Consider the following 144179-nt stretch of genomic DNA (forward strand, 5'->3'; position numbering starts at 1 on the left):
ATTTTGAAAAGGACAATTTCTATTATTTTGGCTATGAAGTGACTGTTTTGTCAGTCTGCTAATTTTATTTTTTTTTTCCCTCCTGTTGCTATAAACTGCAGAACGAAACAGCAGCAACCAAATTGGAAGGTGAAAGACACAAAGTAATCACTAACCCCTTGATTTAGAAAGAACGTCTTTTGATGGATAGATTATTTGTTATTTTTTCCAATGGGCTTTTCCCCAGTTTCTTCAGACTGGTCCTGCAAAGCCAGACTAAATGACTAAAGAGACTAGTGATGTGAACTGCGTGGACAATTCCTAGTGTGTTTGCTGACTGAGGAGCTCCAAGTGCCTCACACACAAATGTAAATAGTGTGAAATATTTCCAGTTTGTGTTCAAAACAAGGATATTGCCTATGTTCAACAAATGACTAATTTCCAAAGAAGTTTCTGTTAATGCAATACTGAGTTTAAGAAGTTTTTCAGAGAATTAGCCAGATGAGCTCAGGCACTGTGTCATGCTAATACTATGAACTGTCAGCCAGATGGGAGCTGGCTCATCTTCTGGGTGACTTGGAGAGGAGGTTAAAAATCACAGAGCTATATATGTCCATAGCCACGTGAGCTAGCTACAGAAAAATAGAAAAGAGACCACAAGCCTAGATTTCTAGTGCCCTGCCTAAATTAAAATAAAAAGGGTTTTCTATTGGTATGTAAGAGGTTTATATAACTTTGTGTGTGTGAATGGTAGTTAGTGAGTGCTTTGAGGGGTATATCACTGCAAATTGTCACGACAAAAATTATTGACTCAAAAGATAGAAGCCAAAATAGAAATCAAATTACATGTGTCAACCAGCTCGCTATAAGCTTCACTGGATGCATCTTCTGAATTGGCTCATCTTCAGGCTGTCATGATCGCACGGCTGAGAACATGCTTGAAATTACTGCTATTCTGGCTTCTAAATCTAAAGACAGCCGATTGAATCAGCTTAAGTATTAACCAATTTTATCCCCATTTTATCTAATTGGAATCTAATGGAAGATCCCAGCCGTTTCATGTCTTGTTATGGAGACATGTATTTCTGGCACAGCTGGATGACAGAGCTGTTGCTCAAAACAGCCCTTAGGGTACTTCTGTCAGCTTCTCCCAAATAATTCAGGTAGGGTTCTTTTGCCTTGTTTTCATGCCTGAGTTGGCATTTGGTAATTATTCTGTGTACATGTATCCTGGTGCTTTGCCAAACTGTTCCTGTCTTCTAATCCCTGAAGTGGCTGGTGAAATGTGTTGTCACTGAAGCGGGGAGGGTGTATCTACCAGGCAGGCTGCCTTCTTCCCTCACTTGATACACTGCAGTGTCAAGAGCTGTGCCTGAGTTTGGTTTGTAAGGAGGTTTTCAGCCACTGGTACTACCACTACATACCTTTTTCTGATCCATATTTTCCCGAGCAGACTCATGCTTATGACTTTGTCGACAGGTATTTGCCAACAAAGTCCTCTGAAAAGGCCTGAGGGAAGAGGCTCATGAGTAGGTTGTTCTTTGGGGATATTCTCTTCTCAAGCAGTTATAAAGCTATAAAGTAGCTCATTGTTCTATACAGCATATAAAGGCTCACTGTGGAAAACAGAGTACCTCAGTTTCAACAGCTCCCATGATCAGCCCTTTCTTACAATTTTTCAGTGCACTGTAACTCCTGGCAGTTTCTCTTGTGTTTCTGCATTTTGTGTGTGGGATCAGCCTCTTTAATGCCATAAAAAGAAGATACAAGAGAGGATAAATGAAGCCTCACTGCCTCCTTCCTATTTGCAGAAGCAATACAATTGTCAAGGTAAAGTAAAACCTCTCCTAAGGAGGAAGAGTCCTGCACTGCTCCTTTGTCCTCTGCTGTCTTCACTTGGAATTCTGTGCTCTGAACAGGATAATAGCAGGCTCCCATGAGAGCTGGCAGCAGATGAGGCAGTGGGCAGGTGGTGGGAGTTGTTACAAGAGAGTCACTTGCCTACACAAAAGCTGCTGAAAATTCCCTGTCAAAAATTGTTTGTCATGGAAAAGGATTTGTTTGGTGTATTTTTTGTTTAAGATAAAGCACTTTTTTTTGTTGACAAGTTACAGAGCTTCTTAGACTTCCTGTGTTCAGGGCTGATGGAAAGTAATTTTTCTCCAAAAGTCTTCCCAAGCTATTCTTACGAGCAGGTCTAGTTTTCATATTGATAATTTGAGCTTACTGTATGGATTAAGTGTATACATTATCTAGAAAGAAAATATTGAAAAGTTTGTGTCCGTTGGAAGTTAGAAACTTTAGAGTACATTGCTGACTCTGGGAAGAGAAAGTAGGACATAGCTGGAGGTGGGCTAACCTACACAAATATGTTTAATACTTCCAGTACCTCTCAGCAGATCTGGGTCTGACTTGTCCAGCCTAACAATTGTTTTTGAACTTTGCCCAAACTGTATCTGCCAATCAAAACAAAACAAAACACACTAAAAAAAAAAGGAAAATCTAAGAAATTAGATTTTGTTCTTTTACTCCAAACGGATAAGATAGAGTGCTAGAAAAGAGCTGTAACCTTCTGTCACAGTTTAACACAGGACCAGCAATTAAACAAATGACAATAATGCTCTATATCTCCTCCCCATCCTACCCAGGTAGGGAAAAGACAGAGAGAATAAGGAGAGAGGCTTCTGGATTGAAAACTAAACTCGACAGTTTTAATAAAATGCTACTAATAAAAGAAAATATATACAAATATATACAAATATGTGCAGGAGAGTACAAAACCTGAGTTAAGAAGATCAGGAACACATGGGCCTCAGGATCAAAAGAGATGGATAGACAGAATCCTCACTGGATGCCAGCCATGGACGGAAGAAGAAACTTGACTTCTGTGATCCCTGAATTTATACTGAGAATGACATATATGGGAATGGAATAATCTGTTTGGCCAATTTTGCCATCTGTCTAGTCCACTCCTCCCTACAGGAAGGTTGCAGATATGACTCTTCTGCTCCTTTAGTGTCTGAAGCAGCAGATCCAACAAGCAGAGCAAGGTGGCCTTGGTCTCTCAGCAGTAACTATAAACATTTGAATGTTATCAGTCCACCAGCCGGAAAACTTGCTGTTAATTTCAGCAAGTGTGCTGCTTAAAAAAGAGTTCACTGAAGGGAAAAAAAACAGTAAAAAGAAAATTGGTTTAATCCTGGCTCAGACCAGGACACCTTCCCATTTCCTTCTGGGACAGGAGTCATGCTGCTTAATACATACTGTTCTTTCTTGGGAGTATGTGGTATCACATATGCTTACCAGTTTCCATGATAACAGGACCACAAATGCAGTAGCTGTCAAAGTCAAAAGTTCAATTGTAAATTCACAGACTATCCCAGCAGAAACAAATTAAGATGCAGAAACACAGTAAGATAGCCATTCTGGCAAGCAGCCTGTTAAAATAACGGGTTTTCTCTTGGCAGGCTTGGTAAGACTGCAAATGCTACTAGGTAACTGCAGTGTTGAGAATCTTAAATTTTAAGAAAAACAATGTAGATTTCAGGCACTTAGAAAACTGGGTGTAACAGCAAAGTTGTGAGATGGTAAAAAATGTAGAAATGTAATTTCAAGACTGTTGGAGGAAATGAACATCAGTGTTTAGGAGCTGATAAAAGTCATTGGCAAGTGAAGATAAAGTAATACATTTAATGGAGGCAAAACTCAGTAGGACTAGCATTAATTATGACTTTGAGAATAGAGAAGTCTTTCTGATCCAGAAGCTACCTAGCAACCGATTAGAAGCACATGAAATACCGGCCATCACACAAGCAAGGTAAGTTGTGCGGTGGTGAGCACTCAAAGAGGGTACAGCTGAGGTCAATGCTCAGTTGTCTTCAGATCCTGACTAATGGTGCTGCTGGGGATCATCTCTTCATACCGGAGCTCCACTAACATTTCAAGCTGGCATAAACTAATCTTGTGTCTTAAAGAGGTGTTCCCACCCTATATCTATCTGTTCCTATCACTGCATGCCTGTTGTCTCTTGTGACTGCTCAAATATTTGTGACAGTGAACAGTGAATGACTTCTCGTTAAAAGCAACCCTCAAAAATCAAAAAGCTATAATTAATCCAGAGAACATCCCTGGAAAGGTTCATTGGAAAAATCCTCCAGGAATGTCTGAGCATATACAAGTGCTGACACAGAAAGTGAAAGTTGTTAATGTATGGTAAGATCTGAGATGAAATTGAAAATGTATCTTCAAAGCCCTCTCATTTTACAGAGGGCAAGAAGTTCACATAGAAGCATAACAAAAGGAATATCAAATTGAACCGAAGAATGAGATAGGTTTTGAGATGGTGTTAGATCAATACAATAAATCAGCATGGCATCTTTGCTGTGCCAATAGCGAAGAAGCCTTAACAATTGCAACTGTTTTCTAGAGAAGCAAATCTGAAGTTTGATAGTTGAAGATACATAAAACTCTGTGAAAGAAGAGCTGCAAGCTGAAGGTAGCATCCATGTCTCAAAAATGCCTTTGAAAAAAAAAAGTTGCAAAATAATCCTGTATAACATACATTGGGAAAAAGCAGAGCTGGGAGAACGGAGAAAATATGTGAAATAACATTATCACAAAAGCTGATAAAGCTTCTGAAGGCAACAATGTAAATCACTTAATTAAGGAAAGCAGAGTTCTGACTGACAAGTTTAAATCAACTGGAAGACCTGTTGCAAATAAATAGAGGAAAATTTTAGAAACAGAAAAAAAAAACAGGCCTATAGACAAATCATACTTAAGAGACAGAACATTGGCAAAGCGGCACAGAAAACCAATGATTTTGACAAAGAGATTAAACAGTCAGAGCCAAAAAACGTGAATCATTTCACATCACTAGTAAAGTTGTGAAAAAGCTACAAAAAATGTAAAACCAAGGTGGTTTCAGGTAAAGACAAAAACTTTTAAAAAATACAAGTCACAAAAAACTGGAAAATAATGTTATCAGTAAAATTACCAAACTGTTAAAAAATCCAAGATCAGGAGAAGCTTTTACATCAATGTGAAAATAGCATTTCATTCAAAATGCCAAAGATTACCTAAGCATATGCAACAACTTTGTGGGTTTCAGGTCCTTTAGTCCTCTGAAGACAGAGACAGTACTGACTTAAACAGAATTAAAGAACTAAGACAAAAGTAAAGACAGAGCAAGGCATATTGCTTTCCATAAAACTATGTGTCCACCAGATTTTTACCTTAAGAATAGTAATCAAAGAGATAACTGAACAGTGATAGCCACTCACGAACTTCATATATTTTAGGAAAGTTTTTGACAGCGTTCAGCATCAATGTCATTTGGCAACATTGCGAAATGTTACATTATCCAGTGAAAATAACAGACATCAAAACTTTTACAGCAAAGACTAGCTTTATATTTTAAGTAAACATAGCTTCAGTGAACAGTTTAACATAGAACTTGGTGTCAAATGAAAGTGTCTTCTCTTGTTTTACCTTTATGGAATTGCTTGCTTTATTATGAGAAAGTATTTAATGTTTGTTTTATATAGCACCAGATAGCTTAACAACAATAAGCTTTATTACATTTTGCTGATGATACTGTGAACACCCAACCATGTTTATAAAAGACTTTGTCCGACATTAAGAAAAAGATAGCCTTAATACTTAGCAATGACAAAAATCTAGGGAGAACTCAACAACTTTCAGTTCAAATTTTCTGAGAGATATCATCAACAGTGATAAAGATTATGCCAGTAGAGATTTAATTAGGCAAGACAACAACAGCTTTCCCCAGCTTAAACACTTACAGTTTAACACTGCTTGGACGTACAGGCATATCAAAAGCAGACTCCATTCGGAGGTCTCTCTCTGCCCAATAAAACCTGTTCATCCCCAGGTATCACTGATGATACATACATTGCATACTGAATTATGAACTTGCATATCATAGTCATTACAATAAAAAAAAAAAAAATTAATACATTCCACCCCAAGATTCACTCATTGACTTCATAATCAGTCAGAGGTAAATGAAACTGAGAAATGGCTAGAGAACCAGACCTGGGAGGCAAGACACTTCAGCATCTGATTATCTTAGGAATGTCCCTTAATTGGGTGAGCAAATAATTGTTTATTTCATAATTCATTATATACATGTTGACATAGCTAGGTCTACAATATACTTTAAAAACAAAACATGGCATTTACATGAACATATGAACACAACAGTTGAGACTACATGAAGGAGTGGTTAGGCCTCTGGTAGGTGCTGAGCACACTTGGACTCCTCCATGCAAACAGTGTGGGTAGTTGGAGAGTTGGACTGAGAATAGCCTTAGACCTCATTCTTAACTGTCAGACTAGGGTACTCATGGTACTCCTTAGTGCTTGTGATTTTAACAGAAGAGAAATCAAACCTTGAATGTGAAATGAAAGTCAACTCATATTTTTTCTAGGTCAACATTACTATATGATGAGTGTAGACTTCAATTTTGCAGTGGTAGAAAACAAGCAAAAGACTTGATTTCATGTTGCAAGAAAGGTTTGCCCCATAGTTTGTCCAAAGAAGACAAACTCAAGAGTGACTTCTTCTAATTCTGCTGGCTATCCAAGATGAACTCAATCAGCTCACAAACAGGGAATCAGTTCTGTGGAATTCATGGGATTAAATGCTACCAGTCAGTGGGCTTGAAATGTGAAAGTTGTGGGTTTTTTTTTAACTTCCTATCCAGCATTAACACAGAATCAAAGAGTGGCTGAGGTTGGCAAGGACCTCTGGAGATCATCTTGTCCAACTCCACTGCTCAAGCAGGGCCACACTGAGAATTGATTACTCAGGAACATGCTCATGTATTTTTTTAATACCTCCAAGGATGGAGACCCTACAGCCTCTCTGGGCAACTTGTGCCAGTGCTTAGTCACCCTCACAGTAAAAAATGTCTTCTGGTATTCAGAGAGGGAACCTCCTGTGTTTCAGTTTGTGCCCGTTGCCTCTGATCTGGGTACTTGGCACCAGTGAAAAGACCCTGGCTCTATTCTCTTTGCACTCTCCTTTCAAGTATTTATATCCTTTATAAGATTCCCCTCCAGCCATCTATTCTCTAACTGGGCTAAACAGTCCCAGTGGTCTCAGGCTTCCCTCACACATGAGATGTTCCAGTCCCTTCATCCTCCTTGTGGCTCTTCACTGGACTCTCTCCAGTATGCCCATGCCCCTCTTGTACTGAGGAGCCCAGAACTGGACACTGCACTCCAGGTGCACTCTCATCAGCACTGAAGGAAGGGAAAGGATCACCTCTCTGTTGTCAGTACTTTGTCTAAAGCAACCCAGGATGCCATTTGCCTTCTTTGCTGCAAGGGTACACTGCTGGCTCATGTTCAACTTGGTGTCCACCAGGGCATGCAGGAGGTCCTTTTCTACCAAGCTGCTTTCCAACTAGGTGGCCCCTAACATATACTGGGGCCTGGGGTTGTTCCTCTCTAGGTGCAGGACTTCTTGTTGAACTTCCTGTTGGCCCATTTCTCCAGCTTGTCAAGGTCCCTCCGGATTGCCCTCTAGTGTATTAGCCATTCCTCCCAGTTTTGGTGTCATCTGCAATCTTGTCAACTGTTCCCTCGCCCTGTCATCCAGATCATTACTGGAAATGTTAAACATAGAGATGTAGACTTACTACTTCACTAAGTGTATGCTTTTACCCATCAAATTTATTACAGCAGACTATCATTAAATCAAAACTAAGTAAATACTTGCAAATACTATTTTTATAATATATTACTTTTGATCAGAACTATAAGCGAGAGCTCATGGCTACTTAAAACTGCACTTCTCAAGATCTAAACAGTTCTTTCTCTTTAAAAAGCTCAGATATATTTCATGCCATTTCATGCTCTCTATTCAATTGGCAATAGAACAGACGTTATATACTCATATTTTTATGGTGTGACTCACAATTATTTAAAAAAAAAAATCATTTTTCAGGTAATGTAACATAATGTATTCTAGAAATTCTGCAATTAGAGAAAACTGCTACCAATAAAATGTCATTTGAATAACTCTGTATTAGTGTTCATTGATCCTTAGGCTGTGCAATTCTGGCAGTCTCATCTGGGGATTCTAGCTCACAAGGTAATAATGAGTTTCAAAAATGCATCATTGTAATTAGTTCTTTGTGATAAAGGAGAAAAAGCTGACAAGGAAGGGGGAAAAGAATGCATTGTTTTTCTTTTGTTCATGGCTAACAACTGCTCCTGATAATAATACTGCTGAATCAGGGTCAACTGCAAACTTCATTAAATAATCTGAGATTTACTGAAGCTGTTCATTGTCTTTCTTCTAGTTCATGGGGATGATTTCTCCCTTCTAGCCCTTGACACTACCTGCCTCACATTGGTATTTCAGCTTTGGTGAAGATATACCCCAGTTCCTCAAATGCCCACGTGATTTATCTGCAGCACTGCTTTGACTTAATTTGAGTGTGTACCTCTAGAGAAATAAAATTCTTCCTTAATTTGGCAGGCTCAGTGGAACTCATTTTAAATGGCAAAGAAACTCAAAATTAAAACAATGAGATTTATTCAAGCAAGACAGAGTTACATTTTCACTTGAAACTGGAAATAAAAGCATAAAAGCCAGACACACAGAATGTCAGCATGGATAGCTTTGGGCTTTGCTCTGGGGTTGTCCAAGGCACCAGAGCTTGACTCAACAGAGATCAGCCTGCAGGGTGCTGCCCAAGGCTACCTTTCCATCTCCATTTATAACCCAAGTTTCCTGATTGCTCTTGAATGTCAGTTATGTTTCAAAGTCCACCACAAAAATTCCCTATTTTCAGAGGGCTTCACTGCCTTGGGCATTTAAGACACTGCTGCCAGAATGCCCTTAAGCTTCCCTGAGAATGATTGCCCTTTGAAGGCTAAAGGGATAATTCAGGAAGCCCATTCTTCTTCTCTTGTTTATATATATATATATATAAAAATATATATATATATGTGTGTGTGTGTGTATATTTTTAATAAGACATTTTTAAGTAGTAGACTAATATATTTCACAATTCACGTGGTAAATGTGGGGTAATTTTCTTCAGTAGTAGTTTCAGCTGCCTTCTGGTTTACTGACATTTTGGGGAGACCACATTTGCACAGTAAAAGGAGATGCCAGTTTTAAGGTCCATCCTGTCTCTAGGTATCTGCATCTACATATTTATCAATCCATAAATGGGAAGTGCTCTGAAGAGAGGTTTTGGCTTTAGTAAAAAAGGAAAAAGATCCATTTGCAAATGAAGTCCCTATTCTTTATAGATCTAAGCATCTCTTGAGCAAACAATACTCAGCAAGACATATTTTAAAATACAACATTCTAATTTGGACAGTTTACTGTCCAATTTTTACTAATCTTTGGGGTTTTTTTTACTATTTCTATATGTTTTTTCACACTTGAACAAAGTTTGCTGCTTCAAAGGTCATTGCTTAGTAATTTTTTTTCCATCTACCCCTAAACCAAAGTTTGTAGGATACAAGAGGGGGAAGAATCCACTTTTAGTTTAGACTTCGGTGTTCTAGCAAAAGTAATGTAAAACTCCAAACGTCCAGATGTCCAGCCCAAAACTATGGTCAAATGATGGGTTTATTCTCCACAAAGATACTTGGTTTTGGCATAAAAGGAAATGCTTAGCTATATTTTAAGGAAGTATTTTTTCCCTTCTGGTGATGGTGTTGTTAGAAAGGGTTCAGTAGGATTCCCTTACTTAGAATCTGAAGGGATCTGTTGTTTTATTGTAGTGTTAGTCCTAGTTAGGCTGTAACACAAGACTCCTACCTGCTTATGGATGTCAGATACTGCAGACCTCACAGAACTGTAATTTCTGGAGTCCTGGCCAACTTTCAGCTGAGATCATTCTGTATTTTACTCCTAGTAATTCAGCCTATGTTTTCAGTTGCAGAATCCTTACTCCTCCCTTTCTGAACTATAATGTTACAGTAAGTTTTTACATAGCTGGGTTTTTGCACCCTGACAGCAGCTGAATTTTACCAGTAAACCCGATAGTAGGGATGCAGCTTTAATCTTCTTTTAAGAGATATTCAAGTCTTCATTAATACTGAAAAAGGTTTTTGAAAGGTCTTGTTGAAAGACATGTAAAAGTGAAGTATTTTTATTACGTGTTGTTGTCTGACTACCTTTTAATTGCTCTGTGTATATCTTTACAACATGAAATTTCATCATTTATAGAATGCTTGGAAAGCTTTTGAACTGTGTTTGTGACAAGACTAAGGAATGGGTAATGAGAAATCTAAGGAAAAACAGGCTTTGTGCAAGAGTGATCCATAGCTTCTCTCTTTTCCGTCCAAGTAAAATCATAACATCAGCACATCTACTGCTCACAGGATAAAGTAATTTCTTTTGAAATCACCCTTTTCTACAGTGCTTCCATGTGAGCTGTCTTTCTGTTGTAATAAATTAACAGGGTTACCCCTAAAGAGAAGCTGCATATGGCAGTGAGATCTGAGCCTTGGCTTCAAGGCAGCAGAAAATGGATTTTGATACAGAGCAGCCTCTCTGAGCGTGGTGCTAGCTGAGGTAAATGGAGATGACTGAAGTGGCTTGATTAGAACCAGTCTGAAAGATTCATGTTTTTCAGGAAAAAAACAAAGATAAAGAGACACTTTGGGATACTGGAAGAATTTCTTCCTTGCTAGTACATCTATTGTCTTTTGGACAATTCAGTTTTGGCCCTTTCTAAAACTACTGGATGAAGTCAGGAGTTTCTTAAGAAACAATGTAATAGAAGGAAAATAAATGTAAACTAGGTCTGGACTGCAGTTTGAAGTATGTCCTGTCCGTGGTAACCAGGGGAAAAATAGTTATAAGATATAAAGAATTTAATATTTAGCTAGGAAATGCAACAAGTACAATAATGTTGATAATTTCTGTGTTACAGTCCACCTCCTTTTGGGCCTTGTCTTCATGGGAAACTACTGTGGAATACACAAAGGTCTGAATGTTGGATGCAAGATTTATTCCATGCAAGATTTTTACTTTACACAGTTATATGTTCCTCCTATGTTTTGGTTTGTTGTTGTTGTGGTTTTTAAATTATTTTTCAAGTTAGACTAAGTTTACTAAGTGACCCTGCAAAAAAGCACCCTTGTGTTATGAAAATGCCAGCTGGTAACTGGAGTGAAATGATTACTCCATAACCAGCCTTGTTGCATAGACATGGTCCAAAAAAACCCAACCAAAACCTTAGGCCAAAATGTTTTAAGTTAGATTCATAAATCTTCAGTTTAAATTTAGCATCAAGAGGTTTCTGGAGCCTAGAGACCTTTTAATATCTAGCCCTAGATGAATAGTTTGCTCCTTAAAAGCCTAAGCACTGTAAGCATTTCTTACTGACTTAAATATGTGCCGTAGCTCTTTTGAAAATCAAATCATAGTGGGCATGCCAAAATATGACTTCAGGATTCAAACTGTACTTTCCTGTTTATGAAAATGTTGACAAATACCTGTAATATAGAATATCTCTCTTCTGGGAGGCTACTGGTACTCTCACAGTCCATCCAGGGAATGCACTGGGCAGTTTATTCCGATCTCTCTAGAGCCGAGCATGTACACCCAGCTACTGCCTTGGGTTGGTGATACTGCAGCTCAGAGGGAGCAATGCTGTGTGCAGTGGAGCAATGCAGTGTCTCTGCAGCCCACCACACAACCCTTGTGTGAGCCTCAATTCCCAGCTGCTTTAAGTGACTGTCCTTCCAAGACACAAGCAGGAAGGAGTTAAAGCTAATGTCTTTCTGTCATTCAGGTCAATCCTTCTATAGTCACACCAGGCTTCATAAATTCAAAATTCCCTTTGTGTTGGGCAAGAGGAAAAGACAGGGTGATACATCTTTAAGTACTGAAGATGAGATCATCTTCTTTTTATAGAAACTGAAATAATCCAAAAGCTGCACAGCAGCAGGCTACGTGCATTTCTCAAGCTGCATGGCAAGAGCACTATCTGGGAATTTCTTTCTTAATTTAGAGGGGAGGACATACTCAGCCATATCTTACCTTGAAATACAAATCCTAGATATTGTTTTTATTTCTTGGAGACAACTGAGGGTTTGACTGATTTTATGTTATTGCTTTCCCAGTAATTTAATTCCATCCTTACAGTCATGAAAATGAAAACTAGGTCTTTCTTTTTCCACTGGATGTGACTGAGAAATCATTAGAACACTTTGAATCTCATTTCAGAAAGGGAAAAAAAACCCGTTGAAGTCATGAAGCTATTACTGGTCATCAGACAGAGCAATAAAACCCACATGGAAATGTACCCTTCCCTAATACTGGTAATTATCATATAGGCACATAAGAAAAAGGGTGAACATTGTTCGTAAAAAAAGACTTTACACCCACCCCACCCCCCATTCAAGCACACATATAAACTCATGTATAAACACAAACACAGACGTTAGTGTCAGAGGCCAGAACTGGGATTCCTGCAGTAGCTATGATAGTATTGCAGGGCATGTTTGCAGTCATGGCTTGCCCCCTGTAAAAACTCCAAGAATGCATTCTAAAATTAGAGTACTACAGGTGTATCCATAAATCAAAGTAATGCCCACATTTAACCACACACATTGAAAGCTGAGCGACTTCACTTTTTTCCGGCTGTTCTGTACCTAGCATTGTTTAGCTTAGTATAAGTCCAGCTACAATCAGCTTTTCTTGTGGTTCCTAATTTTAGCAAAGGTTTAGTAGTTTCATGCAAGAATTGAGTATATTCTGAGGCTTGTCTTTGCCTGGTTTTGTACACTGCGACTTTGCTTAGCAGAGGTGAAACAGTCCTTAAAGCTTAGCAAAAGCTCACAGAGAGGCAAAGTTACTTGACCAGTGACATATATTGCATCAATGGCAGCCAGAGGCCAGGTCTAGCTCCCCAGACTGGCCTTCTGGTGCCTTTGTTTATCAGACCCTGGTGTTTCCCCATGCCAGTCCAGAGGGCAGGGTTCAAACAGGATTTTAGTACTTGGCATAAGTAGGACTGGGAGGGTGGGATGTGTTGAAGGTCTGTGAAGGATTTTACTTGTAATTAAGGGGCAAGGAGATGAAGCACTGTTCTGGTGTTCAATGGCTGGGGTTGGGATCCCACCTCTCTTAGTCACAGATTCCCCGAGGCACAAAACAAAGTAAGATGGCTATGCAGGGTGACAACTATAAGGAGGCATTTCTCTTGGTCATTAATGAGTGTAGTCTGTGACAATAACAAAAACACAGTACAAGGATATATACTTGTGCTGCTGGATCCTCATAAAGAGCAGAAGAAGTCTGGTGGCTGTGCCCTAGCCACATCCATTTCAGGGATCTGAAACTGCTTCATAGCTTAGAAGCCCTGTTCTGCTATGACCTATGTATGAGCAACCAGTGGGACAAGCTGCATTGGGAGACCCAGCTCTGAGCCAACAGGGAGGGGAGGGTTTCCCACACTGCGTACATCAGCCTGTGGGAAGGCAGAATTCTGCAAACCACTTTGTTAATTGGAAAGCACTTCAAAAGCCAAAAAGTCTCCAGAAGCCTTGGGAGACATGTTCAGTAGGTCTTACTGCTTGTGAGCTTCATTTCTGAAGTACTGTTATTATTTTATAGCTGTCCTTTCAGTTTTGACTTTCATAAGCCTCTTAGAAAATCAGCTGTGAAATTTCACTCCACCTTCATTAACAACCTAAACCCAAGTACGCTGCATGCTATAAAAAGCAGATAGTCTATCCAAGATAGTAAATGTCATAAATCCTTAGATGAATGTCATGAATCCTTAGCAGTTGTAGACTGGCACAGATACAGATATAGATACATATATATATATATATATATATATATATATATGTGTGTGTGTGTGTGTGTGTGTGTGTGTGTGTGTGTGTATACATACACACAATATCCCAGCTGAAGAGCCAGCTTTCAAAATCTTATCCCATGGAGAGTCATAGAACAGCCATTATCAATTTAAAGAAGGTTTTGATTCTTCTTCGTATCATTGTTTGGTCTTTTTTTTTTAGTCAAAGGAAGAGCCTTGTATCTTCAGTAATCATTGCCTGACCTTTGTCTTACTATGAATTCTACCTCGTTCTACTGTGGAATAATCAGTAATCTTACACACATTATTACGGTTTTTATCATAACTGTATCTGATTATTTCAAAAGCAATAACTGCATTTTCATACTTTTTTTTTTTTATATGTGAGAGTGATAAATACTCATTTAACATTGGAAGGCTGAATCATAGCAAGAATCAAGTAAAAAAATTATACTCATCTGGAGTACTCCATATGAGGAAGAAAGAACTATATATTTTTCACCTCTACTGCGTTTTGTGTCATTTGTTCCAGGCACAGAAACCACAGACTTCCATTTCAACCAAGTTGATATTCAGGAGGCTATATTTACTAGGTGCATTCTTAGTTTCTGCAACGTCTGTAAATTTCTGTCAATTCTGTAAATCTGAAGCAGAGATATTGTACATAAGCTAGTTCTTTACACAATCCTAAATCAACACAAGAGCAGCTTCAGGTGTGGGGTCAAATGTTAGAAATAGATGCATAAAGTTACAAAGACTGCTTTCAGGTTGTACAAATTGTGGCAACACAGGCATTGCAGAACTTCTGAGCACTTGAGCTATGCCACTTCATTTTTTTCTCATGCCCTTTTTTATGCCATCCACAATGTTTTTAAAATGTTGACCAGAATTATTTAAGATTATGACCAAAATCCATTAGTGTGACTATGTAGTTTTTATACTCACAAGTCATCATCAGGTTTAGAAAATCTCAAGATGCTGCAAAGTGCTCTGCCACTTCATCTAGTGAGAGGATCACCACTGTAGTCAGCGGCCACCCCTCTCACAGACCTGCAGTTGCCAGAATAATACTGCTCTTTCGCAGTAGGTCCAACAGTGTTTGATAACAGCCTGTGGATCGAAAGGGCTGAAAGGAATGGGACTCACATGGACGACAATATTCCCTTGTGATCACAGACAGCCCTTCCGCTGATGTACATTCAGCAATCCTGGTATTTCTCAATTTTTGACCTGCAATTGGCCAAAACCAGCATAAAGATACTCCTTATAATTTGCTAACAGGCAAAGATAATGCCAATCACTACGTTGCTGTGATTTCTGTACCTTCCAGTCCATTTTGGTACTCAGGTGGAACGAGGGGCAATGGATGCAAGCTAGAGCACAGGAAGTTCCACCTCAACATGAGTGTTCTACTTTGGTTTGGTGGGTTTTTGGTAGCAGGGGAAGGGTGCCAGGAGTTATTCCAGTAAGAAGCTGAGAAGCTCCTCCTGCTCCAAACCCAGCCAAGAAGCCATTAGAGGGACAATAGATGCGCCTGTGCCATTAACATACAAAAGAAACCATATAAGACCTGAGCAGAGGAGCACTTAAGGGAGAAGAGCTGAGCAGGAGAAGCAGAGCAGTGCTGGTGGCTGGTGAGGAAGAAGATGCCCAAGCAGAAGTTTCCCTGCAATCCATGGCGAGATGGCAGCTGTCCCCCTGCACTCATGGAGGAACACGGTGGAACATTCCCTGAAGGTGCCAGCAGGGGTGAACTTGGCCAGGGGACTTGGATTTTGTGGCCAGTGGATTTGCTGCCAGTGGACTCTGATTGCGCAGCTTTGTCCTTCTCATCCCAGACTGTGTGTGTGCATGGGAGGGAGTTGTGTGAGGGACCATGTGGATGTTCCTTTGTTGTTTTGGGCCCAACCATGACAATGAGAAAGAACTTATTTACTGTAAGGGTTGCAGAGCACTGGAACAGGCTTCCCAGAGAGGTTGTGGACACTTTCAAGACCCATCTGGATGCATTTCTGAGTGACCTGCCCTAGCTTCTGTGGTGGTCCTGCTCTGGCAGGGGTGTTGGACTTGATGATCTCCAGAGGTTCCTTCCAAGCCCCTAACATTCTGTCATCAGCCTAAGGTCTATCACTATTCAAACTGCAACCCACTTTCGAAGGCTTAGGAAAATTGATGCAGCCTTTAAATAAAAGCATTATCTCACCTTTAGGGTTATTACCCAAATTGAACACCTAAAGTTTTTGAGAGTCATTTACTACTAGGAAAATGCATATGTAGCCAGGAAACCAAGTAGAAGTAGGAGAGAAAACTTGAGATGGATAATAACAAAGACCACAAGGAATGAGTAATACATGTATGCATGTAGAAGTGTGACTGTATGTTTAAAAGAATTTTGTATCTTTTCATTGACTTCCTAAAAATCAGCCATTCTACAACTTGCATTATAACCTTAAAGGAGCCCTTTCAAAAACATTGCATTAAATAATTTACCTTTTTTTCTGATGTCCAGCTAAGGTATTGACAGTTCTAAAACTAAATACAATGTCAATAAAAAGAAGGTACAGGAATACATCTGGCATCCTGCCACTGAACAATTTTAAAACCTCTAAAATTAAATGCTCTGTCTTTTTTTGTTAAGCTTCATTGTGTTGCACAGAGAGAAATAAAAAAACCCCACAAGAACAAAGCCCAGCATGACTAATTTTCTGCCTTAATTATGTCAGACTAGTAATAGCTCAACTGCTGCAGTGCTATGTGCTGTAATTCCTTTAAAGACATGCTTAGAGTTCAGTATGCATGTCATTAGGCAATTATATACTGCTCTGGGCTGCTTATCATACCGGTGATACCAGAGCAGGAAGAAGTGCTTCCTGCACTGCCCACAGGCTAAGCTTGTAATATCCTGCTAAGATGTGAGACAAATGCTGAACCATCACTGGAAGGCAGCCACATGTTGAAGGTGGATACAGAGGACAGTGGGAGAGTTAGTGTTCTGACTTCAATGCCAGGAGAGCACAGATGTTCTCAACCCATGAGCTTTGCCCTCCTTATCCCAGAGAGAGGGTGCGTGTGGGGGAATTGATTGAGGTGCCACGTGGCTGTTACTGTTGTTGTCCTGTTGTCTCAAACCACGACACAAGGGGAGAGTAAACTCTTAACTTAACACAGCCTAGGTTCAAAATTTTGGATGTTTGTCTTGCCTATTGAACCATCTTGAGCCATCAAGTTTGCTTTTTTCCTTAAGTACTTTGGACAACCTTTTTTGATCCTACTTAAAATCAGAAAATATAACCAAGGAAATACAGGCAAAACTTCAGATCTTCACAAAGCACTCGTTTTAATATAAACAAGTATTTAATGATATGTTTCTTTTTTCTTGATACAAACATAGCATTTGAAATTAGAAGCACAGGAGGATTTTCACTCACTTTCAGGAGCCATGTTTTGGTATTCCATATATTTGCTGGCCTTCTTCATGGGGAAACCATGAAACCAATATCCTTAAACACCACTAAATTCACAGGTGTTTGAATGGTAATTTTGCATGGTTGTGTATTAGATGCTCTATTCAGATTATCACCATCGCTAACAAGGGGCTTTGGTTGAATCTTTGAAGGACACAAAAGGAGCTGTTTCACTTTCCTTTGGTCAGGGCCAGGTGAATTCTGGTCCTTGCTGCTTTTTCTTGTATGAGGGAAAAATAAATCACTGCTCTTCAGTGGGTTTTTTTCTGCCACTATCTTCTAATTACTGCCATCCTATTGACAAGTTCAAGTCACTAAGCTGTTCTGATTTCATATGCACACAGTCAACAGGCTTTCCTGCTCTTAGCCTCTTTCTATCACACAAAATTTTAGGATTTGCAACAGGTCTAATCACTCATTTAAAACACTGAAGCATTTAATTGAAAACACTGCAGTATTTGTTAAAAGGTCCATGTCTAGCATTATTCTACTTCGGCCCAGTTGATTATAGCAATGTACGTTTGACAAGGTAAGGGCTGAGGACCATTTCTGCTATCTACAGAACTTCATGTTCTCAGGAGCCACATGAAATTCTCTGTAATTTAGTCTCACCTTTAAAGTAGCCTTGTGACTGGGTTGATTTCTTTAATATAGTAGATACTGTGGGTTAAAGACGCTGTATCTTCATAAGCCAGTTAGGACAAAATATTTCCATCACTACACTGTTTCTGAACATAACTGTGCTAGAATTATCAGTACTTTGTTTGCTTTCAAATATTATGTGCTTGGTAGTGGGCAACATGGGACATCTGGATAGTCATGCAACATTGATTGCTCCTGAATACCTAAGGCATTTCAATAAAATTAACATCACAAGTGCTGTGCTCATTTCTTCTGTTTCTAAAGTGTTCCTCATTACAAGAGTGGATACTAATGAATGATAAATAACTCCAAGGTCTTCTACCTCAGAGCAGCACTTCTCTGTCTCTTTGTTTTGGAACTGTTTTGGAAGCAAGTGGAAATATCATGCGTGTGATCAACTGTTGACTCAAGAAATGGAATGAGATATCTGGATGCAGTTGTCTAATATCGATAACATGACTTGTCATTTTTACCAGATCATAAAGTCTTCATCTAAGTCAAAGCAATTTTTGATACATTTTTGATAGTGCAGTTCCAAATCACATTCTTACTGGCGGTGGAAAGAGCCAAGTTCTACCCTGGTGCTGTGCCAGGAAGATAGATTATTTTCTGACAATAGATGTGTCCTTCCAGAGCAAGACATTGATTTATTAGTAGGAAAAATATGGGAAAGTTTGTATTCAAGTTCCTCCATATATATGATTTCACTGCTGAATAGGGAGCTTCCTCCTTTCTGGTATTACTATTATGGCACTACCTAAAGAATCCATCAAACTAAATGATCCACTACGTTAGGCCCCATATAGGAGTCTCCTGAAGCTCAGGGGGTGGGGGAGGGAGCAGGGCAGGGGGAGAAGCACTGGGGAATAAATTACTGTTTACGAATTACTGTCTATGCAAGTTTGGCACAGAAAAGTCTGGACATGGAACAGAAGCACCCTGGTCTAAACTGACTCACTCAGGGCTGACCAGTGTGGCAGTGGCACAGCTAGGAGCAGAATCCAGATTTCCCACATTCCTAGCCTGTGAAGGTATTGGTAACCTTTGTCACGTATGGATTGCAATGCCTCATTACCTTGCTGTAATGAAAAGTAGCAATCAAAACACCCAGCAGGACAGCACATGCTGCAGGGTAGCCAGTAATACCTTTGAGAACTAGAAAATTCTCTATTGCTGCAACAAGTGCCAGCATCAGATATGGTTATGCGGAAGGTGGAGTTTCTGCACATTTAGTGAACAACCTGTGAATGTCTGGTTTTCAGCCTATGCTAATTACCAGAGGCAACCTAATAGCAACTGCAAATTCTATTGTAGACACTTCTGAATGCATTTGAAACATCTCTGCAGTGTCCATGCTACTGTTTTTTATTATGCTGTGCTCCTTTAATCTGTACCTGTTCATTTTATCTTGTTTTATAACTGGCTCATAGATTCTCTGAAGACTTTGTATTTCTGTTTTGTTTGTACAATACCTAGCACAAAAAGGATTTGGGAATAATAATTGCCATCATTATAGTAAAAATAACAACATTTTTCCATTATAGCCAGGAAATTGCCTGGTGTCACTCATAAAACCATCTTTTTATTGTTCGTTTTCCTTTCCTTCATCATCTGATTTTCCTTACACAGTCAACCATTTTAGTTGCTTATAAGAGAGCTCAGGTTCTCTCACATGATTTTTCCAGGTATCATCTCAATCTGTGAGAGGAGGGCCATCTGTGAGATGAAGACACGTTTTCAGAGTGCTTCTTAACTCCTGGTACACATTCATGATATGTCAAAAGTCATGTAATGCAGTTATCACCATGGCAGAAAAATGCTGAATGGTTCTCCTGTATAAAATTGTTTTGTTGATTCTCCTTCCTCCAGAGAAAGAAAGGGAGGAAAGAAATAAGGAAGTTTCTGTGAAGTGTCAGCTGTCCCAACAGTCCAGCTATATATATTTTAAAATGAAAATCTCATAACTAAAGAGGAACATGTTTAATTTGAAAACAAAACCTTCTATGGAACTGGTAACAAATACTTGAATCAACCCACACTGTCCTGGCACCACAGGGGGTTGAGCTTGCACACAGCTGCCAAGGAAAGAAGAAGATCCCAAGCATTGAGGCTCTGGGCCTGTGCTGCAAGCTCACTCTCCTCTTGCTTTATCCTCAGTCAGCAGAGGAGCATTTGGAGGTGACACCTCACTGCTGCCTGACAGAGACCTTCCAAACCCTCACTGGTGATGTGTGCCACGTCTACAAGGAAGGAGAAGGCCTGTGACTTGGTGGAGCAGTGTTAGAGCAAAGTATCCCTGCTGCAGCCTGGCAGAGGGGTTGTCAGAGCAGTTAGTGTGAGGCTGAGAGCAGTGGCAGGAGGAGGCAGGAGCTCCCAACCTGCCCTGGGTCAGGGCCCCTCCTTTCCTCAGAGCACAGGGCTCTGGCTGGGCAGGGGACACCTGCTGGGACACCCGTGCCTGCAATGCCCCTTCCTCTCCAAGGCCACCAGCCCTCCCCATCAGCCAGCATGCAGGAAAAGAGTGGGCCCCTGGGGGCAATCGCTTAGGGGTGCTTGCCCTGACCCCACAGAGGTGCTCATCCCAGTGGCATTTGCTCTCTCCCCTCCACTATGCATGCTGTGTTGCTGGGCTGACCCACATATCTGCAGGGACAAACAGCAGATCCAAGGGCTCTGTGTCCATGAGCTTAGTATAGCAAGTTACTTTGGGGCTCCCTTCAGATTTTCCACAGGCAGTCTCTGCCACTCTGTCCTCATCAATTCCTTGTCTTTTCTCTGCTGCAGAATTCTGCCAGTGAACTTTTTCAGAAGATGATTGAGGGAGTACATCTAGCAGGGTGTCACTAGAATGACATTCTACATACAACTGACCAAGCAACACAGAAGGTGAGGACCTGATAAGAACAGGGAGATTTGTGTCAGGAGAGGTTTGCAGGAGCTTAGCTCAGACTCCAAGAAGGAAATCCCAGCCCTTCCAACCTGCTCCCAGCAGCTACAGGCTCCAGCACAAGAGCCTTACCCGCCATATGGATCTGCAGGGTATGACCAAGCAGTGGCCACTGCCCAGAGGTGTGGGGCTGTGGAGGCCCTGAAGCTGCCGCTGATGGGGACTGCTGTGCTCTTTCCAGCACTGTTTTTTCTGGGAGATGGGCTATGACTGCATCTTCCATCTCCCCTGTGCCATGGAGGGTGAATGCATCACCCAGTTCCTTCCTCAGAACAGGTGCATAAGAAGCAACTAGTCTGTCGAATCTCTTCAGGACAGGGACTACCTCTTCCTTCATGCATGCATAATAATTAGACCCAGGATAATTTACAGCCTCTAAAAGCTGCATAGGAGACTGGGGCATTCAAGGTTGTATGGATGGCGTTTTCCCTTCATCTTAATTTGAAAATATTACCCTTGTTCTTTTCATGCTGCCCAACAAATGAATATGATCTAAGTGGATTTGTCCCTTTTTTACCTATTGCAAACTCTTGCAGCTGTGTTTACACGTCTGAACATACGGGTCTTACAACGGAGTCCTGACCCAAGCTTATCTGCAAAGGTGCAAGTAAGCCACTATAATAAAGCATGACATCACACCAGCTCATCAAGAGAAACTCTGGCAGTCCTTAATTATGCTGTTGAATGAAGCATTTTGTCAGAGCTAATATACAGCCTGACATCCATGAACAGACAATGAAGCCCTGGCTAATTACCTACCAAGTCTTTCCATCTACTTGATTGAGTTTAGCAAGTAGATAAAGCACATGAAACTACCATTCTGCAGGGACTTATGCTTGCACTTAGAGACATTAGCTCTTCCTGACAGGAAATTGCTTTTCTCCCTTAATGTTTCCACAAAGAGCTAGTAATATACAGGAAATACTTCTGCACATTTGGCATGTGACATTCATAAAACTTCAGCTGTCCCCGTAAGCACCTAGGACTAGACGTAAGAGTTGGCATGCACAGCCAAGCCCTGCTCAAGCAGCCATAGCAGCACCCCTTGGCACTCCTGACATGCAATACTTATTATATGATTTTCCAGGACAGAAGCTGACAACTAAACTTGGGGTGGATTGGAAGAGACAGAGACATTTACAGTATGCTGTTGCTTTTGGCCTTAGGAATCACATTCATGTTTCAAGAGTGAGAAGTTTCTGCCTGAATTCATGACACCAAGTAATCACTCGATGCTCTACAAGAGATTAGAATTATGAAATTCAAATTGATGTTCTTCAGCTTATTTATGTTATATATGCTAAGGGAAGCCTTTTTTCATTGGAAAGAGGCATCTTGCCCCCTGAAACTCCTCAACTGCCTGTTTTTCTATTACACTGCATCAGGAAAAGAAATCCCATAGCCTTCTGCTCAAGATAAGCACATAAGCTTCCTAAATCTAACTGATGTCTCTACCTTCTGAGCTCATCTGGGGAGCACTTTTTAAAAACCTAAAGTATTTGGCTAAGGAAGAACAAACACCACTACATGAAAGAGTGCTGTATTGGGGGAAACCCAGAAACCGTGGCTGGCTTTAGGCTCTGCTGGTGACATAAAGCATCTCTTCCTGTTCTGACTGCCACAGTGTGACCACAGCCTCCTCAGCACTAGTAGCAGGCAGGGGTGGACACAAGGTGTTAAATATTCACAAGAGTCATAGCTGTGGAAAAGCAGGGCATCACATCTCCAATAACAATTAACTTGTAGTTATTTGCTTTTGCTGTTAACCCTGGCAAAATAACCTTAACAATTAACCCAACAATTCCTAGAAGAGGATAACTTGATCAAGTCCAGCATTCCCTAGGAAAGTGTGGGAATGTACAGCTGGCCGGAGAACAACCTGCCACTAGAGCACTAGACACCTCAAGTCTTCAAATGTTTCAACTCCTTACTCCTGGTGTGACCCAAATGCCTTACAGCAGAGAGAAAGCCTGTCTACAAACAGTAAAGAAACTTTTACTTCTAAGACACACAATCCTTGCAAAAGACCATTTGGGCAATTCTTTATGCATTGTGAAAGGAGGCTACAAGCCCAGTCAAGATTTATACAGATATATAAATTGCCTTTAACAGAAGACAACGTCTAAAAAATTTAAGAAAACACACGTAAGTTCTTCAGAAGTAAAACTGTAATGTCCAGCCAGAGGTCACTCTACTGTATTTCAAACAATGTCTGGCTTACATAAAGTGCCAACATGCCTATAGAAAAATGGAAAACTAACCTAATTTCATCACAGGTCAGATCAGTGGACCCTTGGATAATAGATTATATATCCCACCCTAATGCTTTCATCAACATGCTTTTAAAGAAGTCTGTTGAAATCATTAACATCCTCCTTCAGCTTTACTGAACTTAGTACAGCGCTTTTTGCATGAAGTGTAATGGCCTGTGATGTATAGACAATTAAATAATACGGACTGTTAGGCCATTTTGTTCTTAAACTTCTCTATGTTGCTAAATCTATGACTATAGAACAGTGAGGTGAACAGATAAGTGCAGCAAGCTCTCTGATTTTTCAGCAGGTTCCAGTTATTTATATCTCCAGTTTTAGCCTTTATCCTTCCCATCAAAGCATCCTTGTGGTGAACATGTTTACCAATCAAATGGCCATCCTCATGAGCACCATAAGCAGATGAAATAAATCAATACTACTCAAAATTTGCCACTTTAGCCTGGTTGTTGTTTAGTAGTTGATGATTAAAATTAAGCACCTGGGGAAATATGCAGAATGGGGGTGCTTAGGAAAAAGGGTCCAGAGACAGTCATGATCAAGAAAAGGGACTGAGAAAAAAAGTTTCTGGGAAAGAAAGAAATTATGCACTGATAGAAGATGTGAGCTTTGAGGAGCTGGAAGCATGTCGCTTTCAAAACAGGGAGCAATATTACCAAAGAGTAAAAGGAAATGCCAGGGTAAAAGGAGACCATAAGGAAGATGGATTTCAGTGATGCCTTGAGAGAAGCACAGGGAGTAAGAGGAAGAAATGAAACCAAAGATGTTATCTTGGTATTTAAAGACACTTTCCTGTAGGTTCCTCTGGAACATCAGTAGACAAAGAAAGGTGACAAGGATAAAAGCCAGCCATTAATTTCAGTACTCTAACCGTCATGATTTCCGATGGCATTTTTAAGCATTATGGACATTTATTGAATGTGAAGATCTTGAAAACCAGGTATTATAATAGATCCTGAAAGTATTTGATCCACCCAACTCCCCTGAGAAGTTTGGCTGCATATGCAGCATACACTTAAGGATAAGCTGTTTCAGAAAAGCTGAGTTTAGTGTTGCCCCCAGCTGTAAATACAAGGCTGACAGGAAATGCTAGGAGCTACCTAAGATGTGTTCATATCAATAGGCTGGGAAAAGTAAACAGATCAGAACCAAGTAATGGAAATACAGTTCAATCAATACTAACTGTTTGCTTCTGCTAAGTTCAGAGTTACTTTTAAAAAAATATACTTCCTTTCTCCCAGCACCCTGTTTCTGTTGAGAATTTCAAAATGCTGGCTACTGTTAATGAAGTATTCAGATATTAACACCACACACTTACATGGATGGGGAACCCAGAGCTCCAAAACATGTGGGGAGCATGTAACATGTCAGTGACAAAAAGCAAGGGTCCTTATACTTTTTGCCTCTCAGTCCACTGTTCTAGCCCTTTCATAAAGCTTATGTCCTTCACTGTTACTAATTATATCTGTGTAAATAACTAAGGTCTGTTCTGTGATACACCTGCTACTATTTAGATTCCTTTTACTATATGCAGCTGGTCTTCATAAAGGCTGATTTAACTAGGTTTCTTTTATAGCCATTGCTAGAATTTCTGGGGTTTTTTTTCCATCAAAATGAATTATTTTTCTGCCTCAGAATAAGCCAATCAAACTGATCTGCAATTTGCGACACTGAGGCTGGCATAAAACTTCTTGGACTTTCACACCTTACAAATTTAGTGGCAACCATGGAGGCAAAATTAGTCTGAAGTAATCCAGACTAATATGGTTGATCAAGTGACACAACAATTCCCATGTCCATATAAAAAAACCCCAAGAGTTATATCAGCTAGAGGATTGGCTAAGCAAGAATTTAAAAACTAATAGTATCATTAGAGACATCTTTGTATTGGTCCAGGAAGTGAGGTGGTGGCCTTCTAGCAAAGCAAGTTCTTGCTTCTGGACTTTACCTAACCTCAAAAGTCACTGTCCTCCCTCTGCTGCAGCTTTCCTTCTCACTCTGTTAAGTTTAATGTTTAGTAAAGACCAGCTTTCTGTAGGTATGTACTTTGCTTGGATTAGTAAGGTCTTGGGCTTCTTCGAAACATCCAGGCCTTACCAGGATTTAAGTCTTTTTTAGCTATTTTCTTATGTTTTCTCTTCTGAGGAAGAACTTGCTTAATATTATTAATATATAAGTTCATTTGATACAGTTAATTCAAATACAAAGCATAACTTTCCAGGCATTGCTGTAGATAAAACTTAACCATTTAATAAATTAAAAGTGTAAGGTTTACCTGTCAAGATACGTAGTCTGAAACTTAGGAGGTAATTGTAAATAAACCAGAGGAATAAAAGTTAGGATGATTTGAAGTGATCATAAATTGTTATTGTGAACTCCCTAGATGGGTACCAGGTTAAGAAACATGTACTGGTATAATTTCTGTGGTTTTCTGGAAGAACAGCAGATCCCATGATCTGTAAAACATTTATTGAAAGGAGTATGACTAAGTGTTCTCAGAAGTGATAATCACTCTGAGCACTAAGAAATACTTTACAAGCCACTAAATAATTGAGACCTTTTTCACAGCTTAAGGTGATAGCTACCCTAGGAAAATGCATTTTCTCAGATCACCACAGGTGAATCATTAGCACTGGTAGGAAAGGAAGATCTCATGGAGACAACCGAGTGGGTTTAATATCTTAGCATCTAACCTTGAGCTGGTGTGGAGAAAAATAAATACTGTCATAATGAAGAAGATGCTAAAAATCACCAACATACTGTAACAGTTGGAGACCCATCTTCAAAATAAAATTTATGTTTTCAGAGGTTTCCTTCCTCTCACTTCTGGCCAAAATTATCATGTTTTGACTCTTGAGAGAAAAAGGAAGCATTTTACATACTTTCATTTAAACATTAATAGTACCTTGAGCCTTCAGCTTCTTTGTTTTGCTTTTGATTTTATTGCCCTAATTAATGTATTATATAATATTATATATACTTACGAGTACCGGAATATTTGGCAAAGGCAAAGAAATATTCTCATTTGATGTCAGTGAAAGAAGAGGGTCTGAGCAGAGTTCAGCCAAGTGGCATTCATACAATTGCTGCTTGTTCTTATATTTTATTTTGCCCCTACATTTCTACAAGTCTACAGGAAAATTCAGGAGTTTAAAATCTCATTTCCAATTTCCAATATAATTAATTAGAAATTACTGCTGAACATTCCGTTTATTTTTTGAAAGTTATTGCACATTTTTTCCCAAGAGAATGAAGGAGTTAATCACTACTTTCTTTATCAACTGTGGATTATTCGATCACTTCTCTGAACAAATAATTTCTTTTGTTACTGTCTGTTAGGATTTAACTTTCTCTTCCTGAAGGCAGGCTGAAACCTGTTCTTTGCGGTTACAAAGAGATCTTGCATAAGGCTTCAGCATCACCCCAAGTAGACAGCAAACATACAAGATCCCAGCAGCAGCCAGATCGGCGCAGCTCAATGTTACTCAAGGTCAGCTCTCAACTTGACTCATCTTGCTGAGCCACTGCAGACTCACTGCCCAGTTCTCTTTAACCAGACTTCTCATCTCAGAGGATACAGGTAATACTTGAGGACTCATTTACGCATTCACAGTTGAGAAATCCTGTGTCCCTAAGACCTGAACAACATTGCCTTATCTGTTACTGCTTATGCACTCAAAGCTTGTGAATATATCTATATAGGCTAAAGAGCACAGACTCAGAGACAAAACAGCAGAAGGAGAACACTTGAAGGACCTTTACAATATATTAGCATCAAGTAACACTCCAGTGAAAAGTTTCTCAGCCAGTTCAGTTTTTTCAGCAAAATCATTTAGCCTGAACACAAAGACATACCAGGACTGGCCAGGGATTGCCTTCCTGCAAGGGGCTTGCCTTTACCCAAGGACTGCCCAATTTCATTTGATTGTAAGTTATGTAATAAAAGAAAATTGTATTAAGTCATACTTGTACTTCAAATTTGCTGAGCTGATGGAGGGCTTGAGGTGGGTTCCTAAATGGTGAGGAGTTTCTGGATACAATACATGTACAGTTCAAGGAAAACAATGAAGCATTGAGTCTGTGCAAGTGGCATGTAAAACCCAGTAGCCTGTTATCACAAAGGCTACAGTTAATCTCTCAATCCTATTAAGATAACTGCACTCTCAGGAAAAGTATAGGAGCAACCTTAGATAAAAGACTCAGAAGCCTCAGTGGTTTTGGCTGCAGAAGATGGTTATCAGGCTGAAAGCTACAATGCAGGAATGAGCATCTCTGGCTTCCATTCATCATATCCCATGGCAATTAACTGATGAAACTAGTGGCAGGGATCACAAGAATAGTACAAATAAAAGGGGAAGGATGAAAGAAAGCTAAAGAGGTAGAGCACTTCTAACTTTAGAAATAGGTGACCTTCAGTACTCTGCTGTACATTTAGAGGAGAAACTACAAAGGATAATTTTAGCTGAAAAAAAATATCTTGTACCATTCTATAGACATAATTTTCAGAAGCTTTAATTGTAGGTTTAATCTTGGGAACAAAATTAGACCTTCGCTGAATACTGGAAAGTTCCAGAAGTAACTTTGAACTATCTTTCAGGCTGATTGGTTTAAGACAATTTATAATGGGAGGCCCAAAAGTGCTGTCTTCTAAGTCAAAATGCCTTGCTGCAGTTAGGGAGATAATTAAGTAAAAATTGCAGAGTTAATTTTTACACATAAACCCACCAGATGGCCCACTGACCCACAAGCATGCTTTCAGCAGAAAGCAGCAGACTGATGGAGATACCTCAGTTTATTACTAAAGTACAATTAAGATTTTTAAGTAAATTGTTTAATCTCTTCAGCAAAAGCCTGCATTTCGTGCCCTGTATCTTTAAAAATGTGACATTCATTTGCCACATGTAGCTGTTATAAATCCAAATTTGTTATTATCAGTAAAGGCAGACATTTAAGAAAATGAGGGTACTTTGCATGCTTGTAATGGGTTAAACAGGCTTTCAGAGCTTCAGAATTACAGTCTATTCCTGCAAAAGTTTAAGCACATACAGAGCTTGAAGCACATGAGTAATGCTGGTCTTTTTACAGGCTATAAGTAGCTACACAAGTTTTGACAGGGTTGGCACTGTAAAGCACATATAGTATAGGCCTCATCCGTCAGAAATACATTCAAATGCATTAAATAAACATGTATCTGTTAACTAATTTTAATTGCTAAATATTCACACACCATGTGGTCTTACTAGCATGCCCTGCAGACTATCACTGTTAGCTGCTACTAAAATAAATATAGTAAGGAAAATATAACCTTGTATTAATAAATTGCTTGACTTCTTTGTAAGTGTAGCAAAGCTTGACTATTATTGACTAATTCAAGATACATGCTTCACCACATTAAATCAGCTGGTTACTTACTGTGAACTTAAGTTTTTGTATTGCTTTAGGTTTCTGCTGTATAGAACACACACCCTAAGTTAAAGAGATACATCCAGCCTACATCTGACCCACAGACTATCCATCTCATTGACCAATATATATATTTTACATCAGGATACCAAGTGCTTTAAGATATAAGAAAGCACAGGCATCTATTGTCAAGGCACAGCACAGGCTGGAAGCTCCTTGGGGGCCAGGAAACCAAGGGGAGACTCCCAGGCTGTCAGGACGTGTGGGGGTTGGTTGTGGGTGGGTGTGGAGGCCACAGGTGAGACTGGTCAGGGCCATTAAGGCCTATTAGTGCCCCCAGGGCCCTAAAACTCATTACCCCTCGGTAAGGTAGAGAATTTGCTATTTTGTGTATCATTGAGTTCAGTGAGCATGCATGGTAGGACAAGGCTCCTGATACCCATTGTAGTGATAACATGGTGCTAAGCATTAGTGAAGATGACCTTTAGGAGTAATATGGAAAGATGGAAAGCAACCCCCCCTCTCCATCAAGAGTTTGGCTACACAGAGGGGTTTGTTGTTTTAAAATGTACCATGGGATCTTTAAAAAAACAAAACCCAAAACAATTATCATCTCAGATTTCTGACTGATCCTAAGGGTACCTAATCAATAGCTTCTTTAAGAAAAGAGACTTTCTCCCTCTATTTTCTGATCAGGAGCTCTGATCTTGGCTGGGGAGGCCTAAAAGAAGAAAAACAACAGAGGATTTTGTCCATTGGGCCTGTTTTGATACAAGCCAGGGAATGCTGAGGGCAGAGCTAAGAACTGGATGTGGACAGGAACCATTTAATTATGCAGAAAGCCTGGATGGGGCGACAGCAGGTTTGCTTTGTTACTTTTTATAAGCAGGGTTGCTGGAACTGTAGAATGAGTGTTAAGGGCTCAGCATGGGGGCTGAACTGCTAGAGGCTCTGGAGAAATGGTTGCAGGGTTGTCTACTGGCTGGTGACACAAGTGTCAAGTATTTCCATGTACCCCTAACATGATAGCAGTGTTGGGATCAAGCAGTACTCTCCTGGGGAAAAATGCCTGATCCTTAGCTAGTACAGCATGGCAGGAGGTAAATGAGATGATGAGCTTCTCTAGCAGCAGAAATATTCCCTCCTCCTGTCTAAAGAGTCATATCTTGGCAATGTCAGGAACACCTTGGAGGCTAGCAGTACAGGACAGTCTTCTGCGGCTCTTCACATGTGTAAGCCCATGGGATGAATAACTATAAAGCATGCTTTTTACAGAGCCAGTGGGTGACTGCAAACCTTCATTCTCCCCGAGAAACAGAACTATCAGATTTAACAATGGAAGAGGTGCTTAAGTCCTGTGCATATCCACGCTTTCCACTGCTTTGTAAAAAAACCTAGGTATTTTACTAGCAAAATGCTCCAATGACTTCAAATTGCTCTCATGTTCCAATTTAGCATAGGGACCTTCCATAGAAAATACTCTTGTTTATACCCCTGTAATGGAAAATCAGTACATGGTTGTAAATAGCACTCAGCAGGTGTCTGATTGTTAGCTTCTTGCTGTCAGAAGTTGACATGAAATTGGAAACACGTTTTAAAAATATGTTGTTTTGGAGGATGATCATGCAGCATTTGAAACCTTTCCTTTCTTGTTATGCTGTAGCAAAAAGCTGAGCTCTCAGATGATGTCCAACTGAAGATTTAAGTCTTCTGTACCCTTCTTTCCTTCCTACCTACTGCTGTCTTCAAGGTCTGATAAGTTTCGAATAGGATTTCAGAGAGAGGAAAAGGTTGCATAAGCCTTTTAATATTTTTAGGAACTGAGAAGAGCATAAAGTAATACTATGAACAAAAAACCACTGAGCAAATGGTTTGTGGAACTAGGCAGGCAGTTGCATTGCTCTTCCTTGGTGATTTAGCAAATCCTGAATTTTGAGATGAGCAAAGTTTGGTGGCTGTTGATATCTACTCGGGGCAACCATTAGCAGCAGGGCTTGGGGTCCGATCTCAGCAACATGAGCTGACTTATTCCCCAAGATCAACCATTGCCAATTTACACTATGTCTGGCTTGCAAGTTGTGCTAATGCTAAGGGGGAGGTGACCCAGCTCTTGGTAGACACTTAAGAAGTTGCCTTACGTTGAGTTTTGTTCCCGCAGTGCTATACATATGGTTACAGCTGGTGGGGAGCAGATGAGGAAAAGGAAGCATCAGCTCAGGAGATCTGATACCAGTAGGGCAGGCAGGAGAGCTCTGCCTGCAGCTGCAAGAGTCTGGGGAGAAATCTGTGGGGGACAGAGAGAGGGAAAGACAGGGAAGAAAGTGGCCAGAAAGCCTGACTGGAAAAAAAAAAGACCTTCAAATGGGAGAGATGCACAACTGTGTGGTCTGCTCTGGGTGGTGGTCAAGCACATGGCTCTGCTCTCCTCACAAAGTCTGCCTGCAGGTGGATTTTCTTATCTTTCAGCTCGGACTTGCGGGGTTATGAACCACCTGAAATACTATTTTTCCTTTTCTGCTTGGGCGTGCTTGGCTCATTCTATGGGAAGCGGTATTTCACACCAGCATTGCACATGGAAAGCAGTATTTTGAGGTGAGAGCATAGGGTTTATACTGAGTGAGAGGGCTCTTGCTGATGTCCTCGGAAGACCAAGCCACTTATTGTACTGTGTTTATTTGTTACTCAGTTTGTAGCTTCCATAGGAAGCTTTCCCTTCCTAACCCCTACAGCTGAAGGCGTGTTTGTGCACCAAGGAGTCAGGTCTCCAGCAGGTTTGTGTCACAAAGGACATGCATAAATATTTGAAGTTTTTCTGGGGAAGGGAGAGCTCCAGAAGGGAGAGCCACCCTCCAGGAAGACCTGGACAGGCTGGAAGAGTGGGCTGACAATAATCTTTTGAAGTTCAGCAAGGACAAGTGTAAGGTCTTGCACCTGGAAAAACATAAATGGGGAGTGCAGCTAAGACGGATCCACCTGTTTGGAGAGAAGTTCTGTGGAAAGGGACCTGGGGGTCCTGGTGGACAACAAGCTCAACGTGAGTGAACAGTGTGCAGCAGCAGCAAGGACAGCCAGCAGGATGCTGGGTTCTATCAACAAGGGCATCACCAGCAGAGAGAAGAAGTCATCATCCAGCTCTACTCAGAGCTCATCAGGCCACTCCTGGAGTACTGTGTTAAATTCTGGCCCCCACTATGCAAAAAAAAAGGTGTGCACAGGCTGGAGAAGGTCTAGAGAAGGGCCACAAAGATGACCAAAGGACTGGGCAGCCTGCTGTATGAGGGAAGGCTGAGAGAGCTGGGCTTGCTCGGCCTGGAGGAAAGGAGGCTGAGGGGAAACCTTGTTGCCATGTTCCAGTGCCGAAATGGTGGCTACCCAGGAGATGGACACTCCCTTTTTACAAGGTGCCACATGGAAAAGACAAGGGGGTTCGGGTGCAAGTTACTCCTGGGGAGATCCCAACTGGGCAGCAGACGAAAAGTTTTCCCTCTGAGAACAGCCGGACACTGGAATCATCTCCCCAGGGAAGCGGCGGATTCCCCAACCCTGGACACTTTTACCACGCAGCCGGACAGCGTGCGGGGCCGCCTCGCCTCGACGGCGTCGCCGGCGAGAGAGGCTGGACCAGATGCTCCTTCGGGGCCCTTCCAACCCGGCGCTCGGGGACCCTGCGAGGCCCAAGCCCCGCCCGGGGAGCCGGGCCGGACGAGGAGGCCCCACCCGCGGGGGCGGAGGCCGCCGGGCCTTGGTCCCGCCCCCGAGCCGCCCAGACGGGGCGAGCCCGGGCCCGGCGGCCCCGCCCGCGGCGGCAGGAGGGCGGCGGAAGGCGGCGGGCAGCGCCGGGCAGCGCTCGCTCCCTGCTGCTGCTGCTGCTGCTGCTGCTGCTGCTGCTGCTGCCGCTGCCGCTGCCGCTGCCGGGTGCCGCCGGGGCTGCGGGCGGCGCCCGCCCGCCCAACTTTGCGAGGGGAGCCGCGGAGCAGTCGCGCCCCTCGCCATCAGCCGGAGGCGGCGGGGCCGGGAAGGTGTCTTGGCGCTCCCAGCGGGCGGCCCCCCGGCTCCGCCCCGCCGGGAGAGCCGTGCGGGCGGCGGGGGCGGCGGCGGCAGCAGCAGCGCCGGGTGCCTCGGCCGCCTCCGCGGGGCGGCCTGACATGAGATCATCGGCGGCGGCGGCAGCAGCAGCAGCAGCAGCAGCAGCAGCAGCATGGCCTCTGCCAGGAGCGGCGGCCGCGCCGGGCCGCGGGAGGAGGAGGCCAACGGCGAGCTGGACCGCTCCCTGCAGCAGATGCTGCGGGCGATAGCGGAGGAGCGGAGCCGCGCCGGCCTCCGCCAGGAGATCAGCAGCCTCGGTGAGTGGCGGCCCGGGCCTCCCCGGGCGGGCTGGGCGGGAGGCGGGGAGCGGGGGTCGGGGGGGGCGGCCTTCGGCGGCCGCGGAGATTCCCGCCCCGGCCGGGCTGCGGGCCGGGCCGGGCTCCCGGTTGGCCCCGAGCGGCGCTGGCCCGGAGACCTGTTGTGTGCCGGGCCGCGCTGCCCTCACGGGGACGGGCCCTGCAGCCCGCCCGGCGCCCGCGGGGAGCAGCTCTCTTCCCCGTCGTCTGAAGTGCCCTCGGAGGCAGCCGGCCGGGAGGCAGCCCGCCCAGAAGCTGGCCTTCGCTTTGGTTTTGTAAGGTGCAGGCGGTGGGGCCGTGTGTGCTGGCGTGCAGGCGAACCCGTGTTGTCGTCACTCTTGCCAGCGCCTGCAGTCGTAAGGCTCCCGGTCTCGGGAGGCTTTTTTTTTTGCCTCCGAGTTGGACGCCTCCCTTCGCCGAGTCAATGACTGCACGCCGCTTGCCGGGGTCTGGTACGCGCCTCGTGTTGTGGCTCTTGGGGGGTCAGCCCGTTTTTATTTATTTTTTTTTTGTTTCTTTTTTTTTGTTTTTTTTTTTTAAGTCGTGGAGGTTTCTTTCAGCTTTCTGGCTATCCTGTTTCCTTATATTTCGATCGATGCGAATTTTACACGACCCGTCTTTATTTAGCTTTTGGCAAAGCCTGCGTATTGCAAAACACGAGTTTGGAGTTGAAATGCAGTTGACTTGAGGTGACAGTGATGCAACAGCTCCCGCAGCCAAAATTCTTTGCATAAGGAAACTCTTTTGGCTAGGCTGATGAATAGAAAGCATTCATTTTTATGTGCAGCAATAAGAGATTGTAGGCAGAAGTTTTTGATGTGAGGAATGGTTTCTGCCTTATTAAAAACTTTCATATGTCATGGACTGGATGTGTGCTGTAAGGGATGAATGCCCAGAGCTCCTTGCAGAGTCAGGGCTTTCATTTGTGAGCACTTGATGTGCAGTATTTCTCTTGTTTCTTCTCCATGGTCTTTATTAATGGCTCGTCCTTCCTCGGCTCATCCTTCCTCGGCTCATCCTTCCTCAGCTCATTTATAAGGTCCCAAAAGTCTCAATTTCTGGGTCTTTAAAAACTCAGAATGAGTTTTTACTCGAGTTTAACTGGCTTCATGATGTGGGTTGGCATGGGAGATCTCTCACAATTCTCTGTCTGACCTTTGTACATCTGTTTGTCTGCCAGTGCTTATTGTGGTCTCCACAGGGTGGAATGGGCTCTCCCTTCTTTCATTTTGTCTTGCATATACTAAAAGCTTGTGCAAGCAGAGAAATGATCAGTCTTTCTTGTGTCTTTACGTGTTTTCCTAATGGAATTGGATCTCTGGGCTTTGCTGTAGTGTAAAAAAGTTAAAAGGTGAAATAAAGTCTTGTAGCAAAGAAATCGGTAAATGCCAGAAAAAAAACCCACAAAGCAAACCCAAGAAAACACCACAAAATCTAAATGCCTGTGAAATTGCTTTAAATATAAAGCTGTTGTCAGCTCATGTTTGGCCCTGCCGTGTTTGAAGGAAAATAAAGATGCACAGAAATAGAAATGTCACCATTGCTTTCTGTTACTACTGTTGGAAAAGGGAAAAACCGCGGTGGCTGGTAAGAACGTAGAAGTACTTCTTCTCCACTTGTGTTGGAGCACATATCCACAATAGCTCATCACGAGAAGTCCTGCTATGTAACTCTGGGATTAGCACACAAGTAATGGATCAGTGTTGCACCTCTCTTTCACTGGATGAAGACTTGAGCGGAAAATCTCAGGAGAACAGTTTACCTCATTTTACTAAGGGACTGATCCTGGCTGTAGATATTTGCTTATGTATGTCTGTACCTCTGTGGAAATAAGTTATATATGCCCACAGCAGTGCTTCAGATGTTCAGTTTTTATATCCAGGGAACAGAGCTGAACTTGTAGCTGGAAACACTACAGTTTGCCAAGCTGTTACGCTTTTCCCAGGAGTGCAGTGACTTGCAGGTAGAGAAGTGCCACAGATCTCCCTGCCCAGGGCAGCTGCGGGTGTGATGGGCCTTCAGCTGTGGTGGCTGTGGGATAGGGTGGAAATTTTAGTGCAGGGACAGTCTGATCTGTGGTGGCTATTTCTGAGCCTAGTTGCTGAACATGGTTTACCTCTTGCACTCGAGTCCCATGCTAATCCCCAAGCGCTACAGAGTCACAAAATGGGACCTTTCTCAGGATTGGAGGTTACAGACCCAGTTTGTCATAGGGGCGTTTAAGTTGTCACAGCATCTGACCAGTTTTCTTAAAAATCTATACATATTCTTACTTAAAGTTTGGGAGGAACATATTGGGAGGCCTAGGAGACTGAATATCTCTGTGCTATAAATTTCCACTTCTGTATTTTGAAGGATTTTCCATGATCTTCATTGCATAGTGTGCTGCATGGTACCTGCTATGTAACATTGTCACTCCCAATGAATCAGTGTTCTTTTTCCCTACTCTGTGGTTTATTGCTGGGGAAGTCAGTAGCTTCAATACTTCTCCTAGGAAAAACACTGAGCTTTTGGAGTGGTGCTCTATAGAAATTGTAGATGAATAGAAGGGTATCAGGTGTAATTTTATGGCTTAAATTTATGCATGTCTGGACTGCACTAGCAAATGCTGTTGCAGGGCAAGCAATTTAGAATGGCTGTAATCCAGCTATACTGGGCACCGGCAGCACAGCAGTTGTAAAGGCTTTTGCTTGAGTTCACTGTTTGTGAAAGAAGCCAGCCCTTTATAGGTTCAGGTGACTAACAGACAGGTTTTGTCTAGTCTTTGTTCCTGGGTGCTGTTATTCAAAGCAATCCTACTGCTGCAGCCTTTGGCATGTCACCTGTTGTGCTGCAGGAGGAGCATGTCCACAGCTGTTTTTTTATTAGTGGTGTTTCTTTTAGTAGTGGCCAAGTCCTCTTCAGCTGTGTCAGCAGGTTAAACCTGTTGTGTTTTTCTGAGTTCTCTTGAAATCTGCTGGCAAAGACTTTGACCATATTAAATTCTGAGTTTTCCCTGAGTGCTGTTAACCCCTTAACAACAAAATGGGACTCACTGGGTCCATAATTTGAGTGGCCTCTCTCCTTTTGTGTAATTCCTTTAAGTGAGCCCCTGCTCCCCAGCCTAAGGAGGAAATAGCTGGTTTTGCTGACGCTGGGTTTTGGTAAGAGGAATTGCTTTATTTCAGGAGTATCACAAAAGCATTTGAAGAAATAGTGTCCAAAAATGTGAATCCCCTTGCATGGGATTTTTAGCATTGCCCTGTTACTGTAATGTAGAAAATATAGCAAGCCTGACATCACACTTCAAAATAATGACTTATCTGTGACTCCTTACCAAGCTGGTTAGGGGGAATGATGATGCCACTCTGAGAAGTCTCAGCTGAATGTCATCCAGTTGTGCAGAGCATTACATTAGTGTTGTGCACAAGGCTTGTTCTGAAGTGTTGTTGGTTAAAACATTTATTTGGCAAACTATTTTTCCTTCTGGGGTAATGATGTGTCTTCTCAGCCAGGCTGTGTGTAAGACTGTAAAGTTACCTTATTAGTCAAAGCCCTGAACTGGAAGAGTTTTATTTTTGGTTGTGCCTGAAATGTGTAAGTGTGTTAGATGCTTATTTTCCCTGTGTCCTTCTGTTCTCCAGAAACAGATTGCCCTGCCTTTAGTGTAGTGCCATGTGCTTGGGTGGGGGGGTGTGACTTGGTGCATCCTGGCACTTAGAATGAGTAAGAAAAAATAAGTAGGTAGATCTGAACATTGTCTTGAGCTGTGGCTGATCAGTAATGGAGATGTGTAGCCAGGCAAAAGGTGAAGAAGTCTTAAGGGTCCTGAGAAGCAGGTGGCTGCCCCATAAGCTGCATGAAATCAGCAGTAGACAGGCAGCTGAAAACTGCTGCCACCTACTATGGAAGATCTGTAATGGAGGTGGTCACAGGTGGAGAGGCCAGACCCTGCAGAAGGCCCAATAGTCTTATCAGTTCTGGTGGGTTGACCCTGGCTAAATGCCAGGTTCCCACTAAGCTGCTCTATCACTCCCCTCTTCAGCTGGACAGAGGAGAGAAAACACAAGGAAAGGCTGCTGAGTTGAGAAGGAGAGCCAGTTACTATTATGGGCAAAACAGACTTGACTTGGTAAGTTAATTTATTAACGATTAAATCAGAGTAGGATAATGAGAAATAAGAAAAAAAAATTTAATAGCATCCATATACCCCCTTCCTTCTTTGCAGACTCAACTTCAGTCCCAATTTCTCTACCTTCTTCCCCCAAGCATCACAGGGGAACAGGGAAAGGCAGTTCATCACATGTTGTCTTTGCTATTCCTTCCTCCCCACACTCTTGCCCTGCTCCAGTGTGGGGTCCCTGCCACTGGAGACAATCCTCCATGAACTTCTCTACTGTGACTCCTTCCTAGGGATTGCAGTTCTTCACAACCTGCTCCAGTATGAGTCTCTTTCACAGGGTGCAGTCCTTCAGGAAAAGACTGCTCTAGTGTAGGGAGTCACAAGTTCTGCCAGCAAACCTGCTTCAGCAGTGTTTCTCTCTCCACAGGAACACGGGTCCTGCTAGGAGCCTGCTTGAGCGAGTGCTTCCCATGGGCTCACCACAGGGCATCCACCTGTTCTGGTGTGTGGGGTGCACACATGGGGTCCATTGTCCATGGGGTGCAAATGGAAATCTGCTCCACCATGGACCTCCATGGACTGCATGGGCTTCACCAGGGGCTGCAGGGGAATCTGCTCCAGCACCTGGAGCTCCTTCTCCCCCTCCTTCACTAACCTTAGTGTCTGCATGGCTGTTTATCTCACACATTCTCACACCTCTCTTGCTGCAATTGCACGGGGTTTTTTTTGTCTCTTCTTAAAGATGTTACTGTAGAGGTGCTACCACTGTCACTGATGGGCTCAGCCTGGGTCCATCTTGGAGTCAGCTGGCATTGGCTCTGTTGGATGTGAGGGGAGCTTCTAGCAGCTTCTCACATAAGTCACCTCTGCTACCAAAACCTTGCCACACAATACCCAGAACATGAGTAATGAAGTTTGGTTGCCCAGTGGTAGAAAACATGTTCTTGTACTTGACTGACTTGCTGAAGTTGGTGTACTTGGCATGAGAACAGCAGAAGGAACATTCATTCTCAAAGTCTGAGGATTGTATTGACTTGTTTGTGCAGCAGTGCACCTCAGGGCTTGTCAGAGGAGTAAAGACAGTGGGATGATTCATGTGCCAAGTTATCTTGATGAGTAAATCCTGGAAATAAATAGCATTCCAGCCTTCCTGAAAGAAGGAAAGGTGAGGTAGCATACAGTAAGTGCTTGTGCATGTGAGTGTTGTGAAAACATGATGAAAACATAAAGACCCAGGTGTGAAAATGTGGGTAGAAGGATGGAGAATGATGGAAGAAATTTTTAGAAAGCCAAAGAGGTTAAAATGAAGAATTAAAAAGAAGATTGAGTATTTTGGATTTGAAAGTATTAAATTCAGGCTGTAACTCTATCCCAGTGTAATAACTTTTAATTAAATTATAATATTCAAGAAGGTTATATTTGCTTTGAAACTTTGAAGAAAGTGTAACCACTGAGTAGGTGGAAGTATCTTCTGAGAATTTGCTGCAGTACCAAACTGGTTTGACAGGAGTAACTTTCATGCAGAAACAAAACATATTCTTCATTGATGGTTCCTCCTGGAGTTAGTTCACTGACTTGTCCAGTCAAAGGTGACAAACTACAAAATCTGAGGAGCTTTTGATCTATGAATAACAAGGTACAAAAATCACAGCTGTCTCCTTGAGGGATATATACAACTGAATTCACTAGCTACGAATAATGCCCCCTGTAATGAGTTAGTTTAAGATACAAATCTGTAGATACATTTACTTTCTTTTCGTTCAACACATTTAGAAGGAATTTAATTTAAAATACTGGTTTTACTACTTATACCTTCACGTTTGTACAGATTCTTTTATCATATTTATAAAATGTTTTACAGCTAATGAACATGAAATGTTCAATAAAAAATGAATTGTCAAATATTGAAGAAAGAAAATATATTAATGTAAGTAATTTATAAATAGTACAATAAAAATGTTTATAGAGTAAATTAGTAAAATAAAAAATAAAAAACTCCGCATTATTCCAGCCGGGAAGAATCTGTTTCTATCCAGGAAGAGTTCTAGAAAGTAGAAATGCAAAGCAAGATCAGAACAGGTTATTTAAATCAGAGTTAAAGTAGGTACTTCGACGTCAAAGTGATTTAACCAGCTCACACTGCATATCAAACCTCATATTTATGTTGGAGAAAGATGAGCAAATAGCAAAGAAATTCATGTGTGAAAATGGAGATAATGCAATTTATTTAATTATTTTTAGAGGTAGGTAGGGAAGATGATTTTAAAGCTGCCTTTTTTTTTTTTTCCTGGCATAGAAATTTGGGAGAAATTCCTGAAATTAAGCGTGCATGTGTACATTTGATGTGTAGTTGAATGCTTGGATAGGGTAATGTAGGAGAAACCACAGCTGGAGCCAATTCTGAGACCCTAGGGGTTTGGTAGTGGGATGCAAGTACTCATTCAAGGAGTACTGTTTGTATTCCAAGGACATCAGACTCAGGCGAGTCCGATGGAGGGTAGTTTTGGATGCTTGTATGAGGGCTGGAGTGGGTAAGTTTAAAAGCAGGGTGCAGTGCCAAATTTTAAGGTAGTGTCTTTCTGTAATGCACCAGTGAGAACAAGTAGTTGAAGGTTGCTGCTGGGAAACTGCCTGTCTGGCAGGGCTGTGCTAGGTGGCATGCTTTTTGTTGGTGAGATTTCTTTCTGTTGGTATAGCAGAGCAGAAGAGAAGCTGTGATTTTGCTCTCAGGAGTTTCTGTGCTGTGGTGGTGGGGTCTGATAGAGGGACAAATGAGGGGAATCTCACACTGAATGGGAGACCTTGTGATGTTGGGATAAGGTTGTGTAGGGTTACAGAGACAAATGATGGTCTTAATATTAAATCTGAAGATAAAATACCTGGTGTCAGAGCATTGAAATCTTGTGCCCTAGGATACTATCCTGCTACTTCTGCAGTCAAGCATGGGATATTTAGGAATATCTGTGTAGCATCAAATAATAGAGAAGTCTGGGGTAAACTAGGGCTGCAGCCCTCCAGGGTAAATACGTTTGTTGTTTTTTTTTTAATGAGGGTTCATTTAGAATTCCATTTTCATTATTTAATAGAACCCTGCTCATGCTGTTGTCACTAATGCCCTGTCACACTTTCCGTTACATACCAGTGTTGCAGGGGATTTGTAGTTTGGCTATGAAGGTTAGCTTCTGTCAGGAGCTTGACAGACATCATACCAGATCAATAATATAATGTAGTCTTTTTTTCTGCTGCAGCTTTCACATGTTTTTTTGGGCAGTTTGGTTATCAGTTTATTCTTTCTTTTAAATGGATATGAAGCTTTATGGGATTTTCATGTCTTGCTCCACAGTATGCATGTTGAAATTAGGAGAGTCACACTGGAGATGCTGAAGTAAGGGGTTGAGATTTTATTTAAACAAAACAAGACAACCCACCCCAACAGAAAACCCCAAAATACCCTTGAAAGCATTGTTGCCTCAACTAAGTAAGTAGCTCAGTTCTTAAAATGAGGCATGCTACTGTTAATTTTTGGATGCTAGTAGAGGTTGCTGGATGCTCAGGTTTTTGAAAACTAGTCTCTCAGGGCAGAATTACGAATCTGTAAGCCTGACAGTGGGAATAATCAGGGTGTTTTAAAACAACCATCTCTTATGTATGTAATTCTGCAATTTTAGTTGATAGCTTAACTGTTTGGTTATTTTTTTCTAGCAATCTACTCTAAATCTAGTGCTAGTTGCAAATCCATTTTGAAATCTGGGTTCTATTTTGAATTTTAAGGTGGATGGCAAGCCTGTCTTATGGATTAAAATACAGTTTACCTTTACAGTTCAGGATGGATCTTCTAAGGATTTAACAGTGTATCTGGTTGGATTCTTCCCAGAGAAATGGAAAACTGAATTTCCTGAAGGATGAAGCATGTTAGTCTCCCCTTATCATCTGTTTTCAGGCTGCTGGCCTATAGAAAAAGCTCAGAGGATGCAAACTTTTCAACAGTTGAAATACAGCGTCTTACATTCTGGCTACATTTGGGGAAGAACAAACCCCTGCAATTAGATAATAGTGATTGTTGCACCTACTTATCCTGGTGAACAGGCTAAGAAGGATCAGGGTAGCAGCTCACAGATATTGCAAATATTATCCTGAAGTGAATGATAGGAGGAGGTCTGTACAAAATCAATTCACGGTTTCAGGAGCGCAATGAATAGTGAAGCTACTTTTCCTCCAGTTGGTATTCAAAAGAATGTGAAACGAGCTGCTTTTGATCTGTATGCAGCCCCTTGGGCTAAACAGGGTGAGTGTCAGAGAATCAAGGTTGTGCTTTTTGTGTGTGTGTGATCCCGAAGAGTATAGTAATTGCTTTTCTTGGTGCAGAAAAATAAAATACAGCCAGGATACTGAAACACCAGGTAGAGCATTATACTGCTTCTGTAGAAGCATTGTGGTAACCTGGGTACAATTCAGGAGCAGTTCTGTTGACTGAAGTTAATCAGAGCAACAGTCCTAAGTATTTTTTTTTCCCTCTGGATTCTTACTGTTTCAGGCATGAATACTACATGTAAGGATTTATAGGGTTTTCTGCAATCCCATTTTAGAAGCAAGGCTTTAAAACTGAAGTTCTTGTCGTTTTGGTTTGGCTGGTCTTTAATACTGTAGTACTGACTGTGTGCTAGTACTATGCAGAAGTTGAACCTTGACAACAATAATATAACCTTTCTTCTCTGGGAGGTTCCTTAAACATGTTTCATTAGGAGTCTCAAAGTTACTTCCCTTTGAGGTGAATGTATTGTTTTGCAGGCAGATAGAATGCTGTGATATGAAAAATTACTCTTTTTGGGACAATGTCCTTCCTGCCACTACAGAGAGGGAACTGGTGCTGGTATTTAGGCTGTATCTGGTGTTTAAAAATACTCTTTATATAGTTTTTTTTCTTACAGCTGGATTTTTCAGAAAGCATAGCACATGAGAGGCAATTAATAGCCTTTCATGTCAGGACCAATTTTGAAGCATTCTGGGGTGTTCTCGGGCACAACAGAGTTCCCGATGTTCAGAAGTGCATTTGAAGCCACTTAATCTTTTATTCTGTGTCTGCTTTCCCTCATGGGAAATCATATCATTTGACTGTGTTTCTCCCCTTTAACCAGGATGTGCTAAGTGAGTCGGACTGAGGCTGCCACTGGTTTTGATATTAGTGTTGGGGTGATGAAAATCTTTATGGCTCAATAGTGCTCTAGCTTTTAGTAAGCTAGTAACGATAGTGGTTTTAAACTGGAAGAGGGAAGAGTTAGGTTAGGTGTTACGATTAAAGTCTTTACTGTTAGCATTGTGAGGCATTGGAACAGGTTGCCCAGGGCGGTTGTACCTGCCTCCTCCCTGGAAGTGTTCAAGGGCAGGTTGGATGGGGCTCTGAGCAACTTGGTCTGGTGGGAGGTGTCCCTGCCCATGCAGGGGGATTGGAACTAGATGATCTTCTAGGTCCCTTGCAACACAAACCATTCTATGATTTTATGATAAGTTGCCACACAGAGGAGAGAGGCCTTATATTCAGTAATGGCCAGAGGCCACCTCCATGCCTGGATTCTTAGTTTCACAAAATTTACACTGGATGTTGCTACCACTTTATCAGTCCATTGCGTCTGCAGTTTGTAGGGTCTTCTGGTTGAAGATTGGCAACACATAGCCCTTGAATGCTGGGGTGATGTTTCCCTTGGTCAAATGGATGTAGAAGATGTCTTACTTCTGGTTCTCTTTATCTGAAAGTAATATAGGAAGTTTTAGATCCAGTCTCCATGTGTCTCATTACCAAGCCTGCATAAAAAGGAGTGAGTTGAGAGTTCTTGGTCTCGTAGGGCTCCATGTAGCCAGCAGGAACTTGAGAGAAAGATTAAAATGCCAGTGAAGCTTGAGGTGTCTTTGCACTATGAAGTTTTATTTAATTGCCTAGACATACTAAAACTTCATAGAGGTGAGAGAAGTGTTTTGAAATTGATTTATAGAATTCTGCTAAGAGTTGTGAAAGATGCCACCAGAAAGTTATTCCTGTTCTTTTTCAGAAAACAATACAGGAGCTTTTGAGTGTCTAGCAGTGTTATATTTTCAATAAAAAGTTTGTTTACTTGCCTGCCTTAAAGGACCTTGAGAGGTGGATTTTAAATTTCCATAAAACTCGGTACTCTTTAATAAGACACAGGGTGTTTAGTGTGATCTAAGCCTTAAGGAGATGAGTTTATTTCCTCATAAACATTACTTCTGCTACATTATTGTCTGAGCTCATCTCAGAAACAAAAGCTGCAAGCTCATTGTGCAGTATAAAGCTTTGTGTAAACCTAGTGGCTTTTTAAATAATCATGACCCAGCTTTTATATACTTCATAGGAATGCTTAAATACTTCTTCCCTTTCACTTAATGAGAAATTTCATTCTGTCTAAATAATGAAGATCTGAATAGCTGACCCATGTTTTTCATAACAAGGGTGACTAAAGTCTAGTCGAAGCATCATGTGAGTTGTTAGTAGGCCATGGAATAAAGAAGAACTAATTTCGTCCTCTTTGATCTTTGATATTACAAGCATAGATTATATTATACTCTCTTCTTTGTTCTGACTCATCAAATTCATACTGGATTGTGTTTCATAAGCAACTTTTTTTCCCCTTCAGTTAAAAAAGAAGTAAAGGTATACATGACGTGCTTTGGAGAGGCAGGTGATTTTAAAATGTTCTAGGATCATTTTTCACTTTCTTCTGCTAGGCTGACTCATTTGTTGATATATATTTAATTCAATGCATTGATCCCATGACAAGATAAAAGTATTTCTCAATGGAATAATGATACCTTTAGTACTTGTTCCATGTTTGAGTCTTTTCCCCAAGCCAATGGGGAAAGAGTGATTGTGAGCCTAACATGAAAAAGTAAAAAAGCAGGCAAAGTGTAAGATCCAAAGTAAGGTATTTGCTTCTTTTAAAATTTTGCTGGTTTTATTTCTAAAGTAACGTTTTCATGTATCTCCAATATATTGAGATTTGAAAGTTTGGACTTGCTTGGAATCGTGGGTCGAAGGTCACTCTAACGTTTTGCTCTGGGAGTTTACGATTTGCCTTTTGCAGGTCGTACTGATGATGTAGGTGTTGCATTCTGAGGAGGCTGGTGTCCTGTTTTTGGAAGCTGTGCTGTCACCTGCACAAGAGGCAGTCTGCCTTACGTCCTTATTGTAGCATGGCCAGGAGCACCACCTTCAGCTGGTGATATTTTACCATTGTGAAACATTTTTCAGGTGTTCGGAGACTCATCCATCTGATGCTTGCATGAGATTTTAACTCCTCAGTCAACCTGAGGTTTGGTGGTTCATCGTTCTTTCTATTGTCGCTACAGGAGGAGAGGGAGGAATGAGTCACTCTCTAAATTGGAATACAGTAGAAGTCTGTATCCCACTGAGGAGAAATGTACCAACCACTGATGCTCACCTTCAGAGATTGGGATTTAGTGTCTACTCTTCTGTGGATTTCTTCTGTCATTTGGGGAAGTTGCTGGCAGTCCTGGCACCTGTGTTCCCCATCTGGTATTGGGCAAGAATAGGCATTACCTGAGAGTGAAAACTCTCCTATGGTTGACAACTCTACTAGTATCTTAAAGACAAAGGGTGAGTGGGAACAAAGAGGTCCCTCCATAAGCAACATTCCAGAGGAACGGAATAGCATATCCACAGTGGAGTGCACAAGCAAAAGCATGGGTCTGTCCAGCATGGACTGTCCTCTTCAGCCCGGAACTCATTGGTTTGGTAGAAAGATGGAGCAGATGAGAATAGAAAGGAAAATGGGAGATGACAGTGCGTATTTTGCTGTGTTAGTGGTTTAATGACTTTCTTCCCCATCTGAACAAAAGCATGCCTGTAAATAATACAGATTTTGCATTATTAACAAAAACCATGAACACAGAGTTGTCTGTGGATTTTGGAGGTCAAAACTTGAATTCTGAGGTCCTTTCCAACCTGAATTATTCTGTGTATCTATGTACTTGCCAGAGATAAAGAAATCTCCAGGTTTAAATTTTTTATCCTGTAGTGTTCTGAATGGAGCAAAAGGGGAAATGAAGCATAGGCATGTCCTTCCTCTTTCTACTTTGCTGGCAAGAAAGTTTGAAAGGAATGACAAATGTTTCTTCTTCAGCAAAATGCTGTGAAAAAAAGTAGCAATTAAAAATGTAATCACAGAATGGTTTGGGTTGGGAGGGACCTTGCCTTCTACTTGTTTGTCATTGTCTCTTGAACCTGAAGTGGGGTGAATTTTCTAAAATTCAAAGAAAGCGAAAGGGCAGGGGGAAACTGGAGTTTCTGTGGCTGGAGCCTTTATGTGTCTCTTCGAATGCAAGATCTGTGCTTCAGTGCTTTGATGATTGAATGGAAGAATATTAAGATTTATTTTCTTTACTTCAAAACTCTAGTGGCAACATGAAAAGGTAGTAAACTGTGTCATCAAAATCACAGGGAAGGGTGTTTGTAAGCCTAACAGTGGGGAAAAGCAGAAAAAAACATTGCCCTCTTGTGCGTTTTCTGAGAAATTTTCTAAATAAGACCTTTCTTTCTCAACTCACGTGTTCCTACTTGAGACCTTGTAACTGTCATGAGATAAAGGTAGTGATTTCTTGATGGATGAATGCTGTGACTGTTTCTGGATTTATAAATTATATTTCATAATAATTTTTCAGTCTGGAGAGAGTGGCTTGGCTGGGGATGATGATGTGGGTAGGAGAGAGGCCCTGGGAGGGTGAGAGGGCATAAGAAGCAAAACTGAAGTGTCAAACCATAGTCCTGTTAGAGATCAGAGGCAAAAGAGTCAGAGGAAGTCTCCTAAATATTTAGTATTGTATTCTCTGGGCTACCCCACTGTGGTACACCCATGCACAGGCCTTCCAGATCCATAGGGGTTCATAGCTGTACAAGTCTCTCCTTTGGAGGAGAAATTGGAAATTGTTGCTGGTTACAAATGGAAAGGGATGGCATGTTTTCAGGAGCTAATATGTTAATGGTAGACATAACCTCCATTTATTAAATTGAGTAGTAGCTTTCCACTAGTTCCTCTCTGTCCTGAGGAGTAGGGTGCTGCTGGCTTTAGGGCAGTTGTTTTGGGTCCTTTCTGACTGCAGTTGTTACATCATGAATGTTAGGAAAATTCCTCCTTTCTTTCCTTTTAACCAGTAATGACTCTTTCCCTGGAGAACAATTTTTCCTTGCTTTTGGTTGTTCTGCTGTGGATTAAATTAAAGTCCTGTGCTTTAATTGGGACTGTCAGGGAACCATACCTTTCCTTGCACGTACAAGATGCCTGCAGCACAGAAGGCTGGTGTGCTGTCAAGGGGATTGATGGTCTCCAGATCTGCAGCTCTGCAAGCTACATGCAGTGCCTGCAGGCTGGCCTTGGACTGGTTTCTTGTCCCTTTGATAGTGTTACAGGGAAGTGATAAGCTGTTAGAGGAAACATTTTTCTTCCTTGTATTAAAGTGGTTTGTTTAAAGAGAGGGGTCTGCTTTTGCATTAAGAGAAGGTTTCACTGGGATGTGTGTGAGTGGGTAGGCATGCTTTGGTTTTATTTTTAGCTAAACAGCTATATTTGTTATCTTAGTATTTCAGTTATTATTAACACAGGCTTCTGAAAGTTAGGCTGCCTAGTTAACCGAAATATCTGGGCACTGGCAAAGACGCTAAATTTGTTGGATGTAACACTAAGTGCTACTTAGCTTTAGAAAGCAGTCCAAAATGGGATTTTTAAAGGGCTTGGTGTCTTAAGAGGTATCTCCTGCAGAGTAGTTTTCTTATGTCAAGTTGGACACTCAGTTGAGATATGCCGTGTCAAACAGGTTTTTTTTAAATCTTGTCTGCAAGATGGGTGAAAGTGTTGGTTGTCAGCTTCTAAAAGTGGGTGGGTTTGTGGTCTAGAAGGTGAGAATTACAGCTTCCAGTGTGAAGCTACTGAGTGCTCATTTGGAGAGCTCCTGCCAATGTTTCTACTTGGAACAAAGAAACTGAATTTGCAAAATACCAGTATATGGTAGGAGGCACGTGTAGGAAATAGCTGTGCTGCAAACTGCTGTTGTAATAATTGTACCTTCCTTCTGTCTTGATGTCATGATGCTAACTAGCAGCCTGCAGCAAAGATAAGATGCTAGGGGAGGTGTATACATAAAACATCAGCAACAACCATACTCTAGGTAGTTTCATATGGCTGGAGTTCTTCCAGAATGCAATTGGCTGGTTAAACCTCATCTTCCACAATAGTCTCAGATAGTGCTTTGACTGTGGTATTTATTAAGTGTGAAAATTGAGACATTGGACGTCATAAATTTACATAACTAGCAGTCTTGGATCAGAGTCATTGCTTTGGCAGAGAACAAAAATAGCATGTATGTATAGTGTTGTCCTGTTACAGGACAGGTTTCTGTCCTGTTACAGCCAAGTTTCTGCACTCGAGCAATGCCAGCATGCTTCATAAGTTAGCAGGTGGTCTTCCCAGATGGAATTTAGGTCTTGCAAAATTTGGGACTGTTGTTGGTAGATCCCAGAAGAACCATTAGGGAATATGTAACCACTTGTCCCATTTCCACTGGGTTTAAAGTGATTGTATCCAATGGAATCAAAGTTACCTCTATTACATGAGGGTGGTTACACCTGCACTAAATTGCTATGGTTATGTCAGTTAGGAACAACATCTGGGATTGCTCTGTCTTGGAAAATATTTCTCGGGTTTTTTTATTGCTCGGTTTGCATTCCACTTTTTCAAAGTGGGTATCTGTAGATGGTGCATAGTAATTAATGCTTTTAAATCTTGTGGTCTTTGATTCAATGTTAAGTGTTAACTAAAATTATGCATGCTGCAGCACATGTACTAATAGAAAAGACTGACAGGAAGAGGCATGAACTTCAGTAATACATTTTACCATTTTTTTTCTGGAGGAGGTTGTGTCTGTGTTCTCAGCCATGATGGTACATGGTGATCTTCTGTAGCAGGAGAAGAACAAGTGCAAATGGAAAGGGAGAGCTGAAACAAATGTGGATGAGGGAATGTAAGGTTTCCCCCACCTTCCTCTTCTGAGTAGTAGAAAGGCCATCCCAAGGAAGATAAATGAGAAAACCATGGTGCCCAGGGCCCAAGCACAGAGACTTCTTGATGCTTTTGTGTGAGGAAACAGTTGTTTCCCTTCAGTGTTCTCATTACCTATGTGAAATTAAGTAACAAATAAGTAAGATTTTTTTTTTTCCAAGATGGGAGGAATCAAATACGGTCCAAATTTGAGGAAGCTCTAGAACCCCGAGTGGACTTTGTGGCCAGTGTACAGACTCAGACATCTTCAGTTATATCTTTCTGTGTCACTTTTAGTGGTATTTCAAGGTACTGCTCAAAAATTTGTATGTCCATTGCATTTTGGCAGCCAGCATCAAATGTACTACAGCACTGTAATACATGGTATTATGTGGCTGTCATGTAAAAATAAGCATTCACATTAACATTTGTGTTGCTAAGTACAGGAGCTATTCATATGCTTAGAATATCAGAATGAGTTGCAGGATCAGCTGAATTGTTCTCTTCACATGACTTCCACATAAATGTTTTGAAGATTTCGACTAAAATAATATGTGGACTTGTGTTAGACGTCTACAAAGGTCATTCTGTGTTCCTCTCCATGGGAGAAAATGAAAACAAATGTGATAAAGGTGATCAAAGTGGCAGGTGATATGCAAAGTTTAGAAAGCAGAAATCAAAGAGTTCCAGAAACTTAAGTTTTATGGGGTGACCCAGAAGTACTTCAGAAAGCAGGTGAGGACATAGATGTGTTACTGGTATCTAGAATTGTGAGGTGAGTACTGGGCAGAAAATCATAGTTTGGTAAGAAAACAGGAAAGAAAAAAGAGCATTCATACCAAATGTAGTATTTGAATGATGGTGTCCTTTCTCTCACAAGGTAACAGGGAGCTGTTCTGCTGATTTTTATCTGCATTCTGTGTAAGGCAATGCTCAATTTGACCTAGAAAAAGCAATTCAGTCCATGAAAGAACTCTTTGTGTTGTGTATTGCTCTACTTTCATCATATGTTACAGATGTGCCTAAAGCCACACTCAGGGTAACTTCTGTGAATCACTTCTCTCTTGGCTGTAATTCAGCAAAACAGATAATAGTGGAAAAGAATGGTTTGAATTCTGATACAGCAGTACAAGATCTTAAGAGTAAGGAGGCAACTAAAAAACATGTTATGTTGGTTGATGGCTCTTCAGTTCCAAGGGAATTCCTCAGGTGGGTAGAATTGTTTCTATTGCTGATGCAGTGCAATTTATATTAATTTAATTTTGGAAAATAAAAGTATATTACATATTGAGCTTTCTGTTTTGTTAGGACTCTTCCTATTTACATATTGTGATAAAGAGGCATTCAAACCAAAGAGCTCTGGGCTGAATTCCCGTATACAAAGCTGTGCAGTTTCATACTATGGCTCTATTTTAAGTGTTGCCTGTGAGGGTTCTATTCCACCCTCTTCCAGGCCAGTTAATGTATCATCTTGTACAAGAGCACATTTGAAATCTTAGTTGTTGTTCCTGGCTGTGCATGAGGGTAGATTCTGTCTCCTACTCATGCTAGAGCTCTGCAATGAGAAGATTTTACGAGCAGGGAACAAGAGGAGATACTTGTGTGGAAAGGAATGTGTGTGTCCAGAACCTGGCTGGATTAGAACCTGTGCTGCTGGGTTTAGCGGATTTACATTGTGTTCACAGAACAAGTTGGTTTTGGAGCTCTGATATTTCTATAATAGTTCCTCTGTTCAATGCAGTCAAAAGAGGAAGTCAGGTGAGGAAGTCCGATGTTAGAGGTTGTGAGGGAAGGGGTAGAAATCAGTGGCTTGCCACAGAATTATTCCATGACTTATGCTCATCATCAATGCTATAGACTTGAAAAGGTTCAGAGAAGGGCAGCAGAGGTGCTTTGGGGATGGCTTCTGTATAAGGGATGTTCAGCTGGTAGGCTGGGACTTCTCAATCTGGAAAAAATGATGCCTAGGATCTTGTGTGTGATGGAGGCTTGTAAAATGAGTGGCATGAATAACAGTGCATAGGCAGTAGTTGCTCACTGGGTCTTCCTATGAAGAAAGATGTGGCATAAAATTGGAAATTGGCAGGTTAAAACAAATGAAACAAACCCAAAAGATGAAATGTATGGTAAAAGCTGTGGGGTTCATGGTCACAGACAGTTGTAGGTTTTTTGAAAGCATATGTGGGTCCAAAGAGAGAATGAAGAGGTAAGTAAAACAGAGATCCAGTGGGAACTGCCACATACACAAGTCTCTGGCACAGAATGGCACTGACATATGAGCATTGTTGAGGACTGTGAGGATAGTGAGAAGGGAAGTAATTAGCTCCTTCCTTTGTTGTCTGCTCCTCCCTGTCATCTACATTGCCTGTTGTTTCAGATATGACACTGGGATAAGCAGCCTGTGGTTTTGAGTAACAGTTCTTACAAACTGGTTTTGTATTTCTGGGAATCAAAAGTAAAATGTTGTCCAAGGGATTTCCTCAGCAGTACTGCCCTGTAATAGCATTCACCTGAGTAATGGCTTAATGCACAAAGGATTTGAAATATTTCTTCTTTAATTTCATACTTCTCAGTTATCTGAATTTAGCTTTTGTGTTATTTCTATGCTGTTCTTTTAGTGAGTTTGTAGAGTTATTGAAAATATAACTTTGGTTATTAAACCCAAAATAACAAAATGTTCTGCAGAATAATACCTCAGTATTAATTGCAAGCAGCTAATAAGACATAAGAAAAGTAAGCTCTTGTGTCACTGTTTAATTGACCAAGGCAGATTAAGGTACTGGCACAGAGCTGGGTTAGGAAGAGGTTAAACAGCAATTTTTTATTGTCTTGTCAGTGTGCTCAAAGTGGTAGTTCTACACAGTTGATGGCAATTACATTGATAGCCAGTGTCTAGATCTTTGGTATCTTTCCTGTGTTTCCATTGATGCTGTTATCCATGCTTATGCTACTTGGAAGTAATTACAGAACTGAGAACATTTTTGATAAAGAATAGCTTAAAACATGCTTTTCTTTAATGACAAAAGAAATATTTGGAGGGGCTTTTTTAAATGAACTGATCTGTCTCTGACAGGATGAAAATATTGCCTCATCCTGGCAGACAGAATAGAGTGAAGCAGGGTTGCAGAGACTTACTCAAATCTTAAGGGTTCTTCTCTTTTCTGATGGTTTTGACTTGAGCTTTTTTCTGGAATGCTAACTTTACATTGAAATCTTGGATTCATGTAAAGGGCAGCATACTGCATGCAATCCCTGCCTTAATGTGTTTGAGTCCATAGATTATTCTTTTTTTTTTTGTCTACTTTGCAAAAGTTGAATCTTCAGCAATAGTATGTCCTGAATGTGAGGACATCTTAAGTTTTCATGCCTCCTGAACAAAACAATTTGGGAAAACTTTTTGTACTTAGTGTCTAAATATGTGAGAGAGCTCCTCCAAAATGGCCAGGCACTATGGTTATAGCTGTCTAACTCTGCTCCCCTTTCCCTGTTTTCCTCTCCTGATTAGACTCTTTCCTCTTACAACTTAGGTGAACCAAAGTGTTCTGCCTCGTCCCCTCCCACTTTGCTACTGGGGATGTATGTAAACTTTTAGGCCCTAAAATAAATGTTGAAAAAGACCAAGCAGTTGCTGAGTTCTTAAGTCCTGGTCTCTGCTTTGCCCTCTACATTTTTTTCCCTCCCTAGGAAGGTTTGCAAGGCTACAGGCCTCTTTTGATTTGCTTTTTTCTTCCTTGGGTTTTTTTTCAGGTAGAGCCACCTCGTACAAGTTTGCTTTTTGTGTGCTTTTTTTTAATGCCAAAATACTGTATTTTGTTGTTGAAAACCTGGTGAGACCTTCCAAACTGTGTACTGAAAATGGTAGAATTTGTACTTGTGTCTGAAGATTTTCTTTGCACTTCCCTTTCCAGAAGTCTTTGAGCCTAGTAGTAACCTTGGGGCTGAATGAAGTCCTTAGGTGCATTAGACATGCATTGACTGTTTGTACCCTTGACTATAGAAGTGCTTTCACTGTGTTCTTATGCACAATATTAATGTGCAGTATCTAGAAAGTCTGCATGGTATTATAGCTGGAAAGCTGTCCAGCAAAAGTGATCTGGGGGTTCTGATTGATAGGCAGCTGAACATGACCCAGCAGTGTGCCCAGGTGGCCAAAAAGGCCAATGGGATCCTGGCCTAATTAGTGTGGCCAGCAGGACCAGGGAAGTGATTGTCCCTCTGTACTTGGCACTGATGAGGCCACACCTCAAGTACTCTGTCCAGTTTTGGGCACCTCAATACAAGAAGGACATTGAAGTGCTGGAGTGTGTGCAGAGAAGGGCAGTGAAGCTGGTGAAGGGCCTTGAGAACAACTCTTATGAGGAACGGCTGAGGGAACTGAGACTATTCAGTCTGAATAAGAGGAGGCTGAGGGGAGATCTCATTTCCCACTACAACTACCTGGAAGGACATTGTAAAGAGGCAAGTGCTGGTCTCTTCTCACAAGTAACTGGTGATAGAACAAGAGGAAATGACCTCAAGCTGCACCAGGGGAGGTTTAGACTGGACATTAGGAAGAACTTTTTCATGGAAAGGGTTGTCAGACACTGGAATGTGCTGCCCAGGGAGGTGGTTGAGTCACTATCCCTGGGTGTGTTTAAAAGTCATATAGATGTGGGACTTGGGGACATGGCTTAGTGCTGGACTTGGTAGAGTAGGGTTAATGGCTGGATTCAGTGATCTTTTAAAGTCTTCTCCAACCTAAGTGATTCTGTGAATCCAGAAGCTGTGGTCTGCTATCATTTCTGTCTAGAAACGCAGAAGGCAGATTTCATTAAGAGGAAGATAAGAGGTTGAAAGAGTAGGAGCTGCAGGAAAAGATAAATAAGCAGGTTTTAGAGATGATTGTAGGATAGCAAATCCACCTTTTTTAGCTGCAGTAAAAGCATTATTTAAATACAAAAAGCAAAGTAAATCAAAAGGCAGTGCCTGAGAGATGAATCTAGGAATTACTTTTCTAGTGGTAAACATTTAAAGGGAATAATTACTAAAAACCTCTAAAAATAGCTCTAGAAGTTAGAGTAATAACTGTTTATACCTGGTAAAACTCAGGTATAATTAGGTGCCTGGACTATATTTAAGCACTTCTGGACAAAATCAGCAGAAAGTAGTGGAACAAATGTGCTACCACTTTTTCTGTTCTTTGCACAAAGTATTTTGTTTGCAAAAGCCTTCAAAGAGGAAGAGGTCACTGCCTTCTCTGTGTTTGGTAGATTGTTACTCATCCAGTTAATAAATCAGAAATAACTGACAGATCAACAACCTAATGTCTCCTTTCTGTTAATGTGGTACTCAGTCAGATGAAAGTAGCTTCATGGAGGAATCATGCTCACATCTCTTGGTGTTGATCATGGCTGCACTCATTTTCTTGCTTGCCAGTAGCTAATTGGGAGGTAGAAAGACCCAGAATGTGTTACAGAAATACTATAATCACATTTATTAGGAAGTCTGTGTGCATGTGTTACATTAACACTGGGTATCCTTGTCTTTAATTACTTAATTTTGGTAATTCAGTTCTGCAGCCAAGCTTTTTGTTAATCAAAGCAGATTTGCACAAAGCCCTGTCTTAATGCTGGAGTATGGTGAAAGCAGCCAGGGGAAAGGATTTTGGTGTTCCTGCCTCCTTGCCTGTAGCTGTTTTGGGAAGGGAATGGAGAGAAGCAGGTTATATGGCTGTTGAGCTTTTGGGGAGCAATGCATTGGCCATTCCCTGCAGAGCCTCCAGAAGAGTCCCTTGTCGTGTGTGGGCAGCCAGGCTGGTTGTTGTCATCCCCGTCACTTGCAAGGGCTTTTCCAAAGGCTTCTAGCAAAAGCCAGGAATGTTGCTATAACAAGCAAAGGGGTTTGATGGAGATGGCAGCATATGAAATGTATGTGATGAAACTCAGTGTCACATCTTCTGGAAGGTGATGCTGCTCTACCCAATATGTCATCAGGTTGGGTTGATGCACTTGTGCGTTAGACTCCTGTAGCCAGTGGCACGAAGGCCGAGGTGGGGATCACTTGTGTGTGACACAGGAGAAGGGATTCCACTTCCAGATTCTTCCCTTGTCTCTTGCCTGGCCACTAAGGATTAGCTTTTGGGCCGGTTTGGCTTGTGGGGTCTGTGTGTGTTGTTCCAGGTGGCTTCTGTGGTTTGTAAACGTGAGCTTAAGCTTCATCCTTTTCGTGCACCAGAGGCTCCAACAGAGAGTTCCTCTGTTGTGCCTGTTCCTGTGGTGCTTCTGGTAGAAGCTGTCTGTGGCACTGCCCTTCCCCAGCCAGGCAGGGTGGCTGGAGCTGGCGTGGGGCACGGGAAGTGCTGGGCAGGGTGTGCCGGTGGGAGATGCGTGTTCCCGGGAGCCAGCGCGGGGCGGTGGGAGCAGAGGGCTCTGCAGGGAGGGGCAGGTTGGAGACCCCAGCCCCTGCCCAGCTGTCCCGGTGCTCATTTGCATGTGGGAGCCCATTGGCTGCTCGGGTCACTTCCCAGGAGCCTTTGCTCCTTGGCACAGTTGTGGCTGTTGTGTTACCAGGGTGATGCTCCTGGAGCAGTCGCAGGGGCAGGAGGAGGTGAGAGGCAGCTCTCCTGTTCCCTCAGCCCGGCAGCTGGAGGAGCCCTTCCATACCTGCCTGTGGTATTGCCAGAGCAGTGCCTGCGTCTCTGAGTGGCCTTGGTAGCCATGCTGCGTAGAGAAGAGCAGAGGAGGAACAGTCCTCCTAAGCAAGTCCAGTTCCAGGTCCCCACCAGAGACTGGCAGGAGGCGTGGGAGAGGAGAGGGGCTGCTGCTGCTGAGCTCTCAGCCCCAGAAGATCTGTTGGGTGATTCCCCATGTGCCTTGGTGGAGAATGGAGAGATTGGCAAGGATGGCTGGCCACCCCTTGAGCAGAATTGGTGGAGGATACTTCTTGCTGATCTGCGTAGATGGGAAGCCCTGGAGAGCTGTGAAGAGCCCAGACAGAATTGGTGGAGGAGACTTCTCACTCGTCTGCGTGGATGGAAAACCCTGGAGAGCCTTAGAGGGCTCAGGCAGAATTGGTGGAGGAGACTTCTCACTTCTCTGCATGGATGGAAGATCCTGGAGAGCTCTGGAAAGCTCAGGCAAACATGGTGGAGACAACTTCTTGCTTGCCTGTGTGGGTGGAACACGCCCTGGATAGTAAAGACACTCCCCACTGGTGCATATATTCCCCATGGTGAAGACAGCTCCCAGGCGAAGGAAACGCTTTCTGCAGAGCCTGTTTATTCTAGCTTAGATTTTTTTCTCTGTTTCTAGTTTTTTTGATTTATCTAATTAAACTTTTAAAAAAATAAATGCATTTTATTTGTTATGTGACATTCAGGAGGCCTTCTTTGCCTTCCAATAAACTGTTCTTGTGGTACCTGTTGAGTTCGTCTGTTTGTGAAATACCCAGTGAAAGAAAATTCTCATCCAAATGCCTGGCCAAATATATCTTTAATGTCAGCATGGTGGGGGGAAGGTGACAGCCCATCTCCTGAGAGCAGAGCTTGGTTCAGATGTGCTGTAAGAACAAAGTGGGGGGAATAACCCTCGTTTGGTTTTGAAGGGAGTTGTTTTGTGAAAATCAGTCTTCAGGGAAGTCTGATCTTATTTGTGGTAATTCACTCACTGTAATATTCAAACAGTGAATTTTAGAACAGCACTCTGTCATATTTAATTAATTTGCTGGTTTACTTTTGGGCAACACTGTAAGTTATGAGTTATTCTGCCAGAATAATGGGCAAAATGACTAATGATTATCCAGAAAGAACAGTGAGTGATGAGTTGATGCTGGCAGGCAGAAGAGGATGACAGGCCAAGTAGGGACCAGTAGCATGCTAGCTGTGCTTTCTGCTCAGAGGCATGGCCTGTGCTGCAGAGGCAGGAAGGAGAAGGGGAACACTCCCTTGCTGGTGACTGGGAGAGGTCCCACTCCTGTTAGCATGGGCCAGATGGGACTGTTCTAGGGCTCTGGACCAGAGTTCCCCCCCACGTACTTGTCATCTGCTTCAGGCTCCAGGTGAAGGCAGGGGCTTCCTGAACTCTCCCCGGAGTGCTTGGGTCTACCAATGGGTATCCTCTGGTGTCTTTGGAGGATCTTTCCCCAGCCTGGTTTGCCCCACTCGTAGCTTATATTGGAGATCTCTGGCCTAGATGTCACATAGGTCTATCTGGTGAGATGACCTGTGTACTGGGGTCTGGCTCAGGTGAAGTTAACTTTTCATAGCAGCCTGCATGGTGTTGTGCTTCATGCTTAGGACTGAAGTAAAGTCCCCAATGTGCATTTCTACTTCAAAAGGCTGTAACATAAAATGTTACGATACAGTGAAGTGCAGCATCCCTGAGAGCCCAGTTTGCTTATACAGCTGTTGATGGAAGTTAATGTACCTGCATTAAAATCAACATGCGTGGGTTGAAATTGTTATGTTTACTTTTGCAAGCATGTAGCTGGTTCGTGCTTTATGAGGCATTTAGTGATGCTGCTGAAGCAGCACCCTTGGGGTGTCACACTGAGCTTGGTGCTCTTCATGCGGTTCCTTTGAAGCGGAGCCCGAGAGACTTTGAAGTTTCCTGAACCCGTGTTGCTTCCAGGCGCTGCAGGAGCTGGAGCTGTTTCCTGAACTCGAAGGTTCTCCCAGGCGCTGGAGGAGCCAGATCTCTTCCCTCTCCCGGGGGGTTCTCCCGGGCGCTGGAGGAGCGGGAGCCGTTTGCTTATGCCGAGGGTTTCCCGGGCATGGAAGCAGCCGGAGCCGTTTCCCTCTCCCGGGGATCCTCCCGGTGCTGGAGCCGCCGTGGCGGGGCCGGGGCCGCTGTCCGTGGTCCTGGCTTGCAGGGAACCCCGGGCAGGCTCCCGGGGTCCCTGACCAGCCTTCAAGCAGGTTTTTATAGTGCTTGGCTTTCCCACCCCCTCTCTTCCCTGAGGAGAGTGTGTTCGGAGAGAATGGAGTGTCAAAGGGGAGATGGTACATTTTTCTGAACTGTTTCGTTCAAGTACAGGTGATGATTGGCAACTTTGCTTTTAACTCGTTTTTAGAACTCTCCTCATTGCTGTGATATCTGTTTTCTAGTGTTTTCGTGCTATTGCTTGTGAAGCTTTTAATGCAACTTATCTCAGGTTTTGAAAGAGTTTTCCCATTATTGTTGAGAACCTGAGTGCCTCTTGATGCCTTGATCTCAGGGATAGAGAGGATTGGCAGCCTGAGCAGGAAGAGATGTAGGTGGCATCATATGACACTGTAGTGTTCCTGTTTGGTGGGGCAGAGCACTGGGAATTCCTTCTTGACAAGTGGATGTGTAGATCTGAGCAGAACGTGTGTGCTCAAACTTGCCAGTTCATGACTGTTTTTTGTGAAGTTTTGGGAGACTGGAGGAACCTGGCAGTACTTCTGATGCAATGTGTAGGAGATGAACAAAAAAGTCTAATGGGACAGAGCTTTGAAAATCACCTGAAGGCTAAAGAAAAGACGATTGATACACTCTTGTGATTAGACAATTTCTACTTTTTTGGAAACTTAGTCTTTATACTGTTGGGTGGAGCAATGTAAGAAAATTGCTTGAGTTCTTCAGTATCTGCTTCTCTTTAGTGATGTTTTGAGCTGATCTCCTTTCTCTTTACCTCCATGAGGTTCTTTTAGTCTCTGAAGTTAATGAAAATGAGGGAAGAAGCTCATCCTCCCAGACTCAAGTGGAGGAAGAGGGGCTTCCTCTTTGAGAGAGGCTGCTTTGTCTCTTTTATTAAGAGAGAGGGGACAGCTGCTTCCCATGTGAATTCACTTCAGATACTTTGGTATCAAGCCACAAATTTGGTAAGAGGTCACTGATGCTGTGGGATGACTTTGTGAATTTCTAACTACATAGCTTTATAGCACAGTGTGTAGGTATGGATTTCCTTGAAATCAGTACTTGCTTGACTGCAGTTTGGTTACACACCCTTTTATGGATTTCTTGACTCGTCTGTAGCTGTTTTCTGGATAAGAATCATAGAATCATAGGGGTTGGAAGGGACCTCGAAAGATCATCTAGTCCAACCCCCCTGCCAGAGCAGGGTCATCTAGAGTACATCAACAGAATCATAGAAGCATTAAGCTAGAGAACTCAGTTTTTCTTGCTAGGATAATATTGAGTCTAATTGTTTTAGTAACTCAGTGCCTTGAATTTGCTCTTTTCTGTGAACTCTAGAAGGCGATTCTCCCTAGTAAGCACTACTTACCTGTGAGATTAGTGGCTTGGGCTTCTAGAGAACAAATACTTGGAATTAATGTGAAAAGACATGTAGTAGATAATCAGCAGACTCGTGCTGAGAGGATCTGAGAGGCTGCCAGTCTTAGCTGTGTCCACCCTGCTGTCTGCTGGAGACAATGGCCTCCACAGCAGAGGTTGTAGAGTGGCCTCTGGGTCTGTTCCTCTAGTGGTCACAACCTGGCAGATTAACAAAAAATAAATCAGTTAGTTCATGCTTAATACTCTGTACTACAGCTGTTGAAGTGTGAATTCAACACCTGTTCTGCTGTCCCTGCTCCAAAGGCAGTAATTTATGGTGGAAGAAGGAACCATTAGCCGCAGATGACAACCTTTGGTTCTTTTCCAACAGATTTTGTATATTTGTATTTGAAGTTCCCTTGTGTCTATCCATGGTGGAAAGGTGGTACTTATATGTGTTTCATTCTGTCTTCAGACTGCTTTTGCTACTGTTTGGAATTTCAACTTCAGTTCATCCCAGGAGAACATCCGTGATCCAAATAGTACAGTAGGCTATTTTCAGTAAGTGTTCCGCTAGGGGAAGGCTGTGTTTTTTCTTTATTACTCATTTTAGTCTTGAGATTAATCTAACTGTACAGAATTCTAACATATGGAAGTGTCTTCCTTGTGGCAATTTGTTGTCCTGACACATCAGGTTTAGGAATAACTTTTTCTTTATTCCAAGTATTACAATTATCCATGTTAATATTTGGAGGAGGGATAATTTTATGCTCAGCTTGTAATTTATTTTTATTTTTCTTTCTCCAGCTGGGAATTCTCTTTCACAGTGATTTATGCTGTTTTCCTTTCCATATTTGAATTTGACAGAAAATTACTGACAACTGCTTTTCTGCTTTAACAGGACAACAATAGTGATGTGGCAGTGATGTGAATGGTAGTTGTCTTGACAGCTTGACAGCTGATACACTGTGTAGAAAGCTCAGCTTTTGGCTGCAGAAAGGAATGCATATGTCAATGGCAGCAAGATGTCAGATTTCCTACACAAGAGAAAGCTGGATGGGAAAGCAGATATGACTTGAGGGTTTTAATTTGTGAGGCACAAGTGCTAGGTCTCAGCAGTAACTCTTTTTTCCTCTTCGCCCCCGACTTATCCCTAGTCTGTCACACTTGTTTTCCTTTTTTCCAACTGCTCAACGTACCCAAAACACCAGCCGCTCACTTGGCTACGTTTGCTTAGGTGTATTCTCTAATGGAATGAAGTGTTAGTTTCACCAGAAGCAAGGAAGATTGGAGTTATTGTGAGGAAAACCAAATATTCTCATTTCTTTTGTCTGTTTAGCACATGCCTTTCAGCAAAATGCCTGACATTTCTAAGCTAGGTTGAAAGACTGTAGAATAACTGTTATGTATTTATGGCTTTTAACGCTAAATTCTTCCTTCCTTAAGTTACTTTTCTTGCTTTGAACTTCCGTAAGCTCTGCATCTTGGTGGTGTTTGGCTAAGAACAATTGCCTCAAGAGTTAAATTAATTCAACACAGCCGGAAGTGTTTGTGTCAAACTGGCATTCAGAGTTTGATGGTAGGTTCTGTATTTTCCCCAAAACAGGCAGGAACATTTGTGGTTTGGTCCATGGTGATACAAATACCAGAAGAAGCTGGATGTTGGTATGCATGGAGGGTAAATGGATGCAGCTTTCACTTTGTGATGGTGCTGTAAATCTGGGTCTTATGGGAAGAAAAAGTTCAGAATGAGGTTAAAAGATGTGAGGTGAATGATGTTCCTTTTTTTTTTCTTTTTTTTCTTTTTTTTTTAATTGTTTCTTTTGTACCCCTGTCTTCTTTCACGGAGGGAAAGTTACAGTGGCTGTATGACAACTTACCAACAAAATAGATGATGTTGTGCACTATGTAATCTACTTGGGCTTCTTGGCAAACAGGCTTGTGTTGAGGGTGCTCCCCTGTCAGTTCCCTGCTTGTTGATGATGCCATCACAGTTTGTATTTTATTCATACCCTGCTGCATCTTATAGTGAAATATGCCCAGGTAACATTCAAGCAGAGTTCACATAAGGTTTAGATATTGGAGCAGTTATGTGTACAAAGTTTGGAAAGCAAGCTTGTTCAGGCCCAGACTCACAGCTAGAAGGGTAAAAAGGAGGGGCGGGGGGAATCAGGAAGGATATCCTTTTGTATCCTTTGCAGCCTGAGTGTAAGGAATTTTAAGATCTTCAGCCTATGAAGAGCTGGCATGTAATTCTGCTATCCCTGTTATTCCATGGATGGGAAGCAGCAGTGGCAGCACATGCAGTCATCATCTCCGTGTATGCACCCACACCTTCACTTGGCGTGGTGTGCAGTTTACCAACAGCCCTGCAAGTGTCTAGTAGAAAGAGCTGGATAAGGCCTTAAAACAGTGTCTTAAAGCTTACAGAATGGGACTGAAGTAGGGAATGGGGAGTATTTCAGTTTCATCTTGTTCTTTTTTTTTTTTTTTCCAACTTAAAGAAGCAGAGCTGACCACAAGAGAGCATCCCTAACCCCATTTTCCTGAGAGGAAACTGGGCAGCTTCCTAGGGTAGCCAAATTAGCATGTTAAAGAACCCAAAGCAAAAGAGCAAAGCAGTCCTGGCTGTGATGGCAGCTCTGCTTTGTGCCACCTATTGCTTTGAAGTGCTCTTGCTTCTTTCCTTCTGCATGGTTGGTTTTGATGAGGAAGATTTGAAAGTTAGAAGACCTCACCAATCTACTTTCAGATGCTGTTAGTATTGGAGAGCAAAATTATAAATGCTACCTTCAAGTAGCTGTTTGCTTTACAACTAGCATTTTTTTCTCCTGAAATATATGGATGTAAGAATTTGTAAGACACAATCCTATTCTGCCAGGAAAATCTGGGTTTTTTTCTTCTGCTTGCTTCCTGCTTCTGCTTTTTTTAAAGAAATACTCCTGTTTACTGGAAGTGATATTTCATGCAGGTCTTTTGCATTGCGTTTTATAAAACATTCAAGACTAGTTTGAGCTTGTGTTGTAGATACTTGCTCAGTAGTTGCTTCCTGTCTCCACGCTTGCAACAAATCACAGCCCAAGAGGGTTGATTTTTTTTCACTATATTGATAATAATTGTCTGTTATTATCTTGAGTTCTTAAGTGACGGGTATTTTAAGTACATCGTTACTAGAATAGGGCTAGACTTGACACCAATTCTGCTAATGATGGCAGCTTGCAAAATTGGCATAATTTGTGGTAGGCTGTGTCTTGGCTCAGTAGATCTGTTAGCATTTCCAGTAACATTTATCTTCTCTTGATTTACTTCTTCATTTTCATTCCTGATGCTTTTTTTCCATGTAGAAAAAAAAAAACCAACCAAAACAAAAAAACTGTTAATTTCTTTTTAGTAAAAAAAGTTAAAAATAAATCATATTTAATTAGGAAGTTCAGAGCTTTGGAAGGGGGGAAGGTATTAATTTCAGATTTCATGCATGAATGTATTGGGTTTTTTATAGTTTTTACACATTTACCTATTGTCTCTTAGCTGATTTGATATCCAGGTTTTACTCTGTTTGTTATATGTCTTCTCAGGAAAAAGGAGATATGCAATGGAATTTTGAAATCAAGTCAAGGGATAGAGCAGAGGGAAATGTGTATAATATTAATGACAATAATACTTTCATATAATAAAGTGGCACTTAGAAACCCAAGTCCTTTGGCTTTTCATGAAACTTAAGACTTCAAGTGCTTGTAGTTGCTTGCAAAAGGGTTCTGGATTTTTAAGTCAGGTGGGTTTTTAAAGTGTTATCATTGCCTGTGATAAGTACATTTTGTTGTCTTTCAAAGTCCAGTATGTGCTCTGATTGCATTTGTTTTTGTTGATATGGAAATGGCTATCTGTAGCAAAACCACCTGAAGAGTATTTTGCTGTACACTGAAATTGTTGTGTTTGTCCATAGTCATTGCCCTGGAAATTACTTATCACCTGCTACTAGTCATCAGGAGCTAGTATTGTTAATCCATTCTTCTGCAAATAATATACTTGTTTCCTGCAAGTTGAAGGAAGGTTTTTGTCTTCCTTTAGGAATGTCCTAGCCAGCAATTCTGCAATATATGTTTTTTCCAGAAGTGACCAAGTTAAAGTTTTGATATGTGCAGTATCACTTTTTCTATTACTCTCCTCGCCAAAATTAATTCTGCATCTTCTGAAATATTTAAAAAAAAAATCAGTAAAACCTCAAACTACAACAAGTTGAACTCCCCTCACACCCCCACCTCAAAGACCCCAAATCTACACTGCTCTTTTATGTAAAAATTAATTGAGTCTGAAAAATTGCTGAATTTCAGAGAGGAATTCCTATATTCATATGTTGCTTTTCTCCCAAGTTAGTGAGGCAAATTAGGGCAATACCAAGGTTCTAAAAGGGAGAAAAATCATCATGTTTTAAGGTGAAGCACAAGCTCCAGCTGCAAAGTGTGAGGGTGAAACTGAAGTGTGAAGTTAGTTATCACATACCTGCTGTTAAATGATTTTGGCTTTTTTTGAGGCTCCTGGTCCCTGTTGGAAACAAGATGTGGCTCTTTGTGGTCTGTCCAGCTTGAGCTAGAATGGCAATTTTCATATCCTTCATATGTGTTCTTAGTGCAATTTCCCTATGATCTCCAAGTATAGGATACTTTTTTCTTTTTGCTTTTCTTAGCTTCATGGGCAAGTATATTTGGTCTTCAGTTAAGCAAATGCTCCACATGAAAAGCTGGTAGTTTGTTACTGATCATGTTAACAAAAACTATTTTTATAGTGCTGGCAAGAGGGCAAGCACCTTTTAACACTGGTATGAAAAACTAGTATCTTTGTGCTTTTCACTGAAAGGAGTGCACTATTACATTATATTTGTTTTGAAACATTAAATTTCTTTAGAATGTTTTGTGATGTAAGATAAATTGGTCACTATCATCTTCTAGTGATTTAATTCGACTTGTAGGTCCTTATCCATAAAATAATCACTCTTCATCACATAACTTCAATATTTATATCCCCTCTAGGCTGCCAAATTAATAATTGTAATATTTGACTTGAAAAGCTCACAAAGTGCCAATGTCAAGCATAATTTCAATAGGTGTTTCTTGCCAAAAAGTGTAGAACATCTGCTGATTGTAGATGTGTATAGGATTAACTGTTACTTTTCCCAGTTACTGTTTACTGGGATAATTAGTAGCATTAGGACATGAAGAACTGATTCCTCAGCATGCAGAATTTCTTCCACATCTTAGTGATACAGGTAAGTGCCAAAGCAGTGGATAACCAAGAGTACTAAATTTGCACCCTTACAAGCCTAGCAGTTAAGTTCAGTGAATTCAGGATTCGGCCTTCAATTTATAGCTGTTAAAAAGCAGGTTTCTCTAGGCCCTTTCCAGAAACATGATGATGGTGGATCTGCTATCTTTTTCCAAAAAAAACCCACACCAAAAGCCAACAAACAAGTTAGGAGAAGAAATTGAACTTTTTTTTTTCCTTATAGGGAAGATGCTGCTCTGAATTGTGTGCCAAAATGTATCTTCTCATGCTGTTGGAATGCAAGTAAATATAGTCAATAGTAGAAACAACTGTGTAAAATACACCTTGTACTCTTTTCTGCAGACCCTTCACAAATGAAGGAGCTTGTGGGATGGATGTAAATTTTGTTGTCTGATTCTCATCTATCTCCATTTGAGTGCATGTTTTGATAAGGTAGACTTTCTGGTATCAAAGTTATTCATGGATGATTCTTAGATGGGAGAGATACACGCTCCTAACTACCTTGGGAGATACCACAAATTTGCATTAATTATTTTCTCTTCTAGGCAGAAAGGAAGGCCTTGTTTATGACACCCAAAGTGATGCTGCAATATAAATGAACTATTCCATATTTTCCAGGGAGACAGAAAACTGGTTATAGCTGACATCTGTGCTCTGTTGAAGAAGGTAGTAAATTGTGACAAAGATAAACTGTGCGTGGTGTGTCTGCTGTTCAGATGTTTGGAAATTGTACTGTATTGAAACCAAAGCCTTCTCTAATATTTGTGGCACAAATCTATCCCATCCAATGAAACAGCAAGTGGCTATGTAGTGGAATGGATATAGTGCAGGTGATCTGTACCTCCTAAAAGCTGTGTCTGCCACAGATGTTCCTTGATGTGTCAGTCTTGACCCTGATTGTCTAGCCTCTGTGGATGAAAGAGAGAACTTCAGAATCCAGGCAAATTCTGTAACTCATTATATGAATGAAAGTGAATTGTGTTAGGGTCAGGGGACAGTCTCAGAAGTTAGGAGGAGCATGGGGCAGTGGAGAGCCATCACTAGTTAATGTCAAATGTACTTGAAAATTATACTTCAACCCTGAAATCAAAAGTGTTTACATTGTAGCTTGTTTTGTTTTTTTTATGAGAGTGAGGTAATTCCATCACTTTTCAAGTAGGGCGTAGGTATGTGACAGATGCTTTACAAGTATGAACCATGAAGTTGCATTGCTACAACCGTGGTTGGACTTTATATGGAGTTTCAATGTTAAAGCTCTATGGTATAGGAGGGAAAATATTACTGAGTAGGGTAATCTGTGATCTTTAGAACAGAATTACATTTTATCTGCTATTGTTTGGTTCCGCATAAGGATTAAGCATAACTTCTATTTAGTCAGCTCTGAGTCATTTCTGTGTATCAGGAGATAGAAGTTATCAGATGAAAATGAGTTCATTTTCTCTGAATCTCAAGCATTTTGGGCCTATTATTTCATGGAATTGTTCACAGGCCTTCATAGAAGACTTTATTAATGAATGTGTTGATCTTTCCCACTCCACACAGAGGCCAGAGTTTGTCTTTGACCCCAAGCAACAGCTTCTGGCTTATGTTTTGTCAGGCCTTTGAGTCAATTATCCAGTGAGAGCAGGCTTTAAATTTAGGGTGTGTACTGGAACTGTATATTGATTCTGGGGATCTTACTGATGCCTACCATTTAGTTGCGCTAGGGGAAGATGATAAATATGAGAGAGGCAGTATCATCTGTTGGGAAATGAGAAAATATGGCACAGCAGCCGTAATTATAATTAGCCTGATCTTTTTTCTCAGCCTTTTAACATTAGCTCAATACCTGAAGCTCAAATTTTGTCAACTCCCTTATAGATATTCTATGAAGCCAAGGTTTAAATAAGTTATATTGATTTAAAAATGTCTAATATTGGTGTGCAAGTTTGAAACCATGACAGAGGCTATACCCTTAAAGTGCCCACAGAATGAAAGGGAAGAGCAGCAACGTTTCTATTTGGTTAAACTGTTCTTCATTGAATTTCAAGTGAGCTTCCATCCATCCTCCTTGTAAATTACTGCCTGATAGTAAAGAAGCATGGGCTATATTTGTTATATTATTTTTCTCTCATCTTTAATTATATTCTACGTATCCTCTTCATATTATGTTAATGGTTGTGTGCATGCAACACTTGATGAGGGAGGGGAATAGCTACCTCTCTTCTAGGGTGAGGAGAAAGAAGGGTTGTGTCTATGGCAGAGTACCATGTTTAATCTGTGGCTTCTGTCTTTTCACTGCTATCACCGTGATGTCTTCTAGGGTCCTGCCAGAGAAACTTAGATTGAAAGTATATGTTGACTTTTCTGACAGATTTAGGACTTGTGTGCTTGCAAAAGGCATGCTTCTCACTGTGCTTTGTCATTACAACTGGCATCAGTGGTGGTGCTCCTTTCCCAGCCCTGGTATTCGTGGGAGAGGAGCGTGCTGCAAGGATGTGCTCTGCAGGCCTCTCGTTGGGTGATGCATTCCCTCTGTGTTGCCAGCTCTTGAATTGTTCATTGCCAGTGAACTTCTAAAAGTTTGGTGCAGTTTTGTGCTAGTATAAGGTCAAACTGAAGGGACTAGTGTCCTTTTTTGTAGATGTGGGAAGAAGACCAAACTTAGGATTTCTAATGATCTGGCTAGCTGCAGCTATCATTGGACAGGGTGACCATCTATTTTGATTTTAAGCAGTCAGAATTATAACTTTGTAATACCAAAGGTAACTTTAATCTCTGTGAAGCACTTCTCATATTGTCTCTGCAGAATGCTTGGCTAAACTAAAAGAATAAATAAATATAGTGTGAATCCCTTAGAACTCTTTTTTTCTTTCCATCCTGGGGCTGTAAAAATCTTCAGAACCCCTAAATATCTAAGGATGCTCATTTTACAGCTGATGACACTGTGGCAGAGTTGGATGAAATGAGTTTTATGATGTTTCACAGTTAAGAGTAGCTCATGGCAGGCTACAGGAATAAAACCACAGGAAGAAACCCTGTCTAGCTGAAATTACTGTTTCTCTAAGCTGTATGTGCTGAAAAAAAATCGCTATCCACTAAAAGGGAAATCTTTTCTTCTGTTCCTTTGAAGCAAAATAATATGCTGACAGGCCTCTATCCACTGATTTTTTGGAAAGCATTAATTTAAAAAAACAAACAAACAAACAAAAAACAACGAAAACCCCAAAACAAACAAAAAACTTTTGTGGATCTGGAGTCAGTTCCCTGTAATGAGTGCTCAGTATAAAAATCTAATAGGTAAAAAGAAAGACATTTATTACATAACAGCTGGCATAAATCTTGCTTCTAATTAGGATAAAATCCATGTAAATGAATCATTACTGTAAAGTGTTGTAATTAGGATTTATTCAAAGGTCTCATAATTATATAATCCGTTATTCCATTTTATTCATTTAGCAACAGAATTTGATAGGGGAGGACTGTTTTCAGGAAGCTGTCTTGCTACATGCTCTCAACTATAGATGGAATTTTATTCCTTTGCAAATACCATCTAATTCTGGTGGTGCAGAAGGCTCAAATTCTGGCAAAAAGAAAACTGTTATCATTTTAAAAGATCTCCCTAAATACTACAGTCAAAGCTTAGGGGCTTTTAAGTGCCAGGTATTTCATTAAGGGCTTTCCAACCTAACAGTAGTGTATGTGTGTGCCTGCACATCTTCTGGGTGTCATGGAAACAGCGATGGACCAACGTGATAGAAAGGTGCTGGCAACTCATGATTGTCTGGGCTATTAAAAACTGGCTTCTGTGTTTTACCTCAGCCCTTGCCAGGTGGATGGAAACAGCATTTAATAGCAGAGGATTCAGGCCCGTTGTAGGTCTGACTGTGAGCAGAGCCTGTCCACTTCTTTGGCGCGTGGTTTGTAACGGGGACAAAACTGCTCTCTGAGTCCTACTGTCTTGGGTATGGCTGGGGCCCCACAACAGGGTGCTTGTAGCAAAGGCTGAGAAATTAAGGCTTTGTGCTTTCTTCTGGATGGTGAAAAGAGTCGCTTTGTCTGCTGGGCTGGTAGCCTGACAATTTCAAAACCATTACCCAAAACAATTTAAAAAGTTTTTCCAGGTTTCTTCTTGGCAAAGCTGGAAGGCTTCCAGTGAGATGCTGTAAACCACCAAAATAACTGAGGGTACACTGTGCTTTTGGAGGTCTAATACGTGAAGGCAAGCCTAGGGTGGACATACTGGATTTGACAGTTTCTGGCTTGAAATTGGAATCGATTTTTTTTTTTCTCCCTCAAGTTTTATGAAGTTTGGATTACAATTACAAATTTTCTTGTCTCCTTTCCAGGTAAATGCTATTTAATAGGCAATTTTAAAGGCTAATTCTTCTTGTGTGCAGTTCCTTATTCTTCTTGCTTCTACTAAAATTTAATAAAAACATCTGTGTTACAGTGATATGTCTTTTTTGCTTCAAGAAACATCTTTTAGCCACTGCAGTCAGAACAGCTACAGCATCTTCAGGCTGGTTTTAATTACAGAAACATCTGCAAGTATCCCTGAAGCTTGGAGGAGAATTTTACATCCTGTTGCAGGTGGGGTTTTGAACTGATGGCCATCAAAGGCTGCCATCCAACATTGCTGTAAGGGTTTTCAGGGTTTTTCCCCCTGCATAATGCTGTGGTGCTGAAGTGGCTTCACTACCACAGTACTTCTGTCCCCTGGTTTTCTGTTTAGACTCATACTGACTACATTGAAATTGTTTGTCCTGCATTCCCCAGCAAGGGTGAAAGCAGAGTCATGGTACTTTACCCTGTTCTGTTGTTCTCCTGCATTTATTAATTTTCTGTTATAACAACCCCTAAGTAGTTCAGAAGAGCATATTATCTCCTGTGCTTTATTGCATAAAATTTATCTGATGGTGTAAGCAGCTCATATGACAGCTTCTCAGATTTTTGCAGGTACTGCCATAATCTAAAAATGGTTTAACCCTGATGTATAATGCTGGGTTTAGGTAACTTGAGGATTTTTGCTTTATTAGGGAATAATATTTCCCCTCATTAAAGAGAACATTCTGATAAACTTTAGGAGTGGCTCGGCTAGAGTTGCTTCATTTGCTCATATCAAGCAAAATCAGAGTTGTACTTCTGAACACTAGAACTTCTTCAGAGATTGTTCTTGTAGAAGGTAGATTTTCTTTTTCCTTTGATTTTCCTAGAAGTCCAGATCAACTCTTTCCCCCGTTCCTCTCCCCTCCCCATTTAATTAAAATTGCAAATTCAGGTACTCAGAGAAACATGACCTTTAGTAAGTTTAATGAAGCATGATGAATGCATACCCTGTTTTCTACTCTTAGCTAAATATAGAGGTAGGACTGGGTCATGGTGTCCTTGGCTTTCACTGGTACTACATGAACCTTTACCAAGGTGAGATCTGTCTTTACAGCTGTAGAAATTTTTGTCTTCAGTATTCCAACTGAGCGGGCTGCTCTGAACTTCCTGACTTGAAAGGTTAGGAATCTGCTTTGAATTTCCAGCCTACATATGTCTTGGTGGGTAGTTTAGAGCCATTTCTCTGTCAGCAGTATAGCCTTAAACCTGAAGAGTTATTTTTCTTTTCTCCATGTTTATCTGTGAATATACTGGACAATGATAATCCTGTCCTTTCTCAGCCTGGGTTTGGGCATCTGAATCCACTCTTAGGAGGAAGGCTTTCAGATGTTTGTCATACAGTCCTATTCACCTGTGCACAAAGGAGGGGTTCACCATTCTGTATCTGGTATCTCCGGCGCGTGATGCCCTTTCTCTGCTGGAAAAACTGGATAGTATTTGAATGCATTGCAGATTTTATTCAAGATTGCACGTTATGTTTTATGCTGCCTTAAGTAGTTGAAATGACTTTGCTGCAGCCAGGCAATTGCTTTAATTGCAGTGTGGACTGGTATTAACCTGCACTGGGAACTAACCACGCTGGCCTTTTTCCCTTCTTTCTCAGCCTTGTCACTAAATTTTTAAAAAATATAATCAAGTATATACATATTTTCAAATACCATCCTACTTGATGTAGATTAGCATATTCTGTGCATGGTCCATCAGTGGAATTTAATTTTATATTCTGTATTATTTTTTGATTTAGTTGGAAAGACCTAATATTTCAATTTCAATTACCCATTTGTCTGCTAAAAAATTTGCAAGTCTCATTTCCTGCCCACCACAGAAATTCAAGATTGGAAGAAAGACTTGTCTTGCAAATACTGCACACAAAATGAAGTAGGAAAATGTGCTGAGTTACACGTGTGGATTAAGAGACTGATTGCTTTATGAAGCCCTCAAGTTAGCCACCAGTGTCTGAGAAAAATCATGTTCACTGTTGTCGTATGTGTCAGCTTTCTTGGCAGTTGACTGGAAAATCTTCCAAAGCGTAATCCACATATCACTCTAAATAAATGTCACCTCTCTGCAGAACTATTTCACATATGCAGTGCACTGCTGGGAGGGAAGCACACCAGCCTGAGTGGTAGCCAAGGGCTGAGGATCAATGTGTCTGGCAGCCACTGTATAGCTTTAGGGAAATAAGCCACTGTAGAGGACAGATGTTCTGGAGGACAGGTAGTCAGCTACACGTGTGTGTACATAGACATGCTCCTGCCTGTCTAGCTGTCTTGTAAACTAGTGCACTTGTAACACCACCATCCATCATCCATTTTAGGTTTTTTGCTTTTTCTTAGCAATTTTTTTTTAGTGTTTCTCTCTTCACAGGTTTTAAAACAGCTAGACTGGCTAACAGCTGCAGTTATCCCTCAGTAGGGCTTCAGGGAGGGGATCCAATTACTCCTTCGAGGAGCCTGCAGTAGGGCTGAGGAGCAGTAGAGGAATTCAGCTCCCTTGTCACCAGGCACAGTAGTGGCTTTTCTCCTGGTCTGTATAAATTTGGTCTTTAATAATGTGCAAGCATTACAGCATGGAAGAGATTTGGCACCTTTTGCTGTTATTTACAGTTAAGTGCTTCAAAGAGTTTCACAAAATGCGATGTCACCTCTACTGTGCCTCCTTTCCCTGATGAGAGGCCAACTGCTGTGCTATTGCTGATGCTGAGGTAATTTGTCTCCTTGAACAAGACTTTGTTGCATCTTCCTGTTTGTTTTTTTTTTTTTCCCCTTCTCCTCTTGTGTTTTCTTGTTTAATTGGGATTCAGAACTTCAAAACTCCTCATTTCCATGAGGGAGAGGTGAATTTTGTTCCTTGCCAGAGAGACAATGAGTTACGGTCTCCCCTGTGCGGATGTCGTCTTGTTCCTATGTATAAATTTAAGGAAGGTATCAGCTGTTAGTTGCTGAAGGATTGGGTGAACCTCCCTGAGAGCACATAATATGTTGGTAGCTGATGGCTCCACATCATTAACCGGAGGATACGTTGGCACTGTTTACCTTTGAAAGCACTCCTTGAGTGCTGCTTTGTGATCCCTCTCAGTGTGCTGGTGCTGCCCTTCTCCATGGCACCAGCATAGCCAAGGTGTGCTCACAGGCACGGATCTGTGTTTCTTGTGCACGTGGACAGATGGGTTGCCAGGAAGTGGTTTTGGTTGACAATGGCTAAAGATAGGCTGTGGATTTGTGCAGTACAGCAGCTCTGCTGTACACTGTAGAAAAACTCACTCTGAGCTGTGCAAGAGTATTTCTGCTACAGTTGGGCTTGACTGCACCATGTGTAGCAAAGACTTCAGGTGTCGCGTTAAGCACATTAAGTGTGACATGCCAATTCCACAACACTTACTTCTCCTTTCTTTTATGCCGCTCAGGGTGTTTCAAAGATGATCGTATTGTGTTCTGGACTTGGATGTTTTCAACGTATTTTATGGAGAAATGGGCCCCCCGGCAAGACGATATGCTCTTCTATGTCCGTCGAAAACTGTCCTATGTCAGTGGTGATAGTACAGAAGGGAAGAAGGTGAGTTATGATGTATTTTAACCTGGGAAATTTAAGGTAACATGGGATTTGGTGTTCTGGGGTACCTAACACATCTGAACACAAACCAAAGATAACGAATCTCTAGCTCTGCCCGCTGCAAGAAGTTATGCAAAATTGGCCCACAGAGAAATACTGTGGTTGACCCTGTGAATACCAGCAGCAGTGTAAGTGAGCTTCACTACCACAGACTTGAGGAGGTCAGAGAGTTTGCATGCTTTTTTGGGTAGCTTTTATGTTGGTCAGCCTGCATTTAGGGGGAAAGGGAGGACATCCATCATGATTTTTGTTTTGCTTTTGAATGATGATAGTTTATATATTGAAAATTTAAATCTGTAGAAAGGGAGGAAAAAAGGAGGAAGATGGACACTTGAGTATGTCTGGAAGAGCCCGTCCTGAGATACCAAGGTACCAGGAACATCTGTTGGGTACTCAGTAGCAGAATACATGCAGCCTCCTGGAGCTGAAATACAGTAGTGAGAAACAGTGAAGAAATTACTGTATTCCCATAACCTACATTTAAGTATGCCCCACTATAGAAGTACTGCTTCTTGAAAATACATAATCAGGTAGCCTAGTGCTGTTGCTGCTCAAGTATTTTCACGTTAGAGACTTGACAAACTTCTCAGCATTTCATGACAGTTTTCATCTTACATGGGGGAAACAGAAGCAAGAGAAGTGGTGATTTTCTTGGAAATTAAGGAGATGGCTGCAGAGGATCCAAAACAGGAAGGTAAATGGAAGAAGTAAAGACTGGGATTGACTTTCTGACATAAATAATTTACACTGTTGTTGAATCACAGATACATGCCCATGGTGTGTGCAAAAGTGCCTTTAAACAGGTATACTAGATTTCTCAAATGTGTTGAAATAAAGAACCGTAGTTGTCAACTCCCTTGAGAACAGGATTCCAGAAGATTTTTTCATTTTTGTTGGAGATACAGAAAATGGGAAGAATTATCTTCTTCCCCCCACCCCTCCAAGTTCCATCATGACAACTACTAAGGAGAAGAAGGCAAAATACTGTTCTTTCTCTGTCAGGTTAGTGGTTTAGTATTCTTCAGCTGCCATACTTAGAGCTTCAAGACTTTTGGAGGAAACTTGCATTGTAATTGTTGTTTAAATGACTATAAATACATTCCTGTTTCACATCGGAAAATACTGTGGCTTTGTTCGGCCTAATAACAGCATGGGTTGTTTAACCTCTTGTCCTTCCCAACAAGGAAGGTGAACCTCAGAGGAAGTCTGGTCACTTAAATTCATTCACAGACCCCTGATCAATCTCTGTTTAACCTATTAATCAGTTTAAAGTGTTTGAACCTCTCATGGAGAGCAGACAGTGAAATAAACCCTTGTTTTTGCTCTCAGATCTTTATTTAAGGCTCCTAAAAGCCTCATAAATACTTTTTATTTATGAGGGAGTTCCTTAAGTGGTAGTTATTACAGACTCAGGGTTAGTGAATAGCTTGCCGTAACAACTAAGATGGGGAGTGTGCTTTGTAGCACACAAAGTATTTTTTTATAACTCCTCCTTGACTCTGCATTTTGCTCAGCCTCTGGGAAATTAACCTTTCCTGTGAATCTGAAGTACTTCAGATGCTTTGTGAAACTTCATAGTTTGGTGATTCTTTGGTATCTGTGTGGCTCTGCTCCTGTTTGATATTAGTTGACTGCTTTGTAGTTCCACCTCCTCTTGTGTCTAATTTTTGAGCCTGCCCTGTTCAGTGAGACACCAAATTATGACTAGAAAAGTTTTAATTGGTAGTTTTGGCCATTCTTTCTTGAAAGACAGTGTCAAAATAACCAAAGTCATATTGTTAAAAGGGGAAGAAGAATATTTATAGAAGCCAAACAACTTTAAGCATCCCTGCCACCCACCAAACTGTGTGCTCACCTTTACATCCTTAAAGGTAGACCAAAAAGGCAGATGAAGAGGAGAGGTTCAGAGTTGTTTGGAACCATGAAGGACTAGAATTAGAGCTGCACTGTTGGCTCCTGCCTTGTGTGCAGGCTGCAGGTTGAATGGTCTCGTGGTGATTTCTCTGTGTACACAGAAGTTGACTATTGGATAACTAGAAGTGGGTCTGTTTGTAGCTTGGGTATACAGCAAAGCAAGTTCATTGTAATTCTTCCATAAACACTAAATATGTGGTCTGCATTTGCTTACCAATTGTCAGTTTTGACTGGTTGTGACTCTGACTCGCTGGCAGACACACATGTTAAATTGTCATGCTATGACATCTTGGAACATTAGTTTGTATTCATGGAAATAAGATCTCTGTGGCTTTGAGCACAGTAATCTTCTGTAGGATGGGTGACAAGGACAACAAAACTGGATTGAGCAGGGAGGGGCTGTTTGTCTGAATGCTGACAATGTTTTCTGAGGTGATGAGCTCATGCAGCATCTTTGCATGGTTTGTATGCCATGGAGTGATGATTCATGTTAGCGAGAAACAAATGTCAATATATCAAATGGTTTTCAGGTTTTTATGGATGTCCTGTATGATTAAAAGTTCTTCCTGCTTGTGGGTTTTTTCTGTGCTTACTGGTGCTGAAGAGTGTAAGCAATAGCATTTGATTTCAAGTTGAAGTGTAATAGAGCAAAAACCTGATAGGATCAAGATTAGAGGTTTTGTTGAATTTTAAGGCTGAATGAGAAGAGCTTTAGATAGTTCAAACAGCTTGAAGTAATAAATCTCACTATTTGGTGTATGAGTAGGTGATTATGGTAAACTTCTCTACCATCTGAAATTTTATTTTAAAAGGCTTTTAAAATCATCTACTTCATAGACACCTTAGTCTAAATTACTTTCCATTTGCCTCTTTTCCACTCCACCAGTTTCTAAACTGCACATCTATGGGTAAAACATCAAATAAGCTGTTAATACGGTCTATACCTGGGCAGAACTACCATACTGAATTCATTACACAGACTCTTGCATCCCAGAGAACTGCATTCAATTCTGTGTTTTCTGGGCATGTCACAATAACACTCTAGTAGTTATTCTTGCCAAGTTTTGAAGATACTTCTTCTCTTATTGTCTTTAAGCAAAACTACAGACCCAATCTGTCAGGATCTGTGCAGTCAGGGCACTGTGGAGCATAGCTCTTCACAAGGTTATGGGATTTGGTAGGACTTTTTTAAGGTGGAATCCCTTTGGCTTGTCACTCTTTATGCAAAGTTTAGTCAAGACTCAAAAAACCCTCTTTGCTGCTGCCTCACACGCCAGCTGATGTGACCTACTGGATAAGGTAAGCCCTGCTCCTTGCTTACAAAGGGTTCTATACATTGCCTAAGCCTACAGCTTTAAAGTGGTTGGACTTAGGATTCTGATTTTTAAATGCTATTAGATCAAGATGTAATATCTCTGGCTCTTTCCAATGCAAAAGGCATTTATAAAGGATTATGCTTTATTACAGCTGCAAGCTTTTAATCTTTCTGTAGAGAGAAGCTTTACTTAGTCATGGACTGTGGAAGATGCTAGTGTGGTGTTAACAAAGGCAAGTGCCAAATAAGGAAACTATGGTAAAACCTCAGTTATACACTGGCAGAGCTAGGTTGCATTAACCTCTTCAGCCTTCCATTATGCTTTGTCATCTGGAAAAGGTGCTGTATTTATAGGACAAAGCAAAAAGAAAGATAAATTTAAGACACTATTTATCTATGTTCTGAGCTTGCCTGGATTTTGACGTCCTTTTTTCTTCAATAGCTTGTAAACATGGAGGAGCAGAGTTGCTGCCAAATGCATGGGATAGTCAGTTAGGCTGTTAAATCTTCAACAAGCTTAAGCTACAGGTGTTGTGGCTGCAACTTCAAACCAGACTTGAACAGGAGCTATGGTTTACACATTTATGTGCATCTCAATCTGTGTGACACAACAGATATTGGCTGTAGCTAAATTACTTTAGGCACATGACTCCCACTGATAATCACAGGATTGTCATAGCTGAATTTCCAATTCACTGTTACCATCTGTCTGGCTGGAAGATTTGACAACCTGAACTCAGCATCTAGCAGAAATGCAAGTTTTAAAAAGCTTACATTGCTGTCTCTGCACCTTTCAGACCAGGGCTTTTTTTTAACATTGTAAGCCAATGGGAGGTCTCCAGAAGAACTGTTTGGTATACTTCCTGGCAGTTCCACATCACCATTTGAATGTAACAGAGAAATGGCCGAAAAATGCAATTTTATTTTATTTTTTTACAAATAAATTATCTCCTTGCATGTGGATAGTATGTGGGAACAATGACTGCAACACGTGCAAGTCAGTACAGAGAGACAGCTGTTCTGCCTCAACTCTTCCATTGTGCTAAATTTGTGGAGGTGTTGCAGTGAGTAGGAACAGTGGCTTCTGCAGAAGAGGACAGCATCAACACACTGCTCTTGTTTTGAGACATGAAAGAGGAACACTGGCATTATTAGGTTCATTAGATTTCTGTAAAGAGCTCAATATCTTAAATGGAAAGATTTGGCTTTTCTTTGACAATTACAGATCTTAGAAATTCCTGTCCTTTCACATGCTATTTTGCTGGAGTTTTGTTGTCTAAATATATGAACATAAAGGGGCTGCTGCTTGATAGCCTCTGCTCATGTGTTTTTTTGCAAGACCACCTCTATTTTGGGCTGTGACAGAGTGCTTGGCAAAAACAAAGGGAATACTGCCACAAGTGTGACAAGAACATCTCTTTCCCACACAGAGCTGGATCTGGCCATCTGTCACAGATGGAATATGCTTGTGACATACCTGGCAGCCTGATGAACACTTGAGGTGGAGATGCTTTCATGGTCTGTCCTATTTCCTGAGTAAATTTTTGTCTGAGGCAAAGCGAAGATGCAGCTGAAACATCCTCTCAAGTGTCACAGGTGGTAAACTCCCAACTCAGGAAGGGGGTGTGGGCTGCAGGGGCATTTTTAATGAACTGCTTTTTATTGCTTCCAGTCTCTGAAGAGGCCTCCTTAAGCAGTCAAACTGGGTGACAAGAAGGCCAGGATCAAAAATTGATTTACTATTAATTGCACTGGAACATGGCAGCCCTGAGTAATGTGGCTGAGTAGATGCTTTATTCTCTGCAGCAGAGAGAAGCTATATTGGGAAGAAAAGCCCAGACCCAGTTCCCCCATCTGATAGAATTGTAATGAATAATTCAGTATCACAAATGCAGCATATCTGAGTCACTGGAGGGTTGAGGGGCAGAAAAGCACTGCTAGGCTTGGCTTTGCAGCCTGGAAAAGGTTAAAGTGTCTGCTTGGAGCTCCCTGAAAGCCTCATCAGGCTACTAGTTCAGCAGGGCATTTAGTGTGTTTGATCTATGGGTTACACAGTGGCATCTTGCTCATTAGAGGTATGAAAATGTCTGGTTTCAGTGTTGAAATTAATATGCAGTTGGATTGAAGCTGTGGAATATTGTAATCAAGTCTCTAGTAACACTTGCAATTAGAATGTAAATGTCTAGTCTATCCACCAGTGGGTTTTTTCCCCTCCATGTTTTCTGGTTAGTAACCCAGTTGATGCATTTTCACATCCGACAGAGATGGTTTGAAATACAGAATGATTTATTAACATTCTGTAATCTTATTTCTCCCATGTCTTTGCTGCCTTAGTTACTTTGTAGTGTCTTCCCTGATTTTGCTGACTATTCTGCAGGAGACACTGCGTGTTACTTCAGGCACTAGTGTTTTTCTGGGAAGGAGTTCAGGAAGGCTGGGAAGTAATATTACAGGACTAAAGTAACAGTGAGCAACTTGTTACAGCTGAAAATAGTTGTTGGTCTGGGGTCACATTTGATAGTGCTTAAATAGTCACGTGTGTATCTTTCAATTTTTGAAAACTGATTTAGCAGACTTAGCATTAGAACTGGAAGTTGATGCAATTCACAGAGTACAAGTGTCAGGTGGCAGCTAGGATCACTTTGTCAGTATCTCAAATACAGTCTTTTCTTGCCTTGCTGATACTGCTCAGTATGGTTTGACTCCCAGCCTTGTCTTGATTAACCAGTTACAGTGGCTTTCTTGGTGCCAGAGCCATGTTGGGGGAAAACAGTTTCCATACCCTGTGTCTTACGATTTACATGTTGTTGCTTTCTCCTCATTTTCTTTGAGCATTATCAAGCATTCAGACTGTGCCAGTAATTTGAACAACTTGCACTTTCCTTATTTTTAATCTTTTGTACCTCTTTTGCTATTGCTAGAATTGCGAAGACAGACCTAGAGTTTTTAATTTTGTTTCACATATGTAATTTCAATTTTGGTTGGCTTAAGTCAACTTCTAATTCTGAGTAGCTTTTCTCAGTCTTATAATTTACTCATTCTCATCACTTTAGATTCTGCTTTTTCATGTATGATATGCAGCTACTGGACACAGATGTATAGACTTGTTAAGTCTTTTGTTTTCTATGACTGACTTGCTGATCCAGAAGGAATGTCTTGTACTCATTGAAAAGAAAACAGAATACGTTTGATAAGAATTCCTTTTGATTAAGAATTACTTTTGCAAGAGCTGTGATTAATTTTAAGGTGATTTCTTTAATATTGAGCTATAAGCTTCTGTAATAATGAAGAAAGAAACCCAGAATTTTGTGAGAAGGCACAATCTCAGGGCAGCACAGGTTCTGAAAAACTAGCATTTGGTGCGTGCCCTCAAAGTGAGGGGGCCAAACAGTGTGTTTTGCTACAGACTGGTGAAGTGCAGAGGTTACAAGAGGGCGTTTTCTGTCTTTGAAGAGGGAGGAAGTTGCTGTTTCTAGCTGCCAACTGATGTTGTAGATTGCCCTGTGCATGCCTTTTACTTTTGTCTCATTAGAGATAAATGGGGTCTAACTTCAATGTTTACCATTTAGTTCAGGCCTAGTAGTACACCAAAATCTGTTCATCCCCCTAAAGTGCAGTTGGGTGGAAGGAGAGGATGCCAACAGATCAAAGTTGGGTGATGTTTGCAGTGATATGTCATTCTTTCTGAACAGGGTTGGAATGATGAGCAGTGTAATTAACCTTGAATTTCAGGGAATGGACTTCACAAATCAGAGCACATCTTGCCCTAAGGTAAATGAAAATATTGACTTTAGGGCAGTCTTATGCCATTAAGCCATCAACTGCAACCAGATCAATAAATGACAGGAGAAAGATTAGGTTGTAAGGAATTACAGCCGCACTGAAACCCATGTGAGTAGTGAGAATAGCTTTGCAGAACTGGTTATTAAGAAGAAAAGAACTGAGAGAGAATAGAGGTTATGTGTGAGCTTACTTGGCCGTGTTCAAGCTTAGACTGCAACTGCACTTGTTCAGTGAACAGACAATGAGTCTGTGGGTGCAGGCTACTCTCTTCTCCCCAGCCTGAACTGTTCGGTTACTGACCATTATTCCATGGAAAGGTACAAGAGGGTTGTGTAATGAAATGGTGCAAGATAAGGATTTTAGCATGTCTTACTCAGAGCTTTGTTCAAAGAGCCATCTTGAGTAGAAACATTGGAGATCTCATTCTACGGAATATTTAAGAGACAAAACAGTGCACAGAAAAGTATGTAGCAGGAGAATCTTCTGTAGGAATTAATTTAAATGATTGATGATGGTTTTTCTGTCCTCCATTTTAGTTCATGATCATCTTACTCCCCTAAGGGTTGAAGTCCAGTTTGGTTGTTAGAAGGCAGAACAGTCAGCCTGCTCATCTTACTCTTTTTTTTAAATCCCAAATTAACTATGAAAAGAAACTTGTAGTTCTTTGCCAGATAAAAACTGAAGTGATTTAGAACCATGATGAACTTTATCAAATACAGTGAAATCACTGCTTGTTTTAACTTTCTCAACTAATATCAAACCTCAGGAATAAAAAAATAATAGTATATATCATGTAAATCATGCTAATCATTCTCCTTGTAATGTCTGTCTTTCCTAAACTTATGTCCAGTTTCATAATTGCAAATGGAGCCTTTAAGTGACAACAAAATATAAATTAAATTTTTATAATGCAATATTTTAACTCCTTTTATGTTTTTGTACCAAATAGAAATGTTTAAACAATCAAATTTTTTAGCTTCCCCAGCACTCTTTACCTTATTTATAATCATAACTGTTGTTTTATATATTTCTTACATGAAGACTAATAAACCTTACAAGGTCTGTGGCTTTTAATGGTAGGACTGCAAATAGCTCTATAAATCCAGCAAATCATTTTAATCCAAAAGAAAAGTTCCCATGTGGTGAATTTTCACATTAATTAATGTTCTATGTAATAATTGCTCTTTGGGATCTGATCATAGTTACAATGGTTTTCCTGTTTTTTAAATGTTTCAATCTAGACTATTGTAGATACACCAATGTCAAATTTATATTTATGTTACCTCATTGCCTTTGAGGTATGTGTGTTAAAGTTACAAATACTTGAAAAATCTTGAGATGAAATGCCAGCTCCTCTCAAGTTACTGGGAATTTTGCTATTCACCTCAGTAGGGAAGAATTTCATTTCCATTAAATATAAAGGGTAAAATTAACTTTTCAGTGAGTTGCAGAATAATATTGCCAGGCCTATGGATATGTCTGATATCTTGTAAAAAAACACCTTTACTAATCTTGCTTCTCTTCATGTCTGCTGTGACTCCATTCCTGCAGTACAGCCCCTCATCTCCCTGCTTTGTGTCCCCAGTGTCCCTCCAGCACTGTTTTTAACCCTGTGCGGTCTTTTTATGTTGTCTTGTTGTTGTTGTTGCCCAAGCAAAAGGTAGCCAGTGCTGCGAGTGGTTCATGGCAAATGGTGGCTGAGAAGTTAGAAAAAAGAGTGAGCTTCCCTGGCCCTTGGTCAGCAGAGTAGTAACATAAGGGTGTCTGATGATTGTCTCAGTGATACAATCTGTGAGACCTCTATCAGGTTTGCCTGAAGTTGGCCAGCACATTTGAGAGATGGCTGGGAGCAGGAAGGAACTCGGTTGTGTAAGTTGTGTAAGTCCCATTTTCAGCAGATGTTGTGGGTTTTCTCCCCGTTAGATGCACCATTGCATCAGTAACCCTACAGCTTTCTATGCATATAAGCCAGTTTGCTCTAAGGTGACATCTGTCTGGTAATCCCACATTCACATGAAGGGATTGCTGCTGTTGTGAATTCGTAAATACAAGCAAGAAGTGAGAAAGAGGACAGGAAGGGGGAAGGCGTTTTGCAACCGATTCAGCTGCTTGTTTAAACTAACACAGCTTCTTCAGGATAAGAAAAATTGCAGCTATTCTTGCAACCTAGTCTGGATGATTTTGACTTGTCCCATTTACAGATAAGTGTGAGAAAAGAAAGTGAATCTTTGTTTACATTTCAGTTTAAAAAGCGTGTTTGCTAGTAGCTGCCTGTGAACCACCAGTGCTTGGTTAGTACAGGCTGGAGTAGCAACGGTATCTGTTGCAGCAGCAGCTTTCATGTGTCATCAGCCATTCTGCAACTTAGGTGATGAAAGAGGATAATCCACTGATGTTTGAGGCCTGTTACTCCACCTGCACGCACCCTCCCATGCCCTTGCCTACAAATACGTTTAACATTTGAAGTAAATATTTCAAGTTGAACGTTGAAGCTAAATGTCAGCATGGTGTTGGCAGAGGTAAGGCATAAATACTGCCTTTTGGGCTGATCTGGGCTGCAGAGTTTCTCACCTGTATGTCATGAGTAAGTAGCAGAAGTTAAGAGTCATCCAGCAGTTCTTATGCCAGCAAATGGAAGAAGGAGTCAAAGCTGTGAATAGATTATCACGGGTAATTCCACCATGGCAAAGATGAGCAGCTGCTTTTGGGGCACCCAGCTTGTCCTGTTTGGGCCTTTGAAGGAACTTAAGTGAGACACTGGAGTCTGAGATACCTTCTTGCTGTTCTGATTTATCCAAGGACACTAGAAATTACAGTCAGCTTTTTAGATAATTTACTGCTCCTTGTGTTGGTTTGGCTTTTGATTATACCAAAGTGGTTGCAGAGACAGAATTCAAAGGAATAAATAGTGAAGTAAATTTTTAGAACAGGGATGTTTTTGTCTGTAGGTAAAGTTTGCCTCTTGCACAGAGTAGTTTACAGTCACTTTATTGCAGTGGGCTTTGTTTCAGCTTTATAGCTGAGATGGGTGTCAAGTTGCCATAGCTACTGGGCATTATGCTGCCTTTATGTGGGCTCCAGAGTGTGTGCAAAGAGGATCAGGCACAACTTCTAAATAATTAGTAGTGTTGGGAAGAGAGAACTGAAATTTGGTTTTGGAGGGCTTTCTTATCGTCGTCCATTACAGTAATCATAATCTTACAGGGGAAGCTCCCTTTGACATCTGAAAGAATCTTTTTTAGTAGATTGTTGCATTGTTAAATACAGTTATCCCCTTTTAAATATATATAGAATATTTATATAAATATTCTAAGCAAGGTTTATTAATATAATCTGTTGTCAGTGTCATTGTCCGTTCTGCAGCTTCTCCACGTGACAGGACTGGGGATGCACCCTTCCCATAGGGCTTGTGTGCACGCTCCAAAAAATACCAGACTTCTTTGATTTTCTTCCATTTAATAGAGACAGGTCTGTCGATGCCAAGCGGATGAGTGAGCAGATGGATTTTCATGGGTGACTTGGTTGGATCGGTTCATGTTGTCTTATCGGGTGTACATGCTACAGGGATGCTCGGCAGCCCTATTACAAAACTCAAACACACTGCTTCCTACTGCAGGTCTGTGTTGTTGTGACTTCTCGCACCTTGCTAAATACATGTGAAGCCAAAGTCTCTGGAGATTAGTTGTTGTGCCATTTGTGGTGATTACTTGTTCTGAGAAAATGCCCTATTTCTGTGCCAAAGAGTCCTGGCACCTCTTGGGGTAGTGTTTTCCTTCTGAATTGCATCTTGTTGATTTGTGCTAATATGTAGGCAAGGAAGGAAGAAAGAAGTGACCTGTGTCTCAGGTCTGGAGGTGGGGAGTTGTTGATGGCAGAAGCGAATCTTGCTGTAAGTACAGCTCCACGCTGCAGGGAAGGCTTGGACACGTTTTGCAGATTTTTGGCATGTCAGTCTCTGTGCAGCCAGCCTTACTCCAGTAAGCTGGAGGTGCCTAAGCCCTAGAGACATGGCAAAGATTTCAGCATTTGTCACACAAATCTGTATTGCTCCTGGGTTTCAGGCAGTAGTCCACATTATTTTTTTATTAATTACTTCCACCTCCTCCCCAAGTGGAAGATGAACAGGAATCACTTGACACAAACCCTCTCTTGATACTCGGTAGCTGTGGCTCAGACTGAATCTGCCTTCTAGTATCTGCTAATCTTGGACCTGACACCAGCTGTTAAAAAATAGCATAAAATATTCAGACCAGGGTAGAGTACTCTGCATTAAATCAAGGTCATGGAGCTTGTCAAATTTTTTAAGTATATTTTTTTTAAGATGCAGAAATCAATATAACTCTTCCTTTTCCTATTATCAGTGTATTAAATTAGCTTGAAACATTTGCGAGGCTGACTCAAAACTTAGAGTTGCTACATCTTTAAATATTCTGAAAGCTATAAGAGAGTATGTATGTATTTTTTTTAATTATTATTATTTTAAACATTGTTAGGAGCAAGCCTACTGGGATTTGAAGTGTTTCAGAGCTACAGTGAAAGTAAAACATGGAAAGTGAATGACCTGTATCGTTTGCATTCTCATGGAGGTCCACTTCTATTGGAGAAGCTAAAGTTTTCTCTTAGTGCCTTTTTTTAGGACCCTTCTGAACATTTCAGTAGCTTATCACAGCTTGATTGCTGCCTCCAGAATGCACTTACATCAGTGATAGCCTTAGTGGCATTAGTCTTTGAGATAATGCGAAGTCCACAAGTATGCTGGGTTTTGGGAATCCCTTGTAGGTACTGTATTTTCAGGTTACTGGAGAGCTGCAGTTTGGGAGTGAGAATTGATGTCTTTACGTAGGCTGGGGAAAAGTAAATTAGCTTTTGTGGCAAAATGAGCTAAAGATGACAGCTTATTCCCCGAAGTTTCTTCTTGCTGTCTGACCAGTTGGCTCTAATGAAAAGCTGCTGTGGTCACAAATTCTCCCTCCTTCACATCCATAATCTGTCTTGCTGCAGCAGCACTGTTGGTGCTATATGAAGTATTTCAAGTTACTTGTTTGTGTTCAAAGGATCCAGAAAGAAAAGGGGGTTTTAATGTTCTGCTCAGCTTGGGAATATAACTGCAGTTTACATTAACATTGCAGTTATAATTAACTCTTTACTTTTGTTCTGACATTGCCTGATGGCTGTTTTTTAACATGTAGCACACCTTCTTTGTTGTACTTCTATTTTCTTGGGCTTTTTAAAAGACATATTTTATTCCCCTAAGATAAAAGTTTTAGTGTGGTTGTTTATATTGGTCCAAATTTATAACCAAATTCCTTCTGTTTTATGAAGCATAGAATATTTAGCAGTTTGGCAGGAGTCTGATATGAAAGCAGCTAAGTGTCACACCTGCACAGACAGGCTCTTCTGATGCCCTGTCCTGGAGAACCAACATTTCCTGCTTGGAGAAGGCCTGGATGGGGTATGTGTGTGTCTGTGCCTGCCTGCAGACTGTGAAACAACTCCATCCTTCCAACTTCAGATCATGGTGGTGGTGCTGCTTTGTGGGAAGCTGCTTGCGTAGAACAAGAAATCCTAACAGCTTGAGTTGCTGACTTCTGCCAGGCTCGTGCAGCTGTAGCTGCTTAGGTATCAGTACCAAAGCTATCTTGGTTCCTACTGCTCTAAGTTTAGTTGGTGGGTTGAGGGGACAGAATGCCACACAAAAAGCCCAGCTATGTCAGTAGGTGCTTAAGTAAGTGCCTGTGGAGATGCAAAATATTAGGTGGCCAAGAATAAAGTGTTGTTGAGAAAATGGAAGCATGCTATGCTTCTGGTAGTACCAATTTATTCTGTTAATGTCCATCTGGCTAACACTGTTTACTTCAGTGCTGAAAGAGATTGTTAAGATGGGAAAAAGTAAGGCAAGTGGCTGGCAGATAATGCACAAGAGCAGAGCAGCACAAGCTAGGACTGTGTTTGGGGATGAATCTGAAGCATGGGAGAGGAGAACATTAGTTCCTTTGGTCAGTTAGTTTAGAAAGACCATTTAATTTGCTTAGTATTTTAGATCCTATTTTGGAATTTTATCTTTTTTTGCTACAGGGAAGGCTAGTAAGAGGAAGATGCTTCAAATCTTGAAAGCCACTAGGTTTCATAATAGTTGGATACACTGTGTGGTGGGGGCTTTTAAAACTGTGCTGGTGAGCACATGCTGAGGGTTAATTCAGTTTTTGCAGAAGGTGGACCAGTTAATTTCAAAAATTTCTTTCTGTTGTTGATTTTTCCAAATCTTTTGAACCAAACCTGCCAATGAAAAATCCTAAAAATCAAATTTCAGTCTCTTTTGCAGCTGGCTCAGTAGGAATGTTTCCTCACTGAACTTATATTGTGGATAAAGTCTCGCATTTTATTCACTGTATCTTCTTCCTCTCCTATTCCATATTCAACCCATTCTTCTTTACTGCTCTTTATTGAATGAGACCTGAGAAAAAAAGCAAAAAAAACCAACAGAAAAGTGGTGCTGCTACTTGATAGACATGTAATCCCATCAGACTTTTTAACGGAATGCTAACAAAATAGTGCTGCTTGTCACCCTGTTCTTATTACCCCATTCTTTCTGTGCTGCCCAGCTGGCAGCCTGTATTGATTTTGATTGTAGATTTCTTTGCAGGAGTTTTTCAAAGGCTTATGTGCTGAGCTCTGCAGACAAGGTGATTTTCAATTCACAGAGGTCTCATAAAATTCCTTGAATGCCTACAGACCTGTAGAGAATTAATGCTTTCCTTAGTGAGGGTTATTTTTTGGGGGTGGGGTGCTAAATATCCTAGTGTTCATATTATTAATATACATTTTAAAAATAAATCATATGTGGGAAATTTTGGGGTGCAAATAGGCATAGTGAAAAAGCACCCAGTTTGTCACAAAGATTTTAAGCCTAGAATGGGATCTCAGTTTTGGTTGTTGTTGTTGTTTTTTCTCTGTTTTTTGTTAAAAACGTTTCATCTCTCTGTAACTTTACAGATTTTGTATGACTTCAGTTATTTTGTTAAAACAACCAGTCCACAATGTATACATCTCCAAAAGGCATATTTTTATGAATAAAATACATCACTGTCAATAGATGCTTTGCTCCTTTGCGCTCAGGGTGTTCCTTTTGTGCAGGTGATGGCTCCTGACAGCAGTTTCAGAAATAATGCACGTTAACTAGCTTGACTAGTATGCAGAAGGTAGCCAGAACATTGGCCACACGTGGAAAATAAACAGCCTGAGGAAAAGCAGGATGATGGTAGGGGTCTTGGCTCAAAGGAGTGGCAAAATGGAGCAGGACAAGAGGGACACTACATCAGGCAGAGGTGTTTGTGGGGGGGCTCTGCAGGGACTGGTGACTGGGATTATTAAATCAGAATGGATTCAGATTTGCCGATGGCACATACTGGTGCTGCACAAATCACAAGGAGGATGTGACCGTTGGACCGCACAGCCTGATCCCTGGGAAATGAGAATTCATTTGTTAGGGTAGTTCAATACTTCAGTGCCAGGGGTGCATAACTGGCTCTGGAAATGACAGACAAGGCACATAATGTAAGTTATTTAGCATATTATTACGTTGCTGTGCAGAAAAAGTGCAATCCTGAGGGAGCAGTAAGTGTGTATACCAGTGCAGTAGCAGTACCAGAAGATTCCAGTACTGATAAAACTGAAGGATGCAAAAGGAGCACAAGATCTGCAGAGCTGCCCTGCTATGAGACCCCCTAAAGGAATTTTGTCTGGTTGATATGGAAGCTAAATAATAATGAAACAAAATAAAAACAAACCCCAAACAAAACAACAACCAAAAAAAACACAACAAACCAGAAGCCTGGCATTAAAGAGCTTCTTAGTATAGTGGAGATAGACATGAGGAGAGCCAGAGGCTGGCAAAAAGGAAAGCAGCTGAATTAAATGAAGTTGCACACTTTCAGCCAAGAGGATGATTAATCATTGGAACAAGTTCCTGAAGTAAGGTATTTTCCCAGGCACTGTCTAGTCAAATGTGATTAACTGGGTTTTGTGAAGAAGTAACAAGATAAAATGTCTGTGACACGTAGGTCAGCCTAGCTGATGTAATTCCCCTTTACAGCCTTAGCTTGGTAAGCCTGTGAAAACTTCATAAATGTGGCAATTATGGCTTGTTGAAACTGTAGAAGGGTCATCAACTTGAATGAAGAAACCCAGGTTAGCTTTTGGATTTCACTGGGAATAAATAATTAGTATTTACTTAGTTCTTTCTATTAATAGATTTTCATGCTAGCAGGAAGGCTCATCTAATCTAAAGCCAGATAAAGGAGCATAGAGGTGAGGCATGGCCAAGTGAATCAGCAGCAGACCTGGAAAAAGACCCAGTGTCTCCAGGATCCCTGCTGAGATAGACTCATTTTCTTGGGAGGACTCAGCTGTCTGAAATCCAGCATGTTCTCCAGTCTTTATAATTTCTTAACTCCAGAAGGCCGAACATGACAACATGAATTAAGCCCAGAATATCACAAAACCATGGTCTAAAGAAAAGCATAAGGTATCCTAGGAAATTGTATTTTTATTTACACATATATTATTTTTATATATAAAGAACAACTAAGCTCACATTTACAGTGCAATTTCCATATAAAAATAAGGCAACAGTTCTGTAAAGCAGGTATTTCTCTTCATGCAGGAAACACCGTGCTCAGCTCTGACAACACTGACTTACCTAACTCATGTAATGGTTTCTTTAACTGGGCACTCATTGAGATTTTGACTGCACCACTATTTGTCAAAGTCTGAGCACTTAAGGGCCAGAACAGAGAACACGTGGGTCTTCTGTTTCCCATGCTGTCAATCCTGAATGCCTACATTCTCTTGAAATTACTCACTTTAACTAAAGAAAATCCCTTGATGACAGCTAAAGGTAGCTACTTCTACAATGTTTGTGGGATCTTACAGCTGCAACTTTTTGCACATATGGAGCCTGAGTAATGGGGCTTCCTGAGGCTTCAGGCTTTGATTTTGTGTTCTTGGCATATGTGGTGCTTGTACATAGTGTCAGGAAGATAAGTGTACAGATGCTGAGCAAGCCTCCTAGGGACGTGGACAAATGAGTTCAACCTGCCAAGAAGTCTAGATTGCTGATTTTAAAGAAGTGATTAAGATGTATGGAATGGTGAAAATTCATGTTTAAAGTTCTTTGTATGAGTGTTTAATTTTGTTGTTGTTGTTATTTTTTTAAATTACTGGTTTGGCTTTTATTGGCTAATGCTGAGCAGGTGACTGCAGGGTCTAAATGGAGTCAGCCCCAGCCTTTCCTATGTCCTTGGCATCACCCAAGACTGCACAGTGTGCTGGTGGCAACAGGATCATTTGTTATGCATTGAACCAAGGCTGGTGATTTATTTCATGTAATATCACGTGGCCACATTCACCTGCCTGGTACCCTGGCAGTGGAAGGTGGCTGAGATTAATTTGTGAGCTATGGCACTTGCATGGGAAATTGAGCCCCTGGAAAGTGCTGTTTAAGCCAACCCAGATCTAGCACTTTGCTTTATGCCAAGGTGCCGTATGGATGCTGTTTCTGGAGAAAATGTTTAGAAATGAGTAAAAGAGATGTTGCAGAGCTGTTTATGAGGTCAGGGGTGAGATTTTTTTCAAAAGTGATTTGTAACTTGGATGCCTGCACAGTGAGGTACATTACCATTCAGGTGGGGAGTGGCTGTGCTGCTTGTTAGAACACCCTGGCAAGGGCTTGTTGTGTTTTATAAAGCAGATCCTTATTCTGCAGTGGAGAAAGTAAGGTATCCAAAACCACTGGCTGCTGGAGAAAACACTGGCTTCTTGGTCCAACTGCTGCCCTAATGCTGAGTGAGGCTGGTTTGTTCCCCTGACGCTTAACCTGAACACAAGCAAGAGCTGCAAAACACATCCAGCAGATGCCAGCACCGTGGACAGCATTTGGAAGTTCATTTTCTTCTTCAGGGGTGAGACAAATGCTGCTGCCTCTGCCACTTCTGGCTGCTGACGGCTTCTTTTTCTCTGGAAGAGGTCATCTCTGTCCTGCCTGGTATGACCTGTTGAACAGAGAGATCTGTAGCCTGTGCCATTTATTGCCTGGCAAAAAACTGAATTTCTTAAATTTCATAAATTAATTTCCTTTGGAATACTGTGTAGCTTAAGTACCTGGCTCAGGGAAGAGCCATGGCAGCGATTCATGGCAATTTGTACTGCCCAGGAGTGCTACCTTGTATTAGAGTATAGGGAAGAAGTGACTAAACAAAGACCCTTTTTCTGTCGTTATCTGTTACAGGGCTTGAGGTTGTTCTGTGAGAGGGTTGTGCAATGGCTTTGTAATTGCTGGGGGAGAAGTAGTTCAGCATAGGAATTCATTTCACCAGCAGGAAAAAACAGTGGCTGACTTCTGCAAAGGAAGATTTGAACTTTGTCATTAAGAGACGATTAAACTCTGCCTGGATTGAAATAAAGGCTCTGTGGATATGGAGGCAGAAGAAGCTGAGGTGTGGTGTCTGCTGGGCACTTGGTCTCTCTTACCCTGGTGTTAGGGCTGGAATTTTACCCTGCAGTTGCTCAGTCTTGCCTTCACCTAGTCCTCTTGCTGCATCTTTCCTGCAGATCACGGGGTATTTTTGGAATGTTGTGAAAGTGATGTTTCTAGGCTTTTAGGCACGGAAGTGCAAATATCACCTTTGCTTAATTAGAGATTATTTTAAATTGGATTATTTCCCTTGGCTGCTCACATCTTAAGTTTTTTACAGGAATTCTCATTAGTTTGTGCAATTATATTGCCAATAGAAAATTCATGGTTAGAAACTTTAGAAGGAATAGAAACAAAACAAGGGAATGATGATGTATGAGGCATTTTTAAAATACATTTGTCAGTTAAAAAAATTAATTACAGAAAACAGTACATTCAGTTTTCATGTTAACTGATGATGGTATCAACCCTGAAATACTGTACTGTTTCACTGTTCTTCATTATACTGTAGTCCTCTAGCTTTATGCTTCCCAGAGGAGTTGAATACACAGTCACTCTAAGGGCTTAATCTTACTCCATTTGATTTCTTTCACATATTCTGACTTCCATGACCATCTGTTTTCTAGCAAATCAGCTCTACCCTACTTTTCTGCCCCAGTCAAAGCAAAAAAAGTTAATGAATTACCCTATTTGCAATGGTATCAACTGGTCACAGTATTCTAGATATTTCTTAAACACCTGTTAAAGTATATTGTTATATTAACAAAAAAAGGTGCTTGACAAACAAATGCTTTCTCAGGTATTCTGTCAGGGTGTAGTGCATAGCTCTGATGTCTCTTAAGGGTGGTACTTGTCACTATTTTGTATTATTCTGTGTACTACATCAAGTCAAGTTTTATATTTATCTCAGTTGCTTCAATATGTTAGCCTGTAGAGCTTTTTGGGGATTATTTGAGATTTTTCATCTGCTGGTCAATGATAAGCATTAGTCTGGTGACACGTGTGGTTCCAAGGGAGCATGTTAAGACAAGTACATAAGTGTGTGGAGCACGCATTTGATTTCTCTTATTTTTGCTAGAACATGTCCATTGTGAGGAATAAATGAAGCTGCTTCCAAAACTGGGGTGTCCATGCACAGACCTGCCTTTCTTGCCTGTACTCCTTCACATCCCCTGTCCCCCCAGCTTCACTTCTTCCATGCAAAGCCTTCCACAGTCAACAAAATCCAGTTCTGACAGAAGAATACAGTTGGAAGATACACAACATGCAGCTTCTGGTGTCAGTTTTATGTATGCATTAAAGTACCTTTAGGTAATTTTTTTTTCAAGGACACATGATATTTTCTTAGCAGATTGAAGTTGAAGTTTACCGGAGAGATTCTAAGAAACTTCCTGGCCTGGGAGACCCTGACATTGACTGGGAAGAGAGTGTCTACCTGAACCTCATCCTACAGAAGGTAACTCTGATGCTTATCTAGTTTTCATGAGATATTTATGCTAGAGAGGTTTCTTGGAATGTTTGTCCCCTTTCCTGCCTAGCTTGGAGGATTTGAACACTTCTGGAGGATAAAAGAAAACAGGGTGTTAATTTTTCCTTTCAGAGTCTAAACTGACATAAACTGAGATGTTTATTTTTCGGTAGAGTCCTAATAGTTTTCCTCAAAAAACTTTAAATATTCCCAGTGAAGCTCTGGAACAGTTTTGTGAAATTAAAGGCTTTGTTAAGTTGCATAGTTTCTGAGGGTGAACAAAACTGTTAAGCAACATTTCCATTAGCATTCATAATACTGGTGGAACTAAGAGAGGGAACTGCTCAGGGGATATGTGGTAAAAGTGTTACGTGTCACACTGGGAGTTTGCTGGTCTTGACATCAGAACTTTAATAAAACTTTTTTTGGTGGTGATGCAAACACAAAGCTAGTACAAATTATTTTTTTAACTAACTCATAGGTTTTTTAGTTATTTCATATGCTAATTTGGCCCTTAGGGAAGCTGAATGTTACTTGTAGTAATTTGAGATCCCTTTAAAGTTTTGTTGATAATGATCTCGGAATGAGACACTGTTGGCTCATTGCACACATCCTGGAAAATAAATTGTTTTCATTCTTTCTGCTTCCTCCCAAAAGTGTCGTTGCAGAACTTCTCTGCAGAGAGCAGTTTCTGCATTTATTTGATGCTGAATAAAACCAGAATCTGTTTGCCACAGAATTCAGAGATGCTGTTATAACTGGGCTTTGCTGTCCAGAGCTATTACTGTTGCCCCTTACAGGTTTTTTCAGGTTGTTTGGCAGGCTACATTAATGGCTTCTGACCTCTCTAATGTGTTGCTGGTGTTCATCTGTGTTTCTGGCTTTTCCTCTTCAAAGGGAGGGTAGTTTTTCCATTTCTACCTCCAAGTATGCTTGTGTGTGTGTGATGCTTGTTCCTCCAGCTTTCCAGTGAGCTAGCATTAAACAATATTGACAGGAGTTTCTTCACCCACAGGTTGTGCACCTCAACAAGCATCTCTGCTGAGTTACTATCACTCGGTTAATAAACACAAGCTTGACAATTGTAGAAGTTTCAGTATAGCAAAGCAAATAAAGAAAATGGCAACACCTAAACATCTTACTGTTTAGGTAGACAGCTTAAAAAATTTAAGAACGTGTTCTGCTTCACGCACATGAATGCTTTGTTTTTCTAACTCTAAACCTGTATTTCTCTATCTCGTGCCCTGTTTTAGCTGGATTATGTGGTGACATGTGCTGTGTGCACACGCTCCGATGGAGGAGATATTCACATTCACAAAAAGAAATCTCAGGTGAGATCACCTTGTTATTACTGTGGATAAGAGACTGGCATCCAGTATTACTTAATCCTACAAACTGTGTCTAAAGCAGGGCAGTGGTTGTCAGTCTGTGCTCTGATAGGTGCATCCTTGTCAAGCTCTCAAGTCTTTTTGTCTGCTGACATTCCCTGCCAGGCATCTAAATGTGAGACCTAAATGTCCTTGATAGCCCCACTCAAAACAATTTAAAGACCTCTGCATGATTTCAAGTTTTATCTATTTGCCTACTGGATTAGAGGCAAGGGGTGGATGTGTGCTGTGGAGGAGTATGATCAGCTATTAACCAATCTGAGGGTAAACATGAAATTGTATGAGGCCTGAGTTCTGAGAAGCCTTCAGGGTAAATCTGTGATGTAGGGCTATTAGATGGTAGACAATTTACTGATTACTAGTATTTTTTTTAAATTGTTTTATGACATTCTTGTTTTCTCTTTTAAAAAGTGCTCGTTCCTTCCAACTCTGTAGCAGAGGGTTTTAACAGTTGCTTGTGTGCAGCATACAGTTAATCCAGGGGTTAGTGTGGGGGAGGAGACTGAATAATAAGCATGGAGGGGATAGGAACAAGAAACTGCAGACATCTTCACTCAGCTTCCAGCAGATCTTGCAACAGCTTCTCCTAGTTAGCAGGAATTCTTCTTTAAAGGCTGCTGTTGCCTCTAAAGCTCTCTTTCTCCTGGGTGTTTCCATTCCTTAGCTAATTCAGCTGCTTGTGCATGACTTTACCTGAGGTAAACCAAAGCTTTTAAATCCTTTGATTTTGTTTTACCATCTTAAAAGAATTCTTGATTTGCCTACAAACAAAACTAGGGACACTGATTATTGTATTTATAATCTGCTTTAGTTAGGTGCGTAATTCCCTTTTTCTGGGGCTGTTGAGACATCACATTACACCACTGATGTAAGCTTTTTATTTCTCACTGCAGTTTCCACTGTTTACTGATGCATATTTCACCCCAGTTAGTAAAATTCTTTTTACAAAAATCTGTAAATATTGCGTGCAGATTTGAAAACTAGGAAGATGAGGATGAGAGACCTGCCCTCACTGCATGAGCATTGTTCAGAATAAGGAGGGTGATTTCTGTTCCTCATTCATAGAGGCTTATAGTGTGGAACTGCTTACAAATTTTTCTTTGTCTCCCCTTTCCTAGGAGATACTTGGCACACATTAAAACTTACCAATGCACACTAGTAACATTTCAGCATCACAAAGCTGATTTATGGATATAGAAAAGGCAATTGTATATATTGTGGGAAGCATATTTGCAGTAGGGTATTTCATTGCAACATGCACCATGCTCTTAATTTTAAAGGAACAAAAGCCAGCTCTTCTGGAGCTGTATTACTGCCCTGGTGGTTCTTGCTTTAGAAAACATACATTATCCCATCAGCATGCAGCCAGATGTTGAAAAGGTAGAAGTGAAGCCCTGTTCAGGGACAGGACTTGCTGTGTTGTCCAGAGCTCTGACAGAGCTGCTGTCTTCATACCAGTGTAGTACCTAGGGCACAAAACCAGCCTGAGAAAGGCTGACTTTACCCTAAATTATTTTGCAGACTACAATGATTCTTTGCTGGCTTAACAATAAGATCCCTACAAACTGTATTTTCCTCAGATGTGACTCACTGGAGATGAGTTTAGGGCTGTTTTTTTGCTTTACATTGGACTGCATGAGAACAAGAATGCCTGGAAGATGTCCTTACTTCAGGCATTGGTGCAAGTGTTGTCTTTGAGGAGTCTTGTCTCTTTCTAATGCTGTTTCTTGTCATAAAGCAACCTTTCTTTTTAATAAGCTGTATTTAAGTGTGCAGGTAGGCTTCCTAAGTACAAATAAGGAAAAGCAACTCTCTCATGAATATCTATTACCCTACCCCTAGTCATGTTTTGTGTTGAATTGTTTGTAGAAATAGTAACACAAGCCAGACAATCTGGACAAACTCAGAGCTTTCAACACATTCACAGTGGGCTAAGATTTGACCAGTTTCTTTAATTCAAATCTTTGTAAACAAAGGTGGAAGCAAAGACAGCTACTTGGTGTGAATTCTTCTTCCTCTTTATTTGATTGTTAATCTTGTTGGAATGATAACATTTAAAGCTTGTAGTTACTTAAACAGCAGTTGTTTTGAGGAGTGAAAGGACCAAAGGAGTTCAGGAACTGCTTCAGAGGGAGGAACATGCAAGAGGAAGCACAGTGGATAGAGAGAGAACCAGAAGCAGAAGATGAGGATGAGAAATCAAGTGCTTGTCCTCCTGAGAGCCATGCTTCCCTTTCCTGAGGTTGATCTTTCATAGTACTAAGTGAACTATAACAATTAAATTAACTGTGCAAACAAACAATGTTAGGTCAGCTTACTCCACAGTCACTTTCTTTGCGTGCTTTTACTTTACAGTATGTTGCAGTAGCTTAAAGGCAGCTCAAGGTGGTTTTCCTTGTTAACAAAAAGGAGGATGCCTCAGCTGTACCATAGGATGGTGAGAGGTCAGGCACACAGAGGGACGTTTACCATGAAGCAACTGGTATTTGATAACTTGAATGTGGAAATTCAAATATTTGACAAGTGTTGTCATTATTGCAAAACATGAAACCAGCTCAGCTTTGCCTGTAGGGTGTCCCGCATCTATAGTAGAACTGCAAATGTTGGCTGACTGAGCAGTGTTGAACTGTGGTGTTTTGTATGGCTTGCCTTGTATTCAGTGCATTAATTCCTGTGTGCATTTAAGTAAGATGATGGTTTGGTTTTTTTCCATATCTTTCTTAGCAAGTGTTTGCATCTCCTAGCAAACACCCAATGGACAGCAAAGGAGAGGAGTCAAAGATCAGCTATCCCAACATATTCTTCATGATTGACAGTTTTGAAGAGGTGAGTTCTTTGTTGCAGCAGCAATTTTGTCCTACTCTAGTCTTATGTCTTGATTAGCTGTTTTCTTGCACCTTTTGAACAAATGTTCTTGGCTAGTTTCAGTAATTTTTATTTTATTCAACCTTCCTCTTTTTCTACTGTTTGAAATCTGAGCTTAAACCTGGATTTATCATCTGTCTTTATGATGGGCTTAAGTAAGACAGATTGGTGTGAGAGCTGCTTATTTCAGTAAATGGTTTGCATTGTGTAATGCCTGAAGTCTAGAGGTTTTTTTTGAAAGGCTGGAGCAGAGCAATACAGCTCCCTTGCTTTCTCCCATGTGCATTGAAAGTGCCTTGAACCTAAGGAGAATCATGGGTATCTGAATATGTTTTAAGTTTGACAGCTGCAGTTTGCCTTCAAGTATTTCATCTTGCATCTTTGGCAGGTTTTCAGTGACATGACTGTGGGAGAAGGAGAAATGGTCTGTGTAGAGCTGGTGGCCAGTGACAAAAGCAACACCTTCCAAGGGGTGATTTTTCAGGGGTCCATCCGCTATGAAGCACTCAAGAAAGTCTATGACAACAGGGTAAGGCACTTTTGAAAGACAACATCCTTTGCAACAGTGAGACTCTGATCACATTTTTAATTTGCTGCTGACACTGTTAGCTTTTTGTCCTGCTAAGTCAGCTGCATTGTAATCTGTCCTTTTTGGCTTTGAAAGTTCCCTGAAAGCTAGTGCTTTTGGCTCAGACAGCTGAAAGTGTTCAGATCAGAATATATGACTCTGGTCTTTGCCAGAACCAGTGAAGTTGATAAGTAGCCAAGAGCACGACACAGGAATGGATCCGAATACCAGAGTTCTGGGAGCCCCTTCATTTTCTTGAAAGTTCACAGATATTTCTAGATACTCCAGAGAAGGGACATTTTTCAGGGAGATCTTAAACTCTGATAGCTACCTTGCTATATGTAAAACATGCTTTTCTTCCATTTGTTTTATACTCATGGTATTTCCAGCAGGTCACTGCAGTTTCACAGCCACAGAAGGATGTTTTCTTTGCTTTCCTACAGAAACATGAAATGACAGCACTTGAAGCTTAAAATTTAGTACTTAGTGCTAAAGACAAGGGAGTGCAAGAGCCAATAAACCTCTCCATTTACTATGAAGACAGTTTTTAAAAAGAAAACACAAACAATGAAACACCGCCAATACCTATTGTGACTGTAAACATAATTTTCCTTTCTCCCTACACTTTTTGGGAAAGATGCTGAAAAATTTCCCTTCTCCCTGTTTTAAATGTGTGTAGTTTACACTCTCAAAGCAGTTTTTCAAGAGAACATGAAACTGATATTTTGTGTATGTCCCACCATCATCTTATGGCCTCTCACAGTCAGCAAGTGGGTTATTAAAATAAATGGGAATGCAGAATCACTGAAGGAAGAAAAATAAGAAGAAACCCTTGCAGTGGAAAGACAAGATTCAATGTGGCAGTGTCACCCTGTAGCCTAGGAATGCCCTGTTTGACTGTGCTACTACTTTACATTGCTTTGTTAGATGAAAAAAAAAAAATTAAATCATCAAATACTCAGTTATGACCAAAGGAAAAACTTGAAATTTGACCTTTTACTAGAACAAAAGCAAGCTGTCTGTGCTTTTGAAGGTTACTTTATTTCAGTTGTGCCCATTAATTCTTAGTGCACTATGAGTTGCATGCTGTACACAATGAGCATCTTGGCCCTTTCAGGCAATTAACTGCTGAGAGTTGTAATAAACCCCTTAAACTTATGGATAAGTCCTACTTATTTCACTTGGAAAAACCTTGACTGTTTTCATATTGGTCTGTTCCTTTTTTCAGTTCTCAGTTCAGTTTTCAGTTCAGTTGTGTTAACTGGAAATTGGGCCCTTCTGTCTGTTGAGAGGGTTCAAAAGCTGTCAGGGTTTTGCGGCGAGCAATGCGATGCAGGTTTGTCGTGCATGGGGGCTGGTTCTTTGTGCTCTGGGCTTGACAAGATGGACGCAGACATGTCTGAATTGACTTGCCACAAAGTAGGGCCACGATTGTGCCCTGAGCTTTGCTGCTTCGGGGCATCTGATTTGTGTGTCTGTTGCTTTTTGGATTTAAATGAGTGCCCCTACACAGGCTGAGTTGTGCATGTGCCTGCGTGTGCTGTGGTGTGTCACATTCTGTGGGTCTGGATAAAACCCTTTTATTTAAGCGTGCCATTGGGTAACTCTGCTTTTTTTGGGTAGCTGAAGGAGTTGATTCTTCTCTGAACTCTTTTCTGTAAAACTGCTTCCCTTTTGGAATTCACTTCAAATTGTGGTTTAAAATGCATCTTCAGAATCAAGAGAATGACCATTATCCACTGTTTTTGACTCATTCTTAGATAACTGCTTTCAGAGAATGTTATTTTTTAAAAAATAAACATGGAGATGATGATATTACGTGGTTTTCTCTCCTGTCTTGATGCATTGTAGGTGAGCGTTGCAGCTAAGATGGCTCAAAGAATGTCTTTCGGCTTTTATAAGTATAGCAACATGGAGTTTGTCAGAATGAAAGGGCCGCAAGGGAAAGGACACGCAGAGATGGCAGTGAGCAGAGTTTCTACTGGTGACACTTCACCATATGGGACAGAAGAAGATTCAAACCCAGAATCCCCAGTGCATGAGAGAGTAAGTAGCAGACAGAAATACTCATTGATGGTTAAGCATGAACATGTTTTGAAGCCAGTAGATGGATTGGAGCTGGGATTAACTTGCGTCAAGGTTCTGAACTCAGTGTTGCCTGTGTATAATTTGAAATTACACAGCATATGCAGATGGATTTTTGGTGGTTTCCCTTGAGCAAATACTGAATACAGAGATGACTGGATGATTCATACTTCTGGAGGAGTGTTTTGTTGAAACAGCAGCAATGTTGATGCCAGGAAAAATTATTCCACCTGTTCTCTATGAAAATTAATAGATTCCATTTCTGTACAAGATGGGATTTACCTAGAAATATGGAATTCATATATTATGTAGATTGCTTGCTAGACCTCATAGGAAAGGGTACTTGTAGGAAATACTGCCACAAGTGAAATGCTGCCAATATGAAGCCTGTGTAACATTAAAGCAAAGATTACAGAACTAGATGCAGTACCATGTTTATGCATATGCTTAATTTTAATGCAAGTGCAGTAAAATACCAATAGAATTAGCCCGTAGATGCTGATTTGGGTGTTACTCACTTCTGAGACTTGTTTTCAATTAAGGCATTTTACCTAGTTAATGGAGATTAGGCAACATGCCTTCAAAATAGCTGCACAGATGTGTCCTGACCTTGGCTGGGAAGTTCCTGATGGATTTTCTAGTCTGATTTCCTGCATAGCATAGCTAACCTGTGTAGTTCAAAAGGTCTGCAGGACTGCTTTTAAAGGTCTCCAAGCAAACTGTGTGATTTGGTTTCTGTCTTCCTAAAAGGCAAAATGAGCTCCCATCACAGCGCTTGTGAGCTGGGTGTGCTTGCTCTCTACCATAGGGATGTAACCTGGAGAAATCAGGCCTGGAGGGACTTCCTGAACTTTTGGCTCCAAGACTTCCAGTGTCAAGTGGAGAATGTCAGCATACATATGAATAATGTATTATCATTTTTTTTGCTAATGGTTTTAATGCTAATTTGTCTGATTCTGGTTTTCCCTCCAGGTGTGATATGAAAAGGTTTCAGAATTAGAGAGAGGGAAGCACAAAGTAGAGATCAAGTGCACTACAGAGAGGATGGGTTGGATAGTAGAACGCTTGTGCTTTGGGATTTTGGGGTGGTTTGTTGTTTGGTTTTGGTTTGTTTGTTGTGGGTTGTTTGTTGTTGTTTTTTTTTGTTAGTTGGGGTTTTTTATACATTAGCATTAGAGGGACAACACAGTGTTTCTGCAGTGCAACACCAACCTGGTTTGTCTGTCATCACATGTCATCTCCCTCCTTATTATTATGGACAGATGGGAGCAGTATCAGTTCTCATCTCAGGAAGAGTTATACGATTATTAAATTAACCATGAAGAAGGAGGGATGAGGTAAAAGTTTTTCACCTCCATTAGCAAAGTAGTTTTCTTTTTTATTTTGTCATTTGAAATGAGACTATTAACATAGTACTAGCATAAGCAGTGCATTCCAGTTCTTTCTGAAATAATTTTGGTTGACTGTAACTGGTTTACACAAGAGCAACTACTGCTCTGAAGGATGGGTGTTTCTGTAGTTTCATCCCTAACCTGTGTTTCACCATAGAAAATTATATCCTTGCATTTGCAATCACTTAGACTAGCCAAATCATCAGGAGCCTTTCAACTTGTTTTTCCCCATCCCATCTTGAAATAGGATATAAATATAATTATACCTTGACTTTGCTGTTGCATCAGCATCTTGGGTTAAGTAATTGCCTTGTGACCCTGCTTCACAGAGACTCTGTAACCTTTCCTTCTAAGCAGGGAAACTACTACCTTGTGTTTGCCAAAGAAATGAATTTAAGTATGTCCAGTGCAAATCTTAAGTTACATAGTCTTATCAATTTCAACAAGCAAAAATAAGATTTTTTTTTTCTTAGTGCCTAAATGATTAATCTGGTTTTTGTTTCTTTATTGCTATAAATACTTGTTTAAATTGATCATCTGAGGAGAGAGCTGTTCATTATTCACATAACAGTTGAGGGTGGTGATATATCAAAGCATTTTCATCTTAATGAGCATCTTGAAGCTGAGATGACTGTTCACTGGACACTCTTTGGCCACTGATAAAACTTACAGCTAGACATTAGTCATGATTCTGAGTTTTACACACGACTGCCTTGTGGCACATATTTGAGACTGATTATTTCTTCCTGGAAGCACAGAACTTTTTAAACAAAACTTTTTCTACAAAACTTTTTCTAGCACTTGTTGTGTTTCCCTTTCAGGTCACTTCTTTCAGCACACCGCCAACCCCAGAACGCAACAATCGCCCATCCTTTTTCTCCCCATCCCTCAAGAGAAAAGTGCCCCGAAATCGAATTGCTGAAATGAAAAAATCCCACTCAGCAAATGACAGTGAGGAGTTCTTCAGAGATGATGATGGTGGAGGTGAGAGAAGTGGTATCAGCTAAGCAGACTTGTCTGGGGAGGGCACAGAGCTATGGAAAGGGATCCCTATGCTGGATTTTACTCAAGGTTTGCAGTGTGAGGAACCTAGCTCCACAGAAAGTCCAACACTAGTGCCACTCTGAAATGGAGGTTGTTCTCAGACTTGGCATCTGTTTGAAGGCTGGAGACCAACAATTCCTACATATGTTTGAAACTTATCTCAGCTTTTTATATAGACCCATTTGAGAGAAACTTGAGCAGGAAACATCCTCTCCCTTTCACAAATAACACACTCTCAGGTGTCTCTCTTCCAGATATCCCAGTGTAGTGGGGTAGAGCATGCTCTCAGGGACAAGTTCTCTGTATTCCCTGATTTGATTCAGAGTTCCTTAATATTGATGAAACGGCATTTGCTTCAACTGGCTTTGCATCAGTTCTAAGCTCTCTGAAAAGAAAACCTAATTGATTTGTATATATATATAATGGTTTAACACCTTGTGGAACTCTTCCTTTGAATTCTAGTTATTCTGTACGAAACAACCAACAAGATAAAAAAATTGAGTCTGATGCAGAATATACTGTATAAAGCCAATCATATCACAGTTTTGTTAGGTGGGAAACTCACAAATGTTGAAGTCCGAACTGCTTTTCATGTGTTTGAAAACTATTTGGTAGCAAAGCCAAAAAAAAGACCTAACTATCTGTTGGCATGCTAATAGGTAAACACAGAGGTAGTTTCCAGATCACAAGTTCTGTTTGTAGTACTACCCATAAGTGATACTGGGCCAGCTTACCTAATATAGAAATGCATATTAAAACACTTAAGTGTTGCAAACAAAACATTTAAGTGATAATTTTGAATTCAAATTCTGTGCAGCTTAAAGTGGTTGAAACTAATTATCAGTTGCATCAATAAAAACCTTTCCTTATCTCTTTTTCCTTAACTTGCCTATCCAAAAACATCTTTTCATTCAAATGAGATGTGTTTTAACATGTTTTAATAGGGAAAGGGTAGGACCTGGGTCTGTTACTACATAATGTGGGGAGAAAAGGCAGCTTTCCCTGATGAAGTCCTGCTTTTATTGTCTTTCTCCTGGAGACTACACAGGATAGAATGGAGTTCAAGGCATTTATCTGCTCTAATGGGTGGTGGTAGTGTCTGCTCAAGGATTGTTTTCCAGGGTCTGATCCTAGTGTACTTCATCATAATTATTAACATTATTATTATTTTAATTTTCTCTTCTTTCTTACATATTACAGAAGTAAACAAATTTCAGGTTTTCCTTATATTTTGTAGCACGCATATAAAATACTGAGAATTGTGGTTTCACTTATTTATAAATATATTTTTACCTTATTGTTCCTGGTCCTAAAAATAGAGGAATATTTTAACAGCTCGGAAGTTTAATGTGTTCAAAGATGAGATTTCAACTAGGAAAAGTAACTAAAATGAGATTTATTTACAAATTTCAGAAACCTGAATGCCCTTATCAGTGTTTGCTCAGGAGATGCAATGGTGAAATTCTCTTGTTTCAGAAAGGAAAAGCCACCTTCAAAAAGCCCATCACTGGGTGAACTGTAGAAGCAGAGGTCTTTGTGTGTATCTTGACTTTGTGGGTGGAGGAAAACTTGGTTGTCTGAAGATCAGCAGTGTCCTTGGTCTGGCCAGTGCTGCTGCAGACCTGCTTCCAGAGCAGACAGACATGTTGTGGATAGTGGCAGCCCATGAGGTCCCACTTCACTCACTTCTGCTGTGTGCAGGCATGATGCAGCAGCAGAATTGGGCTTATTCCAGCTACTGGAGTCAGGTCTTTTTGGCCTGATCACCACAGTGCTGTTTGCATAGTGATGATGTATGGGAGGAGGGAATAGACTGCTTGGCTATACACATTTATAGAGAAGGAGGGAAAACAAGAGGTTTTTAGCTCCTGCCTTGGTAAACATCTTCCTAGAGTAGCTGCTATTATGTATTTTTCCTGTGCTAGAACCACCTTGTGTGGATCAGGACCCACTTTTAAACAAATGAGTCCCAGAGCTTGGATTGCTCTGGATCAGAATTATTGTGTTCACTTGGACATCTGCTTTTAGCACTGTGGAACGGGGTTGAATCTTACAGGGGAATGGAGGGAAAGTTTAGGCACACTCAAAGTATATGGCATATGTGTTCCTGGCTGTGGCAAAGACCTTCAGCTATAAAAAACACCTCTAGCCTACAGTGGATTCAGCATCCTTTTATTTTAAATGTTATTTGTAGAGCTCTACAGTAATTATGGGAATAGCACTGCTGAAGGTTCCCAGGCTTGGTGTGGGGGTTGCATGGAAATCTGATAAACTGGCTTATTAATGCTGACTGTCTTGCTTCCTCTAATGTTTCCTCCATCTTGCAGATGTCAGTTATATTCATGATACAGTTTTTCTTCTCTTAAACTGAAGAATTTCTGCATGAGTAACTACCTAATTGTAGGGATATTCTATTTTGTATATGAGAGAAGGCTGGGTTAGGATTCTGCCTGTGCAGTGTGGTAGCAAAATCTTCATTCCCTATCCTGGCTGGTCTATTAGTGGATAATTGTTGACAACTGCTGCCAGCTGCTGATACAATTAATTATCTTCAATGTAAATGATGAATTCTCTGCTGGGCCAGATCTGAGTGATTTACAAAAATTAAAAATAATAATAGTAGTGACCGGTATGGGATTTCTCTCTAGACAATGAATAGTAGGCTTTTCTTGTTGGTTTTTTTTTTGTTTTTTTTTTTTTACTTTCAGAAGCTTTCATTGGGTCTTCCAATAAAGCACAGAAAGCAGAATCACTTTAAACTTGCTGCCTTCTACCTTCACAGATCTGCACAACGCGACAAACCTGCGGTCGCGGTCCCTGTCTGGAACAGGACGATCTCTGGTGGGCTCGTGGCTGAAGCTGAACAGAACAGATGAAAACTTTCTACTCTATGCACACTTAACTTACATCACTTTGCCATTGCATCGAATTTTAACAGGTGAATTTTGACTTCCATTGTGTATACACAGAGAGTCCTTTGATTCCAAGACACCCTTCTGTGTTGTGGGATTTTGCTACTAAGGTGGAGGAATAAGTATTTGTCTGTAAGGGAAATACTGTAGCAGCAAATCAGTGTGTAAAAGTGGAGTAGTGTCACCCTGTTCTCTGGCTTTGGGCCAGTTCTGCCCAAAACCAAACAGGCAAAGCTTCCAACAAGTTGGTAGATTGTTCTGACAAACTTTGAGAGGAACGCTAGTTGCTCTAATACTGCAATTAAAACTTTGTCCGTTTCAGGAGGTCAAGGCAACTCATTGTGAGCCCATCCACTGACAGCAGGAGTTGTAGCAGGGATCTGTGACTGAGAGGGTTGCAGAAGGGCAGCTCTGGAATTTGGAGTGACCTCCTTTGCCATCTGTGACTGTTAGGTTTAGCTTCCATATAAGTCACTTGGACTGATCAAAGTGCCCACACTGCCCATAAATCCATCAGGTGCCTAAGGATGTTGCTGTGTTCTACCATGAGTAATTGAAGTTCCCCATATTGTTTGTATAGCTATGCCACTTGCTGCATTAATGACAGTAATTTCTTTAATTGGGCTAGGGTAGCACAATAAGTTGGGGTTTACAGTCTGCAGGCAGTACTGAAGTATTGATTTTTATCCAGGTAAGTCTTGTCTGCCTACAAATACAAGTGAACTAGAGAAAACAACTGGTCTGTTTGAAATCTGTCAGTAAGCCTGCTAGCCTTTCAGGGATACAGCTTGTGATATGAGAGTATCTATGGGACTCTTTAGACAAGTTTGAAAATTGAGAAAGCAGCAGTGGTTGAGAGCAGTGGCAGTTTCTTTCTTACAGACATTGAGTGCTGCTATCCACTGTGTTTATTCTTTTGAAGTGAAGCCCTGAGGTGCCTTCTCATTGACCACTATGGGCAGAAAGTAAGTTTGATCCAGCTGCACAGCAGCATCTTAGGCAAAACTATTGCTCAACTCCAACATCAAGACCAAAATTAGCTATGATCCCAGAGTAATGTAAAGTCCAGTCTCATCTAACATTGAAAGATCCTTATAACTGTTACTTCCTCTAAGAACTTAACCTTTTCCTTCTCTTCCTATCCAGCAGATGGGATGACTTCTGAGTAGGATTGTCTGGATTGTGAGCTTTTGATCAGTGTCTGCTTTTTCTTGTCTGGGTTTAAAAAGGAGAGACACACTGGAGAAGAAAACTAATCTGTGACATAGTGGTTATTTCCAGACTGTTCCTGAAAAGTAGCTAAAAGAAAAGGAGTTAGGAAATCTGTTGTTAAGCAGGTTAATCTGCTGCTAAGAGAGATGAGAAGATAGTATGGGTATTGATGTCATAGTGTCAACGTTTGACCCAGTTGGACAACAATGCTCTCGATCCCCTCCCCCTCCTACCCAGGTAGGGAAGGAGAGAGAGAAAAAAAAAAAGAGACTTGTCTAGATTGAAAACTGAACCGTGCAACTTTATTTAGAATATTAATACGTGATGTTAGAGTGTATATATATATATATATAGTGATTATACAAAAGTGTGGCAGAAGCCTCTCGCCTCCCCCCACCCCCAGCAACTCCCACAGCACTTCCCTCAGATGAGACAATTCCGAGGAATCCCGAAGCTGCTCCTGGAGAAGGCAGAGAGTTACGAGGGTCAGGAGGGCTTGAGGTCGATGGTTCGATGATGATGGGCAGATGGTGTTTTCCCAGACGCCGGCCACGAACAAAAGAAAGAGGAAAAGAGAGAAAAAGGAAGGCAGATAGACAGGCAAGGCGAAGCGGCGAGAGAGCGAAGCAGGAAGGAAGGAAGTTTTCTTCTGTCATCTCCGACCTTCCCCCGAGCCTACGTAGATATATGGAATGGAATATCTCTGGCCAGTTTTGCTGTTCGTCTAACCCAGCCTCCCACGGGGCGGGGGGACCACAGATCCCCCCGTAGTGTCTGAGCCGGCAGAGCAAAGGCACGACCTTGAGAGCCCAGCAATTACAAAAACATTCCAGTGTCTTATCAACCTAGCAGAACACGCAGTTGCTAGTTGAAGAAAGCTCACTGAAATAAAAAAAAAAAAAATCAGCAAAAGAAAAACTGGCTTCATCCTGGCTCAAACCAGGACACACAGGCTGTATTATGCTAGTGTAATAGTAACAGCTGTAGTCTTGTCCTCGTTGGCAGGCTGAGATCTTGAAGTGTGTTGAAAAGTAGCATGGCATTTGCTCTAAAGAAAAGGAAACTGTAGCTGATAAGGTAGGAGTGGAAATTATACTTAGTGAAGAGGTGTTTCTACATTTGTCCTTTCACTGTATGTGAATTATTTCAATTTAGAAGAAGTTACAGATTCCAGTAAAAATTCATCTTCTGTAATTAAGGGTGGATTTTTACCATTTCAGCAAAATACATAATTATTCCTCATTATGATAATTGTGTTGATAATCTTACAGCTAGTTAGCTGGAGTTACTAAGCTCACTCTCTCACCACAGGCACTTTTGAAGTTCACAGAAGATGTATTGTTCCTGCTGGCATTTAATACTTGTTTTAGTGGGTGGCATAAATGCCTCCATGCTCAAATATTTGCTTTGAGCTGGAACATCCTTTCTGAGACTTAATTTGTTTAACATATGATTGCTTTAGTTTGGTGTATACATTGGGATGCACAGAAATAGGACATTAAATGTCTGGGCTGTAAGGCAGAATTTTAATCTGTAGTTTTTCACTGCCTGTGTTTCCTTTTGCTTGACACATGGGATAGGGCTGGTTTCCAGCACCTTTTTGTAATTAATGCATGTGCACCAGTGGCAGCTTTCCAGCAAGCGGGAGTGTTACTCATGGGGCAGGATGAAGTGAAAGATGCTCATCTCCCTTGGGTAGCTGGGGAAGCCTGCAGTAAGAAATGAAACTCCCAGTGGTAGTGATCAAAGTACATTTTAAAATGTCTGGAGTTTATACATATTGATAAGACTTCCTTGCTCTGAGCCTTCTCTCCATGCTTAGATAATCCCAGTTCTCTCAGCCTCTCCCCATATGTCAGAGGTTCCAATCCCTTAATCATCTTTGTGGCCTTTCACTGTACTCATTCCACTGTGTTTCAGTCCTTACAAGTGTGGTGAGAGCCCTCTGGAGCTGTGGATCAATTTTTACTCGCGTCATCCCCCTTGTACAACTGTATGTGATCAGCCTCTTAATTAAGTGTGTGCTCCCTTTTCCCATATTCTTTATTCTTTATGTAGCCTTGAAAAGGAGGTAGCCACCCAGTTTCCAGATATTGCTATGTACTGCCTTGCCAGTATGCTGGTTTTACTGTCTACATTTGAAAAGATGCCCACAATTATGACAGATATGTTACAGGATCGTGTTGTGTCACATTTGGACAATATGGAACTAAGGAGCCAACAAAAGTAGGTTTGTGGCAGCTTTTTGAGTGTAGAAATGTAGGCTTTGGGGTATGGAATGGGTGAAATGGTAGAATTTTTTGTGCCAACGTCTTCAGAGCCAAAAGTCTCTTTAAAGGTCTTGAGGATGATACATTTTCCCATTCAAGAAAGGGAAACCTTTGGCTTGTTTCTGTGGAAGATGCTGCTGCTCTGTATCTGGCACGTTGCATGATCCCAGTATAAATTATACTTAGTACATCATTTGCCATCTCTGCATGATGGGATATATTTGTGCTTTACCATCTCTCAACTAGGGTGCAGCTGAGGAGGAGTTAAATTGAACTTTAATAGGCAAAGTTGCATACCTGTGTTTTAAATTCCCTTGGTGGCACAAGAGGGGGACTGTGCTGCAGCCCACAGTTGCATCTCCAGTTCTTAATGCTTTTTTGGTACTGTGGCTACTTTCAGGAGCCGCCTAAGTCTGCTGTATCTCTTTGTTTCTCTCCCTTGCCCAGATATCCTGGAAGTGCGGCAGAAACCAATTCTGATGACATAGCAGAGAGCGGGCACTGCCTTGGAGCCTTGTTGCCAAGTGCCTAACCACAGCGGTTTTCTGTGCTAACACTACCATCTAGTGTCAGGAACATAAACCTCCGCAGGAAAAAAGGGAAGTCCGAGAATACCAGCCGATCAAAAGTGCCTCTTTCTTCCTTCCTCTGCTGTCACGCACCGTATGCACACGTGCAGTACATGGCTCGAGTGTTGCTGCCTGCAAGAGGACTTTCATCAAGATCAAACGAGAAGGGGCAGTGTTTAAAACAAGTCGATGCTTTATGGACAGTTTGTTACTCTGTTTATAACTAAGAAACCAACAATAAGTACACAACGTGTTAAAACTTCATATTCTTTGGGAGAACTAACTAGAGGATTTCGTAATGATGTACTAAGGAACGTGGTTCCGTAAGACTCTGGCCCATACACTCTGGCTTGATGTATGTGTGAGCATGTGTGCGTGCATGTGGGGATTGGAGGGATAGGGGAATCATTTCCTACTGAGGGAGGGTAAGGAAAAAGATCCTACAAAGATACACAGCCCTTTTGGTATGTGCAGCGGGTCACGTCAGAGCTGAAAAGAGGCTGAAAATGTTCCCACTTGTTCATGTGTCAGTGTTAGGACAGTTGAACGCTGCTGACAGATTTCTGTATCTACCAAAGAACAGCAACATTTTCATCCTCAAGAACTGGCTAAGAAGATGAGCCAGTGAAAAGAAGGCTAAAATGTGCTGCTACAGTAAAGCCGAGGTTCATATGCAGAACTAATGCTGCTTTTCTCTGTGAGCTGAGTTGATAGAAGCTTGAGACTAAACTGGAAAAATAGGAGGCTGGAATTGGACTCCAAAACTTAAAAACCTTACCGATAGCCAACAACATCCTCCTGCATGCACTGGACTTCAGAGTAGGCAGAGTCATCCTGGTGGTAGCGTTTGTAGCCAAGGGGGGCATGAGAACTCATTAACGGTGGGGCAGCCTGCCTGGATCCTTCATCTCCTGGTGGTGTTCTGCTGTACCGTGACATGCCGACGCACGGAGAGTTTTCTTGAAAGACAAAAGATGGAAGTGTAATTCTGCTCTGAGAAGTGACTAAAAATAGCATAGTGGAAGGTGTGAAAATTGTGTGTCAGGAGCTCTCAGGAAAAAAGCCTTATGTTTACAGGTAAAATGCAGCTTTCTCTAAATAGTAAAACTCTGCTGTCCTAGATATTTGAAAGCTAACTGGTGGTATACTGGGACTGCTGCAGGCAGCTTCACTGTTTTGATATGGAAGCCAGTCAGTGCTTTGGTTTATTTACAACTGCATAGCTGGCACAGCAAAGGGTGGGGTAGCATGTCACCTAGAGCATGTGATGCTTCAGTACATGCACAGATAGAGTGAGAAATGCCATTTCTGTCACTTTTCAGACTCCAAGCACCTAAACTGAACGCTGTTGCCACAGTTAGCAAATGGCATATGCTCTGAGCCTGGACCTTTGTCTCCCTCAGAGCCAGCCTTTCTTTCCCAAAGTGCTTTGTTGTTATTCTCTCAAAAACATCAGATGACTTAACCTCTTAAATAGGACTTTCTGCTTTTTTTCCTCAGGCCAGGTTTCATGGGAATAGCTCCGCTTCAGCATAAAGGTAGACTAACTTTATCATTCAGCCCAACATGGTGAATCCTACATGGTAAGGAGGTTTTTTGTTTTGTTTTCCTTTTTTTTTTTTTTTTTTTTTTTAATTGAGGCTAGGCCTGGAAGCAGTCACCTTATTGCAGGATGGTAGCATTTCTGACACCGACAGCATGAGTGCATGACAGGCCTGGCTGACCAGTTTTTAATTTGCTTCACATGTGTTGCAACAGCATTAGAAAAAAGTTCACTTTGTCATTACCAGCACAGCCACTTTTCATGTTGCAGCCTTTGAACTTTGCTCCATGGGAGTTTTTGGTTGTGCCTGTGTGTGAGGTGTTCACATGGTCAAACATGAGGCATGTTCTCTGGGTGCCTAAGCTTCATTCCCGAGTTGGGGGGGGGAGAGGTAGAGTCCTAAATCAGCAGCTGAAGTGGCCTCTTAAAAACTTGCTAGGCAGCTGAGGCATGTACCTGAGATCCCTAGGGCGTGTGCCTATTGGCAGTCGATACAGATATTTTTCCTCTCCTCATGCTAAGCCACTCTTCAGCTAAAAGACCAGTCCTACTCTGAAGCCTCTCAAGATGTTCCTTATTCTACGCTTCCATGCTGCTGGGCTGGGCAAACCAGTGCTCGGTGTTTCTATACGTATTAGTTGGGGAGGGAAAGGAGAGAGGGTTAATATTTGTACTACTAGTCACAATTTATACCTTTCAGTCAAACAGCCAGAGGAATAATACACATGAAAAGGAAATCTACCCAGATTGGAACCTCAGTGGTAGGTGCCTAGTACTGCTTCAGTTGACAGTAATTTGTCATGCTTTCTTGGTATCATGTATTGCATTTAGGTAGCTTCATTTCATGTGGTCTGAAAGGCTGAGCAAACCTTGCTGCACAAGACTTCAGAGCAAATGAAGAATGATTCTAAACTAGTATATTAGTATGAAGGCAGCATTACAGTAAGTACAGCTCAGATCCTATGTCTATTATGCAGGAGGTATCCTCTGCTTTGTTACATGTACGTGGGTGGATTTCGATGTCTAGTCTTTGAAAGGATTCAGTGTAAATGTCCTAATAAAAATCAGTTGATTTATTGTATCCTGCTAGTGGATATGCTATGGGTACGTTGAAGACTCACCTTTTTTAGTAGAAAAGGGCTACAGTTATGCCCAGATGAACTTCCATTGAAAACAGAGGTCAAAAAGTCTACTGAATGTCAATAGTGCTTTTTTGAAATAAATAAATGTGCCAGATTCTCCTCTAAATAACTCACCTAGACTTCTCATGTATCACCCCTGGTTCCCACTTCCTGTTATGAAGTGAGGGGAAAAAAATATCCATGTTTTGTTTTCCTTTTGAACATAACCTTAAAATCATAATTTATTTTCCTTGTAGAGACAGATTGACAAGGAAGGTGATCAGAGCTTTGCTTGGGCCCCAATGGCATAGCTGAGCCCTTAGCATGCTATTGCACTATACCAAAAAAATAATAGGGAATGTTAGTAGGAACCTCTCACCTTTTCAGTTTGAGGTGTTTTAATTCTGTAGCTCCTAAGCAATAAAGCATTTTGAGCCTCTGTTGGCCATTTAAATAGCTGCTGAGGAATGAACTGGTGTGTTCTGCATGCCATAAAGGCTGTATGGCTGTTGATGTCTTAACTGTTGGAGCACAGTGGTTTTCATTAGTTAAGCTGATGCTTGAGAAAGCAGCACAGTTAACACATTTGGGAAGCTTTGCAGAACAGCTTTATTTATTTACAGAATCCCACCATACCTCATTACTCAGTTAACTTCTTCCATCCTTCTGCCTATTCACTCTCTCCGGAGATGGAGTCTTACCACTTGAACTATCCATAGATGATGTATATTGATAAATGTCAAATGCAAGGATGTAAATATTTTCACACTTAAAAGGTTTTCACAGCTGTAAAGTCAGCAAGTAAAAAGCCTTTGTTTTTTAAAGAAAGCTCTTAAATCAGTTATTTTGTATTAGCAGATGATTGCCCTGCCTTAGACATGACTGTGTAGGTGAAATCATGTTCTCTTATTGCCAACCAGCATAGGCTGGGTTCCAAGTCTCCTTGTAAAAGAAGAAGCCATTTTTAGAAACACCACAGATTTTTCAGCTGTCCTGGCTAATCCTGTTTGTGTGGGTTCCTTTCCTTCTCTTTTTATTCTCCTGGTCTTCGTTGTTTACAAGGCTTGAGCATGTTGGGCTCTGGATTGCTGTTACTCAGTTTTCCAGTTCTCGGCATGATGTGCTTTCCAGAAGAGAGAATTATTTGCACAGGTGACTTTTCACAATAGAGTGGTTTTCCCAAAGTATGTTCTTCCACCAAGTTTTAATTAAAACAGTGAAGTCCTTGGCTCTGCAGACAGATTTCCTCTGGCAGACCCCCATGTACAGAATCCCATCTGGTCACTGAAGTTCTACATGGATATGGTGTGGAGCCCACATAAAGTGTCTACACTTTTGGACCGTTGACCTGCTTCTTTCCAATCATTAGTTTTTCCCTTTCCAGATGATGGCTTGTCCTGTATTTTCTAGTCTAAAGCCTCCCCTTTACTAAAGATAGATATAAGAGAAAATCTACAGAAGTGCCTACGCTCTTGCTGTCCAGTGGGGTTTAAGAACAAATTTTTATTTAGGAAATTAATGAAGTAGTCTTAAATTCTGTCTGTATTGTGTGTAGCAGCATCAAGAAATGACAAGCTTATAGTTCTTGGAAGAACCGGCCATCTCCTACAGACTCACCCTTTGTGTTTGAAAGACTCTCATGGTCTCCAGAGGTCATGGCTGAAAGCTCTGGGAAATGGGTTTCTTGTGATCACAGCAGTTGGATATCTGTGAATGCCTTACCTTGTTTTGTGAGGTGTGACTGAAAGTGTGTGGCGCTAGTGTGAAGAAGTTCTGTGTCAAAAATAGGTGCGGTAGAATCCAGTGAAAGGCATTGTGAAATAAGTAGCTTTTACACCAAACTTTAACAAAAGAGTATATATTACACCAGAATGTAGCTGTTTGGATGCTTGGTCAAGATAATAACAAGGCTGCAAGCAGGTTACAATGTTGAACGTTCTCTGTGTAAATATATAAATATTCTGAGCCTAATTTTATCAGACTAACACATGTTGCATGGTTTGGGCTTTTTTTTGCCTCGTTGATCATCGGTGTTGATTAAAAGATGATAGGTTGAAAGTCATGCTGGCGCTGTGCTGAGCCCCTTGAGCAAAGAGCAAGGAGAACCTTTGTGCACCAAAAATGGGAGTTGACTTTGCATATGGCAGCAGTGAAGTAAGTGTTGGACCCTGCAGCCAATAAACAGACCTCTTAAACGACCATGAAGTTTGTTAATAGTGTTTTCTCTCTCTGTGCCGAGCGGTGTTGGAGTTTGAATGTATTCCTTGCTGGTGGTAAGCACAAAAGGTGCAATAGCACTGTGGTAGCCGTGGTAAACATTGCCAAACAGACATTCAGGAGGCAAAGCAGCCTCTTGGCTCTCTGTTCTTATTCTATTTTGAGCCAAGCCTACCTACTGACTCCACTTGCTGAATCTTTCACTGATCAGCCTCTGACAACTTGACATTGTGTAAGGGGAAGAAGGTAAAAGTCGGTGTACTTCTGAATTTGTTTTAAAAGGCTTTTTGCTTTTTTCCTTTAGATGCTAGCATTAAAACAACAACAACACAAAAAAACCCACAACCCAACTCCAACAGCCCTTGTAAACTGATCTGTGTTGTGTTTTAAACCTAGTTACGTAGCCATTAACATTTAGGTTTGTGCAGTGGGTAATATTGAGAGACTGATGGCTGTAATGACTTCTTCCTGGTAAATTCAGGGAAAACTTCAATATAGGTTTGTGAAATGTTGTAAAAATGAGATTGCCCTTTAGCTTCTAACAGCTTGTGCTGCCTTAAAATGTGTGTACCAACATTGAATTGCTTTTGGTTTAAAGACCTGCAAGGCACTGCATCCTCCTCCTCCACCTGTTCTTTGACACTAACATTTCACAGCAGGCTCCCTTGGGGGATTTTTCAGTCTAAGTTAGTTAAAATGAAACACTCATCAAATGAATGTTACCAACTAGAGGTGACTTGCTGATGATTCCATTTCAAAGAATCCCAGACCAGGACTCTTAAAAGCCCATGTGAGGTGTAACAGCAGGTATGCTAAGCCATGCATGATCGCTTGGAGGTGTGTGGCATGGTAGGCAAAATAAAAGAAGCCCAGAGGTTTTCCCAGGAGAACAGGGTGTGTTAGTTCATCGTATAGATGGAGAAGGTAGCGGGCAACATTGTTCTTGTGCATGTACATTTAGACAGGAGAGGAGTATTAACTGGCTGGGAAGTAGCAAAATAGGACTTAGAAACAAAGATCATGGTTTTCCTTGAATGCCTTAAACTGAAAGCTTTTGAAAGCAGCCATAGTGGAGAAAGCATTACTGGAAACAGTGCAAAAAGCAAAGAGTAGCAGAAACTTGCAGATCATGGTCACAAACCTCACTTGTTTGGCTAGTCTTTCACCATAAATTAGTGGCAGGAAAAGGTGTGCTTGTTTTGGTTGTGTCTGTTAGCCAGATGCTGATGGGACAGAACGCTGATTGCCACACAAATCTTTGAAAAGCTTCAGTAAATTAATTTAGTGAATACACTAAAAGAAAAATAATGTTTTTAAGTGTGGCATTGTGTCTTATTCAGTAGTGCCCCTGCTTTTGGGAGCTAAGTTAACTCATGTCCTTTTGTCCTGGAGTGTTTTGTGTCTCACCTGTCCTCATGCTTCCTAGTAATACCGTAATATTGCTTTACATGCAGATTTATTATCAAGGTCTGATTTTTCAAAGTAAAACCACACTTTGATGAAAAAAATACCCATCTGTGCTAGCAGATAGTTACTTGCATGCTCCTGTCAGAAATGTTGCTCCTTAAACTTGTAATTGAAGTTTGCAGATAGCAAAGGATTAAAATGCAGGAAGATTGTGAGTCTAATTTTCCATTGACAGTGTAGATGAGAATCTAGCAGTTGTGGATGCTACTTAGTAAAAAAGTATATATTAAAATATATCAGGGAGAAAGTTATTCCAAGTTCTGTCCCCAGTTTGGTTGCTCACAGCAGAAAGGATAGGATCTAGTGACCTCATAATGGGACGTAAATTATTTATGATTGGTGAAGCCAGAAAACTCTTCCCCAAGCCAAGCTAGTTGGCTTTTCTGACTGTGAAAACTTTTCTGGCAGTGTGAAAACCAAAGTAGATGATCTGTTTCCTTGTTCAGACAAGACAGAAGTGTTTGTGTGCACAAACTGCAGTACATGTGAGGATCATGGACTTGGCCCCTGTACTGCACTGCTACTGCAGAAGATAAATTGGCCAGCCACATAGCTGTAATTGTACCTGTATGAAATGCATACCCTGTGGCAGCTAGGCAAAAGGAATCATCTGCCTTGTCAGAGCACAGGGTGGATGGGGGGGGAGAGGGTGAGGAGGTGTCCTATCAAAGAAAGCAGACTGGGGCTGCTGCTGCCTGTGGAGGTGTGAGTGCACTGCTGAAGATGCTGAGCTTCAGGCAATAACAAAAATTTTTGAATAATAAATGTGTAAGTAGTTAACTCACATGGTTCTGAATTTACTTCAGAGATACTGGTTAAAGGAAGATGGGAATAAACAGTTTTAAAGTGCTATTGAAATTAATGGAGCTGGCTGATAATTTTCAGAAAGACCAAGTCAGCCTGCTTAGGTAAGGGGAGACCATCTACATTTTAAAAAAGCTTTGTCTCAAAACATTAATTCCAGCTGCTTTAGTGTTTTCCCTGTTACCTGTTTATGCCAAGATTCAGTTGATTCATAGCTTATATTTAATGATAAGTGATTACTCAACCAATGCTCTTCCACCTCCTGTCTCCCCTGACATAAATAGGTGTTTATGGGTTCCGCTTTGCCTCCTGGAGCAGTATTGCTGAGGAAATCCAGCAAAAATAGCTTGCTAGACTACAGACTCTTCAAAGGCTCATACTCAGCTTTTAATTCAGATACAGCCACTGTGTTTGTCAAAACCCTAAGTCACTTAGAAACAGAGGATGGCTTAGGCCTGCACCAAGTCTAGAGGCATTCCTTTACAGAAGGTTGGTAGCACCCACTCTTCCATCTCTGCTCATTGCTGCGTCTGATTAGGTTTTGCTTTGAAGATTAGAGTGATAGATGGTAGCATCAAGGAGCAAGACTCTTCAGGTTTCTTTCTCAGGAAGAATTCTCAATCAAGTGCTTCCTGGTAAGTAAGTACCTCCATGGTTAACATGCCCAGCACATAAGGAGATCAGCATAGGCGATTGTTCACAGTAGTAACTTCTGACTTCATTGTAAAGCTAAGGAAACACTTCATGAATTGCCAAAGTAGTTACATTTGGTAGATGATAAACTGTTTTCTCCTCAGTGTTAGGAATTTGCTTTTTACAATGAGGAAACCACCTGCAAGTTTTTCCTGGAATTGCAGTCAGCAGAATTAGCATTTGTAAGTAAGAAAAATGCCCAGAGTGTTCAGGTGGGGCTCCAAAACTAGCAGTGACTGTAATGTAAACAAAAGATTTTTGTACTGCATTATGTCATCTATGTTTTAAGGTAGTAAACCAAAGTCAGAGACTTTTTACTCAGTGGAACTGCGTTGAGCGGGCAAGTTCTATTTGTGTCTTTGAGGGATGATCTACACTACCTCTCAGTAAAGGTTATAATGTTCCTTATACCCACTAAGCTGATTATGATGAATATTTATTTTTATGATAATACTCATTTGAGATGCTCAGATGCAAATAAGCATTTCTAAATCAGTATGACACCATAATAAAATGATCTGTCCCTTACAGAAACTTGGATACACATATCGATGACTTCTTCAAACAGCATAGATTCTTCTACCTCTTTACTGTCTTGTGCAGGCTTTGATTCTTACGTGCTGCTCCTCCTGTATTTCATGCAGGTCACTCAGTTGCAGGTGCTCACAGTCACATACTACAGAAGATTGTAATCCAGTCATCATCTGCTGAATATCCCAGAACTCTGTTGCTTTTCTCCACCTAAACTTTAGTTGTCTGTCTGTGACCTCTCTATGAAGCAGGTATTTTACCAAAGCAAGCTGTTTGCCACACTTTGAGTCTGAACTCATTCAGAGCTTCAAATGTCGTGTCCTATGTAAGGCTGTGTTACTTGAAGTACTTGGCTGGCTGTTGCTCTTCATTTGGCCTTCAGAATCGCAGAATTATTGAGGCTGGGAAAGACCTCTGAGATCAAGTCCAGCCTATGACCAACACCATCACACTGGCTAGACCATGGCACTAAGTGCCACATCCAGCCTTTCCTTGAACACACCCAGGGATGGTGCCTCCACCACTTCCAATGTCTGATCACCCTCTGTGTGAGGAAGTGCTTCCTAATATCCAACCTAAACCTCCCCTGGTGCAGCTTCAGGTCATGCGGGTAACCTCTCTGTCTGCATTGTTTGCATTATGATTATTTGTCTCTTCACTCTTTTCCCAGCCAATGACACATTCATAGCCTTTAGCTTACACTTGATTTGCATTTCAGGTGAATCAGTTCCCACTTCTGTATGACACGGTGTAACTGCTGTAAGGGGCATTCTGCTGGATTAGGAAAGAGGATTTTGAGGAATGCACGTTGTTCTGTTGCATTTTCTTAGTCTGGATGTTCAGGACTTGCTGTCTCGTCTTCTGCACTGTTTCTTTTGCCCCTTCTTGTCGTGCATGTGGTAAAATCTTTGGTGATTAGTAAAATATTAAGCATTAGATGTTCTAGTGTGCCCCAGCCTGAGATGAGGAATAGCCTCATTTCTGCTCGATTGCTGTTACTTTGCTTTCTTTTCTCTGTGGCTGCTGAAAACGAAGGAGATTCTGTAAGCAGTGCTGGCTGGCTGTTAGAGAAGGCAGTGATGCCCAAAATGTGCAAGAATGCTAACAATCCAACCACATGAAGTTGATTTTTGGGTGAGGTTTTGTTTTTTAAAAAGTAAAATTAGGTGTAAATAAGGTTCTCTATTGATAGCAATTACAACATAGGCTCTTGGTTTCCCCAATCATTTTAACTGGGATGGTGATGATGGGGGAATGTCAATATAATCTTTGCTAACCAATAGTTGTATCCTCATGCAAAAAGTAGCTCCCATCTGAGGCCAAAAAGCTCCAGAACTATGAAGAGAATTAAGGTAGGACTGAAAAGCATGACAGAGGCTAATAGCAGGAAGTACAATTAGATAATGAGCACTTTCACAAGCCTCAGCAGTTCCTGGGGCATTGGAAAGATGATCTACATTGTTCATGACAAGTCTGGCTTGATTTTTTTTTTCTTTCTTCTCCCCTATTTGCCAAACTGTCACAATCTAATGAAGAGAACTATCACTCTGTGGCCTGGCTTTAGGACAGCATTTTTGGGCTAGGCCTAAAAATTTTTTCTACATGTATCATGAGGCAAACACAGATTACTTTTGCTCTTAAATCTTTTAAAATTCCAAGTGGAGGGATTTTTAGGGGTTCATCTCCATCATCATTCTCTGAGCAGGTAAGAACTAGTTTCTCTCTAGTGAAAGGCAGCCCTGGCTCCTCCTCTCTCGGAGGTGATTCAGCTCACTGACCTAGCAAGAAGCAAGCATTTTTGCTGCTCTGGCTCTTAGCAATGTGACAGGTGTCAAAGCTGCTTTTGAGGAAGGGGCAGGGGTGGACACGGCTGCTTTTAGCAGCAGTAAAGCTGTGCACAGGACTTTCTAGGCAGGAGTTCATCTGCAAGCAACTGATCATAAAATTTATTTTATTAATACCATGCTGAATAGTCAAAATGAAAGGGATACACACAAGACACTTCTCTCCCATTCATTTATTCACATTTTCCATGGAGTTTTGTACGCTTCCTCAGTGTAGAACTAATGAAAACATTGTTACATGACAAATTATGTGAAACTTCAGTATCCACTGAAAAATTCAATAGTAGTTTGAACTCAATTAACAATCATCACATTCAGTGTTTATATTGCCACTTGAAACTGTTTAATGTTGGTTCATTTCTGCACACAGGCACCAGCTACAAAATTTTAGCAAATGCAAGTAAGTTGAGGCATTGGAAAGGAAGTCTTTAAGGACATTTTAAAGGTGACAGTGCTGCAAAGGGGGCTGAACTTCTTCATCGTAAAGCGTTACCTCCTCATTGGTTTATGTTCTACAACATGTTCATTTCGACTGGAAATTTGTTTAAACTTTCACATCCATCAACCAAAAGGGATTATAGAAACACGCTTTTGTGCTCCCAAAGAGGTTATTTAAAGTACATTAAAAACAACAAAAAACCCTGCATATAGCAATGTAATGTTTTAAAATAAAATTCAAACCAACTGTAATAATCTCTCTTACAGATGATTCTGACAATAAAAAGAAGCAGAGATCTTGAATTTCTATTCTGGGGAGGAGAGAGGGAAAGAAACTTCAAAATTACAGCAGAAGAATGCATGGTGCATAAGACACTCCCAACACCTATGTACAGCTTAAACAGTGAAGGCATTAACACAAGTTAGGGAGGAAACTTGTATCTTTAACATCAGGTATTTGATATCCAGCTGTTGAATGTAGCAAGTATCTACCATGATACAGGAGTGCCTCATTGAGTTAGAATTGATCAAAATTCCTTCCCTGAATAGCACGTGCTGCTTTGTTATGAAGGCATTAGTATATTGATTTCTATGCTCTTCACTAAATTTTGCTTTTAACCCATTTTGAGCCTTTATTTCTTTGTAATTATCTCTGACTTTTTACTGTATTTATGTATATTAATGTTTTGGAACTAGAAACTGAAGCATCATCAAAAATTTTAGAACAGAACTGGAGAGGGTTTGTGCTTTATAAATCACCACCAAGTGTATTATTTGTTTCACAGTCCAAATAATTGCAGGGTCATTAGGAATGACATCAGTTAAAATATATTTTAAAGTAAAATTCTTCCCTATTCATACAGTGGCAACTTTCCCAATGTAAAATGTTTAAAATCATGTTTATGCGTATATTTGACTTCTAATTAACATGAAATTCCAATTATATACCTTCCCCTGGCTTTACCGATACAGACATTGCTAAATAATTAAGGTGTCTCATCTCAATTAGTTTTTCCCACAGCCAATAGAAGATACTGCTTGCTACCATGGATATTGTAAGGTTTAATTTTTCCAACACAATTTATTATTATTCTACTTTTCCTTTCACTCTCTGCTCACCCTCAGTGTGTCCACCCTTGAAAACTTGACAGAGCTGCACTGGGACTCAAGTTTATCAGCTTTAGAACTGGGCCAAATCCAGGTGGGCAAACCCCTGAGGCCACCTCACTTGGGATGCAAATCATTAAGGAGAGGTAGGAAGTTGTTTCTCTCTCACTTGTATTAGTTGGTCCGCATTTCAGTGGATGAAGAAACATGAGTTTTCTGGAAGGAAACAAACACAAACCCAAGGCCACTGATAAAATCTGTAGGGAGTTGCTCCTACAAACAAATCCACCCACTGCACCCAGAACTTGAACCTACAGACCTTTCTGCACAGAGACAGGTAGAAGACACTGCAGACAAAAGACAAATGAAAAATTAACTGAGCCCTTAGAAACTAAACTTGAGCCTGTAACAAACTTTCAGGCAACGTTCTGCTTTTCATTCATATGTGATTAACATGTCAGCCTTCAGCTTTTGGCCTCTGCTGTAGATACCAGCAAGACTTTAAAACAAAAAGCATTATTTTGAGGAAAGCTGTCCCTTACTTTTAATTAAGTACTGAGCCAGATGCAAAAACAAAACAAAAAACAAACAAACAAAAACACCACAAAAAAAGGCACCAGTTTATGTTTCAAATAGTATTTGCAATTGTATCTCAGCTCCCTTCACCCTTGAGAGTTAAAAATGAAACTCCTGTGATCTCAGTGTAGCTGAAACATGAGCAAAGGCCTTTGGTTTGGAACTTAGGTCAAGAGGGCTCTAGCTCCTAAAATGTTTCTCCTTCTTTTAATAAAGAGGGGGGAAAAGGCCATAACCTGAATTGTGCAGCAACTGAGGACTAAAGGCAGCTGGGGGGAGCAGGTAAGGTGTGCTGCACCTCAGCAACTGGCGCTACTTTTTCCCTACCCACAGGATGCCAGGTCCCCTGTGATAACTGTCATGCTGTTTTTTTAAAGAATGGGATTTTTCCTCTGTGCTGCATTAGCCAGAGGCAGGTTGGCATGTTCCTTCCATCTCTCCAAAGCTGGTCAGCAGTTCAAGTTTCCTAGTAACATCTAGCTCTTGGGACAGTTTCCAGAGCTGGAAGTGAAGCAGAAAAACAATGATCATGGAAGGAGTTTCCAGCAAACAAGATTTGAAAAATAAAATAGTTAAATAACCAAACAAGGTCTGATAACATTGAGATGGAAACTGAGAACATAATGATTTTCTGATCCACAAATTATTGCAATGTGGTTAATTTTAATACAGCTGAAAACTAAATTAAGGATTAATCCAGTGCTCCCTACTTTTGCAACAGAAAGCTTGTCCTGCATTATTTCATGTAATGCGGTAAAAGCACTGTAGTTTTAGCACACAGGAAAAATAATTACTGACACACACATTTATGCATGTATTCTTGGTAATGGCCAGAGGCAATACAAAGATCTATAAAAATCCTGAATTTTTTTGTGAAAAGAGCTATCTTCAGAAAAGTACTAGCAGCAAGACAAGTACAACATTTACAACTCTGCCTCTGCTGGGTTTCAGTTTTAGCCCAAAGGACTAGGGAAAAATACCTCGCAGGGACCATAATGGAAGTGCAAGCCTTTGCCTCCAACTTGTCAGAAGTCAGGGAATGCCAGCTGTGGTTGTGGTCAAAACAGTCTTCCAGTTGTCTGCTTGTACTATTGCACATCATTAGCTTGTTGCTATAGTAAGAACAGAACGGACAGTTCTTCTCCAAGAAACACTAATGTTGACTACACAAGCAAGATTTTTTAAATATCTGGAGATGCGGTCTCCGAGTTCCAAAAGCACAAGTCTGTAATAATTACAACACAGTACAATATAGAATATCATTGTTGCTGGGGTACACAGTTGTCACTGACAGTTTGAAAAATTAGTCCCACCAAAATCTGACAGACCAATTAAAAATCTGGAGTCTAGAAACAGTTTCAACAGTAAACTTCCACATCCTCCCTTCTCAAAACAGGAGATTCTTGCATTGCATCAGGCTGCGAGGAAGCTCTGGTACCATTATTTTTGTACTCTGATTTCAGTCCATTCAGTCAAATTGATTGGTGTTAAAAATACATGCTTTAAATCAGTGCGAGTTATCCAGAAGAGGTTCTGCATTTAGATACTGAAAAATGAGGGAGCACAGTCCAACACACGTTCTAGTAAAGTTTTTATTAGCTAGCTTTTCCTCACAGAATTGTTCCAGAATTCCTGTAACAGTTCTCAGTATCAGAGTAAAGAGTTTAAATGTTCAAGTGAAGTTATGAAAGAAAATAGAGCAGCAGCAATTTGGCAATAATTCTTCAAATCATTGACTGCAACTTATTTAAACCTCTTTTTTCTCCAGTAAGATTTTGTGCAACTCATCTGCATCCTCACTTGTTTTCACCCTTATTAACATAGTGACAGGAACAGCTGGATTCTTCTCATCAATTGGTGGATTAGGAACACAAACTATAAGAACATTGTTTTTTCCGGTTCTTGTACATGGCATCTTGGGTGGAATTAGAACATTCAACAGTATGTTTCCTGCATAAGGGGATGAAAAAATTACAGTTAGCAATTTTTCAGCTTTCACTGCAATACAGATGTTAGTATACTTCCTAAATAGGGATATAAGTTTTGTGTTTGGAAGGAAGGCAATTCACAAACGTCATATATGTCTTACTCTTCCCTAAGCATCTGTTCATGGCCACTGTTCTCACAGATTTCTTTCCTCATTAGGAATGAGGACATCTCTGAAAATACTATGTCCTCCTTTTTTAAAGGGAGGAGTCTGAGGAATTTCAAATTGTAGTAGCAACACGCAGGAAAAAGGAAAGGGGACAAGGGAGAAGAAGCAGATGAGGACTCCAGTCACAGCACTTAGTTTATGCTTACGCAAGTTACTCATTCAGACCATCGAGCACAGTTTATCAGCAGAAGCAGAGTTAGCTTGAACATGGACAGACATGTTCATCTAAAGTTGGGCAAACTAAGGCAGAATAAGTACTTTGTATCCTCAAATCATACAGCACATCTCATGTGGTCTACCACTGAGTTATTAATAACAGCTCTATCTCGACTTGTTAAATTATGTGGTGAGTTTTAACAGCGTCAGTATTAGTGCTCTATTAAACCAGTTGCAAACAAACTCAAATCTGCTTCCACGGAAGATGCACACATTTTGTAAACCTGGTAAATAGTTCAGAACACGGTAGTAGTATTTAGGGAAAAGTCAGTCTTCACCTTCCTTTCCAGTTCAGTTTTTCAACACAGTGAGATTTTAGGAAAGGGTTATAGTACTGTGTGAAGATAGCAAAAAGGAAAGTGTGCATCACTATGACTGCAGCAGCTTCTAGAAACCAATTCTTGGAAACACCAAGCTGAAGTGTCTTAGTGTATGAGCTGAAGAAAAATAAAAGATTTCCTAATACATCACCTCAGGTGAAGGTAGAGGGAATATAAATCAACACCATTAAAATCAGCTGAGTGAAAAATCAAGACCTGTGTTAAAGAGTAGGTAACTTGGAGAAATCAAGTTTTCATGTGCTCTTTTCAACATATTCAAATCCTACTGGAAATATTGAAAGCACTGACAACTCTGCCATACATCTGCCTTGAGTTTTATTGCCAAGAACTGCCCTTGTCTTCACTGAAAGATGTTGATAATGTAGAAGCTGGTAACACAGGAGGTCCCAATCTTGCCAGGCATTTGAAAACTGTCCCTAATGGGCCTGCAGAGGCTTCACACAGACTTGCTGGAGTGCATTATAAACTGCAAGTGAGGTAAGATATACCAGTGGCCTACAGGCCATGCTTTAGTCCTCAAGTCTTAAAAACTTCAGTACCTCAAGGCCCCCTAGCTTCCAAAAGCAAATCAATTGTTTGGGGTTGTTTTCTCTTTAATTAGCTGTACGTGTTAGCATTCATCTCAAAAGATGGTCTCAGGAACTATCACACTACAGATTTGTTCTAATTCTGTAACGCTGATCTACCATTTGTGACCTAACTGAAGTCAGCTAAAACATAGTTTTAGTCAGCTAAAACAACAGCTGGACTTCAGTGTGCATTTTAAAAGCAGTGCATATAACAAAATCCTACATGCCTGCTCTGTGTAACATTTCCCTTTACATCCAGGGGCAACTGGAGTCTGCCCACATGGCCAACTATTTACATATTCAGGAGGAACTGCAGACAAATGCATCATGGCACAAAATTCTTCTTCACACCTGATATACGTATTTGGATCTTAAGCCACACTACAAATCCACTCAACAAGTCAGGAATGGATAAAAGCTATTAAAAAGGGGAGAGGGGGAAGGAATACCCAAGTGTATACCATCACCTTGCACTTCCAATTGCTTATTTAATAACCTGAAATTCTTAAAAAAAGTATAAAAGTTTTCACTAATAGTGTCTGGTTTGCTGTGTAAGAAAAAAAGAAAATCCTCATGCTTAGCAAGAAATGTCACATCAAGACTTACCACTAGAAGAAATTTACTTACCTAAATTGGTATCTGCTCGGACTAGGAGTTGAGTTTTTTCATTTCCTGCTGGTTTTAAGTGTAATGTTCCTACACCTTTTTCTTTAAATTCATTATCCTTTTTGTAGAACAGTTTGCACCTGTAAAAAAAAAAAAAACAAAAAACAAAACACAAACTGGTCTGTGTAGGTACGTAGAGATTAAATACAAAGGTATCTCTCAAATACAGACATACATGAATGTATCCATCTGACTCACAGCCTACAGTTTCATAATCAGGAGTTAACATCTGTGAGTAGCAAAAATGTTTATTCTTGGCCTCATCTTATGTGTGAAAACACACTTTCCAGATCAGAAAGTTAATTATTTCTTTCACTATTCTAGTAATAAATAAATTACTTTCAGTAAAACATACAGCTACCTGTAAGTCAGGGTCTATACGGAGTAATAACTATAAGCTACTGTTTAAAAAACACTAATTATAAAAAAGAAATTGCTGTATCATTCTGAAGTTATAACAAGACTTCAATGTAAAATTGAGAAACAGTGTTTAGGTGAAGCTCTAATACTTCATAAATTAGCATGAACCTTTCTTCAGATAAAGCAAATGACTTTTTGTAGAAGGACAAATTCTGTGCTAAGTGTTAAGTAGACCTGCAATTACTTAGACTACTGAACATGCTTGAAAAAACTGCTGCTAGCAGAGGTAGTCTCATTTTGAACTTCGAAGTGCAACATTTCATACACTCCATGTAACAATCACCATTTTCCACTGAAGACTCTTGTTTTAGGCTATGCAAATAGCTGAGCACCTGGATGATTATTCACAAATACATTATTTCTGTTATACAGATTCTGTTGTACAATTTAAGTTTACAAAAATTGATGAAGACAGAAACAATCTTCATTTCTAAAAACCTGATCTCAAGTAGAGCACAAACTAGCCATCAGTGCTGTGTCCAAGACACACACAAATTTTAGTAAGATCTTAGATATTCTTGTCTGTAATTTTTTACAAGTGGAACTTCATATGCTATATGACTTCCTAGTAAGCTTTATTAAGTAGGAAATCAAAAACATATACATCGTTAATTATGCACTGCAGTGGTGAAGAACAGCAATATGCAGGTATAAATTTTATTCTCAAAGTTACAGTTCTGCTCACTATTTCAAATTAAAATCACTTACTTCTTTGAGTAGAAAGCATCATCTTCTTTTATTTCATTAACAATGACTTTTGGTGGCTCTTCTTCCTCCTCTTCTCCTCCTTTAAATAAAAGGGTTTAATACATTCCATATGTTAATGTTGTGAGCATATAATCTAATCTGGAAGGTATTTTTTGTGTTGTATTAGAGCTAGTTTATGCATGCTATCTTTGACATAGGCATGTGTAGCCTTTTAATGATGGCCAAAATATGTTTAAATCAGTGTGGGCTCTGAAGTAGCTTCATTTACAGAAAGTTTATTTTCTTTTTGTTCAGCCACACCCCCTCAAGCAACTTTATGCTCATCTTTAATTTAAATGGAATGAAAATACCCACCCACCCCCCAAACAATCAAAACAAAAAAATGCAAAGCTTAACAAATTAAAACATTTTGTCAAGGGGCGAGCAGTTATAACATTTCAAAGAACAGTCTCCACAAGTAGGTCCAAGTAAAGCATAATAAATAGATCCAACAGCCAAGATTCATTTGGGAGAAGGGTATCAATTGCAGAAATTACAACCAAGAGGTAGTGGAAATATTACACCTTTCCAGTCCCTCAAATGCTAGGACTCCTATCATCTTACTGTGCCCAGCTTAGCTAAATAGCGGAGTAAAAACCTTCTGGTAGTGTGCAGCTTCACTGGCCTTAGTCTTGTGAGAAAGATGTATGAAATTGTTCCGTATCTTACGCATTTTACTGAGAGATCTCTTGATAAGCCTTTTGGGAAAAGCAACAGGACTGAAGTGTCCTGCAGGCTCAAAGATTAACAATTAATCAATCAATTGATTTCAATTTCATCTTTTCAAGTCTTGTATTCAGCTGAAGAATTATATTGTTACAGAAAGTATAAATCTGACAGAAATACGTGTTTTGGAACCCACATACCATCTAGTGTTACCTGAGCAGTATGTAAGACTGAGATATTTCCAGATTAGTGGTAGAGTTTTGCAGCTTTTAAATTCAAGAGCTATTATGATCTAGTTCCACATAGTATTGTTTCATTTTTGCAGTATTCTTTAGTCACATACATTCACATCTTACTATTTAAATACTTAATTTAAATAGAATTTACCTTTGTCGTCACTTTCTGTCTGAGCCTCCAGTACATTGGTGGATACTGCAGTGACAGGCTTAGCCTGGTTTGCATCTTTTCCAAACAAACCTGAATTTCCAGGAGAAAATGAGAAGCTACTAAGAGTTCCTGAACCAAGGGAACCCAAAACAGAACTGTCAACACTCTTGCCAAAATTAAATGAGGCAGTTGATGTAGCTCCTAAGGATGGGTCTTTTTTCTCTGATGCAGCTTCAGGTTTTTTGTCCGAGGCATCCTCAGTTTTGTTGTTAAACAAAAATGTTGATCCTTGCTGCAGCTTGGAATTCCCAAATGCAGAAACAGCCTGAGATCCAGGTGTCTTGTTGCTTTCATTTTCAGAGCCACTATCACTGCCACCTCCATGCTGCTGTTCAATGTTTGCTAAGTACTTCTCGTAGTCTCTAAAGATGGGTGTCAGGTCACATAGTGGGTTTGTGTTGACATGCTTAACTATCCAGTCACGCACAGAACAGTTTAAAGCTGCTAACTGTTTGTGGTAAACACCAGAGCTACAAACTTTACTCTGAGCATAGCTAGATGAAGGTTGACTGCCACCATTGGCATTTGGGCTTGCAGCCTTTTTCTCAGTAAATGCAGTAGTAGCAGGACCATTGGACATTGTGGATCCTATCAGAACAAAAACATGGTTTAGAGTGTTTTCTTTCCAGCAGGCACAATTCTCTTAAAAGCCTAAACTACACATTCGCAATATTTCTTTATCAAATCACTATTCTTGCTCAGTTAGATACCTTGTCTTTTAATCACAACACTGTGTAGCTGATCCTGTGGTACAAATGCACAGATAATGCTGTAAAACAGACCTAAGCCCCCTAGTTTTAAGTAAGTTCAGGGATAGGCTATGGGATGGAGCACACAGCTGTATATTAAAAAAGCCAAAGAAATAATACAGAATAACATGAAAGTTTTGTGTTTCACCAAAACTCCCCAAAATCTTAATTCAGGCTTTACCAAGCTGTAATGTTTATTAAAACAAAATACTCAGGTTATCTCTTGCTATTACACTTTAAAATTGAACACACAAGTCCATGACTTTGCAGGTTTTTGAGAGGTTTCAATTTGAAAACCGTAATAAAGGAGTTCTCATTAAATGTGGCAAGCTGACTCTGAAACACAGTGGCATGATTAAGAGTTCTGCATCTCCAATACGAACAGAACTAATATTCTTCAGGGTCTACCAAAGCATGAGACTGGAGTCAGATTTGGAAAAATGGTTCAAGCATCTTAAAACATAGGTATTAATGTAACAGGTAAGATTCTGGTAAGACTCTTTGCAGTGTAAGATGTATAGGGGGAAAAAAAGGTTAAGACTTGAGCTATGCAGAATGTACTTATCAAGAACTGCAAAAAGCACAGAAACAAGAACCCTAAAAAAAAAAAATAATCACACAGAGAAACTGCAGTCCTACTTAAATGAACATTTTCCATTATTTTTTTTTTTTAAATTAAATTCAGAGAATCTGGACAATTATTTAATTGGAATATGTTATTAGCCAGTTTATGCTATTCAGAGTGTGTCTTAATGCCAGTATCTTCCATTCCTGTTTGTGCCTATAAAGCTTCTACCTCCAGCATTAGATCAAATAGGAATTTAGCTTCCAGCTCTTAAAACTGCATGTATTTGATAACTTATCCCTCCAGCAGTCTAAAATCTTTTTAAGAAATCTTACAAAAAGGAATAAAGTTTGAAAACCTTGAAACAGAAAGTGGTTCTTTGCCATTAAATTAAGCCTATGGACTTTAGGGCTGAATTTGTTGATAAATATGTATGCTCATTTAAAACTTACCAAATGCTGATTGTGTTTCAGAGGTGGTCTTCAAACTGCTGAAAGAAGGGGTGCTAGAGACACTACTGCTCCCATTAGACAGCCCTTCTAAAGGCTTTACTCCTGCACCATTACCAAATCCACTGAAGCCACCTCCTCCTTTTCCAGAAGGCAATATAAAGCCTTTAAAACCTTTAAAAGCACCTCCACTTTCAGACTGGAGGGAGCAAAAAAAAAAAAAGAGACAACCAGTTACATACATGTCCTCCACAAGAACCCCATGCCCACTTAATATTCCATTTATTTTACCCTGATTCAGTGTGTCATTTCATGCATTATTCTAAGTCAATTATGTCAACAAATTTAATAGCTCCATTATGACACATATTACTACTATTTTTAAAGGACTCAGATGCCTGGTATGAAAATAAACTATATATAGGAAGTGGATGTATAAAAGTTGTTCAGAGCAGATGTGTTTAGAAATCCATAGCGTCTTGTTTCTTTCAATAATTACACAGCAATATTTAATTGCAGGCTTATTTTCAGCAACTTTTAGCATTTATGACCACAATTACATCTCAAACACTTGAAGCCAGTCATCAAAACACCGTACTTTGTAGTCACCTGTATAACATTTCAGTGATTTACCACACATATTTCAATATGACTGATGGGAGAAGCAAAGATAAGACTGTACTAGGAAACATAAAACGTATGCTTCCTGCAGCCTTTTCATTACCTAGTTCTAAACACTATCTTGGAAACCATATTATTTTATTATATAGTTTCCTACACATTTTTAAAAGATACAGTGGCATTGACACACAAATAGACACTGCCATTTTTAGGTACTACACCTAATGCCTTTTGAGGTAATGAGCACTTATTACTGGAAGTGGCGTTTCAATGTCTCTGGAATGCCACCAGAGGAAAAGGAGAATTGCTTCCAAGTTCCATCTGCTTTTGCCACTGAAGAAATAGCAAAACTTACCAATTTTAGGTTCTGTTATACCTTTTGAGTTTGGGCTCTTTTTGCTCACTTTGTGCTTTATCTTTTCCAGTGCAGCTCTCTGTTCCTTATTTCTAGGTAGCTATTTTTATTCTGTCTCTCTTGGATCAGTCTTACCTACTTCTCTCTCTGGACACTCAAGTTCAACTGCAGTCTTTTCCTTTACAGCATTCTGCTTGCTCCATTTACAGACATCAATAAACTTTATCTTTTTGCAAATGTTTCACAGGTTTCTTATGCAGCCTCAGCTGTCCTGCTGTCTCTTCTCCTTTTTAAGACTTTGCCCAGCCAATCCTAGATCCTCTTCTAGCTTTGATCTCTCAACAGCTGACAGCCAGCCTCCTGAGTATTTCTTCTGCAATCATCTGGTCCCTTTTCTCAGCCCGTTTTCCCTATTCCATTTGCCTCCAAATCTCTCCTGTTCCATTGTGGATTATTTCCTGCATCACGTTTCCCCAGTACTGCACCCTCTACCACATTTGTGCCTAAAACTACTATAGCCGAAAGTGGAACAGGACGGCTTCCTCATTTACACTGCTAGGACTGCAAAAGGAAAACCAAAAGGATAGGAGAAAACTATCTAGCCTTGTTGTGCATAGTCCCATTCAATCCAAAATCAATGTGAACAACAGGTAAAGTATCTGTCCTATTTCTAACATGGGGCAATATGCTGTTGGAAGAGCATTTCATAGAAAGATATATATTGTCAGGGATTTTTGAAAGGACCAGAATTTTATTGGACTGAGTTAACGCTTTCACAGGGACTAAACCTGTAACAAAGCCAACTTCCTCTCAATTCTTAATTTGTTATTGCAGAGAGTAGGTGCCACTGAAGCTCTTCACAGGATAAAAAAAAATAGCCACATTCTGAACAAAAGACATCTTTTCTTTCTCAGAGCAGCTTTTGCTTATTTAGCTTCTGCCTGAGACATCCCCCAGCCCTCTGCTTTGGACAGCTAGTAACTTCTAATTTACAGGCTTCCACCTCTGCAAAGAATGAAACTGGAGCAGTTTATCAAATGCTGTTTTACCGATCTGTAGAAGACATTGTGTCTGAAACACTCTTGCAGTTATCCTTCAAAAATACACATAACCCTTTACCCAGTCATTAGCAGTGTTCTTGAAAGAAAAGGGTTAATAGTCATAAATATTCCAGGTTTAGAAACCAGGTGGGCTTGTGTAGTTGATGGGGGTGGGGCATCAGACCTTGGCCTCAATCAGACCTGACCTAATCTCAAACAAAAGACAGCACCAGCCCTGAGATAAGAGAATTAATGACTAGCCAATTATTCACTTTACACTAGTTTCCTCTTTGTTGTTATTCTGTATACAAGACCCTGCTTTGGGAATTATCACCTAGCATCCCCTTTTCCACAAAGAACTGGAATAGAAGTATCTTGGCTCTGTGTCAATTGCTTTTTGAACACCAGGTGAAGAACTCTGTTTTGGGACAACAGTATTATTATCCCTTTTTCATTCTAGCCTTATCCCTTGCTATGGAACAGTAAGCAAAAATTAATTTGCATGAATGACCTGGACTAGTTGCATATACCTTCTAAATGACAGCTTTACACACCATCATTACAAGCCCAAACAAGTAAAAACCTGAGCATAGATGGCATATTTTGCAGCCAAGCCAAACTACAACATTAATGCTTAGTGATTACACGTTACCTCTGATCCAACATTTCGGCGCTTTGCTTTTTTAATAGCTCTGTTCTTCAGGACTTCTTCACTTGCTACTGAGAAAGTTCCCACCTTTAAGGAGAAATTATGGAATCATTAGTGAAATTCTCAGAATGCATAAAGTCCTCAAAGTCTGAAGGAATAGCTAAGATCAGTTTTTTTAACACAATCATAACACTTCTCCGTAACAAGTCAAATAACCTCAACAACACAAAAACCAAACCAGAACAGGTAGTACTGCAATTAGCTTGCCCAGCTAGGTGAACACATAGTTGATACTTTCAAAACTCTTCCTTGTTCTGCACTACATTTCCTTTTCTGAGATCTCAAGTTTATTATGACAGCTAATTCAACAATTTTTCAATTCATTTATTTTTCTTCAACAAAACCGTAAGGTATCTTCGCTGAAGGCAGCCTGTCAGTATTGCACTGTTACAAGCAATCTTCAGTTTAGAGAAGGTATATTGAGATGTAGGGTCAAAGTCAATCAATCCCCTGCAGTCTTCTGTAGTTCCACTATTAACAAAGGCAGCTAATGACTAATTACTACCCCACAATACAGGAGAAAATTAAACTTTCTTATATTCAAGTTTCTGAAAGATTATTAGCATTTTTCTTTATCATATTTCATAGGCCTAGACATTTAATATTTTAGTAGCACAAAAGCTAGCACAGTTTGTTTAAAGACAATACAAGAACCAAAAATAAATGAGACATTAAACATCAAATCTCGTTTTACAATCAAATATATCATTTGACTGTTTGCTTAATTCCTCTGGCTACAGAGAGACATTCAGCAAAACACTCCTTATTTCTGAAATTAACTATTACTGACCTTAAAAAAAGGCCAGGAGACATTAAGGTGATATATATAGACTGTGTTATGTCAGTGAAGCCTAGCGTCAACTATCTCAAGAAATCAAAACAGCTTTTCTTGTGAACTCCATGAAGACCATCACACATTTGAAGATTTCAAAATTTTAACAACCGGGGGGATTCCCTTTAGAAATGTAAAGTTCTTTTCCCCTAAGTTTCTGATGTCATTTTAACTGTTATAAGCTGCCTTGCCATACCATATGGTCTACCTATATTGGAAGTTTTATTAAAAACAAACAAACAAAAAATCTTCTATAACATTATCTTTAATTGCTAGACTTGAACCAATTTAATTGCAGATTCTACCCACAAGATAAATAGCACATGTAAGTAACTACCATACATACTACCTGCAGGGGTAGGGATGGGTAATCTAATGTATAGATATACATACCTCCTCAGCTTCATCCTCCTGATCCCAATTTCTGTCAGTCAATTCCTTCTCTGCAATTCTCTTTGCCATTTTTCCACACCTGTGTGGAGAAAACAAAACAAACAGGATAGAAACAGCTGCACAGAAAATGAATTCTAAACAACAGTGATCTTTTGTTTGTATTGCTTACAGCAAGTAATGGAAATCAGAGTTCATATAGAGGGTGGTCAGAACTGGAATGACACTTGAAAACCAAGTCTTTTTAACAACTGTTGTTGCAACAACAACCAACAGCACTTGAGATTGAAGTTGTGGTGATCAACCATATTTGATAGTAAATTTAAGCAACAACAGACATGCAGTTCAATTATGGGATAATGTCAGTCTTATAACCTATGTATCTGGCTGTCACTCTGAAGGGCTGCAAAAAAAAAAAAAACAAAGTAGGTAAAAAAGATCTGTTTAAAATATTTCATATTCCACTCAATCTCACTTCAGGATAACCATGTGTTTCATTGAGTCAGTTGTTCTATCACCCAGTGACCCCTCCCCACCCAAGAAGAGGAATCAAAAAAAGTAAAGGAGACCTGTGGGTTGAAATTGAAACAGACTGAATAAAATAGTAATAAAACCCAATACTGATACTAATATAAAATATACAAAGCTATACTCAAACACTGCGAGCAGCACAGCTGCAGCAAAAGCGCAATGGTAACAACAAACAGGAGAGTAGGCCTCAGGAGCAGGACAGGAGAGACCCTCCAGGGATGTTACCATTTTGAAGAGAGACAGATATCCCCGCAAATTTCCAATTTATAGTGAGTGTGAGGTTTATGGTATGGGACACTTCTGTTGGCCAGCTTGGGTCAGCTGCCCTAGCTTCCTCTCCTCCTAGCTTTAGCACCTGGCTGACTGGAAGCTGCCAAACACCTTGATCGCTATTGAAACCCACAAACCCAGGCTGGCCACAAACTAAAAGCTCTGAGCAACTTTGTTCCCTATGACTCGCGTGCTGCAGTCTTCTCAGAATGCAGCTTTCCCGGAACAGAAAACAGATTCTATCCCAGCAAAACCAGAACACCATGGAAGCAGCAACAGTCTTGCAAGAGGAAAGTAAATTGCTTTACAGTATCCAAAATACTGATAGGGACATACTGCAGTAGCTGGGCAGAAAGCTTGTTTTCCTACAAGGACAGTGGCTTTCCTACAAATCCCAAGATAGGTAGAATAGTATTACTAATTCAAAATCTGAAAAATTCTATTACAAATCAAATGAATTTGGAATTTTAGAGCAACTCATCTAAGCAGCCAATCATCATTTTGCTAGTATTCTCTGCAATACAAGGGAAAATCAACTTTCAAACAGGAATGTCTTTAAGAGTTTTAACTGAAGTACAACTTACCAGCTGCATACAAAGAAAATAATTAGTCCAGCTATGCTATTTTCTGAGAGACTTGGCAAGCAATCAATTAATCAAATTTTATATGAAAAAAAGGTTTTTTACTAACTACGATTCTATCAGCTGACAAGATGAAGACTCTTCAAAGAAATGTTGTCGTTTTGTAGCAATTTAAGTCTCATGCAAATGCAAGACATAAAACTCTTCAAAAAAACCTCCTTAGGTTCATGACTCAGACCTGGCCAGATAAAAAGAATTCCACAAATAATTGAATTTCAGAGCCAAAAATGATATGGTTACAGATAATCTTGTTTAGGCAATGAAATATTTTTAAATCAGAACAGTAAATCCAGCTGCACAGCAGCCTTATAGAGGTCACACCATGGATTTCATCTGACACACTTCCCAAATAAGGTCAAGTTATTGGGGTCTTTTGGAAGTACAGTGACAAAAGGCTGTTTTGGGCAAATGCTTTATAACAGCATAAACCACACCATCCTGAAAGGAGAGGTCCTACTGTGCCCTCCATGATTATCAGCAGACTGGGGAACTATTTCAATCTAACCCATTGAAAAAAAATTAAATCACTTATTTAATAGTCATATTGGCTGCCGAGTCCAGTTTCCCACAAGGTTATACAAACACAGCCGGAGGAAGACAAGTTTGCATGCATCTCTTCGGCAGCAACCGCAAGTCAAAAGCTAGTAAGACCTGGAATTACACCACTGGATTCCACGGAAGATCAAATTACCACTCTTAACCCAGCCACAAGCACGACATCAACTAGAAAGCCTGTTTCTCCACTAACAGAAGAGGAGTAAACTAGTCGCCTGGCCTCCACATTCTTTGCACCTACCTGCATTTACATGATTTCTCTACATCGGTACTGAATGTACAAAATCTACCAAACATGAGGACAGGATGAAGAGAATCCTAGACATGTTTTCTAACCTGTGAAACAAGAAGCAGCACAAAACCACCTATATCTGATACTCAGAACCTTCAAAAAGTTTCTGTAGCAAATGGTCTGAACAGGCTGAGAGCGTTTTGATACAACAGCTCTCTTTATTTAAAATGCTCACAATACAGATGCTTTGCTGAACGACAAAAATCCAACTACAGCCGCCCTATTTAATGCAGCACTTAAAGACCAAGACTTAATTTAACGCTTGAATTCCACAGTATCATCCATCTACCATCAGGCCCCGGTACTCGCACTAAGGAGCGCCCGACCCAAACCAAGGCAGCGGAGAAGCCTCTGGTACCCCCGCACTTGCAGGAGGTGCGGGCTGCGGCGAGGCCCCGAGCGCTGCGGGGACCTCCCTCCCGGCCCGTGCCCGGGAGCAGGCGGGGCTTCGGTGGCCGCGGGTGCGCAGAGGGGGCGGCCGCGCTTCCCCTGTGCTGGGGACATCTCCGGCGCCGGCTCTTCCGAGCCAAGGTGCAGCGCGCCGCCGGCTCCCTCGCCGCAGGCCTAGCTGCGGCCCCCGGGCACGCTCCCACTCCCTCCCTCCCTGCCCCTCACCCCAGCTCCGGCTCTACGGAAGCGGCTGGATGTCTGCCTGGCCCCCGCCCCGCCGCGCCGGCCGAACTGCCGCCCGCCCTCCCCGGCACCAGCTCAAGGCCCGGCGGCGGGAGGCTCCGAGGGCGAGCTCCCCGCCCCGCCCCCCCGGGCCTGCAGCCCTCCTGTGCGAGCCGACACCGCGGCCGGGCCGCCCTTCCGCCTCACCCACCGCGCTCGATGCCCACGGGAAGACACACGCGCGGCCGGGCGCCCGGGGAGAGGCGCCAAGAGGCCGGGGACGCGGGCGATCTCCCTCGGAAGGCGCCGGCACCTCGGCCCGCTCCCCCGGCGCGGGGGGGAAGGCAGCGCGACGGCGGGGGAGGGCGGAGGGGAGCGGGGAGCCGGCACTTACCCCGGCGGGGCGTCCCCGCGATGGCGGAGCGGCGGGGCCGGGCGGCAGCTCTGCCCGCGGGGCCGGGCTGCGGGGCCGAGGCTGCGGCGGGCAGGGGGCGGAGTCTGGCGGCAGGCTGCCCGCGCCGGGCCCTCACCATCCCCCGCCGGGCCCTGCGCCTCCGCGGCGAGCCGGCACGGCCCGGCCCGGCTCGGCCCGGCCCGGCGCGGCCTCAGGCGGCCGGCATGCCGCGCCCGCGGCAGGAGAGACGGCGTCGGCTTCGGAACCAGCCAGGCCCGCGCCCGCCGCCGCCGCCGCCGCCGCCGCACCGCGCATGCGCGCTCACCTGCCCGCGCCCGGCGCTGCGGGGGGAGGGGGGGGCCTTTCCGAGCCGGGTCACGTGGCCGCCGCGGCCCAATGGGCGCGCTCGCCTCGCCAACGGCCGCAGGCCGCGCGTGCGCCGCCCGTTCGAATTCTCGTCACGTGGCCGCATCCCCCTGCCCCCCCCCCCGCCCCGCGCTGCTCGGCGGGGCTGCGTCAGGCGGAGCCGCGGTGAGTGGGGCCCGGCCCGGGGCCGGCGGCGGGGCCCGGGCCCCTGTGGCCCCTGTGGCCGCGGGACAGCAGCCGGGGGGGCCCGCTGCCCTTGCTGAGTCACGGCGTGCGGCCGCTGCGGCCTGGCTCGCGGCGCGGGAAGCGGTGGTTCAGCCAGGCCCTGCGCCCGAGTGACCCGCCGAGCTTGGGCTCGCTTGCTCGTGGCCTTTGTCTGTTCCCGCTGCGGTATAGCAGTGCGGGGGACTAAGGCTGTTGTGCAGTCCCTGGAGAGAACGGCCTCTGCTGTCGTTACAGGATGAAAAACAGTCACTCAACCTTTTTTTTTTTTTTGCATTGCGTGCGGGAAGCGTGTTGCCTGAAAACAGTAAAAATTAGTGCACTGAGAGTAAACCCAATAGCTGCAGTTCTCTTTTGAGTGCTAGCTTAGTGCTAAGACAGTATCACGTTTGCAGGCTGAAACACCTTGACCTGAAATTAAAAAAAAAAAAAAAAAAAGTATTACCTTTTATAAAGAACTTGCCATTTTAAAGCATATACATCGATTACACGGAGGCAAGAATGTACTAAAAAAACAACCCTACAGCAATGCATGAGGCACTGATTTTTACTTCTGGGCTCCTAAGACTCCACAGCTGTGTTTACCTAGTTTGAACCTTCAAACGACATATTTTCACAACATGCTTTTCTTTGTAAAATCTACAACTACTTAGAACTATTTTCAGGAAGTAATCTGGAAAACTTTTTTACCTGTCCTGGGATTTCAGATAAATTGTTTTAAGATGTGTCTCACTGCAGCGTTAATGCCTTGAATTTAAAATTAAACATTTCGTAAGTATCACTAGCTGTCAAAAACAGGACTATGCCATTAATTTTTTTAAACTGTCACTCGGCTGATTTAGAGTTTATGTTTAGATCACATTGGTGACTCCATGTGCTTCCCTTATTCTAGAAAGAGAAAAAACTATTCTCATTTAGCCTTTTGTTGCATTGTCTATCTGGTAGTCCTTTTCAAAAATATACTCTTACTTAAAATCCCTGAACCATCTCTCTTACCTGTACTAAGTACCCCTCTGTTACTTGCTGTCCTGCAGACTCCTCCTAGCTTTCCTGGAGTTTGGCTGAGTCCTAGTTTGTCCCTTCATAGTTGCTGTAAGAGTCAAGGCCAGCCATCCTTGAAGAGAATTTCTGAAATAATTACTCTTTGCTTCTGTTGGAACAAACGATGTGCAAGGTTCATGTAATAACGCTGTGACCCTATTGTTCAAGCATGCCAGAAGATTTATAGATTTTCAGATCTGTCTTCCTAGGTATTTCTCTCTCTGCCACGGTGGTTTCTCCCTGTGTTTCATGGGGTTTGGCTTGTGTAGCCCCAAAACCTCAAAGTTGCTTCCTTCTGCATGGAAGCTCTCGAGTTCCTGCTTAGTGAGCTTTTCCTCCCTGCGATTTTTCAAGACTACTTTGTTGTTAGCATTTCCTGCTTGCTTAAGCACTCGGTCCCTTTGTAATGTGGTTAAGAACGCCTGTCTTTCTAGTTGTAACTTCTGTTGTCTCCAGCCATTGACTCTATGGTTGCTGGGAGCTGTTAGCAGCTGCTCTGTGTGTACCCCTCCCTGCATCCCTTCCTCTGCACGGAGGGTAGTTCTGTAAGGCCTAGCAGATAGCAATATGCCAATCAGTAGATAACACTAATCAAGCAGGATTTGCAGAAACGTGCAGAAACATTCCGTATTTCCACCTATGAGTCATCTATCAGATGGCTAATTCTCGCCCCTTTCAAAGATTACACTTTTTAGTCATCCTTCCTAGTAGCTATGTTGAGGCTCAGCATAATAAAAAAACAGAGCGTCTGTGGGTGAGGTCAGTACTATTTAGCAGGTATTTTGTGTTCTTTGTGTTAAAAAATGCTGAGACTCTTAATAGAGTGGTCAGTGAATCAAAGTGGTATGTCTGCACATGCCAGCAGGCAGGCATAGCTGCAAGAAATAGCAAAGTAAAGAGCCTGAGGCAGTCAAGAGAATTCTGCAGTTTTAACTAGACTTCATTTGCCCTGTCATTGCCAGGTACATTTTTTCCCCCATTCTTTTCTCTGCGGCTCACTTTCCTTCAGCTCCTATCTCTTAACATTTTCTTGTCCCATGCCCGCATCTAGTAACTACTGACTTTTTCTCTTCCCCCAGTTGTCTCCTTCTCTTCCTCCACATAGAACCATTATGCTTTTTCACTATTTCTTTGTTTCATACCACATTTCTCTGTCCTGTGCTCTTTTGAAGCATGCAGCTTGCAAAGCTCAGTAGGGTTAGTATTCCATGTTTGAGCAGTGCCTGCCACACAGAGGAGCCCCATTCTTGGTTGGGTTTCAAAGTCAAACCCAAGTGACTAAAAAGAGAATGCTACAAAACATAGTGTAAAGGGTTTTAGTTAAAAACAAAGTTTCAGAAGGCATTTTCTGGACGTCTCTATGATGGTCATGGTGGAATAGGATGCTCCTACTTTTATGTCATCCTATAACACAGAAATAGAGATTGAATTTACTGAAATACTGCAGGCAGTTGAGTTGGTGTTGAACTCTTAAAACTAATTTGTTCAGATGAAGTGCCACTGCCCAATGAAAATCACTTGTGGTGGAAGGCAGTGACTTCACTGATGCAACTGGAAAACTTTTCAGACCGAACACATTATTTCATAAATTCCAGAAAGAAAATGAAATGTGTATAATTTCAGAAATAAAAGGAACAGACCCTCCACAAATGCGAAGTGTGGCATAACTGGTACAACAGAAGCAGGCTGGAGAGGACTGGGGGTTTATAGCAGACCACAAGCACTGTTTTGCAGTGATTGAAGAGGAATTAAGGCTTGGAAGCTTACTAATGAGTAGAGTCAACTCATTATGAGCCCTCAGGTGAAATACTTTGTCCAGATTTGGGTACAAAGCTTTTTGAGGGATGCAGAATGCCCCCATGAGATCATAAAAGTTTATAGCAGTGAAGAAGAAAACCCTCTAAGATTTGATCTGAAGTTTAGAAGGCATTTCTTTATCACAGCGCTGGGTGCAGGGAGGATCGCCCCATCGAGCGTGCGTGCTGACTTGACAGAAACGCAGCACTTACATCTTCCTAACTCTTGCATATGCATTACATTTCCAAAAATAATAATACATATTACAATTAATTCCGATATTAATTAATTATCATATTCTCCTCCCTGTGGCACATGCTCTTTTGGTCGCTGGGGGTCTCTGGTGGTTGTTTGGGGAGCATCCCCTTCCTCAGATTACCCTTATAAGGTATTGGTTCAACTCAGGACACATTCAGGCCATTGGCCTTCAGCCAAGTCCATGGTCCATCAGTCCAGGAGGATGTACATCCTTGATCAAATAGGTTTTGGCTGTGATTCCACTATTGTTCTTTGGTTAACTTATAACTGTAAGTAAGGCCAATACCATGCCAAGGAACAAGCTTATATGGAATTGTGTTAGGTACAAAGTTATTTTATTATCAAAATCTTAAACTAGCCCTGCATGTTGCAAGTGCTCACTACCTATTCAGTATCAAAGGGATGAGTAAGTAGTAACAGACTTTATAGCAAGGAGAAGTAGAATTTGACATAAGAAATTCTGTAAAAACAATTACATATTGTCACAGGCTACCAAAGAAAAATTGCTAGATGTTCGTCATTAGTACTTTTAGTTACAAGTTAATGACAAATACCTTTCAATTACAGAATCACAGAATCACTTAGGTTGGAAAAGACCTTCAAGATCATCGAGTGCAACCATCAACCCTACTCTACCAAGTCCAGCACTAAGCCATATCCCCAAGCACTACATCTAGAAAACTTTTAAACACATCCAGGGAACTACCTCCCTGGGCAGCACGTTCCAATGTCTGACAACCCTTTCAGTGAGAAAGTTCTTCCTAACATCTAGTCTTAACCTCCCCTGGCATAGCTTGAGGCCATTTCAAGCTACATCTTGTATAATTTCTGGAGGTCTAGTCCTGCATTATCCTTCTATTGTATTTAGTTCAGGTGCACTTTAAGCAATTTGAGGGTACTGTGAGGATACACAGGCACACCTCCAGACTGATCTGGTTGCCAAGAAAACTATGTGAGTGACAATGTAATAACTGCCAGAAGCAAAAGGCTTACGCAAATCTTAAAATTAACAAACTTACACCAAAATAAATCCACTTCTGTTTCAGAAAGAACATACTGATTAAGAAATGCATGGGAACATTCAGGATTTTCACACAAAATAATACATTTTTAGGGACAACTCCCATGTGATTTATGCAAACAGTAGCTTTATTGCTGTATTGTTTTCCTGCTTACTTCTGTTTTTCTGTTAATTTTCTTTCAGTGCTCTGTGTTATCTGAGCCACAAACCTTCACAGCTTATTTACATGTGCAGTCTCACAGTGACATTCACAGTGCTTCTTAGATAGACCTATACTTTATCAGTTTTGTTTATAATATTTTTTTCAGGGTAGACAATGTTTTTCTTAGTTTTATACAGCACCCAGCACGTTAGAATCCAAACCAAAGTGTTCATGTCTGCATAAGAAACACAGATGAGAGTATTCACAAGAGTATTCTACGCCATGCATACTCTTCTTAACACAGTTACTGTGGCACTGTATAGGAGGCCATTTTCTCACAAGTTATGCTAACATTTTCAAGTTAGTATTTACTGAGCTGGTATGTCTTAAAGATTGGCACATAAATTGGACATTAAGTAAAATGGGAAAAGAAGCGCTGATATTTTTTAGTACTTGTATAAATGTGTATATTTCTGCTCCTGTAAATCAGTCATTTTGATTACATTTTCAGGAATGGTTTTGTGCAGGCCTATCACTGGTTCTCAACTTCTGATAACCTGAGCACTTAAAAACTGACAGAGATAGCTGCCTGGCCCACAACAAGGTATTTGATGTCTTTAGTCAGCTTTTAAACATTCATTTGTAAAGACATTTTGCCTTGTTTATATACTCACCTTGTAGTACAGTACGATACACAATTACACAAAATTACCAAGCTATTTCTAAATAACTTTTGGTGTAAATTGAGCCATCTCTGCTTTATGTAACTTTGCTGTTGTTACAGTTAATGAGAATTACAGACCATTTTCTTCCTGGGGTGCTTTTTTGTACCAAGTCTCCAACAACCTGATGTGTAATGCATTTTATATTGGATGCCGTAGTACTAAATTTAGCTGTTGAATCCGCACTGTTAACACGTTTGAGTAGACTTAAAATCAGCAGGCCTGTTCAAAAGTGTGGGTGTTGAGAGGCTCAGGGTCTTACTTGGAGAGACCCTGAACTGAAGTGACCTCTGTATTTGTAGTCCACAAAGTCCCCTATGTCCAGATGAATGTCTGCTAAAATTATTGCTGTAGTTAGACCTTACTGTAAACTAGCAGTACATGTGTATAGAGTTTACTTAAGCTTTTAAGTAAAAGTGAAAACAAAAAGCTGAAGTACTTAATCCTCTTTAAAACAAACAAACAAACAAAACAAAACAAAAAAACCTGATATTATCAGTATCCTTGTTAAGCTCTAGTACCACATTTGTTTATATGCTTCTGGGAAGTAAATAAACCAAAATGAGTTTATTTGGTTTGATCACAGCTTGCTTAGTCTTACAACTCTGTACGATAATCTAGTTAAAACTTAGTGTAAGTAGATGAGATTCAAGAAATAATATGCTCTTGAGAAAAGAGGTAAGTGTGTCAGGGACCTTGCAATTCTTTATGTAGTAAATTAAGCCACTTGACTTTCATGGGAACACCAACCTATGTATCAGTTTGTAGAACTGGTGCAAGACTCCCCCTTGTACAGTGAAAGAAGCAGTATCATCCTGGTTGGATATAAGCCAGAGATCACTCAGATGCTTTTGAAATGACTGATTATTTTCCAGGATGAGAAACTAAAGTACCTTATGAGAAAATACTTTCTTCTGGCCTAGGGAGCTACATTTTCACCTCAGCATTAGGCAACACAGATGCTTGCAGTCCCTCAGTTCATGCAGTTCTCTTGTAGTCAGAATAGCCCATTAGAACAGCTTCAAAACCCTTCCCTTTCTTTATTGCAGCAGTCTAAGATCCGACTCTACCTCCAGCATAGCTCCTCTGGGACAACTCAGCACTGCCAGATAGATTGCATCTGATCACTCTCTGGCAGGTAGGAGCTGGCACCAGTCTCCTGGTGAGCAGAAAGCAAGAGAAGGGAAGTTTGGGGCGGGCTGTGCTCCAGCCAGCCTTGGCTGCCAGCTGGCCCACCAGGTCCCTCTGCCAGCTGGCATAAGAAAGAGCAACCCCATGACTTGCAATGTGCACCACAGGCTTGGGGAACCATAACATGCCCAGAGCAGATCTTGGCACAGGAGAAATTGTGGCCCATGAAGTATTTTAACTAAGTAATCAAAAGGCATGAGTAGGCAGATATAGTCTGCAGGAAAACTTCCTCGGAGACTTTGTTTGGGAAACGTTCAGACTGGCGCCAATTAAAACACCAACTCCAAATGTGTTGGAGAAATATGGATTCACTCCAAGGCTTGCAGTTGAGCTCATTGTTCAGCTAGGTTAAACAAAGCTCCTGGTTTACAGCTGCTCTAGAGCTGTATGAAATTCCATTCTAGAAAATCCTAAATAGTGTCTTATTCCAGCAGCAAAAATAATCATCAGAAATAACTGTATGAGACAAGAAAGTCACCTAGAGAGAGGGGTTTGCAAACAATTCAGTCTTCAGCCTGAATGCTGAAAATAAAGATTGTAATTTTGTCTCAGTAGGGGGCAGAGAGGAGGTAACAAGGAGCTGAAAGAGGAATCCAGCGTTGCTTTCGCAAGATACATTTGATTTAAACTGAAAAGGTCACTGCCCGCATGATTGCATCACCCATCATGCCAGGCTTGTTGACGGTATGAGGCTTTGATATGTCATCTGTTTTTACTGAGGGGGAGGTATTTCGGGTGTAGCTTGCTGTAAATAAGACCATGAAGTCGAATACAGATATATTAATTAATAAATGGGGGAAATATTTTTAATGCATTTTTAAATTAAAATCCACTTTTTACAATTTTATTATTTCAGAATGTAGCTTTTTTAATTGTTTTACCTGTCAACTCTTATTAATTGGAACTAAAGCACTCATAACACAAAAGAAAACGTCCATTTATAAAATACTCTTTCAATAAGGAGTTTTCCGGTGTCACTTAGTTGGATCTTAGGTATATCCTCATTCTTTTGTTTATGCTTTTATGGCTACACATTGTTGCATGGAAAGTTTCTGAGGAATTCCTAGCAAGTATTTTAAGCGGAACTGTGCCTATTATGTTGTATAAGGACTCCTGTTCTACACCATGCAAAAGACTTGATGATTAGAAAATATTCAGCACTGTGTGATAATACAGGTATTAGCACGTACATTACTGTTGACAGGTAACAAACTCAGTGTTGATCCAGGGTTAGAGTGTCCTTGCAGGTTTTCTTCTTGTCATTGTCTCTGTTTTGCAGTGTTTACCTGATCAACTGTCAATCCCGAGTGCTTCAAAATAACCATCTATAAAAAGGCTTTGTGTTCTTGGCTGTTGTTTCTAGCCCAAAAATTATAAAAGAGGGAATTAAAGGAGTACCTCCTAGCAGGGAATTGGATTTGTTAAAATGTCACCACCAATCTCTTAATTAGCCCCTCAGAATGCCATGTGGTCTTTTAGTCCTCAGTGAGAAAGAATATGACTGGAAACGAACTGGAGTTTATACTATTCCTGAATAACAAAAATCACAGCTACAAAGTCAGGGGTCATGTGAGAGATCTTTTACAAAAGCTGCATTTCAAAATATTGACTGACTTACAAATTTGAAAAATGATGAAAAGAATGAAAATGAAATATACTTATTTGAAAAAGAATTAATGTTACTTTAAAAAATAAACTGATCTTACAGAGGAACCTTTCCATTAATATGGCTAGGAATTGGGAAAAATACTTCTAGTGGTCTGTAAGATGTGTTGACTGCAGTTGTTAATCTTCTTTCCCTGTTAATTTGTGTAAAGTTAGGTCTGTGTTTTCAAATTTACAGTTCTGCAAAAACTAAGGTCTCTTAAGCACAACTTTTCTGCCCAGTGAGGAAGATGCTTGAGAACATGTGAGAACTCACCTTTTTTAAAATGCTCTTGGGGGGAATGAGCACAACTGTCATTCCTGTTGTCTTCTAATAGGATTGCCCCTGCTGTAAACTATTTCTAATGTTTTGTGCTTATCACAGTGCTACCTAGCACCAAAGCTGGCTGTCTGGGCTAGTTAGCACATTTATATAGATTTCTAAAGGATGAGGCATAAGGCATGTTCATCACTGTGCATCAAAGAGCTCTGGAAAATGTACCACCCATTTCCTCAAGGAGGTAGTGCTCTACAAGATCTTAAAGAGGGTCAGTACAGTAGAGGAGCTATGTGAATTATTAATAGTTCCTTCCCTAAGATATTCTAAAAATTGAAATTTCATGTTAACTGGAACTTTTTTGTTGTTCATTTGTTGTTTGTTTTGGGTTTTTGCAAAAAAAGCAAAGAAAGGCAAAAAATGGAAACAATTGAGGACTGGTTGACATGCTTTTTCCAAAACGAAGTTGTATGTTGCTACTCCTTTGTGTGTTTGTGTTTTAATAATTCTTTAAAAAATTAAGGGAAAGACAATTGAAGGGGGAAGGCAGAAAGAAAAAAGGAAAAAAGAAAAAGGAAGAAGGAAAAAGGACAGGATTTCTCTGCACCTTTTCCCTGTAGGGGTACAGGTTGGTATTTCAATAAAATATTCCTCAACTAATAAATAATTACTAGATAATGAATTTGTCCAAAGAGGACACAGCTGACCAGTTCGAAGTAAAAACTCAGAGTTGGAGGTATGTCTTTGAAGTTTAGTTTCTGCTACCTCAGTTAGAAAAATGTTTGTGAGAAGCGATTTCTTCGATGCCATTTTCAAGATTCTTCTCTACCTTATTAGAACTTTACCATCATTGTAATAGTAATTACTTCAAAGTGGGGTCATTAGCCCTAATTAATATTTACAAACACACCAATATTAAGGAGAATCATGTTCTGAAAGAGTGGAATGGTTTGTCATAGTAACATATCTAAGCAGTCCAAAAGTGCTTACAGCACTCTTTTGCTCAGTCCTAGCTGCAAAATAGGTCAAGACTGTCAATTTTTCTCATTCTCTGACTGTAATGTAAATTCTGCCCTACCAGACTTCAAACAAAAGATTAGTTTGTACCAAGTCTGCAG

At 40.9% G+C, this 144179-nt stretch overlaps 2 protein-coding genes across 7 annotated transcripts; one reads left to right on the forward strand and one right to left on the reverse strand.

Moving 5' to 3' along the window:
• Positions 1–32456: 32456 nt before the first annotated feature.
• KIAA0930 (KIAA0930 ortholog) lies at positions 32457–111670 on the forward strand. Of its 4 annotated transcripts, none has more exons than XM_051608934.1 (10): positions 32457–32877; positions 71347–71495; positions 90384–90491; positions 91757–91834; positions 94616–94717; positions 95145–95285; positions 97176–97370; positions 99622–99784; positions 102627–102782; positions 106686–111670. In XM_051608934.1, exons 1-10 carry the CDS (start codon positions 32733–32735, stop codon positions 106724–106726), a joined length of 1278 nt encoding a protein of 425 aa, XP_051464894.1. In that variant the 5' UTR covers positions 32457–32732; the 3' UTR covers positions 106727–111670. The 4 variants fall into 4 exon arrangements, with proteins under 4 accessions (XP_051464894.1, XP_051464896.1, XP_051464897.1 ...); XM_051608936.1 differs by having other exon boundaries at positions 90387–90491; XM_051608937.1 differs by lacking the exon at positions 32457–32877 and adding an exon at positions 33304–33368.
• Positions 111671–117185: 5515 nt separating this feature from the next.
• Positions 117186–134671, reverse strand: NUP50 (nucleoporin 50). Of its 3 annotated transcripts, none has more exons than XR_007888444.1 (9): positions 134381–134671; positions 131089–131167; positions 129807–129890; positions 127142–127337; positions 125316–125963; positions 124224–124302; positions 123057–123175; positions 121744–121853; positions 121010–121098 (listed from the first exon to the last, which is right to left on the reverse strand). XR_007888444.1 is itself a non-coding variant. In XM_051608933.1 (9 exons), exons 2-8 carry the CDS (start codon positions 131155–131157, stop codon positions 121846–121848), a joined length of 1203 nt encoding a protein of 400 aa, XP_051464893.1. In that variant the 5' UTR covers positions 131158–131167; positions 134381–134671; the 3' UTR covers positions 121010–121098; positions 121798–121845. The 3 variants fall into 3 exon arrangements, 2 of the variants coding, with proteins under 2 accessions (XP_051464892.1, XP_051464893.1); XM_051608933.1 differs by having other exon boundaries at positions 121798–121853; XM_051608932.1 differs by lacking the exon at positions 121744–121853 and having other exon boundaries at positions 117186–121098.
• Positions 134672–144179: the final 9508 nt, after the last annotated feature.

Source organism: Apus apus, chromosome 1, assembly GCF_020740795.1.
Source record: "Apus apus isolate bApuApu2 chromosome 1, bApuApu2.pri.cur, whole genome shotgun sequence".
Taxonomy (NCBI): Eukaryota; Metazoa; Chordata; class Aves; order Apodiformes; family Apodidae; genus Apus; species Apus apus.

Bases quoted from the DNA above. Each gene is read 5' to 3' on its own strand.
- KIAA0930 (XM_051608934.1), top strand. From the start codon at position 32,733: ATGGCCTCTGCCAGGAGCGGCGGCCGCGCCGGGCCGCGGGAGGAGGAG. The intron at 71,496-90,383 runs GTGAGTTATGAT...ATATTTTCTTAG, and splicing joins ATAGTACAGAAGGGAAGAAG to CAGATTGAAGTTGAAGTTTA. The intron at 95,286-97,175 runs GTAAGGCACTTT...GATGCATTGTAG, and splicing joins AGAAAGTCTATGACAACAGG to GTGAGCGTTGCAGCTAAGAT.
- NUP50 (XM_051608932.1), bottom strand. From the start codon at position 131,157: ATGGCAAAGAGAATTGCAGAGAAGGAATTGACTGACAGAAATTGGGAT. The intron at 129,891-131,088 runs GTATGTATATCT...TTCTCCTTAAAG, and splicing joins AGGAGGATGAAGCTGAGGAG to GTGGGAACTTTCTCAGTAGC. The intron at 123,176-124,223 runs GTAAGTGATTTT...TTTTTTTTACAG, and splicing joins GATGCTTTCTACTCAAAGAA to GTGCAAACTGTTCTACAAAA.